General features: G+C 35.1%; 1 protein-coding gene across 2 annotated transcripts; it reads right to left on the bottom strand.

Annotated features, from left to right (window-relative positions):
• Window positions 1-29,399: 29,399 nt before the first annotated feature.
• On the bottom strand, window positions 29,400-97,041 carry LOC138705177 (juvenile hormone esterase-like). 2 transcript variants are annotated; one of them, XM_069833882.1, is made up of 10 exons: window positions 96,805-97,041; window positions 80,464-80,592; window positions 79,873-80,029; window positions 76,180-76,365; window positions 69,269-69,450; window positions 56,945-57,104; window positions 50,583-50,770; window positions 43,359-43,515; window positions 38,322-38,451; window positions 29,400-29,886 (listed from the first exon to the last, which is right to left on the bottom strand). In XM_069833882.1, exons 1-10 carry the CDS (start codon window positions 97,012-97,014, stop codon window positions 29,667-29,669), a joined length of 1,719 nt encoding a protein of 572 aa, XP_069689983.1. In that variant the 5' UTR covers window positions 97,015-97,041; the 3' UTR covers window positions 29,400-29,666. The 2 variants fall into 2 exon arrangements, with proteins under 2 accessions (XP_069689983.1, XP_069689984.1); XM_069833883.1 differs by lacking the exons at window positions 56,945-57,104; window positions 69,269-69,450.
• Between the last annotated feature and the right edge of the window lie 12,382 nt (window positions 97,042-109,423).

Raw genomic sequence — 109,423 nt, 5'->3', positions numbered from 1 at the left:
TGAGTTTCTTTCATTTACCACACGATGATAGTACCTGATTGACATGGTTACGTTTCTGTGATGTCGCATAGAGAAACATAACCATGTCATTCAGATACTACCATATGGTGGTAGATGAAAGAAACGCACTGTCCGATACTACCCGATGTCCGATACTACCCGACTCTCCCCTAAGCTGAATCAATGAGAATGATGTATGATTCGTTCATTCGGTTTCAAAGGATAATTTATTTAAAAATTCAATTATATGTTACAAAGTTTCCTTAGTAAGTATTGTTAAATTCATGAGTATACATATTACAGTTTGAAGTTCAAATGAAGGGAAATATGACAATAAATAGAAGTTCGCTTGGTAGATTTATTTTTTAATTGGTTGTTTTACGACACGTTATCAACTGCTATGGTTATCTAGCATCTCAGTGAGAATGAAGGTAATAATGTAAGCGAAATGAACCCGGGTCCAGCGCCGAAAGTTACCCAGCATTTGCTCCTCATTGTCAGATACATAACTTCTCATAGTATATTGAAATACTTCCTTGCCATATATGTTACTAAACAACGACCACTATTTCTAGACATTTATTATATTTACTTGTGTATAACGTTTGAGTGTTTCTAAATTAGATCGAGAAATTTTGGGCTCGGATAGATATAATATATTACGATAGAATGTTGGGAAATGCTTTTTACAAAATCGAGGAAAAGTTTCAAAAACGAGCAGAGCGAGTTTTTCAATTTCCGAGATTTTGTAATGCATTTCACAAACATGTACTGTACAGTACTTTTTGCACGATAGAAAATTTGAGAATTATATTTTTAAAAATCGTAATATATAATACAGTATCTACGTACGTTAGACTATGAACAGCTGACTGATTCTCAGCAAGACGTTTGCCATAGGTGTCGGTAGATGACATGAGTAGTTTTAATTACAACCAGAGAGCAGTTATTTGTAATATTTTAACATATTTATCTAGGTTGACAACTCTGAATTCAGTAAATTCAACTTCCAATAGTGACGGCCGTTTGCTGTAACAACGAAAAAATATACTATCGTCCAAAAACCTTTTTTAGAACACTTTTAGTTAAGGAATAAATAGTCTGCAGTGTATTGGATTCAAACTACCTACTAATTTTTCCTGCATCGCTTTTCTTTCTAATTTTATATTTCTGTATTTTTCGGTCAAATGAATAGGCTACCTGTAACATTAATGATTTGTTTATTAAATTCATTAATATTAATTTTCAAGTAACTGATTACCTCAGTCTCTTCCTCAGAGATAACCCAATTAATGACATAAACCTTCCTGCATTGCAAAGAAACGTCTCTGGCACACTGAGATCACTACGTCCTCGAGTGTCTCGCCGCTCAAGATGTTTACCGCGGCTGTTGACGAAACATCTGGACGTAACATCGCCTCTTAGCCCGGAAAACACTCACTCTTTGGATAATAGTTTTCCAATCTGATATATAATTCTCTGTAAGATATGTTATTTCCGCATAATTTAGGTATACTCTTGATTATTTGTTACGATACTCGTTCATTGTATAAAGCCACAATTAGTTTGTTCTGTTAACTTTATCACATTTTTATGTGATCTATGAATGCAATCATATAACATGCGTTATATATTTTCATCATTAAAAATAGGTTTTACCATCTAGAATGGAAAACAGCAAAATATGTGAATGCGAATACATGTCTCTGTCTAGACTCTAGAGCAGGGATGCGATGCTTAGGCCTACTATTAATTCTGAGCGCGAGCTTTTTTATTTATTTTATTTTATTATGTTATTTTACGACGCTTTATCAACAACTTAGGTTATTTAGCGTCTGAATGAGATGGTGATAATGCCGGTGAAATGAGTCCGGGGTCCAACATCGAAAGTTACCCAGCATTTGCTCATATTGGGTTGAGGGAAAAGCCCGGGAAAATCTCAACCAAGTAACTTGCCCCGACCGGGAATCGAACCCGGGCCACCTGGTTTCGCGGCCAGACGCAATAAACCGTTACTCCACAGGTGTGGACGAGCTTTTTTAAGGTCTCTCCATAAGCGCAGAGCTTTTATACCTGAGGCACAAGGGTGTACAGCATATTCAACGTTGCAGACCATGACAGATCGCAAGCGAGATTACAATACAGATTTTAATGATAAGTGGAAGGTTCGTTTTTTATGTAATGAACATGGCGGTGAAGTGCAGTGTTTAATAAGTAAAAAATATATACTATATTATTTGTAAAAAATGTCAAACATCAGTACGAAACACAACACAACACAGATATAGACATTATTCTGGAGAAGAGAAATTAATTTCAGACAAGAAATAATGCTGAAAAATTAAGAAAATCCACGTTTTTATGTTTTTATAATCGTAATTATATTTGAGACTGTTTTAAATGATAACCATATAAACATATATGGCCACACATGAGGTGCGTGAGTTGAGAGGAATTTTTTTTATGCTGTTTTCTCTAATTTAAAATTTTAAGCAGTTTACTGAATGAAATGCTCCTTGCACAACACTTACTGTCATATTGATCTGAAACTTCTCACAAAGATCAATTAAATGTTGATAAATAAAATTTAACTAGCATTTGTATGAAATATTAATATTAGGCCCTAAGTTTCTTCGGGAAATATTCATATTGCACTTAGATTAAATATGCTGTAATGGTAAATTCATAAAGTTTAAAAATTTATCGTGTCTCTCTATTTAGACTGATCTCCAAAGTTAATTAATTTTTATTCCCATAACTATTTTCAAGATTTTGAGCAAATATGAACTAAAACTTTTGAAAATTTTGACGCAAGGAGCCTTTTTAGTGATGTCAATATAAAATATATTTAAAAAAATATAATTTCAAAACTATTAGATTTAATGACACCAAATTGTGTACAGATTATATAATATTGTAAATCTGTTTATATAATTTAAATTTCACAAATCTCGTCCGAAAATTGTGGAAGTTTTAAAAAGCATACATATCCCCTTAAATGATTGACTCCAAAAATTACGATGGCTCTTCAATAGCATAATTTAATCAGTTTGTTTTTTCGTGTTGCCTGCATCTCACAAATTACTCTAAGAAAACTCATTACATAATCACGACTGGAGAGTAAGGACTACATTTTCACAATAACACAATCAATATACTCTATTTCAATCAATATTGTCCTTATTATTTTTGTAATAAATGCTCAAAAGTACTTAGAGATCACACACGTCCAGCAGGTAGACCCTATTATTTTCTCCTAACCAATGAAGTGAAGTATATACATAATAAATAATTGCTTTTAACAAGAAAATGGTTTACAAACAATTAACTTTTCCTATTTATCTTTTTGTTCTTAAAACCCTTTTACTTTGTGATTTGTTATATATGTACATGTATATTAAATAATTGAATAATTAGTCGTATTACATAGAAAATTAGTAACGCAAGTCATTGTAATAATTGATGTTTTTATTCGATGTATATGCATGTACATCCCTGATGTCTGCGTTACGATGCTATGTAGTGGATGCGCTATGCGCTCGTGATCAAGGTTGAGCTCTTCTACCGTGATTGGGAGCTAATATCGTCTCATCCCTGCTCTAGAGTCTAGAGGAAGTGTTACGTAAAAATTACACAAACTTGCGCCGATACCCTTCAGGCCTGCCAATCAATAACTAAATGGCCGCTCGTCTATGTGACATGCAAAATGTCCTGTTCAAAACTATTCAATGCATTCCACGTACTGGCGCGGCGGCTTCTTCCAATTTTTGTTTTTGTTACTGATAGATAGGCCTAACAACATTCAAATCATATGACTCCTCGTCTTTGACATAGCCTAATCATAACATATCGTATACGTGGGATATGGTACACTGTTTCGTACTGATAACAGTTGCTTGGAATGAAAATGTTATAGGGCAAGTTTCATCACTTTACATCTTTCCTATCGTTTGATAACACTGTGAAGATAACGTGAAAATATCTTAACCTATTGGAAATTTTATATTAGAATAAAAGGGAAACTATTTATTTAGTTAGTTAGTTATTTAGTCATTTATTTATTCACTTACTTATTCATTTACTCATTTATTCATTTACTAATTTATTCATTCCTCATTTAGTCATTTACTCAGTTATTCATTTTCTCATATATTCATTTCTCATTTTTTATTTAATCATTTATTCATTTACTCATTTATCAATTTATTCATTCATTTAGTTATTTATTCTTATGTTATTTATTTATGTATTAGTTTTTTATTTACTTATTTATCTGCCTGTCTGTCCATTCATCCATCCATCTCAAAAAGAAAGGAAATGTATATTAATTTCATTAATATTCGTCCAAAACGGTGCAATGTGGTGTAATGTTGTGACTCACGTACAGATGGCATCAGCTTGAGGAGGCGTAGTATGCTTTCGAGGGAGTGAAGGAGCACCCTAATGGCACTCTAGTAAAGCCGAGACTGCATGCGTAAGTTATAGTTACAGACGGACGATTTGCTGCAATATACAGGGTGATTCACGAGGATTTACGGTCACTTACGGAGCTTATTTCCGAAGACATTCTGAGCAAAAAAAGTCATAGAAACATTTGTCATACTCTCAATATTTTCAGAGTTACACTAATTTGAAGTTGGTAGTCAAATACCTTATTCTTCTTTAATTTTATGGCTAAAATATATTAGAAATAGAGAATGAACTATTCTGAAGTATCATTTATTTAATTCGTTAGTGTTCTGAAGCTAAAAATGTGTTGTTAATTGCTTTGTGCAGATTTTAATTTTTAATTTTTAACTAAAAATGACATTATTCTTACGCACTTCAAAAATTGTTACAAATCATACGACTTTAGGAACTTGATTCTTTACAGTTTAATTATGCATCCTAATGTACAGTCTTAAAGAATTTACAAGAGTGGCGTGATCTGTAACAATTGTTGTGATAAATGCGTAAGAAAATGTAATCTTGTAGTTAAAAATCGAAAAAAAAAAAAAAAAAAAAAAAAAAGCAACTATGGAATTCACAACACATTTTTGGCTTCAGAATGTTAGCTGATTAAAGAAATGATACTCCTGAATAGTTCATTCTTTATCTGTAATATTATTTTACTTTTAAAACTGAAGAATAATAGTAAAGGGTGCGTCAGAAAGAACGGATGGATTTCAAACTATCGATACGCAACGAGGAGAGAGATATAGTGAGGGGGACCACTACTGTTGGGTCAGATATAGAATGCAGTTTCAGTTGAGAATATGGTGTTGGTCTGGTGTACAACGTGCTTTCATCGTAGAGACATTTTTGAAAAATGAAGAGTCTGTGATCGCCACTCAGGACTCATTTCGACATCGGATATCACGCTAGGATTCCAACTCGGAATACAATTTTGCGGTGGGTGGCTTCATTTCGTATCACATGTTCAACATTAAAGAAGAAATCACCTGGACGAAATTCTATTGCACTGAGATTGTCCGAGGCTACGATAAGATCTCGCGCCCTGCGACTTCTTTCTTTGGGACCATTTGAAGGCGTAAGTTTGTAAACATCGATCACATACACTGGACGAACTGGAGACAGCGATTCGTGAAGAAATCGTGGCAATTGCACCAGCTATGACTGTGAAAGTGATGGCGAACATCAGAAAACGCCTCGATACCTGTATTGAAAGCCAAGGACATCATATGGATAATGTTGTTTTCCATAAATAAGCTGCATGTATTGGTGAATATGTTGATAATAATAAATTTTTGATTTGATGAATCTTTACAATTTTCTTGCCATGTGAAATCCATCCGTTCTTTCTGACGCACCCTGTATTTGACAAACAACTTCAAATTAGTATAATTCTGAAAATATTGAAATTAGGACAAATGTTTATATGATATTTTTTGCTCAGAATGTCTTAACAAATAAGACCCGTAAGGGACGATAAATCCTCGTGAATTACCCTGTACAATCCGTAGCGCCACAACCCTTGAAGGGCCCAGATCGACCAGCCGGCTGCTGACCTCACGTTCACATGCCGAAACAGATGTGAACGATCGTTCAACCAAAATGGAGGTATATCGTGTTGTTAACACGATGATCCCCCCAGTCGTTATAGCTGATTTTCGCAACTGGATTTCGCTACACGTATCTCAGTTTCCCAAGTGCATCACGATTCTGGGTGGGCACCGGTCCCGTACTCTGGCCGAAATTTCATGAGAAAATTTCTTCTCCCATGAGGACTCGAACCACCGCGCATTCCGTAACCCGAGTCCTAGTCAGGATGCCTTAGACCACGACACCACGGCGCGGGATGCAATACATACATATATATCGTCGGTTTCTTGGTAAAAGTGACCAAGTCACATTCCAAGGCTTCCAAGCATTATGAAAATTTAAGGCATAATTTTATATTAAAAACTAATAATATAGCACATTTACCTTCAAAATAATTTATTACTAACATCCAAAGAAGTACAGTTATCTTTGGATGGATCATTAAACCTTTAAATGCCTTTTCCCAACAATTTTGCATTTTGGACTTGGTCACTTTTACCAAGAAACCGACGATATACAATATCATATACTTACATATTATAGGCCCTATATGGGGATGATTAAAAATTTAAGGTAACACGAGGTCTCACAGGTGGCATATTTCCCCTTTCGTTTGAATTTTCCTCGAGGGCCGCAGTGATTTCCATCTCGTCGGGCCAGTGAAGAAGCACCTGGGTAAGCGATTCAACACCGAGAGGACCGTTCAACAAGCCGTCATGATGTGGCTTTGGGGACTTGATGCAGATTTCTTCTATGCCGGCATCGATGTGTTGGTCTACCGTTGGAACAAGTGTTTGGACAAGCCTGGTGACTACGTTGAAAAGCAATGTATACCAGTGCCTTGCTATTGTGTATCAGTATATGGGTCATTCTCACGAAACTCGTCACTTTTGGAGCTCAAAAATGGCAACAACAACTGAAAATGTTAGGACATTAATTTTTTGCTAGGTATTGGTTATATGTTTGAAAGATAAGTGAGGTGTGTTAGTGGCCATGTCTAAATCTTCGTATGCTCCGAGCAATAAAACAAATTCAATTTTCAGATTCCACAGTGTTCACAGAACCTCCACGGTGTCTGCAGTTTGAATACGGGAATTATTCCTATGGCTTGTTAAAGGCAATTGGATTTATACACCGACTTGAAACAAATATTGAAACTGAAATAAGTTACAAATTATGATTGAGATTAATATTAACTGGTATCTATTAAATATAATGCTTTTGAATCATACTACAAAATGAAATAAGTATGTGTTCGCTCATAAACTTATTTAATTAATAATGTGAATGGCATCACTAACAGTGATACACGCACCAATTTATGTGTTTTATATACAATAATACAACGATTCACAGTACATTGTGTCTCAAACATAATTATTTCAAGTAACATAAATATTATTCTTGTCTGCATTAATTAATAGACAGTGTCTTATGCATGAATTATAATAATAATAGTAGTAATAACAATAATGATAAATATAATATGTAATCAATTACCCTTGGTCTGATTCTTTTATAAATACATATACACTTAGGGGAGAGTCGGGTAGTATCGGACATCGGGTAATATCGAACAGTGAGTTCCTTTCATCTACCACACGATGATAGTACCTGATTGACATGATTACGTTTCTGTGATGTCGCATAGAGAAACGTAACCATGTCATTCAGGTACTACCATATGGTGGTACATGAAAGAAACGCATTGTCCGATACTACCCGACTCTCCCCTACGCCATACAAGAAAACAAGATCTTCTATAAAGGACACAAACCAACTCCTCTCTTGCTTTTTGAAAGAATCTTAGATAAGATCGCAAATAGCCATAATAGCTGACGTACCCTTTTTAAACCCCACTAACCAGCTGCTCTACACAGTTGGAAATTTCCAGTGACCATGCTGTAGTAAACATATTGAAATCTAAAGATATAACAACTTAATTCGTTGAAAAATAACATATTTGGATTATCTTCACACCACTGATACTAATATGCCTTCACAGTACCATGGAATGCTTATTTTCGTACCACAGTCTAGTATATACAGTCACGAAGCTTGAGTTGATGAGGGTACTAGGAATAATAGACCGTGCCGGTAATATTTCAATTATATGTGATGAGGCGATAGGAGCGATCCTAGTGGTTAGCAACTATCTATGGATACATATTCCCTACGTATTGAGCTTCGTTACTGTATATACTACTCTGTGTTTGTACTCTAAACTCTATTCTTTTGTCTGTAGGAATTATTTTGACGAACAGCTGTGCGAGAAACTATTCTCTTATAGTGCTGCAGCATTCTATATTTTCTGAATTATTTTGCCACTTACGATATATGTTTACCTTTATATCCTCCATAAGAAAATGAAGATTTTAATGTTGTTCTCCAAAGTTCATTTTCTTTATTATGTCAGAAATAACTCGATTCCTTTTCAGAAAAATGTGAATTGCAATGTGCGGGAAAGATTGCTCTATTTTTTTCTTCTCCGTTTTAGAAAATGAAATAGAGCATAGGCTTATTTCAATGTTTTCCTTTATACGTAAATAACACTTTTTTCATTTTTCTGCTAAACGTTTAAGCTTAATGTTTTCTGCATTTGGTTTTCGAATAACTTCAGTACTTTTGTATGAGCAGGAGATCTTTTTGCATCCTTTCTCAAATAACTATGATTACATTCTTGAATATGTTTGTTCTTAATTTTATTCTGATATTCTCTCATCCATTCTCTTCGTTTTTTCCTTCGTTCTCTTAATTTCCTATTACTCGTGACCGAAACTGTCTTAATTTTTCTTAATTCTCTATTATTCATAGCCAAAACTCTCTTAATTTTTTCTTGTTTCCTCTTCTTCTCAGCCCATCTCATACACTCCATCGCTAAGTAAGCAGCGTACTTTTCAGGATCTGTTTTCATTCTTTGCCATCGTAAACGCTCTGCTTCTCTTTTCTTTGCAAGTTGTACGTTTCGACTTTTTACATTTTCTGAATCGCTAGATTTCTTACTTTTTTAAATGTTTGTCTTTAAGATTTCTTTTCTTGCCCTTTCCTTATTCTCATTATCGTTTTTACGTCCCCTAGTTAGTCTACCACCACTCATCCTGTAATACAAATTACATGATACAGTCGGAATATTTTATCCATATAGAATTACGTAATTCTATATATTCTATATTTTTCCACCTCCATCATAGACATCACGTCATTAATAATTATCATGGCCGTAAACTAAATATTCCGTCCTAAATAAATGCACGGTGTTTACTTCCATGGTGTCCACTTCCACGGTGTCCACATTTCAGACTTCGCACTGATGAGTTATAATTACTTTCAAACATATTAATTTTTCCGATTATATTTTAGAAGTAGCCTATGAAGCCATTACTTTATCAGCAGTTGATAATTCCCCCTTGCGTAGTTGAGCTGGCACTTATCCACGGTGTCCATTTAAAAAAATGAACACTTGCTATTTGATGCAGCTTTTGAACTTTACACACAAGTACTGATTGCTGTGTGTCTGAGAAGGCATTGGAAATTCATCGTCTTTATCTCCCGAACGTTCTGGTAGCATCACATTGAATTTCTCCTTCAAAGCGGCAAATTTAAAGCGAAAAATTATTCGTTCCATGGCAAAGCCTAAAACTCGTAGACAAAAACTATACCACTTCTGCAGTGGCATTGTACACTTTTATGAAACTGTTATATATATGAGATGTTTACTTCCTACAACGTACTTTTCGATACAATGTGTTTCATTATAATCGGATTTATAGTTTAAAGGTGATATTCATTCAAATTTATATTTTGTAGTGCGGGACATTCACGGTGTCTACATGTTTGGGTATTCCTAGCTGTGCATGGCGGTAAGAAAATGTAATATTGACCTATGTTTAGAGTGATAACTAGGTGTAACAGTCATATATTATTTGAAAAAGAAACATTTTTCAATTTACAAACCTTTACCGACATATACGTAAGGGAAAGAAATGTGATGGGTTTCGTGAGAATGACCCATATCTGCCTGAGAAATAAATATTTTCCAAGAGAGCTCTTGTTACTGTGTGAAGCACCCTCGTACACATATATATTTTCAAAATTTAAAAAGCATAAATCAAAAACAAGGTATCGTTTAAGTCACAAATATCTTCTTATAATCGAAAGATCTATGCATACCATAACCTGTCATTATCTGAGTTTACAGAAGAGTACAATTATGATTTAAGATAAATTAGTATAATAATTGAAACTAATGTAAATATTATTAGCAAATATGTGATACATTTCTCTCTGCAATGGTTATTATTTCTTAGTCGCCGCTCCTCACAGTCCACTACCCTGCATTGGCTTGCATTCGTAACTTCAAATGTTGTGTAGTTTCTTCCTCCTGTACTATTCTGGGTTGTATTGTTAGTTCAGCCGAATTCTTGTCTAGAACTACTCAGGTATTTTCGGTATGGAGGAGAGGCCCGAAGGCTAGCACTGCAGCCTATAGTAAGCTTATTATGCCTTATGACTCCTGTATTCGGAATCATTTTTTAAGATTCGGGGAAGTTCCACTATAGTGGTTTCAGAATAAGAAGGCATATGGCCTAATCCAATTGAGTTCTAACAGCAGTACGACTTTGTCAGTGTTGTCACAAGGGTGTACGATGCACGAGACGTGGAAGATAGAGACAACAGTAAGACAGAAAATATCAGTTCCAGCGAGCGGGCGGTTCGAGACCTGTTCCTTCATTGTGTGTAATGTTTAAATGTAATTATTACTCTTTCTGAAGTAATTTTCATCCCAATTTTTATTACTTCTTCGCGTCACAGATTAGTAGATTTTGGAGTCACTAACTTGCAAAAGAAAGTGACATATGTAGAAATTTACTTTGCCAATGTCTGAGAAAGAATGTCTTAATTCTGTCTCAGACTTCCTTGTACACCAAAGCTGAATTTGTTATTGTTTATTTCCCCAGAGGAGAGATGAGATACAGTTTGTTTGTAGGGGCAGCCTACGAATCTCTAGCTTATACATACCTAGGGGTCCAGGGTTCTATATTCTGGTTACGATTCTGGCTATAATGCAACGTAACTGTAATGAGTGTTCATATACAGGGACATCATTTTATTTTTACTTCAATTTTTATTGTACCTGAGTTTTTGAATGTACTTCACTCCCACCCCTTCTACTAGTAAACTTCCAACACAACCAAGGCCGCGTACATGCAGTCAAGCAGTACTGAGTATAGTACGTTCCAGAAATATGTTCGCGTTTTCTAGTGACGAAACAGCTTTCAATATTGAATCATATTTTCGCACAGGTGCTGTCGTCCGTTTGCCTACGTCGCATCCCGATTTTCCCCACCTGCTTCTGCTCACGCCGCTGAAAAAGCTAGTGGCTGGGCTGTCTTAGTCTTTTCTGAAAACATTAATTTCTGTTAGGAATTGGACGTCTACGTAATATTATGCAACTGTTTAAAATAATTTAAATAAAAGGGCCTCGTTAAATAATTAATTGTCACGTTATTTCCCCCCTTTCTACGATCCTCCGACATAACTACTTGGACGGACAGTAGATAGCATGTCTGAGTAATTTTATTTATTCGGATCGGACAGAAGTGAAGATTGAATTTACAGTACGTAAGGTTCCTTTTTACAGAGTAGGTACAGAATTATTTCAACATGCGTTATTAGTACGAAGGACGAAACTGGTAATTGGAATTAGGTACAATAGTCTATAGTGCGATAATATGCACAAAAGGACTGAACCCTGTATCGAAATGAACGGTCACCATTTTCAAAAATGTGTTTAAATATCCATATTTTGATTATTTTACAATTTAACTTCATTTTCTATAGTGTACGCTAATGTGCTGTAGACAGTATAATATACACTGCATAATGAATACGTCCACATGGACAGCTCAGTTCGTGAGTAAAAACACTTATTGTTAATACTGTACTGTATTTGGATTAAACAAAAACTTAATGAAAATTATCAAATTCGAAATTGCGATATTTCCTAGTTTACGTAAATGGATTAACTACTTTTCTTCCCTCCTACACCTAGTAAAGTGAATTGTTTTTATTTTACGCAGTATCATCGAACTCCAGTCGTGGGAAGGGGTAGCAAAAGGTATAGCCAGGTTAATATTAAAAATGTTAGTGAAAATAAAATGATGTCCCTGTATAATTCAGTACTCATACCGAAGCTGTAGATTATTTTATTTTTCTCTGTTAAACTAAGTCTACCTAATTTGATTTTATTATTTAATTTTTACATATCTAGAGGTCCAGGGTTCCATATTCTGGCTAAGAATCCGACTATAAGAATACAAGCATATCTGTTCAAATGTAGGCCTAATTTAGTATTCATATTGAATTTGAAAGTTACCTTCTTTTACTTTGTTAAATCAAGCCTATCTAATTTAATTTTATTCTCAAGTTTATACCTACCTAGAGGTCAGGATTCTATGTCCGATCACTCTGGCTTGTGGCAATATAAATCTATGAGTGAAGGTAGTTATACAGAAGTGAATATGAAAACCGTAACCCAATAATATCGTTAATATATTGAAGGTAAAATTGCATATTAGAAAAAAATGTATAAAGTGTAATATATAACGAAAGGTTTTTAAAATAGCAATTGAGTTTCGGAATTATAAAATCTCCTCGTTCCTAGCATGCCTGTATTTATTTTAAAAGTGAAATGTAATTAATTTGTTTCATCTTATAAAGTTTTCTAATGCTCTTAAGGAAGAATGTTGTTAATACTCTCCATATAATTCATGGAAAAGGAGGCAGGAGTGTTTATGTTTAAAATATCATCCAAGTATCTGATATTTTTATGCAGTATTTCGTCTTATATCATGTATAATATTCCAATGAAAAGTGAAAATCGTACCTATGGTTATTCTCAGCTTTCTTCTTCTTTACACGTTCTATTATAATGGCAGTTCTAACACATACTACTAATATAATACTCCTGGTCTCAACAATTTGGGCTTAACCTAAACGCATGTAAATCACAGGCTATTCTGTTCGCGAACCGTACGTTAATTCCTGAAGTCAATGACCTGAATATTCCACCTGTGAAACTGAATAAAACAATCATCCCGTTTAGCTCTACCGTAAAAAATCTCGGAGTACATTTCGAATCTAATCTCAATTGGGATACGCATATTAAATATACATGTAAGAAGGCATTCTCTATTCTCCATTCACTAAAAAGATTGTATCATTATCCATCTAAATTAAAACAGACGCTGGTACAGACACTCATTCTACCTCACTTCGATTATTGCGACGTTTTGTTCAGTGATCTCAGGATTGATTCCGCTCAGAAACTACAGCGTGTTCATAACGCGTGCGTCCGCTTCATTTGTAATGTTCGATACTATGATCATATCTCACCTTCTTTCAAGAAGTTGTCATGGCTTAGGTTACATGAGAGGAGAAATCTGCACTCACTTTCTCTCTTATATCGAATTATGCACTCTTCATCCCCCTATTATTTATTCGCTCGATTTCATACTCTCTCTCGCTATCATAATATTAATACTCGATCACAACGCGATAACACGCTAGAAATTCCACTTCACGCATCGTCTCTGTATTCCTCATCCTTCACTGTTGCTACCTCTCGTCACTGGAACTCTCTGCCGCCTGAAGTCAAGGGCTGCCGAACATTGAATTCTTTCAAATCCAAGTTAGAAAATTATCTTATGACGAGTTGCCAAACTAACTTACTATTATGACAAGTGTTGTATTGCATGTTTCCACGTATTCACATTTTTTTTTTAATGTTCTAATGATATTCAACTTATTTTATATTTTTGTTTTCATATTTTCCGATAATGTTATATCTCTAATGTGATAAGTTGAGCTATATATAATCTTAATTTTCCTTATTGTGTGTACTTAGAAATATTGTATTCACTGTATACTTTGTACTGCACTATTTTATTACTATTATTATTATTATTATTATTATTATTATTATTATTATTATTATTATTATTATTATTATGAATAATTGTCTTTTTTTGTATGCCTCATTTATTTTGACCTGCTGTTCACATATCATTATGCTTTTTTCTTTCTTTCTGTATGTTATGTATTATGTCTGATTTCTTCTTATTTGTTGTTTATATTTTATTAATATTATTATCGTATTCAGTTTTGTGTGTAAAATTGTAGTGTAATTTGTAAATTTGTAGTGTTTTTGTAACGCAGTCTTTACTCCTGGTTGAGTGTTAGAGAAGGCCGTATGGCCTTAACTCTGCTAGGTTAAATAAATAATAATAATAATAATAATTATTATTATTATTATTATTATTATTATTATTATTATTATTATTAAAATATTTCAAATATCGTACGATGAAGTAATACAGGGTTCTGAAAATTGTACAAATAATTAACACGTTTGTTTTGCGTTATTTTCCAGGGGAGGTAAATTCAGGTATACCATCTATTTTAATTGGTTCTTTGCCCTGTCTGAGAATACGAGATAATGTATGCACTTTTAAACCACACGCCTCTGCAGTCAGATTCTTTGTTTGTGAAAAACTGACACGCACTGCATCATACACTAGTTCTTTAGAATATATATATATATATATATATATATATATATATATATATATATATATACAGAAAATACCATACTCCTCACTTGTATCCTTTTGCGTATAACAGGTGAAACACCAGAGTCAATTGCAATCCCTTCAAGAGACATTGTTAAGGTAAGTTACACATTACACAAGCGAAAACAGTCCACATCTAAATTTAAAAATGAACAGAATCTATCTTCGTTTACAGAGAAGGTCTTCAGAGCAAAATATGTTCTACGCTCTAGGTGGGATATTTCTGTTTAGTCTTAAAGCGATAGCACGCGAACCAGCTGACATACAATTGCCATTCTTGTACAGTTGACTTCAGTATGTGTAACTCTGTCGAATGGCATAGCTTAAAATTCATTCCTAGCCATAAGTATTGTGCGCGCAAGAAAGAAACTAATACGCGACGCTTCAGCGAGACTTCATGACGATTTAACTAGGCAACACCGCTTCACTGTCACTGGCTAGTCGACATAGACCGGCCTGAACTAGCTCCGCCTTATATGCCTTCTTATGTTGAAAGCGCTCTAGAGTGCCCGTTCACTCCCTCGAATGCGTACTATACCTCCTCAGACTGATGTCATTCGTACGCCAGTCACATTATTATACATCACACCAGTGATGATGGACTATCGGAGAGAGACGAGGGAACGCAGAGAAAAAACTCACAGGAACCTTGGCTTTGTCCACCACAAATATGTACGGTTCGGTCATCGCCGGGATTCGAACTCTTCCGTAATTCTGTATGTATGAGCAAGTATTTTGCCAATTGATTTACACCAAGGCTTCATACTGAGTTATTACACGATTAGCATAAAGCTGGGTATTGTATTTTGATTTAGGTTTTCAAGATAACTTTAATTTTGAAAATTTACCATACATATTTTAATTAATTTAAATACTATTATAGTCACAATCATGCCATGGTGCGTATACGTCACCAAACATCGTAAGATGAAGATTACATATTTTAAATTTTAAATTAAATAATTTTAGTAAAGAGTTTAAAAGGATTAAAAGACAATTTACTTCTGTTAGATTATTTATAATAGTTTTCAATTTGCAATATAGCCTACTAATGTTAATACAACACGTTTAAAATTCCCAACTTGAATTTATCGATACTAAGTTCATTTTGATATAAAAATTACGAGTGAAACCGAAAGTGGATAACAAGGTCACTAAAGAGAAACAGATTACAAAACTTATCACCAAATATGAAAAATCGAATGTTTATATCATAAATAGATCTACATGATTATACCTAGACCTTGGAAAGTAGACTAACAATAACATTCTTAAGTGTTATCATATTAGAACACCGTCATGGGCAGATTTAATCAGATCTTCCAGATAAAGGATAATACTTCCTAGTCATCTTTTCTTTCACATATTTTATTGCACGAGCGTTGGCAAATCATGCAATGTATGAAAAAGAGACACATTGTCCAAATTCTTTGTACGTAAGCCGGTGAAATGAGTGCGGGGTCCAGCACCGAAAGTTACCCAGCATTTGCTCGTATTGGTTTGAGGGAAAACCCCGGGAAAAAACCTCAACCAGGTAACTTTCCCCGACCGGGATTCGAACCCGGGCCACCTGGTTTCGCAGCCACATGCGCTGACCGTTACTCCACAGGTGTGGACAATATGTATGTATGTATGTATGTAGCCTATGTATGTATGTATGTATGTACACTACAATTGAGTGGTAGCAGTGATGTATAATATTATACAATAAATAACATTACAATAATTACAGTAATAAAAATAAAATAAACGTAAATTTAATTCTAATTATAAATAAATAAATTCCAACTATAAATAAATAATGCAATAAACCTAGGACTATAAATAAAAACTGTGCTATAATAATGCCTACTATAAGCAAAAGTAAACCTAACTTAGGCCTATAAGTACTTCTATTAAACCCAACTTTTATCAACTTAAGTAATTACAATTCACCTTAATTAATTACATATCAACTTAATTAATTGCATGACACAACTTAGATAATTATACTGCACTATTAATTAAATTTTCAGTCTAATCTATTCAACCTTTCCTTAAATGTATTGAATTTGAGAGGACCACCCTGAAAGATTGCCACAGGTAAGCTGTTCCAGTCTACTATTGTGAGGTTATCAAAGGAAAAGTTTACCACGTCAGTTCTTTGTTTTCTCCATGAATTTGTTATTTTGATCTATAAGGTAACCTTGCAAATCGATATTGTCTGCTTTGTTATACTTCCATTTTTTTCGAGTAATATCTATACGGATATTTGTCTGAAGCCATAACCATGGACTGAAGCCAGTTTAGCTCGAGTTCTACACTGTTATGGTCACCAGTGGCGTAGCATGAAATTTTGAGCAGGGGAAGCTAACTCAAGTTGTCTTTCATGCAATATGAGAAAACGTATTACAAAAATAGAGTCTTAAAATAAATAGTAGTCAATGTCAAGTCAGCAGTCGAAGATTGGTTGGAACATCATAAATAACACCAATAAGGCATGACCTCAAATGAGACGTAATAAAATACGATTTCACGGTTTACACATATCTCTTAACAAATAGACACGTATACGTATAACATTAACTCACTCCCTGTCATACTTAGAGAAATCACAATATTAGTATCATTACGTAAGTATGCGTCTATCTTTTGGTTGTGTCCTTCATTGACAGCAAGGGAGTCGGTCATTTGTTTTTTAAATCACACTTTTGTTCGTAAGTCAGCCTTGATAATGCAATTGTCCTAAAAAAATTCAAGTAAATTAGTGTCAGGAACTGTTATTTCGCTCATTATTTAATATATCAGCCACAATGCACACTAACACTTCAACTGAACACAACTGACGAATAGGGATAACTCGGAAACTACTTATTTTCAATGTCAAAGCTAGCTTCTTTTCGATCCTTGCGACTAGGGTAGTTTAAAAGGGATACAAAAACCTGCGGGGTGGATTACACAGAAGAAACCAGTCTGCTTGGAAGCTGGTGCGTGCAGGCTTCTTGTTTACTGCTGCATCACAAATAATCCTGAGCTGCCGCATCACAATATTTAACGCTTAAATATAAATTCTATTAAAATTAATAAATAATTTTCTCCATAAACTGCAGGTTTATTATGAAATTATTATTAACTGGGGAAGCTAAGCTTTTTAGCTTACATTGACTCTACGCCACTGATGGTCACTGATTCCAGGTAATACTTGTGAAGACTGAAAACTATCCCAGGGCCGTATCAAGAACACATCTAAAATGTTATTGTTCCTTGTAAGTTTATTTGTGACTTGTGTAAATCCTTGTTTCCATACTACGTACTTAACAAAGGTCTGTGAAGGGGTGTTTGTCTCTATCTGACCATTCCAGTTCGCTGCGGGTAGATTTAGATCCCCTGCTAACATGACCTTCCTTTCTAACGATATTGAGGACATCTGTTTTTCAGCTTATTTAGAGTAAATACGTTTGTTTCGTTCGGAGGCCTATAGCAAATAATTATATCCCACTTTTCACCATTGTATTTATGATATTGATTTGTACCGCTATGATTTCTGCTTCTGCATGTGACCATAGCAAGCTGCTGTCTATACCTGTTTTAATACAAACAAATACTCCTCCGTCCCTGTCATCTCTATCTCTTCTGTAAATTTTATAATCATTCCTACATATTTCCGCGTCATATGTCTTACTGTGAAGCCATGACTCTGTATCTGTAATTATCTCTGGATTGTAGATATCAACTAAATTCCAAAATTCAGTGATTTTATTCACTACACTTCTTCGGTTGACCTGTAGAAACCTTAACAGATTGATTCTCACCTGTTCGCTGTTCGACTCCGCGTTGACCCATCATTTCTACATATTTCCGCGTCATATGTGTTACTGTGGAGCTATGACTCTGTATCTGTAATTACTAGGGAGCGGATTTTTATATGCTAAAAATGTAAATGTATTTATTTTTTATGTGATAAAATATTTGCTAAAAATAAAAAATAATTTTTTTTTTAATATGACAAAAATACCTTACTTAGCTTTAAAAAAAAGTGTTACTAGGTAGCTAGTCACCAACCACACTTGAGTGCTAGTAATTGGCCGAGAACTGCAGTGAACAACAAAGGTCATCTCAAAATTCTCCATTACAAATGCATTCCGATTATCTCTGAACGACTTATATTTAGGGAGCGGATTTTTATGTGCTAAAAAATGTGAATATATTTATTTTTATGTGCTAAAAAGTATAAAATATTTGCTAAAAATAAAAAAATGTATGTTTTTTTAATATGACAAAAATACCTTACTTAGCTTTAAAAAAAGTGTTACTAGGTAGCTAGTCACCAACCACAGTTGAGTGCTAGTAATTGGCCGAGAACTGCAGTGAACAATAAAGATCATCTCCAAATTCTCCATTACAAATGCATTCCGATTATCTCTGAACGACTTATATTGTGAAAACGATCTTTCCACATCACAGGATGTCAGACATGCATATTTAAAGAGAGGAATGTCATAAACACATACACAGTCAATTTCACCTATAGGCACATCCTCCAATTCTTGAGCAACTTTACACATTTTTTTATATCCACTGTTTTTCCCAAACACATTCTGGAATTTGTCCCTTAGTACTTGTACTTCTGAACCTGGTAGAGAGTCTAGTTTTTTTTATTTCCACGGCATTAACCTCCCTGTTTCAGACAACAGGTTTTTGGATGTTTCGAGTTTTTTTATGGTGTCACACAAAAAACTTAGATTTGCTAATAGGAAAGCCAAATCGTTTTTTAAACAACCATCTTTCAGTATATCTTGAAGGATATTGATTGACGAAGCCCGATAACAGGGAATCACAACAAGATATATTGCCTTACTTGATAGACATGAGCGAGAAGTGAGAGATTTGTTTAAATTAAATGATGTTCATACCCGAGCTCTTATCTGTTGTGTTTCACAAAGAAAGCGTGGAACGAAATCATCTTCAGCAACAATAAACATTCCTAATATGTGTTGCAAGATCTCTCCTCCTTGTCCATGTTAATTTATTCTCTAATAATAACACTGATATGCTGCCTAGCAGTTCTCAGAACTTGAGGTAATACTATTACAAAAATGGATCACGGATACACCACACAGCGCTTAGAAACACGAAGCAACCAAGAATTCTTAAAAATATAACGTACTTCTGAGTGATATAATTGATTTGGTTTTAAAATATTTAAAATATTTAAAATTGCTATATTGCAAATTGTAAAAAAATTATTTAAGTAAAAAAACTCCAAGATTTAGATGTTTATAATAAATTTCCTCAAAATATGTATTTACATATTTTTTGGTGAAAACATGTGTTTTTATATGAAATAAAATTCGGGTTTTAAACTTGAAACTTCATGTTCGGAATTTTTAACTTTGTTAGTTGTGTTTTATCACACGCAAAAAGAATATTTAATTACATAGGAATTCTCTCCTTAGTAATTACCTCTGGATTGTAGATATCAACTAAATTCCAAAATTCAGTGATTTTATTCACTACACTTCTACAGTTGACCTATAGAAACCTTAACAGATTGGTTCTCACCTGTTCGCTGTTCGACTCCGCGTTGATCCGTCTTTATTGCTGATTCCTCTCATCTCTTGTCGCTGCCGCCACCCTAGGGAAGAGAGCTCAAATCGCCTCGTCCCTCTCCGGTTCAAGAGCATCCCGTTCCTCCAGAAGTCTCTGTCATCCAGCCATGAGTTGGGATCCACGTACCGAGTCCCCATCTGCTCCGCGCCCCACTCAGACGTCTTGTTTACACGTCCCACCTTCCTCCATTTGACGTCGCGACTCCCCGCTGATAATGACGTCCGCCTTCGGGTACCGTTTCTTCATAGATGAACCAGATCGTACAAGTCCACGGTTTTCCTTCTCATGTCGTTTGTCCCCTAGAATGATTTTCTTCGGATCTCCTAGTTCGTGCTGCTCAATCTCGTCTTTCATTTTGTCTACTCGTATTCCACTTCCAGTTCTGGGTTTTGTTCTCCCACATGCCTAACAATCGAATCGCCTATGACGACGCAGTCCTCACTTCCTTTTTCCTTCCTTTTTCGTAGTCCCAAATGTTCTTCTAAGTCCTTCAGTCGTTGTTCCGCTCGCTCCAATTTCTCACGTAATATCTTGATTTCGTCCCGAAGTGTGTCCAGTTCGTTCTTCGCGCTGTTTGTTCCGCAGTCCCTGCACACCCATGTTTCTTCAATGATCTGGTCTCTCTTGATTTTCTGACATCCTAGATATGACGGGCAGGTCGCAGTTGGTATCTACATTATTCCATCATTTCTCCATTTCGTCTTTGTTCCATAGCGTTCTCCGATCGCCGGCCGGCGACGCACGGAGGGGGCTGACCTTGTAACGAGGGGGTTTGTCTGCTCGAAACTTGGATACGCAGCGAACCTTAGTGCAGTCAGCCGGTGTGGGTTTGGAAATCTGCCTAACTTGAAGGTTAGCGGAATAGATCGCAACAGGTCGCATTGCTGGGCCATAGTGTCCCCTTCCAAAAAAATCCATTCCATTCCAAACACAGCAAGTCCAGGGTAGGAAAGGGCTATGCTGATTGAATACTGTAACACTATGGTAGAGGAGGCAAGACCTGTTTTGTAACTTTAATCATGTACCGTGGCAATATCACCATTGGCTATGGAGGGAAGATAGGTTTCAATCTGGGATGAACTTCCTTGTCGGTAGATTCGTATAATATTAACCACCTTGAAACGAATTGTTTTTGATAGCTCATTTTTCCTCGCTCGCACAACTCACATGCCAAGTCTCGTCTCCTCATCTATACTTTTGTACTATGCCTGGTTGAAGATAGCAAATTATAAGTCTAATGTCAATTAGATGCTAAATGATTTATAAAATTTCCGTACTGTAGGCTGGCAGGATACTACATCGGACATTTTGTCTCGGATAGGACGGTTTTGTCTCGGGGATTAGTAGAAATGAAAGTTCGGACACCGAATCTATGAAGTTAACTACGTCGCGTGTTATAGAAGTCGTGTTGTTTAAATAAACTCAGAGTAGTACAGGGACTTGTGCAAAGCACTGCTATTGTGCCGTTTATATTTCGGCACATCTTTCTTTTCCTTTCTATTTCTTTTACATTTTTCTATCTTCATATTTTCTCTGTTAGTTTTAATTATTCTAACTCTTCATAGATGGCTCGTAGTTTTTTCTCTCTGATCTAGTTCTTCTTACTTCTCGTAGATGGCTTTCCTCTCAACTTTTTCTTTTTTTGCTCTGTTTCTGTTCCTATTAACCTATGATAAGTTGAGCCCGGGGGGCCAGTAATTATTTGATCCGGGAAGAATTAATTATTTTATAATAGCGCTTGCTGATTGGTCAAGACGATGGCGTGATTTTGATTTGGTCTGTGAAGCGAGTTTCATCTCGGAAAGTAGCGTCAGTCTAGTGGATGGGCTCATGTAGGTCAGACGCGTAACAGGGTACAAGCTCCTACGTAGGCCGGGGATCGAACTGGGTTCGATAAGTTTACCAGGAGTTGTATTGTACACCGTGTTGTGGGATCCTGTGAAGTATCGCAGAAGATATTAGTCCAGTGGAAGGATTCGCGAAGGTTTGAGGTGTGCCGGGAAGTGAGAGTGTGGTGAAGAGTACGAGTTGCTACGTAGGCCGAGGATCGAACTGGGTTCGATAAGTCTACCAGAAGCTGACAGTGCTCGGTGTGCGGGAACCTACGAGGGAATTGTAGAAGGTATTCGGGTGGAAGCTAGCGGCGAGTTTTGGGATCCACTTATTAGTTTGAGCTGCTATCATTTTCTTGACTGATTTGCGTTCAGTCAACTCCGGTGAAATACTGGTCGGTATTTGTATTTTTGGTGGATCGTTTCTCTAGTTGTGATATACCTAAAAGCCTGCCTCTATATATCATCAGTTCAGTGAGTTGGTTTTGGCTTATGTTTAATCAAGTTTTTGCAGTAGAACGAATTTAAACAGTATGGAATCCACGACGAAGGCACCCATTGTTGTGTGACGTTTGAGGGGTGACCAATCTGTATAGAGATGGGTAAAAAATAACACAACAGTTATTTTGGAACTGTTCCGGTCTCGGAACTGTTGCAAAAATGAACAGTAGGTCGGAACCTCCTGTTCCGAAATAACAGTGTTCCGACTCCGAGCTGCTCACTTGCCCAGCTGTTGCGGGCTCGCAGTACCGCGTTGCATAAGGTATGTTCCGACTCCGAGATAACAGTCGGAACGTCGGAGCTTGTTCCGATGAACCAACGACAGCTGCAGTTACACTGTACTTGAAACTCTCACGTGGTTGGAGGGGGGCGCATGGACATTGAAATCCTTGCGGTGGGGCGAACTTTAATATCAACATTTGTAAGACTGGCCAATCATCTGTAATGTTATAGTAAGTATTCAATAATCTGTAATATTGATTCCCGCTTTATGGTTTATTTCACCATTAGTTGACTAATTCTGTTTTATAAACATTCTACAAAGTCATAAAGTACGCATACTATTATTAATTCATTGATCAGCTGATTCTATACAAAGGTTAAAGTCGTAAATGGTAATGAGTGGTTTAGTTACAATGTCTGTATGTCGTTTGTTGAGGTTAAGTCTGACAAGCACAAGTTTTTGTGCTATCTTCTCTGTTATCAAAGAACGACAAAAATGTTGTAGCATTATTTGTTGGAAACTACCCATATAAGTACTGATTTGGAGAGCGAGGTTTAATGCGAAGTTTAAATTACACTTTGGTAAAGATGCGATTCCAACATTTTACTAACCCACTGCGGGGTTTCCAGGTTTCAGTACTGCCAATATATATCTTTTTTATTATTTATGAAATTGTAATATTTATTATTATTATTATCATTATTATTATTATTATTATTATTATTATTATTATTATTATTATTATTATTATAATAACTGTACATTAAGAAAAGTAAAAATAAAAATTAATGATTTGTTTTTTTTATGTAATAGAGAGAACAGAAATTACATACCATATGTTTTAAATGTTATGTTATTTTTTTTTAGTTGGCTACCATGTCTTTATAACTTTATGTACGAAAACAAAGTGATGTATTCTGTCCTTGTAGTCAACAGCTGTGTAATTACTTACATTAAGCTTTTGAGTTCTGTCCGCATGCACAGCAATTTTCCAAAATCGATTCGAATGTGCATTGCAGTGCCATCTATAGATAAGAATATGTACTATGTCATGCCTATGCAACGAGTTGTGCCTATGAGTGCTCCAGTGTGAGCTGCATGGTGTTATTTGTCTATGGTGAAGAGGGAGGGTACTGTACCGTTCGTTTGAACGACTCAACGACTCCGACTCATCACCACTGGTGACTGTTATTTCGGAACTGTTATTTGGAACATAGTATTTTTTCGGAACCGGAACCGTCAGAACTGTTCCGGGAAAATAACAACTTCGCCCATCACTAAATCTGTATGTAACGGGTATGTGTGTGCTGAGTGATGGTTATGTCAAGGCTGTTTGACAAGATGGATGCCAGCGTGGGCAAACAACTACCTATGTAAGGTAATTAGCTGGATTTGGTCTACGCCACACTGTTAGCAGGATATGTTATGTGCTACGAATTTATTTTGCATGTTCTAATAAATAGTTGTGTTTTATAGTAAGGGTGTGTTATCACTTGACTACCTCGACACCAAGATTACCATCCTGATCATAACGATTCATGGCAGGGTTAGTTTATTATTTAATTGTCTTGTTTTCCATCTAACAAGTTTAGACGATTAGATAGAAAAGAGAGAGAGTACCCGTGTGCGGCGCACTATGCTTAAATCAAAACATTGATCGGTGTGGTCAGGTGACTAAAACAAATAGCGTATAACACATATTTACGAAAGCGACTTACCTCATTCTCTTCTTTAAAGAAAATGGTGATACATTTTTAAATAAAAATGAATGGTGTACTTTAAGCGTCACTAATTTTGTTGCGATGTACAGTACAACTATGCATATTCGTAAATTGTCAAATATAAACCTGTTTCGATTGTCACTAAAATAAGAAAATCTTCTTTCGACGTCACACGAAGTTATCGGTGCGAATTTTAAATACTTTTTATATATTATAATGTTATGTTTTATGTTGTGCCTGTTCACTATTTAGTTCCTATTGCACATCAAACAGTTTCGAAAATGCAGCATTTTTATTTTAACCCTTCTATTGTTACAAACCTTCACACTGTTTTTGTATACCATGACGCTTATTAACTTATATGTCTAAGTTACACTCTTTATACCATAAAATATTTTCGTCCTTGACTGAAAACTAATGATTTTCTAAGTCCTTTACAAACACAGGCAAAATTGCAGATTTTATTAGCGGCATTTTATTATACCTTGACAGTACCTTCACCGAACACAACGGAGTCCTCACGAAAGATTTAATTTTTAAACAGAAAATGGGCATGCAGTGTCGAAACAATCTATTAGAATACAGTAAGTAATACAAAACCCACACCCATTAAGCTTCGAAGGAAGAGCTCCCTTCGTGCGACATCTTTCATTTTGCACACGAACATGAATGTACATCAGTAAAGTAAACAACTTTACTAGGGGCAGAAGAAATCGGCGGGTTTGGCGAATCCCTACTTCTCTACCCTGACTCCTACACCCCTCAGAACTGCTTGGTGTATGGTCCTGTCCCAAATAACTTTCTCCTCCATTCATATTTATTCACTAGGCCTACAGGAAAACTTAGGAAATAAATAAAATAATGTGCTTTGTAGTAATAAATTACAAATAGGGCCTACGTTCTTTACTGAATATTATCATTATAATATTTCGCAAGTTAAACCATTTCACAAATGTGATAAAGTGTAATGCAAACCTAATATAAATCAATTATTTAGTATTACACAAATACTTTGTATTTTGGATTTTCAGAATGTTGTGTTGAAATAGTAAATACTAAATAATATTTATGCAGCAAACTTACCAACTTTATAAATCACGATAAAATTAAAAATTAATGTATAACATATTAATGTATGTTTACTGTTTGTGGAATATGTATATTATTATAACATGAACGAGTTTCGTAATGAAAGCACACTTACGAATGACTTAGCTTAATAAAATTAATAACACAATAAGTATGACACAAAAAACCGTTTTATTTATTGGGCACTTAGCACTATCCTGATTCTATGCGATGAGTTTCATTCAGTCTTGTTTATGCGTCTGTATTATTGAAGTCCATCAACAATTCAATACAAGAAGTGTTGAAATAGAATATATTCAATGAAAAAAATGTCGATAAAATAGTCGCCAAACACAGTTATATCTACATAAGTTAATGTATTATCGACAAGTTATTAAAGAATATTTCATTTTATGATCCTAATAATATTTCATTCCCAAACGTAATGTATTTTAGCTAATGATAACTAACATTGAAGATCCTAAAAATTTAGCAGTCAAGAATATGTAGTGGACTACATATAATACTCCATCTGACATAGATATAATTAGCATAACAATTAGGAAATTTATCTTTTTATGTGAACAATTTATAAAGCAATTAAATTAACTTAATAATTATCTTCAACAATCTATATAATGAAACAATTTTCCATTGTTAATGTCTTAAATAAACAACTTAATATCTCTAATATAAAATAAATTGATACAATATCTAAAAATATATATTACTAATTTAAATGTAAAATTCCATATTATCTACATCTGTCCGTGTATTCTTTAAATAAATAAATAAATAAATATATATATATATATATAATTACCAATGTAAATGACATTATTTGCAATTTTAGCTGCTACACACACTTTATAAATTATTTATATCAGCACAAGTGTACAGTTAAGGAAATGCAATGTATGTTGGAAATCATCTTTATCAATAACAGGCTTCTTGTATTCTACAATCTTGCTTGGAAGCGAAAAAAATAGCTCCGTAGGATCATTGTTTTTCTGCTATTCTTCTCCCTTTTGCACAAATTCTCTGGACCGATCGTAAAGAAGAGCCACAGGCCTTTGACAGTGACTGTCTGTATTGATGATAGGATATTTTTAATGTCCTCATAGTTCTTGCAAGAAACGGCTTCTGATATCAGGGCCCGACTGAGACATGACAGCGATTACGGTACTCGGATGATTAGTAGACAAGCTGTTTAAAAATACTGTTTATTACGAGATATATTGTATTTACGAACAAACTGTAGCACAGTAGTTATCACAGACGAGCAGTTGTCAATAACTAACACTCTAACGGAGCGACAGAAAGGTTTCTTTGTTCAGGTCATAAACCGCTAGAGAAAGTGTGGAGTAAATTGCTTCCGTACCAAACCAAAAACCCGCCTATTGATTCTGCCTGTACTACTGTATAACGTCATCCTATAGGCAGTGTTCCTTACACATGTAACCGCGTCTAGGCAATACTGCATAGTCTGGTCTTGGCTCTACCTAAACATGACGCTTGCCGATTTCAGGGGACTTGGTCACGCACTATACTTTTCCCAAAAAGCACAGACCACGTTTGGACAAAACGAATGCAAGAATGTCCCGAGCTTGCAAAAGAAACCCTTAAAATTTTTATACCACTTGCAACTTCATACTTATGCGAACTAAGTTTGCGGTCTATGACTGCCATCAAAACAAAATCGAGAAATTGTCTTGAGTTTGAAAATGATATCATTGTGTATATCGAATAAAGTGCTCACTTCTGAAAAGCTAATTTCTTAAAGAAAAAAAGGCACAATTTCCACATTAATTGAAAATGTGAGCACAGTCTACTATATACAGTCACGAAGCTCCGGATGATTTTTTTGCCAACGAGTTGCATTTCTCGCGATAGTTGCTAGCCGCTTGGAGCGCTGGGAGTACTAGCAACAAGAGACTGTCACTGCTATCGTGATCTAATACAGGCCGTAAGATAGACCATGGACGCGCTTAACCCGATCACGAAGGGCGGCGTTTCAACCATATAAATTAATTGGAATGCATAAAGAGAAACATACATTTCTCTAAAATGTAGTTTAATTGCATTAATAAAATTTAAAACAATGATTCGGGGACACTTCAGACATAATTACTTGCGAGTTAAGGTGTAATATTATTTTTGGTGTGAAAATTACGTTGTTCGTATGTATAATACCTGCCTTTATTTCGATTAAATATTGCGAAATTCATGTACATTTATTTATCCACGATTCAATAATTTTCAGTTGCACCGCACGAATATTTAGATATGTTGAAATTATAAGTTATGTTTACTGTACCTGTTGCCCCTTTCTGTCTAATTTTAGTGGTCTCCAATGCCCTGCCACTACATATGTATGTTATGTCATATAGATATTATAGGTTATGTTTACTACATTTAACTTATATTGCCATATTCGAAATTATACATTATAATTAAACACAATGTCATGTATGACACCCGTCACATTCTATTTGTCTTTATTTTAATACTACAATTGAGTACTGAATTATTATATTTATCTACTACCTAAGAGACGAAGTAACACAATCATACGTACATTAATTTCATAGGAGTGATATGGTAAATTTTCTGTCTACAATTAAGGAAGGTAGAGGTGCTAAATTAAAATCACAATATAAATTCGTTTTTATTGAACCTCAAAATGGCTTCCATTCTAAACTTAAAATGTTGATGTGAACAGATTATGTTAACACGTAAAATTCTCTTCACATTAAAATAAGACAGTTTTGTAATTATTTCTGCAACATATTATGCAACAAGAAGTAAACGAAACTTATGGACACATTACACTAAATAAAGCTTAGCAATGATACGCAATAAAGTTATAATACGGGTATTTCACTGAGCTCCATACACTGAAATAGAAAACCCGAACATATTTTACGGCCTGGTCTAGATCGAAAAGGCATTGACTGTGCCGTATTTCGCTTTGTTGTGAAAAGTTGTGTAAACTGTGAAATGTTCGTTATCGGTTGTAATAACTGTAAATTGGCTAAAGTACAATAATTTGAATAATAATATGGGACAAGGAGACGTTTGTGGTACTATAAATATTGTAAGAAAAAGAGGTCAGAGTTATCCTTCTTCTGAAAGATCCAGGAAGGTGAGTTTATAAAATATAATACTGTATATACTTTATGAAAGTAATATATAAACCTTATGTATTTCACATTTCAATAATGGAAGGAAGGTATTAATTTTTTCAAAAGAGTCCGATATCGAAAGTACAATACATTTCATCGTCTGCTGGGGAAAGGGTCTGTGATGAGGCGATAGTGGCGATCCTGGTGGTGAGCAACTATCTATGTTTGCATATTTAGTAAGTATTGAGCTTCGTGACTTTATATATTAGACTGTGATGGGTACTATTCCCTACTAATTACTTAAATTGTTTCTTTTCCTACTTTATAATTACAGAAATATTGAAATTTTGTTTCGCATTTTATAGACTATTCAACGTTGTTTAATGCAAACTAAATTTATGTTCATACTGTGTGGTTTTTATTTTTTAAATCGTTTCGAGATCCATACAGCCCTATACACGATCCCCAAGGGTTCGCGGTCCAAACTTTGAGAACCACTCATCTAAAGAATTCACATTTGTGTAACTGTGCATTATATAAATATCTTAATTGTTTCGTACCACCTAAAGAGAAGAAAGTCTGTGATATTTACGACACCTAATTTTTACACGCATAATTAAAGAAGTTATTAGGAATTATTAATTTTATGACTCATTTTACACACTTAGAATGGTGAAAAGCTTCTTATATAATCTCTGCAATAAGGAATTACTTATTATTCAAGATACATTTTCTTGTCAAAATAAGAGTATCTGTTTCCAAGTTGCAATCGGTTCCGCTTTTAATACAAAATAAATTTAATTCAACATGTTTTAAATGTATAACTGATTATATTTTATGAACAAAAACAATTACACCGTCAACATCAACAGTAAGAATAATAACAAATTAGTACACTTTATTCTCAGACTTCAGCTCGATAACAATCTAACGTCTCATAAAATATTTTCTTTGAGAGGTAGAGAATCCCAAAATTCCATGCGCTCCTTGTTTAAATCTTGTTCCATACTAATTTTAAGAGGCATAATGCCATACGACGGAAGTGACGGCGGATCAGCATGGCCGAACTTCATGTACACAGTATGACTGTCATTGGCATTAATTGGCTGCCACTCAATACCTTGCGGCACATCACCACCAGGCGGCGTTGGAGATCTGAAAACAATAGCAACAATGCTGGATTTACGTTTTTTCGTTAGAATTTTATTAAGCCTCTTAATTATAAAATGCTGATCGAAATACTTTCTTTTGGTGCTAACAAATGCGAGTAGAATAAAGACATTTCGCATTAGAGTGTGTATTATTTACAATAGGTAGGTAAATAAAGTTTCGTTCCCTATAGCTATGCATTCTGCAGAAGATAGTTTTCTCTTTGATATAAATACTAACACCATTGAAATGTACATCAATCACTCAATCAGTGAGGAAGAAATTGAGAGAAATAAGCTAAAACTTACAAGAATGCGGGTTTTTGCAAGGGATATTGGGACTCATCTTAACATTTATATGATCTCCTAGCCTAAAGGTAATTTGTTTCACTTAGTTCGTAGGCCCTCTTGCAAAGGATATAAGTAAATTTTGTAGGAAGAAAACTATAAACTCTAAAGAAAGTTAAATGGCTTGGCAGTTAAACCAACCGCTCATAGTCACCCCCAACAGCATAGAAAGCGACTACCACCGCATCCCACAACAGGTGGCCGAACAGAGGTAGGGAAGAAGCACCACCAGAGCCATGTGGGCTCGTGTTAACGTTTGATGTGCATGATAAAAGTGCTATTTGTAACGACTAAATCAATGTTCTTCGGGTAAAGGGAGATAAGTCATAAAAATGAGTTTTGAATTAAATGAAAATTAAAGATCGAAGCATTATTGCAAATAATTTTCTACGAAAATAAATCATACCAAATGCTAGTATTCTCTTGGTTTTGCACACCCGCTTTTAGAATTTAACTTTTGTATTCCCCAGGGGAACAAAACTCTACTAGCATAAAAAAATGACGACGTCGTTGTCCCGTCTCTATCATAAATGTGTGTGTGTTTTTTATTTTAGGGGGTTATTCTAGGACGATTTATAAACATCTAAAGTTATTTAGCGTCTGAATGGGATGAATGTGATGATGCCAGTGAAATGTGTTCGGAGTCCAGCACCGATAGTTACCCAGTATTTGCTCATATTGGGTTGAGGAAAAATACCGGAAAAAAACCTCAACCAGGTAAATTGCCCCGACCGGGATTCGAATACGTGCCAACCGGTTTTCACGGTCAGACTCGCTAACCGTTACTCAACACGTTGGAATATGTATGTATGTATGTATGTATGTATGTATGTATGTATGTAATACATGCATTAGTTTATTTATTTGTTCACACTGCAAATGCGAAAACACCCGCTGGCATTGGTGCCTATTTACACTCAGTAATTACAATTCATAATAAAACTAATATAATAATAATAATAATAATAATAATAATAATAATAGCACTAGTCTACATGATATTAGATGAGTGAAAACTAACATGTGGTATTAGCTAACTTTTTTATGCTGATTCCAGAACTGTTCTTAGTTTTCTTCCATCACGTACAGTTTTTCCAAGTGGACCAAATTTGATTTCAAGTATTTATTGCTGAGAGCATTATACGTGCCAGTAGGTAATAAGTACTGTTGAAGGGAAATTTCTGAATACAAACCTGTAAGCCTCTAAGCTGACACAATTGCTGCAGCTAAAAGTTACTGTGTGACCTTGGATGTGTTGCTTATCTCAGACTCTTCCATTATTAGTGCTGTTCTCATATTATTTCTCTGTTCTGAATGCAGGTATAGTTGCAACTGTCTACACGCAGGTGTGTGAACAATCCTAATGTTTTCTGTTACATTTGTGGAAATTACACAGTGCTGAAACAAGGAACGAAAGTAGCAGACTTTGTGAAAAATAAGCTTACTATGCTTATTTTAAAGTGAAACTTTGTAACGAGGATAAAGCCTTGGCGTCAAAGAAGATTTGTCGTTATTGTGTTGAGAAGCTAAGATTGTGGACAAAAGGGAAGAAATTGCATGCTGTTTGCAATTCCTATGATGTGTATGAGTTTGGCCAGAGCGGAGAAACGTTGTGCCTGGAACTGCACGAATCACTTGTAGATCCCCAAGAAGTCTTGCTTCCACCATTTCACATCAATTGGGCTTGATGAAGCCGTTTCTAAGGGCTCTACCACAGGATGGGCCGAGCTTCAAATACCTTTCGAAGAAATTTCCCTTCATCACAAAAGAAAAATTGAAATTTGAAATTTTTGTTGGTCCTCAAATAAAGAAACTGATGAAGGATGAAGATTTTGAGAAAACAATGAATGAGAGAGAAAAAAACGCATGAATCACCTTCCGATCTGTTACTGAATACTTTCTAGGGAATAACAAAGATCCTAATTACAGGGCCATTGTTGAAACAATGTTGGAAAATTTCAAGGAATTTGGTTGTATCATTAGTGTAAAAGTTCACTTTCTACATTCCCATATAGACTACTTTCCGGAAAATCTGACACATTGTAGCGAAGAACAAGGTGAACACTTTCACAAGGATATTAAGGAGATGGAAAGGAAGTACCAGGGGAGATGGAATGAAACTATGATGGCTGACTATCGTTGGATGTTGAAGAGAGACAGTAAAGATGGAGATCTGCAATGAAGTCAAAGAAGAGAAAGTTTGAAAATTAATTGAACACTGTTTGCTATTTGTTTTGTTACAGGAGAATCAAAAAAATTATGAGGACAGTTCTTTACAGTATTTTAAAAAGTGTTTGTTATAAAACTTTTCCTTGTGTGAACTTATATAAGGCCATACTTATGCTTACAGTAGTTCAAATCTTGGAAACATACACTCCTATTTTGTGTAAAAACGTGAAGTGATATACAAAAATGGAAGTCATTTCTATAATCAGTATAAAAAAATGATTCAAGAACACTTATTTTTAAGAAATCATTTGAAAAAAAGTTTAAAAATGCAGACTGATGTAATAATAATAATAATAATAATAATAATAATAATAATAATATCATCGTCACTCCAAGGATTAGGCAATTGCCCGTTCCGACTTCATAATTCATCAGTCCAACGTTTTCTAGGTCTCTCGACGTCACGCCTTCCTCTTACTTGATAATTTCTTGCTAATAATGGATATCTCTCCTTACGGTACTCATTCCATTCATGTGTTCAATCCACTTTTGTATATAATTCGTGACTTTATCCAACACAATCTGTACTTTTAATTCTTCTCTTATATCCTCATTTCTAATTCTATCAAGTTTTGTACACCCTTTAACTTGTCTGAGGAACCTCATTTCCGCCGTCTGTATCCTATCTTTCTGTTTTTTCGTTGGATCCCAAGTTTCACATCCATACAAGATTGTAGGAATCGCCATAACTTTATACATTTTTACTTTTGTTTCTTTTTTAATTTTGTTTTTGAAAGTTCTCTGTATTGTTCCACATACCGTCTGAAATTTATTTATTTTAGAATCAATGTCTCTTTCCATATTGTAACTAATATCACAGCCCAAATATTTGAAACCAGACACCTGTTCTATACTTTTATTTTCTAAAATAATTTTGGATCTCACTGGATGTTTTCCTCTAAATGCCATTGTCTTTGTTTTTCTTACTGATATCTTTAGATCATATAATTTACATATTTTATTTAAATCTTGTAAAGATTTCTGTAAGCCATCTTGATTTTTCTGTATTTTGATTAAATCATTTGCAAACAAAAGATTATTTATATATACTTTATTATCTACTCTTATTTCTGGATTCACTAAAACTTTCCATTTATTTAAAATGTCGTCTATATATATATAAAGTGGGCGACAAACTGCACCCTTGTCGTAACCCAATGTTTATTTAGATTGTATCTGTTCTTCTGAATCCGGTGTTTATAATTATATTTGTATCTTCATATAATTTCTCTATTGTTTCAACAAGGCACAGTAGGTATCCTTTCATTAGTAATATTTCCCATAATTTTTGTTTGCTAACTCGATCGAAGGCCTTATCCAAATCTATAAATCCTATATGAGTTTCTAAGTTGTTTTCTCTTCTCTTCTCTATAAGTTGTTTTAGTGTAAATACATTGTCTATACACGACATTCCCTTTCAAAATCCACTTTGATTTTCATTTATTATTACTTCTGTTATATTTCTCATTCTATTATTTATTATTTTCGTCTATATCTTATAACCAGTATTCATTAAGATAATCCCTCTATAGTTTTCGCAATTCCCCCTGTCTCCTTTTTGAAATATATTCTTTACAATTGCTATTTTTCAGGTAGTTGGAATCTCATAGTTCTGCCAACATCTATTAATTAAGTGTAGTATTCGTAATTTACACAATATTCCACTATACAGACTGTTTAAAAAATACGGGGAATAATTTCAGGTATGTATTTCCTACATGTAGACAATCAAAATAGTCCATTACAACATGTGTCCGGAAATGCTTCATTTCCGAGTTATGGCCTTCACAACATTGAAATCCACCGGAACGTTTTTCTTTCCGCAGGCCGTTGCCGTCAAAGGAGACATTAAGAGGGCACTCTGACAGTTCATTCCGAGGCGAAGGTTGCATTCAGTGTTGTGTAGGCGTTAGACTGTGCGACATGTATTCAAATCAAGAGCTGGCAGAGATACACTTCATGTACGGTAAGGCGGACGGCAATTCTGCACTGGCTCGTCGTTTGTACCAGGAGAGGTACCCACAGCGACAATGTCCAGATCGGAAGACATTTGTACGTCTCCATTACCGTCTGTGCGAGTATGGAAAATTTAACTCTCCTGGTTTGGGAAGGGGACGACCAAGATCTACAACTCCAGAAGTACAGGAGGAGATTCTGGAGGCTGTGAACATGACTCCTTCTATCAGCACACGAAGGGTAGCGTTGCAAGTTAATGTTCCTCATACGACTGTCTGGAGACTGTTGAAAGAGTATCAATTGTATCCTTATCATTTGCAACGTTTACAGGCCCTGTCACCAGCAGATTACCCTGCACGAGTTAGGTTCTGTCAGTGGTTCTTGCAGCAGTGTGGTGTAAATCCGAACTTTCCTGCCTTAGTATTATTTACAGACGAAGCACAGTTCACACGAGATGGCATAACAAATTTCCACAATCAGCATGTATGGGCGTATGAAAACCCACGTGCAACTGTTCCATCTCATCACCAGGTGCGATTCTCCCTCAACATGTGGGCCGGTATCATTGGTGATCGATTAGTTGGACCCCATGTACTTGTAAACAGACTTACGGGGCAGGCGTACACAAACTTCCTGGAAAACACCATACCTCATGTTTTAGAAGACACTCCACTGATCTATCGTCAACATATTCACTTCTTGCATGATGGCTCTCCTGCACACTTCAGTCGTACGGCTCGCCGGTACTTGGATCGGAGGTTTCCTGATCGATGGATAGGTAGAGGTGGCCCAATTGCTTGGCCTCCACGCTCACCTGATATGAACCCTCTTGATTTCTACTTGTGGGGCCATTTAAAATCATTGGTTTATTCGTCTCCGGTGCCTGATTTGGAATCCCTTCGGAATCGAATTGTGGCATGTTCTGAGGACATACGCAATACTCCTGGAGTTTGAGATCGTGTTCGCAGGTCAATGAGACATCGATGTGAGGTCTGTATTCAAGCAGGAGGTGGAAATTTTGAACATCTTCTGTAATGACAACGACTTGCGGAAAGAAAAACTTTCCGGTGAATTTCAATGTTGTGAAGGCCACAACTCGGAAATGAAGCATTTCCGGACACATGTTGTAATGAACTATTTTGATTGTCTACATATGGGAAATACATACCTGAAATTATGCCCCGTATTTTTGAAACACCCTGTATTTTATTAACTCCATATTCATATTATCTAATCCCGTTGCTTTCCTGTTCTTAGCAGTTTTCAGAGTCATTTCTAATCCATTTAAATCTATTACATCAATATTTTCCACTTTTATTTCTCCCTCGTTATTCTCTTTTCCTTTAATTTCCTCCTTTTTCCAAAGTCTTTCATAATGTTGTATCCATTCTTGCTCTGGGATTATGTTCAATCTGGCAGTATCTTTCTGTGTTTGATTTAGATGTTTCACTAATTTATAACCTATTTCTTGTCTTCCATACATATCATGTTCTATTGTACTTATGAATTTATCCCATGCCTCCTCATGGGCTTTTCTTATAATGCTTTTAGCATTTCTTCTTTTCATTTTATATTCTTCGTAAGATTCTTCAGTTTTCTGTCGTAAATATGATATATATTATATGCTTTTTGTTTTTCATTCACTGCATTTTGTATATCCGCATTCCAAATTCTCAAGCCCTTCCTATTCCTTATTCTACTTTTCTTTTCTAATATTTCATTTGCTGTTTTATGTATTATCTTGAATATGTTTTCCCATTCGGTAGCTTATTTATATCTTCCGACGTCACTATATCTGATATGTAGACTATTTATTCATTCTGCTTTCATAATATTGTCTGATACTTTGGTCTTGTAATAGATATACTTTATATACTTCTTCTTGGTTTCTTTTATTCTTAATGTTCTTTTTCCGCCATTTTCCTATTATGTTTATTTTACTTATCAGAAGGTAGTGATCAGAGTATAATAATAATAATAATAATAATAATAATAATAATAATAATAATAATCGGGTGTGAAAACCTGAATTAAAACAAGAATCTAAGTAAAAGTAGCGTCCCATTACAACCTAAAAAGAAACGTTGAAGTTTAAATCCAAATGAAAGTGCCTTCTGAAGGATTCACTGAAAGGAATGCTGAACGGGAGAAGAGTTCGGGGCAGAAGAAGATACCAGATGATAGACGACTTTAAGATATGTGGATCACATGAGAAGATAAAGCGGAAGCAGAAAATAGGAAAGACTGGCGAATGCTCGGTTTGCAGTGAAAGACAGATACGTACACTTCAGCATAAATATTTCACTACGCTCATTTCACTCTCATCCATCTCACTGTACTTGCACTGTAGCCTACATTTCACTGACACGATAACTGATTTCTCTGTCACTTCAAAAATTTTCACTTTTAATACCCACTACACGTGGCACAGTAGTTTTTTGGATTGTCCTGATTGTTTGATGAACTCGCTCCCTCCCACTACACGCCCAGCATTAGATGCTTCCTTCTGTAGGAAAGTCGACATATTTCTGCTTATTTTAGTCTCCCTCTGTTGTTTCCGATTGTTTTCAGACATTATTACGTCTAAGTTCTGCAGTTTTCTTATCCTTTTGCCACAGTTCTTCAAAGAAAATATCAGTGGGTAAAGAATTAGAATTTTCTTATACAGATAGTGTCTGTGGTGTTCTTGAGGAAGTGGTAATGTTCTCTTCAACGCGAATTTTACATGAATTTTTGGTTAGAACCAGATCGTACTCAGACATCTCTTACGTCATTAATTGTTAATCCAGATATCCTTTAGAATGAAGGCGAAGGATATGCCGAAGTAATTGATATTCCATATTTGTATGGAAAGTTGTGACTTTTCCTATTTGTTCGACATCAATGAAAATTAAAATATAAAATTAAATCAAGATTGGTTCAATGGAAAATGAGTAGTTTCATACATGCAGGCAGACACACAGAGAAGAAACAGATATACGGACAAAGCGGCACTAAAAAACTCTGTGAAGGATTGCGAACTCTCCTAAGACAAAACACACTAAAAATTTTGATAGAGACAGCTGCCAGGGGATCTAAGAAGAACAAAAAGAGAAATCAGGGAGAACTCCACACATGTTAATTGTTTGAGAATAATCACTCTCGCCCTTTTACTAACCCGTAAAATGTATATAGAATAATTTGTGCATCTACTAATATCACGCACATCCAGTCAAAGTACAATAAATTAAACATGGCATATTATATTTCATGACTAAAAAGAAAAGTGTAACTCACATTTATTGTGTTTATCGTCTTCTGTGAACGTAAAACACAAGTTTAAATCACGAGATTCACTTACACAGAGATTACAAAAAATCAACATAGATCTCAAGTAGTTCGAACTCTTTTTACTAGGAACAATGATTGCAATGATTACTATTCTTAAAAGTGTCGAGATCTCCCAAATGTCGAGATCTTATAAACTAACCTACATTAATTATGTAATATAGACTCCGTGCTTTAATGAATATTAACAAAAGAAGACAAAACTTGTAGTTATTTCGTGCTGTTAAGCATGCCATCATATTACAATTTTCTCAATGAACGAAATTAAGGTATTTTTGAATCATGGTATGACTATTCGAAAAATGTGACTACCTCGATTCGCAAATTTTAAGCCTTCAAATTTTTATATCTGGGAGAAACTGAAAGAGTGCGTAGAACAATTCTCAAACACTTACAAGCTTCGTTGTCACTGAATGAAGACACAAAATCTTAATGTGTCCTTTAGTTACAGTGAAGTAAACTTGAAAAGTCTGAATGATAGGCTAACCAGCAAACTAAGCTACCTATTTGTGCAAGTACTATGTATTGTATTCTTTTTATAAAATAATAAAATTGCACCTCAACATCGATGGTGAAACATACCCATAAATAGCAAAATTTGTCCACAGTGTAATTAACGCTTCGCTGACTTCTCTGTCGGGATGGTCTTCAGGTACTTCTGGAAATTGATCCCGTTTAAAGAAGTAGATTACGTCGTCAGTATGCCCCACACCTGCAACAAATAGGTTTCATAAAACTATTTGGAAAATGTTAAATAATTTACTTGTACATAATTTTCATGTCTTTCTAGCACATTTTGTTCTTATCCAGCAATCCTTCATTAATTTTGTCTTACTGCAAGTTGTAACACTAGCGGTTATGTCACCTTTAATAACGTGACATTTTAAATTAATTTTTGCTATATTTTAATCTTTGGCTGTGATAAATTTAAAATTATGTACTTGGTTTCACAATAAAACGCACAAATTTGATTTCTCCTACAGTCACAAACTACTTAATTGGTCCGTCGTCAAGATAATGTCATTCGAGAACTGAAAACAAAGCCGCCGCCGCAGCCTAAGTCTATGTTTTGGCCAAGAGAAATCGAGTCTCGCCTGAAGAGATTTATTTATCGATCTTCCCATCAGAGAACTGAATGATATACCCTAAGAAGTTTCCAGTGGCCTGTGTTCAAGCATCAACTTTGAGACAGAGACTAAATATATAATTGAGAACACACAAATTCATTTCAGTAACTCTTATTTAATAAAATGGATATGACAAAGATTGCCTACAGAGAGGTTATTGCCATAAGTATTACCAACTTTTTTACATACCCTATTTAACTCCAACATCCTGCACTGGATGGAACCATTTGTAAGTAATTTGATAATTGTTCGTTGATTCCTGAGGATTTTGAGAGAAATAAATTAATTATGTGTTCCGCATATTCATTCGCTATAGATGAAGTCAATAAAGTGTTAAATTAAGATGCACAGAACCGTTTGTATTTCGCCCTGGGGTAGCAGAATCGTCTAATTATAATGTTTTTCACACGACTTAGTTCATAGATATACAGAGTGATTTATATAGAACTGACACATTTCTTTCATTAATTGTTTCAAAACGAATTGTGCTAGCGACAACTTATTATACCTAAAATGTAGAGGAATTTTGGGAGATTATTTACCTCTATAACAAATGTTGAAAATGTTCTCCATCCTGCATAAGGCACAACTCAACACGTCGTTCCATGTTACTGGCCACTCGTTGGAGGACTCTGTTGTCAATAGCTTGAATCTCCTGTGTGATCATCGAATGTCTGGGGACGTGTGGCGTAAACTCTGTCTTTTAAGTAACCTCATAGAAAGAAGTCCGTCGTTGTCAAATCCGGAGATCTCGGTGGCCACAGGTTCCTGGAAATTATTCGGTCGTCAAAGAAACTTGAAATTAGTTCCATGGATTCATTTGATGTGTGGCATGTAGCGCCATCTTGCTGAAAATATCCTTGACTCAGCTCTACATCGTCCAGTTGCTCAACAAACTCCATGAAAATCAGTCGGTACTCTGCAGTGTTCACAGTCTGGTTAAAAAAAATTGGCCCCACTATTCTCTGTGCGGATATTGCGCACCAAACTCCGATTTTAACCGGGTGCATAGGTGCTTCATGGATGACATGTGGATTTTCGATGGCCCAATGGCGTGAGTTCTGTGAGTTGAGTAGCTGTAATTGAATTCGTAATCCAGTATTGCTTCAAAAGGAAGAGTCGTTGATTTAATGTGTACTGCATTTTCACGTTGACACAAAATGTCGAAAACAGCTGCCAACAATAGGAATAAAACATAAACAACTGCGCATCTAGTGCTGCCAACAATAGGAATAAAACATAAACATCTGCGCATCTAGTGACAAGGAATCGAAACTCCAGAACATTCTGCTTAATTTGGTGCTAAAATTGGGTCAGTGCTGCCAACAATAGGAATAAAACATAAACATCTGCGCATCTAGTGACAAGGAATCGAAACTCCAGAACATTCTGCTTAATTTGGTGCTAAAATAGGGTCAGTGCTGCCAACAATAGGAATAAAACATAAACATCTGCGCATCTAGTGACAAGGAATCGAAACTCCAGAACATTCTGCTTAATTTGGTGCTAAAATTGGGTCATTGAATGAATTTCCAACGGAATAATTAAAGAAAGAAATGTGTCAGTTCTATATAAATCACTCTGTAACTCATTTTCATAGCTACAATATTTTATCTAAGCGAATGTAATATTTAACTTACCATAACTAACAATGACTGAGCAAGTAATCTGATAAAACGTAAATAGCTCGTGTTGTTCTGGGCGGCTAGAAAAATGCGACCTCCATGAACTAAGTCGCATGAAAAGGAGTATATTTGCACCCATTGTGTTAAGGGAAAGAAAAATTGGACAGAGGTGAGCATTGTTATTGTTACTTTATTTTTACATTACTATAATTGTAGTTTTATTTAATAATACTCTTCCAATTTCTCAGATTATCCATTTTGAAAAGATTATTTTTGATGACTATTACAGTTTTACCACGTCATATTACTTTTGACAAGGAAAACGGTACGAAAGGATGTGTTACAACCAATCATGGCTGTTTATCGTACAATTTTATCACTTCCCTATCATTTGTTTATTTTTATCACTTTCCTGGCATTTGTTTGTTTTATCACTTCCTTAGCATATGTTTCTTTGTTTGCTAACATTTCAAACTGCAAATTCTTTACGGTACTATAAAACACGCTTTGCGATCGTCATTTATTTTCCTCATAGATAGTAGACTGAAAATGGCGGCTCCGTTCAAACGTTTTGGTGAAGGTAACATTCGTGAAATAGAATGTTAGTAAGTCGTTTAATATCTATTTTATTGTATTAGAATACTTTATTTCTTCTAATCTTTATATTCTTTTTTCTGATCGTGTGATAGTTAATTAAATCTCACTCGAGTGTTGATTTTCTCTAGATAAATAAAAAGTCTCCAGTGAGATTAATGTTGATAATTGAAGAACGAAAGGAGAAAGATTCGGAACCCAACTATTGTAGAATATTTTAAGATTGAATGCCTAATTCTGTCTAGGAAACTTAGAAGGAATTAGAAACCATGTTAATAGCCCGAGAGATTCTAATTCTATTCTTCCAGAGTACGAGGAAAACATCCTCTTGTTGATAGAATTTTTGACCTGAAATGAGCGAGGTTGCTATGGTAATTTTATAACGTTATGTTTTATTTTGTTCGTTATGTATAGAGTCCGGTAGAATGGTCTCCTCTGTTTGAATTGGCCGCTGCACAGATTTCTTGATATTTGCGCTTGATTGGTATATATCTTTGAACAGCACAAACCTTGTCATTTCAGTAACCATCATGTCGTAGACAGTTCAACATCGTGCATTTTTTGTTGAAACAGATATAAAAATGGTGATTCTGTGATTGCAACGCAGCGGCAATTTCGTACCCATTTTTGAGTAGGTTAACACGAAAAAATTACTTATAAGAAACGATACTGTTATGGGTGACAAATTTCAGACAAGCGTTCAACTTTCAAATAGAAAGTCATCTGGTTGATGTTGCAATGTGAACATCGCAGCAGTGAGCCACGCTGTTACCGCATCTCGACGACGTTCAGCTTTTAGACATGTTCTGGCACTGGGAATATTTGATCCGAGTGTCAGACGAATCTTATACCTAGACCTCAAGTTCCATTCCTACAAAGTTATGTGATTTAGGAACTTCGGCAACGTGACTGGCACCACCGCCAAGACCATATTGGAAAATGTTCCAAGTGACACTGTTGTGCTCAGTAGTAACTAAGCTAATTTTCATTCGTCAGTCTGGGTCAACAAACAAAACCTTCGATATTGGGCACCAGAAAATCCTCGAGAAATGCATCAGCGACCTCCCACAGAGAGTGTGTTACTGTTTGTTGAGCTGTTGCACAATTTGGAATAATAGCACCACACAATTTTTTTAGAAAGAAGGACGCACATTCACTGTTTCAGGAATGAATACCTCCTGAAGGCAAGCATTTGGACGATATTATCTTTGAAACAAAGAGATGTCAAAATGGCAAGCATTCTTCTATAAGATGGTAAAACGAAATTTTGAATGGGATCCACGTTGCCCTTTCTATTTGAATTTCAAATCGTATAGATCATTCTTTCGGACCCTGTACTTACCAAATCACCAACGTAATCATTATGTACATTACGCCCAAGGCTCTTCGGCCTGTTTCCAACTTCAATAACAATTATTGTTCCCATCATTTTTCTCTTCCATGTACTCGTACATTATATTTTTTATGGTTCTTGTTATTTTTGTGACTGGCATTCTTTGGACATATTCTTGCCAATTAATTTTGTAACCTTCCATAATTTTAGTTGTTTTACACTTTTATTCTGCCTTAATATCGCAATTTTTCTTTCTATTCACGGAAGTGTATCTCACTACAAATCTAAAAAATTTCAATTCGGCAGTCTCTTTCCTTCTTTCATCTTTTCCTCTCAGTGTCCAATTCTCATTGTCATGCAGTGAAGCAGGTAATGCAACACTGTGAAATTTTAATTGGATTTCTGCGAATTTTTCTTCCCCACGTTAAACTTACGGTTTCACAAAGATACAGATACACCCTTTTTTCTATTTCATGATCACTCCTATATGTTATATAGACCTGTTGCAATCTAGACATTTTAATGTATTTACTTCTTCAGTAATTTGATTTTTTCGTTTGTCTAAAGAGATGTTCGTATTAATATCGCTGGCTACATTACTAACTTTACAAAGAACGAATTCAAAATCTTTTCAGTCTGGTTACGATTACCTGATCATCAAAGAATAAAAATATAAATTTTACATTGTGAATAATAAAATGATTAATTTCTTCTAGTCAGATTTCTACTGCATTACTTAGTTTGTAATGTATGTATGTATGTATGTATGTATGTATGTATGTATGTATGTATGTATGTATGTATGTTCGTATGCGCGTATGAGCGTATGTATATGCATACGAATTTGTGTAAGGACGCGTTTGTGTATGTGTGTGTGTGTGTGTGTGTGTGTGTGTGTGCGTGTGCGAGACTTTATCAAATGTTTTGATAATTAACTCACCCAGATTAACTTTGCCTTCTCCATAATCTGCCTCTCCAGTGAACGAATATTTTCCACGATAAGCTAAGTTGTAAAAGTAAATAGGGCCGTGACCAGCTCTCGTGTGTAGCTGAGCGGCCTTATGAATGGTGTGGATGATTATTCTGTCCGATGCCATCTGGAATCGAGAAAAATATGTCTGCATAACGTGGAAAGTTGCATATTTTCAATTGTAGCAATATTATGATTATAATTTAATATTAAACGGGTGTTTTTGAATCACATGCATTTTTCTGTTAACGTATATTTCACAATATTGCTTAACAATAATTATAATTATCACCTTCAACGTGAGTTTTCTTATATCTTACTATTGATTTACAGCGTAGCAAGAAATTTAATGCAATAGATCAAATGTTGACTACATTTCAGTACATTGTAATCCTCATTTCATATAATGGCTAAAGCGAGAACTATTAGATGATTTAGCAATTCAGATTTTGAAATAAGATTATACACTGCTTAAAACTGTCTCATCTACTCGGTGGTCTAGAGATAATAGTCTTTACCTGTGGATGCAAGGTATGAATTTTTGGCCAAAATGATTATATATATACATTACATAAATAATTACCTCATACATTTGTTTAACATTCTGTCCTATATTTAGTTCCTCTCTACTACTTTTAAAGATCTGGCGACCATTTTTAAAATAACACAGCCACTAATTTTTTTTTTCAAAAGTACGTTTTTGGTCACTAATAAAGTTTCTAGCGGCTTCCGTTTGCACCGATTTACATGAAACTTTGGAAAAATACTCATCATATTGCAATACACAAAGCTTTGCATGGAATCAGCTCTGCACAGAAAACTTGCCATGATATGAATTTTCAACATCTAAAAAGGAAAAATTATAATTTGTAAAAATATATATATATATATATATATATATATATATATATATCTCATGAACCAATTCTCAAATTTAAAAATCCATGCGTTGTTTTCTTTATCGTAAAGTATAAGTCCTTCACAGAAGATCTTTAAAAGCTAAAACAATTTTGAAGCCGTCACGGATATTTTGAATTTACGGTTAAGTTAATTTAATGTAATTAAAATACATTGTATTGTATTGTATTTATTAACATTCCATGGTATTCATACATCCTTACAGCTAGAATATGGAACAAGTCAAAAAACTTAATACTATTATAAAATCTTAATTTATAGTCACAGTCTAGATTAAATATATACACACGAGATTTACAATATAGTCTACTAGTACAACACATAGTTTTAGTATCAATTTCATGAAGTGTTATTAAATGTCATGAATTCACCTACAGAATAGAAGGCGTGAGAAATTAGGTACTTCTTTAATTTGGCCCTAAATAATTTCATGTTTTGAGTTTCATTTTTTATATCGATAGGGAGGCTATTAAAGCTTTTACTGCCATATAACGCACTCCTTTTTGATAGCACAATAGACTTGCCGATGGAGTATGAAAGTCATTTTTTGACGTGTATTTATGCTATGAACTGTTGAATTAGTTACAAAGTTTTCACGATTACATACGAGGAAGACTATTAATGAAAAGATATACTGACAAGCCATGGGCACACGATTCCCTAGATTTGGCACCTACTATCATTCTAATTACTCTTTTTTTGTAATAGAAATATATTGTTACTGTCTGTGGAATTTCCCCAGAATATTATTCCAAAACTCATTACCGAGTGGAAGTATGCAAAGTATATTGTTTTTAAGGTATTGATATTTACTATCTTTTGCATAGATCTAATAGCAATACAAGCTGAATTTAGTTCGGGGGTAATTTCTTTAATATGATTTTTCCAATTTAACACATTATCGATTTTTAAGCCAAGAAATTTGGTTGTTGTTGTTTCTAATAGGGATCTATTGTTAATTATTGCGCTAGAAATTTGCGACGTTGAATTTGGACAGGATTTAAATTTAATTATTTTAGTTTTGTTACAATTTAATACTAATTTATTGACTGAGAACCAGTCACATATTTTGAAGAGGATTTCCTCTCTTGAAGATTGGAATGTGTTGGAGTTATTGGCTGTAATTACTATACTTGTGTCATCTGCAAATAATATGGGATGACTTACATCTTTTATAAGGGGGGCAAGATCATTTATAAACACTAGAAAAAGTAGGGGACCTAATATTGATCCTTGAGGAATTCCATTATTAATAGTTCCCCATGTCGATGTAGATTTCATAGTTGTATTGATTTCAACTTTCTGTTTCCTATCTATGAGATATGAGTGAAACCATTGGTTAATATCTAAGGAACTAATGAATGAAACTTGATAAAATTTGGTGCTGTTATTTAAATGTACAGACACATAAAACTCGCCGAATTTGAAAGAAATGAATAAAAAACTTTAAAAGTTTCAAAACTCAGTTCCAGTGTTTCTTAATGAGACTAAAAATGTATCAGGAAGTAAAGCTATTAGCCTTATAGGTATACTACAGATCTACTGTACATAAAAGCATCATACTGCTCATAAACAAAACTGAATAAAAAAGTTTCAGGGCACTTAATACAGCTCGTGATAATAGCTATTACTGATATAGGGGTAGAGGAGAATTATCTTTTAGAAGAGTGGGAACATATCGATTCGTTACCTCCCTGGGCAGCGCTTTATATGTGCATCTCCTGTTTACATATATATCGGATTGGACATTCCTGTGTTATAAAATGTCAACATATAAAAGAGAATAATCGCTATCATCTCCACTGTCGAAAATGAACTTTTGATGACGACCGCTAGATAGGAGTACAGTTGAAATGCAATTCCATCAGGGTTATAATGTGATTTATTTTGCAGTCGTTAGATAGCAGCATACAGAAATTGATATGAGTTGTCTTGAAAGTGCATTAGGCTGGTCAATCTGTTATATGTAGAGTCGTGCGTTTGGTAAGCCTCCAAGCAATCCGCAACTGTGTAGATATGCATGGAGTATAGCTTAACGACATCCAATGCTGTTCAGTGAACAAACGATAACAAAACAAAGCTATTCGTTTGGAAATGAGTACTCCAAAAGAGGAATTTCGTAGCGAGAACATCATTAGTAAAGGAGAAAATGTATTTTATCAGAAACAAGAGAACATTTTTCATTTGAAACACTTAAACTGTTTACAATTATTGATTGTAATTTGTAGAGACTCGTAAAGCACGCACTCATAATTTGTTTAATTGTAAGTTTGTTACGATATTTATATTTTTTCATTTGTTAAAAACTTTAATTAGAACTAAAGTAGTTAGATGTTTATTACTTAGTGTAAAATCAGGGGGTAGACAAAGTCCGAGCGCAAGGTAGCCTTGACGAGCAAGAAATTTTATGTGGCGCCTCAATTGTCTATTAATTTCAATTTCTTTTAAGACTTTGATTTCTTTTATGTAAACTACGACTAATACATAATGTTAACAGAAGCGGTTGTAGGAAGAAATTAGAGTGAGCTTCTTTCATTAATCTTGTTACGTTTTGTTGTTCATCTCAAGATATTGTACTAATATTCTCAGAGCGTCTCTGAGAGCGTGTGTTTGCACTATATGCATATTTCAATTGTTTAATATATTTCAGTAAATCTATCTTTATCTTGGCTCGAATGGTTTTCTCAATACATGGTAGCTCTTGAAAATAAAAGGGCTAGCTCCTGATTTTTTTTTTTTTTTTAGTTTTGTCTATTCCCTAGTAAAACTTATATGTTATTGCGTATAAGGTGCCTTTAATAAAAAAAATGTTATTGTTGTTATTAAATCCAAGCAGTATGTCATTCATGAGTACTATTCCTGTTGTTCACTGATCACTGACTTACAGACACAGGTTAGTAGAATAGATTGTAACAGGTCGCAGTGCTGGGCCATAGTGATCCCCTCCAGTAAATTCCATTCCATACACACAGGTACACGAATAAACAGATGCAAACACACAGTACCGGAGCGTGCGGAAAGACTCTGAACTGCAGTTGACTGTTGACTCGCTACTTGCTCTCTGTACCGAGCGAAGCTATATAATATGATTGATGTATACATAACTTGTATTCAGAATAACCAAACGCAGGACTCTAATTAAGTTATATGTGATCAGGTGTCCATCGAAATCCGGTGACGTATAACGTATTAAATAAGACGAGACCAGTTGAGAGGAAGTGAGGTGCTCGATATTAGCAATCAACCAACAGCCAGCCACCATTTTTTAAAGACGATACGGTTTAAACAAGATCATTTAATTTATTGGTGTGAACTCAGTGGATGACCTGTGTTGAAGTGCTTAGAAAGTTTTTTTTTTTTTTTTTCGAACTTCGAAAGGCTTTTCTGACAACATGAACGTATAAGAGATGAGATTCATTATGTAATATTAGAACCTAATAAATTCACTTTTAGACAATTATTGTAGATCTCCAATATTTACTTCTTCCTTTTAATGGATAGTCTTACTTGATAGAGTCATTTGGTACACATTTGAACAGTTCCTTGGGGGAAACATTTAAACAATGTTCAAAACTACTCCACAACATTAATTGAACAATACTGTGGAAAACCTTTTAAATGCTTAATATTATAACGGATTTAATGATGATAATAAATTAAGAGTTCACTGTAAGAATTAAGGATGTCATTTGGAGTACATTTTTCAGGAGAAGCAATTGAAAGTTTGAAATGCTTAGCGCTCAAAGCTTAACTGTGATTTTCCGATCATTACTGGACAGTGACTGTCAGTGTTAACGCCATGTAACTCTCTATGTACATTCTATATGTCTTAAGCTATGCATTGACATTCTTGGTTCATTTTTGACAAGAAAGTGACATCCATCATTCTTGCAGTGGACTCTTCAAATGTATTGTTAAGGCATAAAATTATTCGGACATACAAAAAGAAAAGAAGAAACATGAATTATTCAATGAAGATATTCAGGAAGCAGCAAGACCTGCTAGTGAAGGAAAACTCTCACTAAGAGCTGAAGCTTCAAAATATGAAATGTCTCACACATTATTATTTTATCAAATGATGAAGTGACGACGTATGTGGAAAATATGGTTCGCTATACAAGAGCGAACAAGTGTTCAGCGAGAAGCAGGATTCCAAATTAGTTTATTATATTATTATATGTATTAAGATTAATTATGTTACGACTTATACAAATATACGTCAATTAGCATATGATTTTGTTCATCATTTATCTTGCAAGTTTACTGAAGCATGGGATAATAACATAATGTTTGAAATTGACTGACTATAGGGGTTCATGAAGTTACATGACATCTCAGAGTGAGAAAACCTGCGAACACCAGTGTGTCAAGAGCTACGTAAACAAAGTCAGGTTTATGTAGAACTCCACAAGATGTAGTAACCGTAGAAAGAAATGACACAGAAGAAATTTTTTTCTGACGTAATATGCAACATTGGAAACTAAAATTCTCAATGTAGGACACCTGAAAGAGGTAGATGTGCAATGTCAGATTTATGTAGAGGTTTCGACAAACGTGGAACTTTACATATCCTAAAACTGGAAACTACAGGAAGTCAGAGAAAAGTGATATTACCATGAAATTCACACAACCGGAGAATTCAAGAGGAAGTGCTCGCATTATGGCAATGAAACACTTTGATGTGGACTTAAGTAGTTTTAAAGAAAAAATAATGTAACCATAGTAGTGCTCTTTACATGATCTTCTTGAGTTTTAGTTCTTTTAACAGATGATTTGGACATTGTTGATAACTGCCTGAGACCCGTTCAAAGGCACTCCATACATGGGGCAGTTTTGAATATGTTACAAGAGTTTGTTCTGAATTAATTTAAGTTTCAAATATATGCAATGTCCGCAAAATATAAAATTCTGAGGTGTTTATTAAGAAATTTCTTATAATTCTGTGCCATTTAAAGTTAAAAAAAATGATGATGGATGTGAATAAAAAATGTAAATAGAAAGCTGTTCAATTGTACCACTTTTCTCCTACGGATGATAATTAGGGTACACGATTTCAACATATTGCAAAATTTACAGATACTGTCTCAGAAGTAAATTTTAGTTGGAGTGTATGGCGATAAGAAATTATGTAACCTTCTTAGCAATGACCATTAGATTCTATGGTCTTGAGTCACCTTTGAGCAAGGTTTGTTATCCCGTGACGTTGCCAGTTCTGACTTTTGATGCTAAGAATTGTGTGATACACATTTCAATGACTTCCTAATTTAAAAAAAAAAAATTCTTGCACACAGGAAAAGGACCATTATCCACAAAAGTGGATAGTAGTTCAATTCCTTCCAATTCCTGGATTTTTTCATAGTTATTCAAACGGGATGGGGTCTCGTGTTATCTCCCTGCGATAGAATTCTATTTCGATAAAATAATCCCGGGTACCATTCGCTCAGAACTTCACGAACTTGATCTAGCTATTGAAAAAGAAATGATCCGCATCGACTGCACATCCGTTTGGACACATAACATTGCTTTTGGGCCGAACCGATTTCCTTTGACAACGATTTTGGCAGGCTGTCGGGAATCGAGCCTCTGTTTTGATTATCAGGGTTGCGGTAATATACTCATTTCTTCACCATCACATGTGAAAATTCTCCTGATAAATCTGTCATCCACTGAATTAGCGATAAACTGACGACAGATAGCCATTCTGCGTTGAGCCTTTTCAGGTGCCAGTTTATGAGGAACAGATGTAAAACTTCCCGTATGATTTTCTAAGGGTCCTAATGTTTATTGTATGTTTTAAAGTACCAAGTTCTTCTGACAACCTAGAAATACTTGTTTTTAATGGATTTACTTCTCAAAAATCTGCGCGTATTCTCAATATTTCATACCTTAAGTCTTCCAGGACGTTGTAAGTCTTTACTCTCTCCTTCTCCATTATTGAAACGTTCGAACGATTGTTGTGCTATACGCTCACTAACGATACCTTCACTTTCGACTTCATATATTTTTCGAGCCGCGGCAGCAGCTTTATAATCTTGTTTTCAGTAGTATTTTAGAACAACTCTAATCTCAAACTTTATCACCTCCATTTTATATTCTTAGTATTAACAATTGACGAGTGTCACATCTAGTCTAATAATAACCGTAACGTCTTGTAAATTACATTGCTCAACTAAAGAAAATCATTAAAATCTTACAAAATACTAAACTTAAAAAACCGATATTATTTATGAGAGAACCTAGTAAGTCTAGGAAGTTACAGGAAAGATAGATATACACCTTAACAAACGTTGCGACGTTATCTGGTGTGACTGTATGATTATTGGCAAAGTAGGATTCAGTGATCTGTTTCCATACTGATGGGATGAGAGAATCATCAAGACTTAATGGCAAAAAGAAGTGGGAGTAAGCCTCAGCGTCAAAATTGTTGTTGAGGTTGTCCAAATCCGCTTGATTGAGAAGTAAACCTGTAACATAAATCAACAACTACTGTATAAATGAGTATATTCAGAGCAAAAAAGAAAAAAGGAAAGCAGATTATTATTATTTTTATTATTATTATTATTATTATTATTATTATTATTATTATTATTATTATTATTATCTGAAAGCACCCGGTGTTTCCCCGAGTTGTCCTTTTTTTAATAATTAAACTGGTTGTTAGACTTTTCGGAAATCTCAGAAACTCAACTATAGGGAATCAAAACGAATTGTCTTTATTAAGCTTTCCTCGCCATAAAGATGAATCTATACATAGTGCCACTTACATGAATTAATGAACTTCTTAGCCAAAATGATTGAAAGGATTAACTCATTTAAAACAATTGTAGATCAGGCAACGAAAGAAAACATTTCATCACGCGTCTTACGTTCAAATGTTTTTTAATTTGTATGTATGTATGTATGTATGTATGTATGTATGTATGTATGTATGTATGTATGTATGTATGTATGTATGTATGTATGTATGTATGTATGTATGTATGTGTATCTGTTCATTTATTTATTCTGGCGTACATCACCAGAAATACAAATAAAATAATGGGAAAATTTATACAGGTTGCAGACATACAACATTTAAATGAGTTAGCATTGTCTTGCAGCAAAACAAAAACACTCCTCGGTCCGTATACGTCCACTTAGCATTATGTCAATGTTCTACAGATCTTATATTTTATCTCTGCCAATCAGTGACTGTTAAATTTCTTAATCGTGGGAGTTTGCGTATTAAAAAACATTACAACCTTTCGGCCGTCACCTTTCCTCCCCACCGCATATGTGACGTTGCACAGAGGCAGAGGTAAAATAATTATAAGATCTGTCCATTAATCTGAAGCTGTACATTTCACGTAATTTCATATCTATGTGTGCTTTCACTTGAATTTGAGAGACAGCTGATGATAAACAGGAAATTCCCTTGTTCCCAATCTGAACCCGTTGGGGTGTCATGAGCCAAAATTTATGTCTCAGCGGTCGTAGGATAATATTTAATTTATACTGGAGGATTTTTTACCCCTTGCCCGCTTTATCATACCCAGTTTCTTAATATGACTTCAGAAATTATCTCATAAATTCAGAAGATATTAATTATATTAATTATTATTTTATATAATTACAGAATAGAGATACAATATAAACTCGCAATAAGTTATTTTTTAACATAAAGACTAATATTCTGGGGACGTATACATGTAGGCCTATTTTAGAAATTAAGAGATTGTTCTATCCACAACGCGTAACATACTACATTGGCAATGTGATTTATACAGCTAGAATTTTTCAATAACACATTTTCGGACATGAACAAAAATATTTTGAGATATATATATTTTAGAATAGTAATGCAGTGTTATTTTCAGTCGTAATGCGTACTCGTATAGTCACATAGGGTAAACCCGAGCAAAGCGGATAAGCTAAGAATAAACAATGCCACAGGCTATATTTTGGTGCTCCCGAAATAAAAACTTCATGACATTGGTTGTGATACATGTTGTCCACATATCTAAAAAAAAACAGCAATTCGTTTCTCGTACCTACGGACAGTGATATGATTTGAGAAAGAAAATATAGTTAATTATTCGCTTTGCCCGGGTACACGGGCAAAGCGAATAACTAACCCGGGCAAAGTGAATATACCTATAACATTTTCACGTTTCTATTCAATTTTTATTCACTGACAATAAAATTAGATCAACACATCAACACGATGTTAATGAGTCATATTAGACGATAATAAATGTTATTTCAGCCCTTTACAGCACGTTAGATTAGAACAAAATACAAATTTGAACAAGTCGACGTTTCACTGGCACTGAAGGCTTGGATTTCTTCTGCTTTTACTCTTGCCCATAAGTTACTTTTCTTTCAACGTTTTTAATCGGTATAGATGTAAGAGCTTCAGAGCGCTGACATTTTCTTCGTTTACCTCGTATCTTTCGAGCATCCACTTTTGGCACTGGTCTAAATCAAAAGAACTGACTTGGGTTCTCGTGCTGACGATGTTGAGGGTTTTCGTGTGACCGGAACTGAAAATCTGAAGATAATGACATCACAGAGGTAATTGATTCTGAGTGAGTATTAAATGTTTCTTCAGCCGCTGAAGAAGCTGGCACCGCAGAATTAGTTAAATCTGAGCCAGCTGTCGTTTCGCTGATTTTTATCTCAAGTGGGCGATCTGTAAGTTGATCTGGAGTAAAATCTTCATCAACAAACACATTATGGTTGTATGGCCAGATAGCAGAGCCACTGATTGGAAGATTTTATTTCTTCAAGTACTTTCTTCATGGCTTCTTCAGACCATTTGGCTTGTTCCGTCTTCCTCTTGAAAAATTAAACCATCTAAAAACACATTACGATCTTTTTAAGTAAAAATTAAGATCAGTGTTACTGCTTTATAGTTTAATTAGTTATCCACTTTGCCCTATTCTCTTTGCCCGCAGACGCCATTTCTCTTTTCATTTAAGGTTTTACAAACATAAGCATCAATAATCTTCTTCGTAAGTACGACACTTTAGAAGTATTCGTATCGCCTATATATTAATATCACATAAAAAAAAAAGTTTCTGCTGTATTGTGTGTTGTACATATGTTTCTCTTACCTTGAAATATTTTAAGAAAACAGTCAATTTTCTTCAAACACACGCTTACTTTTCCTCTCACTAGCTAGAATGACGAAAAGTCAGTTCCAAAAGCAAAATCTGGTTGGGATTCTTGCCCAACATAGCAGAAAGCGCTACCTGTTGCCGTTTCTAAGAAATAGGCATTATTCTCTTTGCCCGGGTTATTCGTTTTGCCCGGGTCTCCCCTAGTATGCTACATTAAAAACATGATAAAACTAACATTGCATTGCTTTTTTATATGTGTAAATTCTTTTTTTTCGCTCCTTTGTGTGAAATATAGTTGAGAATGTGAAAAGCACACAGTTTTTAAGTTAATGTCTGCTACTTTGAGCGACTGTCGTTGAGCATCATTTTAATATGGCCATTACAAATGCTAGTCGCACTGAAATTGCAGTTGCTTAAAATGGAAAGGTTGTTAGTGGGTATCATAGCATTACGTGGGATAAAATCATCTTCTTCTTCTGTTTTTTCCAGTTAATATTGCCACTTCTATTACGTTTCGCTATAGTTTTTCACACCAATTCTTGTTCCTTTGCATAATTTTGGTGGGTCAATATTTCTCAGTAGTACCGTACTATTGGTGATTCAATATTAAATATTACATTATGTGGTAGCAATCCTTGTAGTCTCAAAGAATTCAAGAACTGAGTCGAATAAAACACAGCCTGCTCACTGTCTAAAACTGCATCGAGAAATTCACAAAACGGTCCTGGACTGCGTAATGATACTTACTCCACGAATCAAGCATTGCAGATGAATGATGATAAGCGAGTTAAATATGTACCTTGTCTTCCATACCATAGTGAAAAATATGGCATTTCGCTTTACAACTGGGATGTTACAGGCTTACTATTTGGAGCGAGGGGTTGTTTACCAAAATTTACATGTAATATCCTTAAATCCTTTAAAATTCCCTCTTATGGGGTTCAGAAGATTGTAATGGAAATTCTGAAGGCCTCTCTTCAAATTCTACACTATCATGTATATGTTAACACGTAAATGTTTGTTTTAATGTACAAATCGAATCATTATTTTGCTCGTTTCATTTCCCTTTATATTTTATGTTTGTTAATTCCGGATCCCAGTGGTCAACCTCACTTGAGGACGGATGATTTGAAATATATGCGTGTGTCTACATTTTGGCTTTCATGATGAATCAACAATGCTTTAATTTCCTGTTATAATTTCCATGACCTCGTAAAAGTCGATGTTAAAAATACAGCAGACAATAATAAAGAAGAATTTACTATAGAAGATTGCATTTTAGTATTACACATCAGTGTTTGATCATATTTATTTTCTAATTAATTTAACGTCCATTTCCACGTTTTTCTCCTGGTTATGAAGGTTAAATGTGAAATCTTCGGCACATATCGGTCAAAGCGTGTATATTTGTATAAAGAACATACATACATACATACATACATACACACACATACATACACACATACATACATACACACACATACATACACACATACATACATACACACACATACATACATACGCACACATACATACATACGCACATATACATACATACACACATACATACACACATACATACATACATACATACATACATACATACATACATACATACATACATACATACATACATACATACATACATACATACATACATACATACATACATACATACATACATACATACATACATACTGGACTAACACATTGAGTGAACTAATACTTAAATATAAGAAACAATACATAGAATTTGTTCAATCTGTAAATTTAGAAAAGCTATAACCCCAAAAGGAAGAAGAAGAGAGCAAAGAAAGAAACAGAGTTGTAAATAGTGTATACTCGTATAGTAGTGTAATAACAATATAACAAGTGCAATCAGTAGCCATAGTGAAAATTGTGTAACTATATAACACTCATCTCTTAGTAATACTAGCGATATAGCAGTGTATCAAGTATAAACATAAATGGGAAGGAACTAGATAATTATGAACCACACTCAAAGAACATTGAAGCCATATGTGACATTTATCTAATAGTGATTATCTAATAGTAATTTAGAATTGTATCGAATGATCAACAAGGCATGTAGTATTACTAACCTTGTAATGGAACATGCTGTCCAATAAAAAAAAACACATACATACATACATACACATACATACATACATACATACATACACACATACACACACATACATACATACACACATACATACATTCACTTTTATATATTAAGATTATTAATATTGTAAATGACATATTATATTACAATTCATGGTATACGTAACTCTAAAAAATCTAGCTTCTGTACTATTATTACACATTTCCTAACGAATGAAGTGTCCTGTAGCAGTCCGCTTAGCGGTGACTCAGCGCGACAGCTTTCGGCAATAAAATCTCGCAAATTATACATTCCAAATCCACTTTGTTCGCTTATCTTATAATATTAAAGTTCTGCGTGTGGTTACTTTTAGTACAAGTTAATTGTATATGGATCATACTAGCTTCGCTTACAACGGAGAGTTCTAACTCTTCTCCCCGCTTCGTTTCTTGTGTTTGCATCTGCTTATTTTCTATAGGCACTCAACAATGAAAATAATACTCACGTAGAAAAAACATACAAGATGATTTACCGTCACTTACGTAGCTTATATCCGAAGAAATTCTAAGCAAAAAATGTCATATAGACATGTGTCCTAATCTCAATATTTTTTTTCCAAGATGATGTCTTGCATACACCTTTGATTTAACTTTCTAAGCAATTTTGAGGAAGACTGTTCTATCTGATAGTGTCAGAAAGCGATTTTGTACATTCTTTTATATGAAAATTTAATGATTTCTCTGCCAAGATATTTCGGTAGAATTATAGCACGACATTTTTAGTACGATGTCTTCGTAATTGACATATTTAAATAGATATTATGTACTGCATCGGCACGAAATTAACTGAACTGTACTGAATAGAAGTCTCTAATCCTCACGTCCTTTCAGCGTATGTTATCTGTCCATCCTATGCAACACAAAACTATCCTACGCTCGATCCAGGGGAAATGTACACAGTTTCTCCTCTGTAGTCGTGTTAGATTCTAACAGTAAAAGACCGACGCTATTTACCTAAGCATAACCTCTTTCCTGGCGAATATTCTGCATGAGAAGCTAAGATAAATTATTTACCAACTAACTACCAGTCTTACTGTTGTTTATACAAATTTCAGTACGTATAGGTCATTCGTTATCTTGTGAAACCAAGTGCATATGTGTGCCGTAGTCCATAGTAAGAACCTTATGGTGGGCGTAATCGATCTCCCTAACTACAAGCGAAGGGGGGAAGTTGTCCAGTTCACTTTTACTTTCCCTTACCCTGAATTAGATTTCACGAGATAAGGAATGGCCCATATGAAACAATGTTAAAATGAAGATCCTCTAAATAATTTTACTGAAAGGTTTAACGAGCTTTGCAATACTCTTCTCTTAATTTAGATCAACTCATAGTTCCGAACTGCATTGTTTATTCTAAACATTATATACATGTACCAGATACAAAACGGATGCCTTCCTCAGAGTTGCATCCCAGAATCCATGGAACACGATAAAAATCTCCAGACTGCACCAAGTTAAGTGGAGAATCCGTGACGAAAGGCTCAGGGTTCGAAGCGCTTTGTATTTCAACCACTGGCTTGAATGCTCCTTTGATCTGTGAATTAAATATAATGATAGGCTTACATATAATTATGTGATAATAACGGCGTTACTTAGGTTTTAAAATATTGCACTTCCGTTATGCCAAAGAAGACATAAAATATAAGATTTGAAAAGAAAACTTTTCAACTCTCTTACAAATTACATGGCATACAATTACAAAGTTTTAATTGTACTCAAAATTTTGTAAAATATTATTCTTACTTAGAACCTTCAAAATGTGTCAAATTTATTAATTTTTAAATTTTTCTAATCTTATTGTACGTATTTATTAACTATATAAATTTGAACACATATAAGAATAAATGGAATCTTACGGAGACGGTAGAGAAGAACAATTATAATATATGAGTAGTAAAAGTGATATTGAAAATTTATTACACACTTCTAACACTTTCATCATTTTGGGCCATATTCATAGACATTCTTAGCGCGGGCTTCCGGTGGATGATCAGCGAAATAATGTTTTTCGTATTCATCAACAAGTGTTAGCGATATGATATGATATACGAATCCTGTACAAGTAATCACTCGATAGCCGGGGCTAGTTTAGCACATTCGTAGCGCGGTTTAGCGAAATGTCTATGCATTGTACCCTTAATATTTAGTAAATTTGTTATATAAACAAATTTCCTGTGTTAATTTGAAACTATTAACTGAGGTAATATTGCCACAGCAATTATCACAGGAAAGTTATTTGTATAACAAATGTACCAAATATTATACAAATTGTTGCTACACATCTTTACATAAAGATCAAAACTGGAGACTGTAAGTTCTTGAAGTGAATTTTAATGGAATAATTTACGATTTAACGTACAGTGTGTTGTAGTCAGATATTAAATATAATAGTATAATAATAAAGTAATAGGAACTGCATTGAGATGCGTGTATGTGCAATAATAAAATTTCGTGATTTTTATCCGTTCTTTTTTAGTGTCTTTATTAAGATCTTAATTTTGTCATTATAAATTACAGACGTACGAAGAATTACTTTGAATCAAACATATTCGCGTCTACTTGGGGAATTTATAGGCTAATCAACATGTTAATAATTTTACACGGCAGGGAAGTTACACGTAAAAAATTAATCTCCTCACGATGTATGAAATGCTTTCTTTATGTCATAAATAAAGAAACTCAGAACTTGTATTATGTACATTAAATACACCAAGTTTACATTGTTACTCGAGTTCCAAACTACCGCCATGCATTACGTATACTAATTCATTCGAGCTTTCCATAATATTGTTTTCATTTCTTCCAACCTTTGAAACGATAAGGCGACACCTGAAAGTGTTTCCGCGTCTTACTTAGCTACTACAGAGAGATCGGAGTTCAGAAAATATAACTGGGTATACAGGCATCTCCGGCTTTGTAATGTAACTAAAATAAGTTTCTTACGGATTTTATAACGTAAATAAAATAATAGAAGCAAATCTAAATATTGTAACGAACGTAATGCCAAATATAAACGCTTTATATTGCATACACGTAGATATACTACTATATTGTCCCGCGCCGTGGCGTCGTGGTCTAAAACATCCTTCCTAGGACTCACGTTACGGAATGCGGGCTAGTTCGAGTCCTTATGGGGGAAGAAATTTTCTCATGAAATTTTGGACAGTATATGGGACCGATGCCCACCCAGCATCGTGATGAAGTTGCGCTAATGTAGGTAGCGAAATCAGGTTACGAAAACCAGCTATAACGGCTGAGGGGATCATCGTGCTAACCACACGATATCTCCATTCTGGTTGGATGATCGTCCACCTCTCCTTCGGTGTGTGAACGTGAGTAGTGAAGCAAGTGGAACGCTTGAAATACTTGAGTTTAGTAAGAAGTAGTAACATAAGCTGCTGCCAAGAGACCAAAAGAAGGGTAGCAATGGCAAATAAAGCTTTTAATAGGAAAAGAATTGACAGTCCTCTGCGGACCTCTGCACTAAGGAAGAGCCTAGTGAATTGCTTTGTGTGGAGTGGAAAATGGACGTTACCACAAAGTGAAGAGAAACGACTAGAAGCATTTGAAATGTGGATACAGACAAGAATGGAGCGCTTGAAATGGACAGACAGAATAAGATTTGCTAGAAAAAAAGTGGATAAAGGTAGAATGGTGAAATCGATCAGGAAGAGGAAAAAATTGGCTTGGTCACTGACTAAGAAGAAATTGTCTAATGAAGGAATAATTGGAAGGAATGGTGAACGGGGAAAACGTTTGGGGCGTAAGAACGTATCAGATAATAGACAACTTTAAGATAAATGGATCGTATGCGGAGACTAAGAGGAAGGCGGAAAAGAGGGAAGATTGAAGAATACTGAATTTGCCGTGAAAGACCTATCCTTGGGCAGAAAATTATGAATGAATAGAAATTACTGAATTCCTATTAAAATTTACGGAATTATGTAGAAGTGAAGAACCTCATTAGATATTGCAAATTAAGCTTTCAGGAATAACGCCCTGTAAAGTTAATTTGAATAATTTCGAGGGAAAAATTGTTCCGGGGCCGGGTATCGAACCCGGGACCTTTGGTTAAACGTACCAACGCTCTCCCACTGAGCTACCCGGGAACTCTACCCGACACCGATCCAATTTTTCCTTCTATATCCACAGACGTAGAGTTCCCGGGTAGTGGGAGAGCGTTGGTACGTTTAACCAAAGGTCCCGGGTTCGATACCCGGCCCCGGAACATTTTTTCCCTCGAAATTATTCAAATTAACTTTACAGGGAGTTATTCCTGAAAGCTTAATTTGCATAATACACGTCACTGTATGTAAAAGAAAACCACAATTTAAAGTCACACAGAGTTAGTGTGCACTCAAATGTTGGTTGCTTGACTGTTGTCAGCCCACTTTGAGGTCTATGGATATAGAAGGAAAAATTGGATCGGTGTCGGGTAGAGTTCCCGGGTAGCTCAGTGGGAGAGCGTTGGTACATTTAACCAAAGGTCCCGGGTTCGATACCCGGTCCCGGAACAATTTTTCCCTCGAAATTATTCTCATTAGATATTATCAGAAGTCGTACCGGAGTCTATTTTTGGCTGTTTTTCAGGGATACGAAAATTTACGACAAGCAAACAGACGTAAGGAGTAGCACTGTGGCTTTATCGGGCCACGGAGGTGTTTGTGACTATAGAAAGAGTGGAAATTTTCCTTAACAATAAATGATAGTAATCGTGAATATTTACTTTGATGGGGGTTATAAAGCATTGTAAAATACTGTGGAAGAGTAAAATGCGATTTATGCCATGTGAACGTTACATAATGGAACCACTACATCATCGTCAAATTTGATGTAGGCTAATTTACATAGTACTTAATTTTGGACCTCTGTGACAACTCTCTCCATGTCATTTGCGAAAAACTCACTTTTCATCACTAGAAAGTTCAGGATTACCGAGGTGTAACAGATCCGACTGACAACATGAACTTAGCACATCCAACTCAAATTTTGACCTGTACCACCTAATATTCGGCTGTCCTAAATATTTAGAGCTACCTTAACAGATATATTTGATATGACGAATAATTTAAGTGTATAATTCGAAAACTGTTTTAGCTCTTTGATGGAGCATCAAACATGAAGTAGGAGCATTCAGTCATTACAAAGTTCTAGGCGTCAATTAGAGAATATTGTACAAATTTTAAATATTTCATAAAATCCACAAATATCATAAACGAGTTTGACTATTATCTTCATTAGTAACACTAATGTGATATGAAGATGTAAACCCAAGATTGATGAGTGAATCCAATAACACCAGTGCTCAAAAAGTATATAATGGTGTGGTGTGAAATACTAGACGATATGACTGTGTGACCACATTTTTTACGGAAATGTGAACCAATACATGTTTGGCGAATATTGTTGTACAGCATTATACTGATTTCCTATATCAGCGATTCTCAACCTGTGGTTCGCGGAACCCTTCGAGTTATTCGAAAGGGGTTCGAGGGAACAAAGTATATTTTCAAATTGTATTTCACGTGATTAAACTTAACTTTATTATTTGCTATGATTTTTCTCAGATTATTGCAATAATATTTTGATTGCGTCAGACGTTTAATATGAATGAGATCGCCTGAGGGACTTCTCTTGGCTTGCATGTCTTACCTACCTCTGTGTTGTTTTTAGTCTTTTAAAATCTCCAAAATCAGTTTTCAGAGTCTAAATTTAACAGTGTTCGCCGTACAGGATAGGATTGAAGCAACGATAAATAAATTGAACTTGTGGTCTTGCTGAATCGACAATTGAAAATTCTATTTATTCCCACTCTAAGTGACTTTATAGCTACAAATAATGGTAAAATCTTGCCCAATATCGTTGTAAATATAAATAATATTTTAATTAACTAAAGTTAGATTAGGTAACGGTGGCTAGGGGTAGGTTAAGGACGACCCTTTGCACGTCAGCCATACTGAGGGCTATTGTGCACTCCGAATTTTATGGGACGAATGGGGATGAGGTGTACCAACCCACCGACCGCATGTGATTCCTTACCCGCTCATCCAATGAGATTCTCTACTCTCCCACCCTAAGTTCATACAGTCAAGGTAACCAAGCAGCACAAGGTCCATGCCAACGGTCCTTCCAAGGTTGCAAGGTGTTGAAGCGCCCTTGGAAGTGCTCTATTGAATGAATTCTGGCAGAGGTATTGCGAAAGACTGAGAACTGAGGAACAGTTGCGGAGAGGACGCCCCCTCCCGTAAGCGGACAGAGACATGCGTTTTGACCTGAATATGTCTATGGCGCAATGCACACAGAGAAGACGTGTCTCTGACATCGGGAGGAGGCATGATGCCTTTTCGAGTCTCTCCCATGTAAACAAATGTATCAATGCACACAGAGAGGACGGGGTGGGGGCGCGCCACTCCGAAGCCTACGCTGCGTCTCTTTCCAGTCACGAGCGACTTTTCAAAGCGACACGTGACGTCTGACTTCATAACAAAATGCGTGACGATTTTGAATTTGATATTCAATTTTGTGAAAAGGTTGAAAAGTATTCATCATTATATGGCTTTAATCACTCAGATTATTGTAATAAAAGTGTATTAGCCTATTTATTTATTAGTATTTATTATTAGTTTCTTTGCACACAAAGCTTGAACTAGTGTTCTTTTAGCAGAAACATCACAAAATGCAAGTGTTTAATCCATAAAATATCCATGGGAGCGCACTCTTTCAAGTATTTGGTTTCTCTTGCATTTGTTTTGTCATTGTGTTGCTTTTGGAAGAGCGAGATTTCAAAAAGTTTTTCAAGTATTGTAGATGTGGTGCCAAATAATACTTTTTAACTGGTTTAACTCCAGAACCTGAGGGCTGAGCTCTTTTCTTATTACACTTGGAGTACCGCCCTCTAATATTTTTCCAGCGCTCCTTGCAGTCACTTACTGAACAAAAACGAAATCCACTTATGTATCGACAAATTAATAATTTAAATAATATTTTGCCAGAATGACACATCAAATTTTAAAATTTGTTATTTGCCGTGCACAGTTGTAAAATAATAGAGGATGACCATGCAGTCTCCCACGACGACAATGATGAACATGATCCGTTGCCCCAATCTCTTCTTCCAACAACATTTCTTTCTCCTCGTATCGTTCCTCTTAGAAAGGCGTCTCCACCAGTAGCCAGTGATAAGTATAGGAAGAACAGAACACGAAGTTTGAGTGATGTAAATGATACTGCCTGTAACTACTTTGAAGAAAAAGAAGAAAGAGTTTGTTGAACAAGAACGTTATCGGACATGACCCAGATGTGGCATTCTTACAAAGCGTTTTACCAGACGTGAAAGCCATGAATTTTTCATCAAAAACTGAAATTTAAAATGGAAATCCTGCAATTAGTACAACAAATTCTTGAGCAAAATGTTTCTAACTACTCCATGGACAACGGTTCTCTTAGCAGGGAAGTGATCGCTCCATCAAGGTGTGACGTCATAAGTTTGGAATCAGTCAACGCAACTCCAACATATCCCACTTTGTCAACATCGTCTGCAAACAGCATTGCTTCAGGTGAGTCATCAAACGAGGCATTGATTTCTATGAGGGAGAATATGACAGAAAATAGTTTCAACTTAAGTGAATTTTTAAGTTATAAACAGTAAAAAAAAATCTCGATTAAGAGGTGCGAAAGTTTACTCATCAGAATACTTTATTTCTTCCTAGGAGTTCAGAGATGCTGCAAAAAATATGGTATGAAACTTATAATTTGTTGAAGGTGATACATTCTGAAATATGCAGCTTTCTTTTGTCAAAAGAATGGAATAAGTAAAAATAAATGTTAGGCTGATAGTAACATAAATATGTCAATTTTTATAGTAGCCTAATATAATGTTTTGTTTAAAAATTTACACCTCTAACCAAAAAATTCTAGAAAATAGAAATTTCATCCATAATCTCTCTTAAATGGGTTTCTTGTATTATGTAATATAATAATAAAATATGTGGAAATTAAGGGTTTTGTTTAGTCTACCTCAGTGTTACCAAAATCCTCTCCTCTGGACAAATAGGCTGTCTCCAATTTATAGCTTCATTAATTTGTGTAATATGGTATAGAATCATTGATGGGATATTCTATAAAAAGTCTGGAAACGGTCCGGATATATGTTCAATTCCTTCATCACATCGAATATGACATACTTCTTCGCTTTTTCAACCACAAAGGATGAACCCAAAATCTTCTCTGTGTTTGAACTATTAGAGAGTTGTACGACAGTCAAGGCATCCTCATCTTCTGAAGAAGACATTACGAGAGCTGTGCGACGCGCAAATGTCGCAAGGACTTTTGACTCTTCAGTATGCTTTGCTCACGTCATGTTCGCGTCATGTTTCCGCCCGACGTCCAAGCCATGTCCTGTCCACGCCTTCTCTGTGTGCATTGCGCCTAAGGAATGAGATGAAGATCACTGATATGAAATCTAAATTCTTTTTCTACACGGAAGGGGAAGGAAAATGGACCGTGGCAATGAAAATTCCAACCCGGCATTTGCCTAAGTAACCGTGGAAAATCACGAAAAAAACCACAGTCGGGTTCGTCGGTCCGGGAATCGAACCACGGACCTCCCGAATATGAGTCCCATGCGGAACACATGAGCCACCTCGTTCGGTTAATTAACGTTAACGTTACCGTTAAGCAAATATTTTTCTCCCCGCAGTTGAAAAAACAATAGGGTGCAACCTATTGTTGCTAATAAAACATATTTTTATATGAAAGAAATGAAGTTTTAAAATTATTTTCTGATTCGGGCTTTAGAATCATGTTTCCTACAACGACAGTGTTACAATCTTGGTTGCATGCACGACCGTATAGGCCTAGCCTTATTTTTTCCGAAATGCAATACAACACATAAATGTCATTTGCGTCAATATGCTTTTGCCCAGTGTACATTCCCTGCTTTGGTCCTCATAAATAACAAATATAGAAGTAAATGCTGAACTGTATTTGTGATTTAAAGAGGCTGTACAATTAAATCAGACTTCTCAAAACTGACAGCTGCAAGGTAATATCATCCATACCAGTAACAAACAATCTTATGGTAAGCCTAAAAAACTAATCTCATTTTTTCTTACAGAAACATGATAAAACATAAAATACAATGTATTTTCAAATTACATTCAAAAGCTGAAATTAAAATTTAATATTGCTACCAATTGAGGATATTTATTTTAATCTATATATTTATATATTTAATGAATATTACATGTTATGGAACTAAATAACATAAAAAAAAACATTTCAGGGATCTATGAAAATGAAGTATAAAATTCAATATGTCCATGACATCCAGAAGGACGGGAAAGACGGGAAACACTGGCTTATATGATTTTCCACCATTGAATAAGAGGATGAGAATGTAGTTTCAGCTAGATGGGGTCACAGCACATTATGCTATGACAGTTCGTGAGAAATTAAGTAGCATGCTCGGTCCGCACTAGTTTGGTCTAGGTGGACCTCAGTCATGGCCTCCACGGTCACTAGACGTAACAGCTCTAGATATTTTTCTATGAGGTTATGTGAAACAGTATGTTTTTTTCTTTTAGAAAGAGCCTGCATCTGTAGATTAAACAAAACAAAACATCACCCAGGTTGTCAAACACATTTCACAAGAGAAACCTTTAAGATTTACAAAGGAATACTGTATCAGGATCGAATGAAACAATCTTCAAGTAAATGGAATGCACATCGAACATTTGCGGTAGTACACTGTGCACTTGCAATGAGAACTGTAATCTTGTCCTTCGAACCTAATCATATTCATCTAGGAGTTAATGTTGCGCTGTATTGTATATAAAGTTAGAGTGTGATTAACAAGTCATTTGTTCCAAAGAAAATAGGTTGTATGCCTCCATTTATTCACTTCAAAATAATATTATTTTCTCTAGTGCGTGATCCTATAGTGCGAGCTGAAAACAATTCCTTTCTTCTTCTTCTTCTTTTTCTTCTTCTTCTTCTTTTTCTTCTTCTTCTTCTTTTTCTTCTTCTTCTTCTTTTTCTTCTTCTTTTTCCTTTTCTTCTTCTTTTTCTTCTTTTCCTTCTTCAAATGTAAATTTTTATTCGGCATACACTTGAAAAGCAATTTTGTTTCATCTACATTAAATATATTTTTTTTGTTCATAACTCTCAGTGAGCTCAGACAAACCCTAAAAACACTCGTTAGCTTCTTCTATAATAACTGAAGCACATTCATCACAAGTGTTTTGGAAGAAATGTCATATCTTTCTTTACACTCGGTAAACCAAACTGAATTTGCTTTAAACTGTTCATTGTTTAATTTTCAAGCAAATTCTTTGGCTTTGACACGAATTAGTGGACCACTTATTGATATGTTGCACTCAGGTGATTGTTTGAACCACTTATACACACTCATAAATGTCAGGAAATTCTCCGCCTCTTATACGTTTCCTCTTTCCTTCCTCACACCTCTTTCCATTTCTTTTAGAACTTCTACTTTTTTTTTGTCTCCCTCTAATGTTAAGCTGGTGTACGAGCTACAATTTAACAATGCGAACAACGAGTCGTATACCGACGAATCACAACTGGCAACTGTGTCCTATGCAATGGCGGGCGCTTTCTGTCCCTAGCATAATCTTATTTATATTTTCTTTCTTTCATTCGTGTTACGCGTTCCAATGCACGCAGAATCGGGAACTGCTGTTGTCTGTTGTCCCAATCGGTAATGTGTGCTGACTTCCTTATCGCAGTGAACTGCAGTGAAATGCAGCGAACCTTGCACATGCGCAGAGAGCTTACATTCGCTTGTTGCGTGACGTAATCTATGGTTTCCCATTATAAACAGTGTGAACTACAAGCCAAAGCAGCGAATTGAAATGACTCATTCGCATTGGCGTTTTATAAAATCTGCAACCAATCAGGAGTGAGTGACTGTTTGTATAGATGGGTTGCAATCTACAAACAACGCGGACGTCACGACATCTCTGAGAAGCAGACGTGTACTATTTGTGAGTGTGTGTCTATTTTGCAAGTCGTGATCACATAATGTAGGGAAGACTATTTTATTCTTATGCTAATTATTAAACTTTCCTGTAAAACTGAAACGTATTGTTTATAACATTTATTATTAGCTTATTTATATGTACTATATGGCTTGAATGCACCGGAATGCTATTCGAATTTAAAAATTTGATTACTGGTGCCGACATGGAGGGATTGAACTCCAAAGTAACTGGCAGCAGTGTTTCCAACTGGACGGAAATTCCGTCAGTTCCGTTAAAACTGACGGAATTTCAATGTAGCGGAAGGAAAAAGAATGGATTTAACTGGTGACGGATTTTCTGGCGGAAATTACGATTTACATCGGCTTTTGACTTTTTTAACTGTTGTCATTTTTAATGTTTAATTTTTGAGGGAACGTAGACCAACCCAGCACGTAAACTGCAGAACAAGAGCCAGATGGTGTGAATGAATTATTATTATTATTTTAATCAAGATGGTAAGAAAGTTGCGTTACTATTTTCTTTCATTTTTATATAGACATATTATTTGGGTCTATTTTTTTTTTTTTTTTAATTTTAACGGATCCTGACGGATTTCCAGGTGTTAGACTGACATGGTTACGATTTATGTGTTGGGAACACTGATTGACAGATTCTGCAGCATGAACTTCATACCACTCCATTAGTGAGTAGATCAACGAAATTTTAACAACTTTTTAAAAGTAAATTTCCCGTATTGTAATAGCACACTCTCATTTTCAGCCACGAGCCGCCACTGATCCTATGGATCCTTTAGCCACTAACTTCAGTACTGTTAAGAAGATATTCACAAATTGTTTGTTTTTACAAATCAGTGGCTAATTTTAGAGGAGATTGAAGGCCGTATACCTCCACAAATAGAGGTAGGCATTCCTACTGTCTTCCTCCTACGAGTTTAGCGCTGGGACCTAAGGTATTCTTGCCATTGGTGAAGGGGGTTGCAGGTAGATTCTTTTGTTGCTACAACCAAGCCGAGCCGAGCGGAGTGGGAAGTATTAATCGTCCTAAAATATGCAGTCTTCAGTTTGTAGTAGTGTGTGAATATGTCACATACATATTATTTACCTAGGCCTATATGGTTTTTTCATTAATATATTAAATATATTGTTGCAATTTTTGCTCAAACATCTCCCTGAAGTCAGCTATGTTAATATTATATGAATGACTCATATTAAATATTTCACCGTTACAAGTCATTTTTAAGGAAACATTCTGTAAAAAAAAGTTTTTGGTTTTATTCTCTTGGAATTTTAGAATATGTTTGATTGGTATCGTGAAAAACAGATTCCTATAATGTCATGCTAAAATCATTTGTTGGTGATATCTTAAAATACAAATCAAGTAGTTTTACTTCTCAAGTGAGTTCAGCAATAGTCTATAGTATATTTAAATTGATTACCGGCACTTCACAAATTTAATTCAATTCTACTAATCACTAAATTTTATAGTGTCATTCTTCTTTTCATTTATATTATTGTAGTTGTATTATGATTTTTCTTTTTATTTATTTTATTGTATTTGTATTTCTGGTGATGTGATGGCCTTAACTTCAACAGAATAAATAGATAGGTAGATAGATAGATAGATAGATAGATAGATAGATAGATAGATAGATAGATAGATAGATAGATAGATAGATGGATGGATGGATGGATGGATGGATGGATGGATGGATGGATGGATGGATGGATGGATGGATGGATGGATGGATGGATGGATGGATGGATGGATGGATGGATGGATGGATGGATGGATGGATGGATGGATGGATGGATGGATGGATGGGTGGATGGATGGGTGGATGGGTGGGTGGGTGGGTGGGTGGGTGGGTGGGTAGACAGACAGACAGACAGACAGATAGATAGATAAAATTTTCTACAATACTTTCCTTCTCTGAACACGTAAGTAGGAGTGGTTGTATCTCTATCTCGCCAAAAATACGTTAGAAAACTAATAGGCATAATGCTCTCGTAAATTGGGTGAATGTTTTCAGTGTGATTGTACTTCCTTCCAGACTGCCGCTGTCACTGTTCCCTCCCACTCCTGTACCGCGCTAGACTAGTCGGAACCGCATTCCTCTCATCACTAAAGTCCTCAGAGGATGACAGTACACTATTAAGGAGAGGGCTAATGCTGCATTTCACAAAACAACAGCTTTATTTTCCCTAGAGCTGTCTCCGGATAACTGTAAACCAGTTGGAACTACATTATTCTGTGTGCTTTCTGTCCATCACTAGAAATTCTTGGAATTGCTTATTACAGTAATACAGTATATTTTCAGACAATGAAATTCTGAAATGTTTGTACGTATTTGTCTTTTGAATTAATGAAATTTTGCCTTCGAATTATCCAAGTAAATGGTTAGAAAATTCGAATTACGTATGCATTTTTAACATTGGTTTCAATAGGAAGTTAAAGGATAATAAATTTATTTTCGAATTACAAAGAGTCCACTGTAGCACATTTGGGTGAAAATAGGCTGAAAATAGCAGTCGCTAATGTACTACAAGAATATTACAAATTATTCTAGGGTCATTGCATGATTTTCATAGTATTTCATTCATTACATTTCTCTTATATATTAGCTATGTATTCAAAATTCGTAATTGTTACGTATTTCTGTAGCCAGTCAGTCTAGGTTTAGATATGGACTATGACGCACCTGTTTCTTGATGAGCAAGTTGGCATCCACATCCCGCAGGCAGTTGATGAGAACCGACGAGTCGTCCACTGGACAGTCCACTAATTCAGCTTGTTGCTTCGCTTTGGCCAGAGGGTCGGCCACTGGGATCACGTTGGCTTTATAAGCAGATCCACTCTCACTCATGGCAGCGTGGAACAAACCTTAATAGTGACTAAAGTTATATTAATATGATCAAGGCCAGAGTCACAAAAATCGTGTATTATTTCATTAAAAATACAAGTACATCAAATACACTATTTTCCCTCGGAAAGAAGTGTAATAATATACCGAAGTCTTGTAAGCACAACTTCCAATAGCAGCAAATTTCAGCCATAGATGTAGCTCACACTGTATATATCGCGTTTGCCTACTGTTGCAGAATTTCGCTCGGGCGAGGGTTTGATTTCCGCTTGGCATAAGTACCTAGTTGGGATTTTTCAGAGGTTTTTCTCACTGTACGGTGAATTTCGGGTATCCTCTTCCTCATCTAGGCAAATATTACTTGTCATGAATTTAAGAGGTGGATTCCAAACTGGCGTAAGTCAAATTGACAAGTTGTGAGAAAAAATACAAAAAAACTGGTAAAAAATTGACGCCCCTAGTGCCTGCATATTTTATTTAATTAGGCAGTTGAATTTGTTTTGACACTTCTCTGAAGTCACTCTGCTTGTTATATAGATTTAAAGAACTTGTGTTTTTCAAACGAATCTATGCTAAGTTGAGCCTTAGAAGAGTCTGAAAATGAACTTAAACAGGTATATATGTGTTTGCAATGGATGACTTAAAACGTGAATGAAAGAGCTTGAAAATTTGGACTAGGAGCAAATTTTATAGCGTGAATAATTTTGCTTTCACATTTCCACATAAGGCACAGTTTCTTAACACTGAACTCGGAGGAGGTGATAGCTACTAGTAATATTTTCCCCTGCCATAATGACTCTCCCGATATTTAAGTTTTGAAAAAAAAAAATACAATGATCGAAAGTGAGAAATGCACATCCCTTGTAATTTGCCTGCCAGCCCCTCTTCTTTCCGGTCTATTGTGATTCTTATTCATAAAATACCTACACACAGCATTCATTCTTTTCCGTCCGACTTTAGTGATCAATAAGGATGTTTTAGCACAAACAGCAACAACTAGACCATTAAGATTTTGAACAGAATACTCGACTGCAATATGTGCTTGTGGTTTCTCGTGTCTAGATCTTTTGTTTTGGTTTCAACAGGACACACAAACTTAATCAAGTATGAGTGTTAGCCTGTTCAGACACTGTTGTGTAACTGCAGACTTCTTTCAAATAGTTATTTATGATACAAGTTCGTAAAGGTTCTCTTTTTGACACGAAAGCCAAAAAGATAAATTTGTGAATGTGTATCATGCAATGTTTTTTTTCTATGGTAGCACAGACTTAAATAAATATATCAAGTTCGAGAGGTTATGAGATCACGATTTCATGGCAGTCCAAACTCAGATCCATTAAGAATAAATACCCATGGAATAACAGTTTGTTTTAATCATGATCACGATTTCATGGCCGTCTAAACCGGACATATAATCAACAAAGGCGTTAGGAAAAGTTGATTGCTAAAATAATCTTGGTGCATTGAGTACTACAGATGTAACTTCAGAATATGAGTAAAATGGAAATGAAGACCTCGGGGGTAAATATTGATAACCCTCCAAACTGAGATTGACAGTTTTTTTATTGTTAATAGCCTATAAGCCATATTATCTTTGATTTGGTTAAATAATTATGTAAATATGTTAACAAATATTAGATTATGCTGCTTGAAAAATATGGCAGTCCTCTGGTGTTTTAGTAAAATTTAAAATGTATGCAATTTCCTGGTTGAGTGTTAGAGAAGGCCGTATGGCCTTAACTCAGGTTAATTATTTAATGTGGGTTATCATTATTTACCCCCGAAGTCTTCAAATACAAATGTTAAATTTGTTGCTTATAAGTCATGAAAGATCAAGGTAATACATTAATTTCTTATTGAATGAAGTTTGTACATTGAACATTGCGTTTTCTTTGGCAGTGCGCAAAAAGAGTAACAGTGCGTAAAGTGATTACTTACTTTTTTATGTACTAGTGTTTTAAAGATACAATTTAAGCACTGATAACAGTGGGTAAAATGCAACTTTCCGTATTGTTGTAGAAGAAATATTTACGCCACCGTTTGTTAAATTATGCTTACTGGCATTAAATCCATGTGATTCTTGCATTTGAAAGCAACTGTTTCTCGCACTATACTTAAGGAGATTTGTACACCAATGAAACTCATTTCTTATTCTCTTATGTCCTCTTGGAGATTATGAAACAGCACCACTGTATATATTAATTTCACTCATTTTCTATGAATATCATGCGCTTTTCAGTAAAATGTGCAAATGGCATTACTTTTGTGTACAGTCTATACTGCGTGTAGCGCATGCATTCCGACCTAAGTCAGTTTGGAAGTAATTGAATTACTTCGGAGAATTTGGAATACATTTTTTCCCATTGCATGTAATGAATGATTTATAGCAATATACTTACGTCCCTTTGGTACAAGGTGAAACAATAATTTTGAAGCTATATTCAGTTAAAAACTAAAAAAAAAAAAAAAAAAAAAAAGACTTAGGACATTTTGGAATCCAGCTCTTCAATTACATCGACGTTAAATAATGTAATAATTGATACAGCATCGTTAAATAATCGAATAAATGAACTTTCACTTTCATCCGATTATACTGAAGTTACGTATTTTGTCTAAGTTTTCTGTCTAAGAGCAGCCTTGTTAGACTTCAGTTCACGTCTAGGAAATCGCGAGCACCGTAATGTTACCGCGGATTCCTGGTCTGACGTAGGAGAGGAGAGCGTCCAGCGAGAAAGAGAGAAGGGTTGTACATAACGTAAATATCACTACAGACTACGTACCAGTGGCGTAGCGACAATGTAAGCTAAAAAGCTCAGCTTCCCCAATTAATAATAATTTCATAATAAACCTGCAGTCTATGGACAAAATTATGTATTAATTTTAATAGACTTTATATTTACGCGTTAAATATTGTGATGCGGCAGCTCAGGATGATTTGTGATGCAGCAGTAAACAAGAAGCCTGTACACACCAGCTTCCAAGCAGAATGGTTTCTTACACTCATTCTTCTGTGTAACCCACCCCGCAGATTTTCCATCCCTTTCTAACTAAACTATCCTGGTCGCAAGGCTATCAAGAAGCTAGCTTTGGTATTGAAAATAAGTAGTTTCCGAGTTATCCCTTTTCGTCAGTTGTGTTCAGTTGAAGTTTTAGTGTGCATTGTGGCTGATATAATAAATAATGAATGAAATAACAGTTCCTGACACCAATTTACTTGAATTTTTAGGACAATTCTATTATCAAGACTGACTTACGAACAGAAGTTAGATTAGATTAGATTAGATTTATTTATTTAACCTGGTAGAGATAAGGCCGTCAGGCCTTCTCTGCCCCTCTACCAGGGGATTACAACTATAACATGAACAATAAGATTACAATTAATATTAAATTTACAATTACAATTACAATAAAAATTAAATAAGAATACCTGATTAATAAAAGCTAGACATTTTATCATAGAAGTTAAGAACAAAGAATATTTTTGTATTTACTAAATTACAAATTAAACCTACAATAACAAAATTCTATAGTGATGAAATTACCGGATATTGAGATATTTTGTGGTAGATTAAAAGAACTATTTACAAGAAACCATGTCTGAACGAGTCTCAATTACTGACCAAGTGCCTAGTAAGTTTGCGTTGGAATTGAATTTTATTTCGACAGTCCCTGATGCTAGCAGGTAGCGAGTTCCAGAGTCTTGGCAGGGCTATTGTGAAAGAGGATGAGTATGAAGAGGTGCGATGGGATGGTATTGTTAGTATTGTTAGAAGTGTGATCTAAAAAACAAATGACTGACTCCCTTGCTGTCAATGAAGAACACAACCAAAAGACAGACGCATCCTTACGTACTGTATCTATTGACCGTTAATATTGTGATTTCTCTAAGTATGACAGGGAGTGAGCTAGTGTTATACTATACGTGTCTATTTGATGTGTAAACCGTGAAATCATATTTTACTACATACCATTTGAGGTCATGCCTTATTGGTGTTACTTACGAGGTTCCAACCAATCTTCGACTGCTGACTTGACACTGACTACTATTTATTTTAAGACTGTATTTTTTGTAATACGTTTTCTCATATTGCATGAAAGACAACTTGAATTAGCTTCCCCTGCTCAAAATTTCATGCTACGCCACTGCTACGTACAAATAACCGCATAATGCCTGGACTAAAAAACATTTGATATTTATATTTCCATGTAACTGGTAATATTATGTTCTTGAAGAAGAAACAACAAAACAACAAGAAGGTAGCCTATCCGCGGACTAACAAAAACGTAAACAGTTTTTAATCTTCATGGAATAGTTAGGGGTACAGAAATAAATCATATTAACTTCCCTTCCGAACAATTAAAAGTTATACAGTATATGATAAACTTGATGTTCACATAAACGGACCTTGCTATAGTCATTACACAACTTCCATTAAATTAAGGGGAGTTTCTTCTTATAGCATGTAAAATAATGGTAAAATTAGCCTATCTTCAAGTAGTCGTAGATATAATACTATTTATCAGAGCTCTTTCATTTTTCAGTGATGTGTGTATACATATTACTCTTCAAAATACAAAAAGAGTGGTTACTCTAGAGTAAATATTTCCCTTTAAAATAATGTTTGAATTTAATTATAATTTTGTTCCATTTTTGAATCTTGCGTACACCACTTTTAACACTTGAATATAATTAATTGATGAACTAGTGGACTTACTCGTGTTAAATATGTAATATTCGTCCGGCTTACAGCTGTTTCAGTGCATCACGCACCATCATCAGAGCCTCAGAGGCTCTGATGATGGTGCGTGATGCACTGAAACAGCTGTAAGCCGGACGAATATTAGATGTTTAACACGAGTAAGTCCACTAGTTCATCAATTAATTATAATTTTGTTATAAATTCATTACATCCCATATTGCCCTTCTTTCGTGAATACATGCTGTTAGAATTTCAACATCCATTGTGGGAAACATCACTCACAAAAACAGCTACAAATATCACGCCACACAGGCATTGGTGCTAGATTTAACAAATTTATTTGATCGGCGGAGACGGGTTCAACACAGATAGCAGGCAGACCGGACGAATGAATGATCGTAAACAAAAGCGAAACTACTAATGGGGCGGCTGGTAATTCGATAACTTTTATACATCTTACTAATTGATTAGGAGCTCATTTTAGATTTGCACTTGATAAACTATGATGAACAAAGAATGTAGGCCTACATGAGGATGAATGTTGCTGCTGCTGCTGCTAATAATAATAATAATAATAATAATAATAATAATAATAATAATAATAGCGTTTTATCTACTGGGTCATTCCATGAATGTTGTTCGTTAGTGACGGAAATAAATTATATTAGTAATGATAATATCATGTTTAACATGTTTAAAATATCAACTTAGTGTGTATGTGTTGTAGCAGCTCAATTTCAAATTCACGAACGTAAACTGTTTTGATGTGTAACATTAATTACTTTTAGCTTGACTTGAAATTTGTTCATAGTTTTTGTTATACTCGTATATTCAAAAATATCTTCTCCTCGAGTTCTATCCTTAGTGAAATGACATCTACAAGATTTCAATTAACATTGAAATCTGAATCGACACTCCTTATGAATGCCGTATCTTTGCGGTCGGTACTTTCGTCAAGAGCTAGTGAACAACAAGCAAAAGGTTTCATTCTTGCTATCAGTTGTCCCTCCAAGTTATCTCCCATTTCTGATAAGCGCTCTGCAATAATATTAGAGACAAACTTATAGATTTAAAATCATTAACGTGTTCCGGACTTAACTTTTTTGCAACAGCTATGAGACAATCTTTCACAAATTTTCCGTCAGTGAATAGCTTTGAAGCCGTTGCAATAATTTCACAAATTTTGTAGCTAGCACGAACCAAGCTTGTTCTACTAACACCCGATGATGATGATGATGATGATGATGTTGATGATGATAATTAAGATGGTGATGATGATGATCATGATGATAAAGGAGGTTTTCTGAATACAATCTTGATTTTAATTCCTCTACAGCCTTTTCACGAGCGGAACCGGATAACTTTTCTGGTCCATAAGCTTCAATAAGTCCTGTATTAAAATGTCTTTTTAATATTATGGTGGCTTAGGTATTCAAGTTCCTTTCTGCATATTAAGCAATGTGCCTTTCTGTCCTTTAAGATAAAGAAATATTTATCTATCCAGTTACTATTGGATCGTCGTTCCATATCCATACCAGCCGCCAGAGTTGATAAACAAACTACGTACAGAACACTGCTACAGCGAGCTCAGGTTGACCCTGCTGACTGTCGTTTCAGCTCAGCTATGGTAGGAAACAGTATTAATCGTTTCACAGTTTTAGAGCGCTGCTCGACATCCCTGGACTTTAGTGCATACATTTTATCTTTCCATGCTTGCGGAGGTAGAGCGGAATCGGCAATGCACAACGCAGCTGCCCACATCCGAATATAGAAAGATAAAATATATGCACTGTGTAATACCATAGGCATTTCCTTGAAGACAAAGATGGCAACATATAGCACTGTCATCTTTACATTTACTAAGTGCTTACTGTTTCTTGAGGTGGTAACCTTCACTTACCGCCATTGTAAAGCCCTTCGGCGCTTTTAGTGGCGTAATTATTTTTAGGATAATTATTGTATAAATGGGTATAATTGTACAACTTATAAAAACAACCAACGCCATTACTCCATACCCATCTTAGATTTACTAATGTAACATACGAGTACCTCTACTTAGTGGTGAGAACATATGATAATTGATAGACTGGGCACCAGCGCTCTGTCCTTGCAGCGTCACCTTGTTGGGGTCCCCTCCAAGCTCTGCTATATTGTCGCGAACCCACCTCAGTGCAGCTACCTGGTCCTTGAGGCCAAAATTTCCTGGAGCTTCATCATCGCCTGTGCTAATGAAGCCTGAGACAAAATAATATAATAAACAATTGTAGGTCTAATTATATAATATATTATAACAAGCCATCAGCATGCAATAAATAAAATATGCACGAGTTGTTATTGTTATTACGAACACAGGTTGTATTGGGCAGAGACTGAGCGTATTTTATGCATCATCTTATATGAACTGCAGTTTTTATAGCCTTTGAAAACCAGTGAAGCCAATGTTTCTTCTTGTACAATTCAAGTTTCTTCAAACTTTCAGTATGTTTCTAGTTCTTTACAACTTTCAACTTATACGTCATTCTTTATATTTTACTGTGAACAGAAGGAATCTAATAATGTGTGTATCACAGAGTGTGGAAAATCTTTAATGGCAGCTACGTCACAATAGGTTATAAATCCATAAGATGAAAGCAAGAAAATTTGTCTTTTGCCTTTACATACATACATACATACATACATACATACATACATAAGTGTTCTGCTCAAGGACAGGTCTTTCAGTGCAAACCCAGCATTTCCAATATTTCCTATTTTCTGCCTTCCTCTTAGTGTCCGCATATGATCCATGACTTTATATCTTGAATTAATTGCAACATCACAGTGAATTCAGTAGCATTTATCAACGCATGACATATCTCTTGTCCACAGCGGTGAGAGGAAAAGATATAAACAAACACTGTATGCTGCAAGCACTGCAAAAGTTCTACTCTACATGCCGCGGTACTCAGATCTTACAATATAGGGTGAAGCATGCGTCTATATTTCAGTAACAGCGTTGCGAAATATCCATTGCTTAAAGTGATTTCTTAGTAATTAAATATTAAAATACTCTTAAACAGTAAGCGTAACAGAAACATTATGCAAAATAAATTGTTAGAGCTGAGAATTCTAATGTAAAGACATTTACAAAATGTGTATTTCTGAAAATGTATAAATAATCAATCAATCAATCAATGTTCCCATCATTCCAGAGTGGAACATAGGGCTCTTAGAGAACTCCTCCATCTGTTTTTGGCGAGTTCCTTGATTTCTGAAGATGTTTAAAGGATAATGTGATAAAAAATTGTGTAAAATAATTCGTCATGCACCGATCTCCGCTGCGTCCCTCTAGCGTCATCTAGGTGAGGAAAGGGAACAAGAGGGCCGAAGTTTAAGGGGGGGTGGATGGATGATTATGGTGAAAAGGCAAGACTATTTTAAACATTAAAAACAAGAAAATATTCAATGCTTTCCCTGGTTCTTCGAGTAAGGGAAACATTGTTGCGATATAAATTTGTTATTTTGAAACTCGTCTTAGGCGTCGATGTGGAGAGAGTTACAAAAGTAGGATTTTTTTGCGAAAGGAAGACAGTAGTAACGGGAGTGCCTGAGTAGAAAAGCGTTTGGCTTACCCTGAGGGTACGATGTGGGGCAGGAGAACAAGAGACAGATTGAAACTATGTTCGGGGTTAGTTCTTGCATAATTGAGGTACCGAGCGATCCTAGCTTCGATAGCGAGAACAAACTACAGGGCGCCAAGGGATCAGCAAAGCCTAGTTTCGCGACCTTTGACGCGAAGACGAGGAAACGAGTTTGCCACATTTTCTCCTCAGTTTCTGCCTTAACAAACTGCGTGGTACTTAACCGAAACTAGTCTTAACGAATTGCTAATCCTGTGGTTCTCTTCTGAGAAGAAGGGTTTAATTTCAAGTTCGTTGTTTGATTAAAGAAAAAATACGAAACTTCACCTAACACAACACAATAAATAAAATTCAATGGTATAGGTCTTTAAATAATTATTTTATTGTATCGTTAAACTTGTAATATTACGTTTTAATTATTCAATGTAATACTCCACTCCCGGTTACAAGCATTTGCTTCATCGGGAGTGTCAACCAAAAGTGTACTACAGTATTATTATCTTTCATATAAAAATTATTATTGTTATTATTATTATTACTATTATTATTATTATTATTATTATTATTATTATTATTATTATTATTATTATTACATATGAAATACAGCATGTAGAATATATTGCAATAGTTTCATTTCTAAGGCAGTGCATGTCCACAGAAATGAATTAATGCAAAAATGACATGCCAAACTTCTTTTCAAATCGAAACATTGCGAAAATATATTCCCATTATGTGTACAACATTAATTATTTTGCAGAATTATCATTCGTATAGAAAAAAAAGATACTATTACATTGAAGAAACTTGTGATAAAACATGTGTCTTGATCGCAATAAATGATCTAAAACAGTGATGTCAAAACAAATGCATTTTTGTGTCGACGTCGTGCGCGGGCATTAAGCACTAGGTATGGAAGGAGGAAGGATTATGTATATGAATAAGCAGCCTGTTGGGTTAAGAAAACAGCGGTGTACGAACTTCAAACGGAACGTGAAATTTTATGTCGTTATTTTTTCTTTTACCTTTCTGTTTGATATTTTCTATATTGTCTGTAAAACAAAAGTATTAACACAAATTTCTTAATATTGCAGTTGTGTTTTAAACGTTAGTAACATAGTAAAGGGTTAAGGAGGAATATTCACATAAATTCCATAGTACCTACAACTATACTGTATTAAGTGAATGAAACACATTCATAAAGGAAGTGATATCGCAAAGAAAGAGATTCAGTATGACATGATAAGTTGGAATTGATATTGATGGTAGGCCTATATTTAGCCTTACAAAAGAAATAAAAAAAAACTAATCAAAACAATGTTATAATACAAAGCAAAGTTGCCTAGGTATAGCTATGTTTTAACTGTAACTAATATTACATAACAAAACTCTTACCACATTTGCTTTTAAAGTGATAGTGGTGTGCAACTTCCTATAATCAGAATATTAAATTATTTTCTCGAAATTGGCTGAAGCTGTAGAGTTTTTACAACTCATGGGCACATATCTTTTGTTTATGATGTAACAATAGTTGCTTTGTAAATTCATTTCCTTACAAACATTTTCCATGCGAATAGTTTCAAAATTTGTAATACACTATCTTCAGTATTACGTATTTACGATATATTAGATTTACGAAAACATTGTTTCAGTGCCTATAAGGCTACTAAATAAGCATGTCTGAAAATTTCACTTTTCTGCAAAAAAAAAAAAAAATCAGAAAATATTCCTTTTGAATAAAAAAGCAAGCTTGTGAAAAATGAGCGTTAAAATTAAAGCTTACATTCATATAATGCACTTCTCTGACTAATCTAAAACTTAACATAGATACAGTTTTAATAAGTTATCTTCCCTTTATACATTGAATCAGTGCTGGCCATCCCTGTATATAGCTCGACCAAGCGGCATATACTACCTCTTTCATCTGTCTCTATCCTTTCCGCTGTAAAGCGCTCAGGCTCTCCTGAGCTCTAAAGAGCGCGCTTGCGCCTATGAGGATCAGTTGACATGACTGATCTACAAAATATGAAGGGAGGTAGAAAGGGAAGAAAATATAAAGATGTGACTGAATGGGAGAGGGATTACAATAACAAGAAAGATCATATGAAACCTACAGTATACTTACCAAAAACTCCAAGTCGGTAGTTGATAGTGACAAGCACAATATCTTTATCTAAGAAGTATTTGGGATGGTACAAAGTACTGACTCCGGATCCCTTCTCCATGGAACCTCCATGAAAATATACTATCACTGGAAAAGTCTGGACGCTGGGGAATGTGGTCTGTAGGCAAGATGTTAATATTAACCTACTGTATTAAGTTGGTTTTTTATTCTTCAGAGTTTTTAATAATAATAATAATAATAATAATAATAATAATAATAATAATAATAATAAGAAGAAATATTTTTATACGCTAATTGATGCAAAACTCACCTTGTCCATGTTAAAATATATTGCACAATACGCAAAAAAAAAGCTCTTGAAGCCTAATGTATTGGTCAGTGAAACCAGGAAAAAGTGCTATTGTAAGAGTTTAACACTTGCACACAACGTAATCTAACAGCGTTTTTTCCTGTTTTATTGATCAACAGTATTTAGGTTTCGGGAGTTTCTTGCATATTGTGGAAAATCTTTTAACATGGACAAGACGGGTTTTGCATCTAATAGCATTCGAGTGACTTAATAGAGTATCTAAGCGACAAATGATTAATTACCAGTGGAGTATAAACATTGAGATACAAGCAGTCTTCTTGTCCAACTATAGGTTTAGTCTTCTGAATACACATGGGACCATCTACAGTTGCATTCCATTTCTTATTCCAGAAATCTACAGGTTGAGGTGCCTGCGTCAGAAAATTGCATTGAATTATTACATCTTACTCTTTAAGTACATAATCAATTTGGTAAGAAGGTTTTCACAGACAGGTCCAATCATGAATAGAAGTACATTGGAAAATGGGGAAAGAGTCAATCTTGTTCTTGGTGTTTATTTATTTGTTTGTTCTGTTGGAGTTAAAGTCATCAGGTTTTCTCTTCCACACCACCAGAAATACAATACAACTACAAGCAAAATTATACATCAATGCAATTAATCTACAGTAATAACGAGTGACAATGAATATGACATAAAAGCAACTGAACATACAAATAGAAATTGAAAATAATAAAAATTAGTTTGGCATATTAAATGATGCAAAAAAGAACAAACAAAGAGTAAAAACATATACAACAAATACAGGCACAATATAAGTGTCACTCAGCATCATTGTTATTACCTAAGGGATAATAAGCTGTTCTAGTATCCTGACAGAAAGACAAGAGAAAGGATTAATTTAACAAAAGGAAATTATTGCCAAAATATTTAGGAGTAGTAGTACTATTTGGTCCATGACACGCTATCGTATGCTTTTTCTAAATTAAAAAAGAGATGTAAGGGTTATTCGAAAGCAATTATTTTTTAATTAGGTGTTTTACACAGAATAGCCTATGTGGTAGGGTGGAGTGAAAAAATTAATTTCAGAATTTAAATTCGGCAGGGCTTTCAAAAGTTGTCATTTAATGTCAAATGATCATGTACGAATTTTTTTGGATTTATTTTAATATTTAGATGCGCCCCAGAGGCTTCGACAATTTCCTTATAGTTAAAAATAAGAAAAAAAATGAGCTTTTGTTTTATTCTTATTACTTAATTGATTATATTACCTCATTTTCAGTTTGAGAGAGGATATGGATCACAGTCGTAGCGAGATATTGGAAAGGGGCAAGGATAGCCCAAGTATAAGGAGCACAACAGAATGCCCAATATCTGACACTCCAGCAAAAATATCAGAAAATGTTCTTCCAACCAGTGCTGATGTACTGAGCAACTGTCAACTGTGAGATGGAACATGAAACTTGATATTCATTCAAAATAACCAAACATCAGTGATATTGCAGAAATAGTTTCCGTAGATGTTGAGAAGATGTGGAGGAAAGCATCTGTTCCTCACATTTCTCACAAACGTGTAGTTGAAACATAATTTTATTACACAGTAAATACAGAAACATATTGAAACCATTCAAAGGTAGAGAAAGTGATACGAATTACAAAACAAAAGTTGAAACTACTGCAAAACTACTAATTCACAATTATTCGATATTGCCTTTTGCAAATGTACAGACTTTTTAAAATGCAAGTGTCCAAAAGACAAGAAGATTCCAAGTGATGAGCGAAGTTCATTGTTGACCAGAGAATCATGAGGAAAATGGTAATTGGTGGTATTGACTTTAAAATGACCCGGCATATTAAGAAAAAAGAGGAACGAAAGGTGAAGGAACAAAGGAGATTGGAGGTGAGTGTCAACAGAATATCGGATAAGTATTGCATCTGAAAGCAGTTCAGGATTAGATGATGGGGAAGAAAATAAAAGTAGAAATAAACCAATAACCAGAATAAAGAAAAATCAAATGAGATTGCATCTCCCAAACATGGCAAGGCGTGACCTTGCAGATCGAGCAGCTCCCTCTGTTGCTAGTGCTCGTTTGCATGTCATTGGTGTTGGATATGATGGTGAGACAAGTAATGTCGTCGATCGTACGCAGAGAAAGGAAGAAGTTTAGACAGGAAGCGATGGAAAGATTTGCTGAAAATTCCCGCCCTCTTGATGGGTTGTACTTCGATGGAAGAAAAGCCCTTAAAACAGTTCAAATTAAGAAGGGTTTCAAGTCCCATGCATCTACTCATTTGGAAGATCATTACACATTTGTTCAAGAACCGTATTCATGATACATAGGTCCTTACAGTTCCAAGTGGTTAACGAAAAATTATATTACAAGAGATGTTATCATTTTTCCATAAACAGAAATTTTCCTTATAAAACCTCACAGTAACAGGATGTGATGGAACAAATATAAACACTGGAGTCAAAGGTGCAGTCACATTCACTGGCAAGAAACACAGAGACAGGAACCACCAGTAACAAAGAATGTAGAAGAAGAAGAAATATTAGATGTAATTTATTCACGACAGGAGATAAACATTAACATACTCAAATTTCCATGTCACACTCGAGCGAATGAGATTTATTTTCACCTTATAACAGAAACATCCAAAAGTGTTTGTGGGGAAGACAGTTGACATGGTTTTGTTCTTGCAGGAATACAATCAAGGTCGCTAATGAAATCATTCAATACAAAGTCTGAATATACTCCTTGAAATTTGGAAAATAAGTTGCAAAACATTACACAAATTGTATCATTAACTAAATATGGTATAATATATTTACTTACGCATTTGTAATATGCACATTTGTCCAAGGGCTGTCATAAGTAAATAATTATTCCATTAGAAATGAAGAATTCTTTTTTTTTTTTTTTTTTTTTTTTTTTTTTTTGAAAAGTGGGCATTTTAGTAGTAATTACCTAAATTAGTATTTGTAAGTGAAGTGCATGTATCAGACATTTAAAATGACTTGAAATATACTTTAAAATAGTCATTTGTAGATTATTATCGAAAAATGTTCAACCGTTTGATGTTCCGATATTTGTTCTATACTTCACAGCGCTTGGGGCGCATCAAAGAATTGAGATAGAAACTTGAGATTTTCAATGAATAATAGCTATATCAATACACAACTTTTGCACACCCTGCCGATTTGAAATTCAACAAAAAAATGTTTCCCTATACTTTTCACTCCACCCTACTATGTGGTCAACAGTCGACCTTCCGGCTGTAAAACCTGCTTGTTCTTCAATTTCTAATACTATACATTCTTCTTCTAAGAAATATTTTAATATGTTTTCGTACATGCGACTGAAAATGTTCGTTACAGTGATATTCTTGCATTCATGTGTATTTCCTTTCTTATGTATTGCTGACAGAAGTTCAATTATCCAGCCGTTAGATAGGTATTGCTTCCCCATTTAAGGATATTTCAAACAACTATCTTAATTGTTATAAAAGTTTTGGTTCCCATGCTTTATGAGTTCTGCCGATATTTAATTTTCTCCTGATGACAATAGGTGCAAATTGAAACACAAGTCACTGTGATGAATACACATATCTTCGGTAGGATCTGTACTATCTCTGAGTTTATTTTTCGTTTCTGTAAGTACTGCTGTATTAATATTTGGGATAAGCCTATTAACAAGTGGTTGTGAACTGTATACGAGAATAATCTCGAAAATATTAAAACCTATTGCAGATGCTGTTTTAGCTGAAAATTAAATGGATTTAGGAAAGGTAGATCGTGGACAGACAGTGTCTTAATTTCTAAAACAAATAATAGAGAAAAGAATATAGGTAATGAATTTAGAAACAGACATCGCCTTTAATGATTATTATGAAAGGGCATTTGATAGACCAAAATTACGGAATATTTTGATGAGAAAAGAAATCCCACAAGTATAATACATGTTATTTACGATTTATACATGGACATCATTTTATTTTTACTAACATTTCTAATATTAACCTGACTATACCATTGGATTAACGGTTAAGAACCGGAAACACCGTTTGCTACCCCCTTCCACGACTGGAGATCGATGATACCGGCGTAAAATAAAAAAAAAACACTTTACTTGATATGGGAGGGAAGAAAAGTAGTTCATCCATTTACGTAAACTAGGAAATATCGCGATTTTGAGTTTGATCATTTTCATTAGGTTTTTGTTTAATCAAAATACAGTACTGTATTAAAAAAATAAGTGTTTTTACTGTCGAACTGAGTTATTATTCGGACGTATTCATTATGCGTGTATATTATACAGTCTACAGCACATTAGCGTACAATATAGAGAATGAAGTAAAATTGAAAAATAATCATAATATGAATGTTTAAACACATTTTTGAAAATGGTGGCCGTTCATTTCGATATAGGCTTCAATTCTTTTGTGCATATTATCGCACTATAGACTATTGTACCTGATTCCAATTACTAGTTTTGTCCTTCCTACTAGTAACTCATGTTGAAATAATTCTGAACCTACTCTATAAAAGAGTACGTACCTTGCGTACTGTAAATTCAATCTTCACTTCTGTCCGATGCGAAAAGATAAAATTACTCAGATATGCTATCTACTGTCCGCCAAAGTGGTTTTGTCATAGGGACGTAGAAAGGGGGGAAATCACGTGACAGTTAATTACTTAACATGGCCCTTTTATTTACGTTATTTTAAACAGTTGTGTAATATTACATAGACGCCCAATTCCTAACAGAAAAGAGCTAAGACAGTCCAGCCACTAGCCTTTACAGCCTTCTGCTCAGAAGCTGATGGGAGAAACCGGGATTCGACATAGGCAAACAGACGACTGTACCTGTGCGAAAATATGATTCAATACTGAAAGCTATTTTGTCACTGGAAAACCCGAACATATTTCTGGAACGTAGTATACTCAGTAACTCAGTAGTTTACTATGATCGTTAAGGCGACTCTGACTGCATACGCGGCCTTGGTTCTGTGTGGAGGATGGTTGGAAGTTTACTAGTAGAGGAGGTGGGAATGAAGTACATTCTAAAACTCAGGTACAATAAAAATTGAAGTAAAAATAAAATATGTCCCTGTATAATAACACTCGCATCCGCATTGATACAAAATATAGAATCGGGAGAGACAACGAACCAAGGTGTTCGGCAAGACGATTTGCTGATTGAGTGGAACCAACAACTAGTACACATAACCAAAGCAATTCATGTAAAAGAAAACATGTGCAGCATTAGACACAAAAATTACCGATCTGTAGCATGAATTTGTCTCAGTCCACTTCGGGCAGTGCCTGGTTCACGTGACTAGGGAAAGGATGTTTATTTTGCAATTAATTTACTTCTTGAATATGTCGTCATTATAGATTATTCATAACGCTTGACATATAAACAGATATAAAAAGCAACAAACAATCAAAACAAAGAAAAAACAGAGCGGAGACATGCATAAGAAATTCTTCACATGTAAACCTACGCTCTCACGGAATCAACCGAAGTCTTCCGAAGGGGAGTTAGCGTATGACAGCCGGTCATTTTCTGTGTCAAAGACTGTATACACTGCTGTTTGCTAACTGTAAGATTTCATTGCAGTGTTTGAGGAAGAATTGCAATGTTGTTCACAGCATATAGGGTAGATAGCAGTGTGTTAGCGACGATGTTGCTAGACTGCTGAAACTTTCAACTTAATTTTCTAATTAACCGTACATTTAATCACAAAAGTAATATAGGTTTTGTATTATTTTAAGTGTTCCATATCATTCACTTCAGTCTGTAAGATTATTTCATTTTCACTCTGTATGCACTGGCTAAAGTTGCAAAGGAATTTGATTGTAAGATTTCACCATCTAAAACTGAAGAAAATGGGTTTCAGAGGAAAGGATCCTGTAAGGTAAAATATTGTAATAGACGATGTACAGTAGTGGCAAAAAAAACCGGACCGACCCTTGTAGCTGATTTCAGAGCCTTGTTCACTCCAGAGCACGATAGACTGATAGCTAAGGCTTTCGTGGTTCGAATCCTGCCTGGGAAGGAAACATTTTTGTTCCTTATTCAAATTTATTCCCAATATTTTTCGATTGCTGGTAAAATTCATGTTCTGGGAATAATAAATTAATGAAGTAGTAAAATATCGCTGCAATGGAAAAGTATTGGGAATAAATTTGAATAAGGAAAAAAAAAGTTTCCTTCCCACGTAGGATTCGAACCACGAAAGACTTAGTTACCAGTCTATCGTGCTCTGGAGTGAACAAGGCTCTGAAATCAGCTACAAGGGTCGGTCCGGTTTTTTTGCCACTACTGTACTTAAATAAGTATTACACTTGAATTACTTGGGAAGTAATATATCTTATAGTCATGATAACGACCTCCATGCAAAACTTTCCACATACCAACTTATGTGCGCCACGATCAGAAGAACATTGGGGAATAATACGAGGAAGGAAAAACAAAGGGAGTTATACCTGAAAGCTTGATTTGCATAATACATATCATTGTTCGTGAACAGAAAACCACAATTTAAGTCACACAGAGTTAGTGTGCACTCAATGTTGTTTGCTTGAAGGTTGTCAGCCCATTTTGAGGTCTGTGGTACAGAGAGAAAAATTGGATCTGTGTCTGGTAGAGTTCCCGGGTAGCTCAGTTGGTAGAGCGTTGCTACGTTTAACCAAAGGTTCCGGGTTCGTTGCCCGGAACAATTTTTCCTTCCAAATTATTCAAATGAGCTTTACAGGGAGTTATACCTGAAAGCTTGATTTGCATAATACACGTTACTGTTCGTGAACAGAAAACCACAATGTAAGTCACACATAGTTAGTGTGCACTCAATGTTGGTTGCTTGACGGTTGTCAGCCCACTTTGAGGTCTGTGGATAGAGAGGGAAAAATTGGATCTGTGTCTGCTAGAGTTCCCGGGTAGCTCAGCTGGTAGAGCGTTGTTACGTTTAACCAAAGGTTCCGGGTTCGGTGCCCAGCCCCGGAACAATTTTTCCTTCGAAATTATTCAAATCAACTTTACAGGGAGTTATACCTGAAAGCTTGATTTGCAGCTACTTTATTGGTTGAACTGCTGTTGCCATGGTTACCGGGGAGCAGAGTGATGTATCTGTCTCCTCTCTCTCACATCACCAACTGGATGTGGTCGACTTGATGTCGTAGTGAATAGTAAAATTAATATAAAAGGAAAAATGTGTTCATTTTCTATAACTTGTCTGTGATCTTAATTCAACTGGAATTAATATTGGTATATTGTGTTCTGGTAAAATATTAAGGGAGGCACAACCTCCCTTGCTTCCCCTGAAAATCCGCCGCTGGCGCCCAGCAATGATCAATTAAAGAAATGCATAGTCATATTGATAGAATTTAAATACAAAACAGCAATTTGACATATTAAAATTACATATTAAAAGAGCCAAAGAGAAGTTGTGTTTGCCTGCATCTCGATTATCTCTCTGGCAGATAATGAGAAACATTGAATTCCACTATAAGATGAAACACATGGAGTGGAAATATTTGATGGAACGTCAAGGTCAAGACATAGTTGCGTTGCGTAATCAGTTTCTTTGTACAAGTAAAGATATAAGATATAAGATAAGAATGTCCTATAGTCTTTCTCGATGAAACATGAATAAATTTGATCATGACAAAAGATAAACTGTGAACAATTAGTGATGACGACCCAGTTCCCCGTGCGCCGATTGGTAAAGGTTCCAGGGTTACAGTATTCCATGCCAGTAATTATTTGGAGTATGTATAAAATTGGTTACTAGTGTTCAAATCGCGTTAAACTAAGGATTATCCCGAAGAAATGGAGAGTCACCGTTTAAAAATTGGTTTCAGGAGCAACTTTTACCTAACATCTCACCTAATTCTGTTATTGTTATGGATAACGCATACATGATACATGTACATAGGCCTATACGAGTGTTCTACCAGGATTATGAACTTTCTTTTTAAATGTTCGGTAATCTTCGCCATCCTGCAAAACTGGCCTGCAACTGGATTAGCAATCTGACGAGGTCTATTCATGAAACGCGCTATAGGTTTCTTTAAAAACCTATCGGCCATTCCCGAATTACAATCTTAACGCGCCTGCCACACAACACCACCTGAAGGGTGGCCTTTTGTTCCCACTACAGTGTGCGAGTAAGGGACGATTGCCACACATTGCACAGGTATGTCCTAGAACTAAGGGCGGACGTCATATTCTGACCATAATTATTTATATTTTTCTCAAGCTGGATTTTTTCACAAATAAATTTGGAACAAAATTTGAAACTTATTTTCTATGAATAAATAAGATTTGAATATTGTTCGTGCTACAAAGGGGGCGCATACGCTACTGGTTGTTTTTGCGAAATTGTTTGAGTTGTACTCCCTAATGAGGGATGCATCGCATTTCCCTTTTACTTTTGAGAAGCGGTTGTAATCAGGGAAGTTCGCGAGGGACCTCGGTTTTTTCTTCAAGTATATTGTACGTGATTGAAGACGTAACTTTCCAAAGGGGCTGAGCGCCAAAAACAACTTTCTGTGATACTGATTGAGAACACGCATGTTGAGTATTCTCCGACACCTTCTTTTGGCTCACGAATGAGTCACTTAGTCCTGCATTATGTCTCGAACAGGATAATTTTATTTTCGACCGTCCGATGTGAAGGCTGAAAATGCAGTATGCTGCAGCCTCATAAGAATGCATGCAATCACCTTTATACTGTCAGTCTTGCAGTTGACATACAATAGAATCCATATAGTATGATATTCGCATTTGGATGTACCTCCGTTACATTGAATAAAATGAAATTCGAAAAAACTGGCACATAGCTCCTTTGGAAAGATAGGTCTTAAATTACAGTAGTAGTTATTATAAAATGAACTAATATTTGGTTGATATAGGGGTTGTACTATACAGTATTCTGTGAGAAGGAAGGAATGGTGGCCGGAGAGGTACTGTATTAACTGTTTCAGGGACAATGCGTTAGAAATTCAGGAACTGGAAGATTGAGGGGAGTCATCAAGTTCGAAAATGAAAAAAAAAGTTATGTTTATTCTTTTACACTTTATGAAACTATGGTTCATTGTGTTTAATTTGGTGTTTGGTTTATTAAAATAAGGGAAGTTGGGGGAATATGGGCACCTTAGTACTATTTCGGGTGCAATATCTCTCGGGCTTTTCTAATAAATAATTTTACAGCTGGGATATGTTTCTTAACTATTTAGCTATATTATATAAGAATCCTGACTGCTTACTCCTAATTGTATACAAGTAAAACTGGAAAATGCAAGTTAATGTGTTTTGCCCATATTCCCCCGAGTGTGGGGGTAAAATGGGCATTAATGATGTGAATCATATTCAACTGAAACAAGTGAAAAACACTTAAAATACTTGAAAATATAACTGTATTAACTATATTATATATTGTATATGCAATTTGTGATGGTTATTGCGTAACGCCTTTGGCAGATGATGTGACTCTTTGGCGATGAATGACGTTTGGAGATTCTAATACATTTGAATCAGTTGAAGGAATTGTATGAATTGTAGGTTTGTCACCTGATGCTGCAGTGCCAATGTAAAGCATAATCAGGAATGACACTCATGTGCAGTGGAAAAGGGCCTGAAGCTCCGAAGGCATTTACAGCCAGACATACATTGACACATCTGTTTCATGCTTCTTTGACAATGGAAGCAAACTTGACCTTCGTAAAATGTCTCCTACGTTGCCTGAAGAAAGCTGTAGCACTACTGTTTTAAGCTTTCTTCAGGGGACCAAACAGACCACTATCTGCTGATTGAAGCCAGGCTGTGGTGTGTGGAGGAAGACAAAACATGCATAATCCATTTTCTACTGCAAAGTTAAGAGTGTCAGGATTACAACTATGTGAATCACGTCCATCTACTATCAAAATTGCAGGTGCATACTTACTGATGTTGAAATAAGCAACGAAGTTCTTGATTATTGAGAAAAAAATATATGAGGCGTGATCATTAAATTCCGAGATTTTGTCTGCTGTGGGCGAAAGGATCACGTGATTGACACGCGTGCGCAGCAGTGACACTAGACGACCTTGAAAAGACGCGACACGAAGTTTCGAAGCGCTCTCTTCATTGAAACCTGTGTTACACAAGATTTTGTTAGCACGTGCATCCGCGCACTTGCGAAATGCGATGGACTCGGAAATGAAGCAGAGAGCCAACGTCAAATTCTTTGGGAAATCGGCAACCGTAACCCATGGAATGTTGAACCAAGCCTACGGGAATGAAGCAGTGATTCAGGCGAGATGTTTCGGGTGGCACTCGTGCTTCAGAAATGGTAAAACGTCGCTGAAGGACGATGAGATGCCAGGTCGTCCACACACGTGCAACACTGGCGAAAATGTCGAAAAAATTCGACAAATTGTGCATAATGATCCTCACGTCCATTTTGAATATGAACGACTACAGCTCTGGACAAAGAACAAATGGATGCTCCATGACGACACTCCGCCAGCTCACAGAGCTCTCGCAACACTTCAGTTTTGCACTCTTAATGAGATGGTCGTCGTTCCTCACTCCCGTATTCACCAGATTTGGCCACCTGCGACTTTTTTTTTTTTTTTCCGAAGATGAAATTCAAGCTAAAGGGTCACCGTTTTAGCACTGTGGAGGACATCCAACGCGAATCGCAGAACGTGCTTGACAGGCTTCAAGAACGCGACTTCCAGGAGGCATTCCAAAAATGGCAGACTCGCTGGGATCAGTATATAGCTGCCCAAGTGGACTACCTTGAAGGGGATGGCAGCCACATTTAAATGAGGTGGTTTTATTTCTACTTATGGGACAGGTCTCGGAATTTAATGATTATACCTCGTATCTCCGTTAATGTAGGCAAACTGCTTGTTGAAGTACAACTTACTGGCAGCAGGCAGCTCTTCTTTCAGTCATTATTGTCCTCACTCCATTTATAATGATACTTCGAGAGAAGTAGTTCCCTGCTGCATTGAAGCAGGCCAGAAGGGTAATGGTTTTTCCCTTTTCTTTAGAGTAAATGCAATGCACCACTTTGTGTGCTTTGGGTGCAATGACGTCTGTCGCTCTTGTAATCATTTGTAGGCCATTTTCATCAAGATTGGAGAGTCATTTTCATGAACTGTAATGCTTGCCCATATTCCCCCGAACATTATCGTCGATATTACCCCGACATGTAGGGTTTATTTTGAACAGTTTGCACTACCGTAAACTATTCACAAAACAACTTCTGAAGCAATAGAACGGCAGTTCAAGATGTGTATTTTGTATGTATACTATTAGATTTAAATTATTTTATAAAGTTCATGTGTAATCTACTGTATATAATATATCTAAAATAAGTATTGTGAAATTTTAGTATACTTGGAAGTCAATACTTACGACTTAGATGGCTGTTTTAACAACAATACGAGACAATCCTGCACAGCGCGCATCCCACAGCAACCATTACGATACTCTCACTTTATACTAACCGTTATTAGCGAAGAAACATAATTCTTTGCAAGAGTTTTGACATGAAAACTTAACATTGCCCATATGCCCCACGTGCCCATATTCCCCCGAATTCCCTTATACGAATATTATTTTAAATATATTTAAAAAATATATTAGTGTAGGCCTATTTATGTTTTAGAGAAAAAAAATTTACCACTTTTCACAAAAAAAAATATTACCTCAGGAACTAATTGTCTTAGAAAGCTGTGATTTGGTGTGTTTTGTAGTAAAATTAATGCTTCACAAAGCCTGTGTTTCAAGACGTTGCCCATCCTGATTTATTAAAAAATATTTGAGAGGAAGATCTCAGAATAATAATGAATCGTTCAATAGCGTTGTTTGGTACGAGTGCCAATAAATGTATTTGTTGGTACGTCAACGTTGGAACTTGATGTACTAGACGTTGTACTCGCATTTAATGATAAATACATACAGGTGTTGAAGGATCTAGGTATTCAAATAGGATATAATACCTCTAAAAACATGGCGAACTTGGCAAAGAACGCACTAACAAACATAACCAGAGAGACAAGATCCAAGAGAAGGAGGGCAGCATTAGTTGTGCAGGACCGAGAAGATGATGAGGGCCATCACACAGGAGAATTTAGAACATATTTTCTGTAATAAGTGTGTTTTTATGGAAATTTTCACTTTAAACGTAATTTATTTAAAACTACATTTTTCAACATAAATGATCCATGTTCTCAGAAACTACTAGGTCTAACTGCACGAAATTTTTTTCTATACATTTCTGATAATACTATGATGAAGTGGAATTTCTTTAATTGAGTTAGCTGTAATATTTTGTTAAAAAATGAATATATATAGGGCCTATATATGCTTTAATTTTAGAGGTTTATAAAAAATCATATCTTTTTCTATCAGATTTTTTATCACCAAAATGAATCAGTGCACGCATCCTTTTCTATAATATTTTTATCACCAAAACGAATCAGTGCACGCAGAAGGAGTGCTTAAACATACTGTAAAAATATCACATTTTTATAGCTAGTTTGTTCTGAGATAACGGGTTATTAATAGGTCTATTGCTGTTTTAACATTAGTGAGATAGGGTTTGACGACTCCCCTTTAACTATATTTACATTATACATTAAGATTGTCCGCCACTGTAGCTCAGTACTAGCAAGCTGGGCTTATACGCTAGGGGACGCGAGTTCAAATCTCGATTCATCTTAAATTTGTTACTTATTTTGGGCAAGCCTGTGGTCCAGGTAATACAGGGGTTCTCTTCGCATACTCAGGTTCCCATATGACATCCCAAAAACTCTCCATCATCATCATCATCATCATTTATTAATTCATTCATTACGAAAGTTATGTAGAAACACCGCATTTGGCGCACTCTGGATAGTCTTTGACGAACTGTCTACGCACCTCAGAACGAGAAACATCTGCAGTATTAGCCACGCAAGTAGAATTGGGATGAATAATGCAATTTAAAATCCTGCCAATGCGTAAAAGAAAAACATTGAGATCAAAATATATACAGTGTCGTATAATATTGTTTTTTTTTTTTGATAACACAACATGCAAAAAAATAATGTAGATATCAAAACAAGGTTTGAAACCGAACAAAAGGATCAAAATTGACATTGATGTATAATCTATACTAATAATAAATCTGTAACCGAAATTTTTCTCGTAATTTTCGATTTTCCAAAAATAATTGGTCCTAACATATATAATTAACCACCCTGAAATCGAAAATCGCATTTTTGAAATTTTTGTTTGTATGTCTGTCTGTATGTTTGTTACCTTTTCACGCGATAATGGCTGAACCGATTTATATGAAAATTGGAATATAAATTAAGTTCGTTGTAACTTAGATTTTAGGCTATATGGCATTCAAAATACTTTATTTAAAAGGGGGGTTATAAGGGGGCCTGAATTAAATAAATCGAAATATCTCGCTTATTATTGATTTTTGTGAAAAATGTTACATAACAAAAGTTTCTTTAAAAATGATTTCCGATAAGTTTTATTCTTTATAAAATTTTGATAGGCCTGATATTTAATGAGATAAATGAGTTTTAAAATTAAGATAACACCATCTAAGACGGTGCAATGAATTAAGAACAAATGACTTCGTCTATAAGGGGCCTTGGACAACAACAATCGAAAAAGGGGCCTTGGACATCAACAATCGAAAGCTATTAAACATAGCCTACAGAGAATGTTTCTGTGTTTGTATGAAGTAATATCAGAAGCTAAATTAACCGATTTGTATAATTAATTATTATTTCACCATTGGAAAGTGTAGTTTCTCTAGATGGACATAATGCTATAATGTTATTACAGTAACGTCTGAGTAAATCGAGGACAGATAAGCTTAAAATAGCTTCTTATGCACAGAAAATTTGATAGGCTATTTTGTACATTCGTTTTCTGTATTTCTTAAAATAATATTTATGTACACTCATTTTAATCTCGGAGAATTAACGAACAACGAGAATGTATTGATTTAGTATGCAGTAATAATACGTTAGCTTAGCAATCCATTATTTTATAATTCAAATTTTAACTATGCTCAATTGGATCGTGTTAAAATACATAAAATATATATGCAATAAATGTAATGCAAAAAAAATTGGGTAATGAGCGAAGCAGATTATCTTGCGCTGTTGTAAAAGTTGTTCCCTGGATCAAACGTCCTATTTTAATTATGTAATTACTTTACATTTATTTCTAACAGGTGCAGCGGAGCGCACGGGTACGGCTAGTAATAAAATATAACAAATGGTGAGAAGTTAGTAGCTATTTATATTAATTTACAATTCATTAGATTGGATAGCAATGTAATAACGTTTCTTACTTGCATTTTAGAAAATTTATTTCTCGAAATGATTTTGTTTTAGGAGATGCATGACGGGTGCATTTAGGAAAATAGGGTCATCACTAGAGACGAGAATTCCATGCAAATGCATGTTTTTATAGGAGCATAGGACATAGCTCAAAGTTAGAACTTATCCATTTCATTACTTTCCGGTTCCAAGTATGTGTACTTTTTCCGTGCATATTTGCATGTTTTGGTCTTTTTGGGGATAGAAACATGCATAATGCGTATTTATGCAATTTTTAGCTTGAATATGCGTATAATATACATTATATTCAGTTTAAATGCATATTTTAATGGTTTTGAGTTGTCACCTCAGTTTCCCGATTTTTATGTCCCTTATTTTAGCTTCAAGAATCAGGATAAAAGAAGAAAAAAAAACTAAATAACACAAAAAGGTCCATTCAAGTTTGCACTCATAATTTCTTCCATGTAGAGAAGTCATTCTCTGCCTACAAAAACATATTGACTGAAAAGCACAGGAATCTCACAGAAACCAATTTAGAAATATTGTTAGTTATTAACTGTGCAAAAAAGTGAAGTGAAATAAGAAATTTGGAACAAAATGAAAGTGCTTATTTTAATGTATTGTTTGCTTCATCGTGCATTTTCCAAAGTTCGATAGTGCATAAATGCATGCATATTTTGGGATTTTATAGTGCATGAAATTCTCGTCTCTAGTCATCACAATAGGTTTGCTTCATGTGGACCCCTGCCTTTGCCCAACAAAATGCCACTGAAATTACACAAATATATGTTTAGTAATTTTATCTATAATATTTATAACTTGTTCCTCACTCTCGTAACAGTTGACCAACTAGTCGGTTAATAATTCCTTCATAATGTTATAGTCAGGCTTAGAGACTTTAGACCCGATAGAAGAAAACACTGCGATTTCAAGTTGGAAATCTGGACGGTAGTGGGTGGGGGCAGTGAGGGTAGCGACCTACCTTTCGTCCCATGTGCTTTATTTACTCAGTCATACTCGTAAGGCAGGGAGAGGAGGTACTGTTCTGATAATAAAAAGAGTCCTGTATGTCTAGGTCACTTTGTCGGAAGAGAGAACAGGAGATAGTAGTCTATAGTTTTGATTTATGCATGTGGTCATCTATCTGATTAGTCGTAAGAATATAATTAACAGTAATAATGCCAAACGTGAAAGACTCTAAGATGCATTTATTTTTGCAGGAGTTCGGAAATGATTATTTTGAAGTTAATGGGGATCATGTTACATGTAAATTGTGTCATGTCAGACTAAGGGGAGACAAAAAACGATACCTTGAGACCCACTGTAACTCCCGAAAACATATTTCACATATAAATATTTTGTCTCTAAGAGGGAAGAATTTCCACCTGTGTCACATTCACTTAGAAATAAATCATCCGAGTTATTCCTAGATCTATGTGAAATGATGATGAAGAGGGATGAAGTTACAGCTGAATGGAGAAAGTTACAAAACACAGAACTGAACGCATTGTATTCTTCATCTGACATAATTAGGAACATTAAATCCAGACGTTTGAGATGGGCAGAGCATGTAGTACGTATGGGCGAATCCAGAAATGCATATAGAGTGTTAGTTGGGAGGCCGGAGGGAAAAATACCTTTGGGGAGGCCGAGACGTAGATGGGAAGATAATATGAAAATGGATTTGAGGGAGGTGGGATATGATGATAGAGACTGGATTAATCTTGCTCTAGAGGGCTTATGTGAGGGCGGCAATGAACCTGGTTCCTTAAAAGCAGTAAGTAAGTAAGTAAGTAAGTAAGTATTGCACATGTGCTTATGAAAGAAGCCGAAAGGAAATGCATATTAATTTATTTTGAAAATTTCGCATTATAGGTTTTTATTTTAATCTGCGTAAAGATTAATTTTTTTATCCTACAGAATTTTTCTCCTCTAACATTCATTTTATTTTAATGTTTGATAAATTAGTTGTCTTTCTTTGGAACGTCACTGTACAGCACCAGCAGACTGGACTGAACTTGGTTTCATGTACACATGTCTCTCCTTCTGCCGACTCCCATCCACCTCAAACATAGTGACAAAGCTGCCTATAGTATGGACTTACTTAACTTATTCTATCGGGTCCAAAATCTCGATGTCTGGTTATAGTGTTCTAATATTATAAACTGATTTTTAAGTCCCATGCTTCAAGAGCGTGACGTTGTACAACTCCATGTAATTGTTACCCGGAATCTTGGGCAAATTTTGTCGAACTTTATTTATGATACAGCTTACCTTGAATCGAAGTGGCCCTACCGGAGGTGCAGCATACGGCATTCCTCTGAATGAACAGAAGTTTCGTCCATTCCTCGACGTCATCTGGGAGCCCTGTACGGACGCCTCCTGTTTGGACACGAGGCATTTCCCCTGCGCCTGGTAGACGAGGAGAGCGGCGAGACAGCAGCACCACAGTTGAAGCATCGTCGTGCAACTGCTTAGCGGCATTAGGCGCAGCACGTGTAAGAGCGCGCCATATATAGGACTGATATACACCAGCACGTCACAGAGCGTTGGCCACGTTTTTGTAAGTGGTGAAGCGTGCATGGACGACGCAAATGAAAGAAACTTCCTGCTAGCGCTACAAAGGGATTTTTTTCTAGCACATAAAAAGTAACTATCATTAGGCTTTGTACACAGTCTAAAACAATGTTCCGCAACCTTTTTCTACTCACGGTACATCCTAGATGGGCCTAGACTCGATACAGAATACCAAAATGTTAATCACCTCAAAAACCTATGATGTGACTCTCTTAATATAATTACGTAATAGAATCAAGTTAATAATAATAATAATAATAATAATAATAATAATAATAATAGTAATAATAATTTTATTATTATTATTATTATTATTATTATCAAAGAGAAATCGACTCTTGCATTATCTTATTAACAATTCACTGTAGAAAATACAAATTTCTAATACTAATATTGGAGTAAATAACTCTACTCACACTTTCAATGTGATACTGTGGCCTGCTTAGCTTCACAGAGGTGGCTGATCCGTGGTGGAATCGTTGAAAGTGCAAGCCTCATTTCTTCATCTATGGATCTGAGTCTCTCTCTCTTTGAAGTTTTAATTTCAGTAAACGTCGAGAAGCCCGTTTACACATATATGTGGTTGAAAATGGCAATCATATATTAACTGCCATCTCGGAGATAGCCGGGCATTCACTCCTTATTGACAACCAAAATGTTTCTAAAGGCACTTCGAGAAGTTTTAATTTCAATGTTCTGTCTGCTTTTAAATCTGCCAGTTCCTCTTGTACGAGTATAGTATTTGGAAGGTGTTTTGAATTCACAATGAATGGATCATGAACCTAGTCGAAATCTTGAACACACCGTCCAAAATAATTCTTGAACTTCTGCTGCAAGATTACTAAATGTTCTTTAAATAAGTCCATTAACACTTTATTACGTTCAGCAAGGGGCCATACAATTGGAAACATCTCAAACGACCCATTTTCAATAATCTATATTCACAAATTTAACTTATTCACAAATTCTTGAATCTTATCCATACTACTCAGAATATTTTCGTTCCAACCTTGTATCTTTCTGTGAAGCTCATTCAAATGTACGAAAATATCAGAAAGATATGTCAACTTAGATACCGATTCATCATCTGCAAACAAATCCGCGTAGGCCTACTCATGCCCTCAATTGTCAAAAAATGCAGCTACCTCCTCTTTAAGTTCAAAAAATCGCGCTAACACTTTACCTCGTTATAATCATCACACTTATGTATGTAGCAGGAGTGTAGTCTGCCCTGATCCCATTTCCTGACACAAAACGGAAAAAAGTCGCGTATTTAGGGGCCATGATTTCATGAAGTTCACGATTTTTATTATTTCGTCCATCACAATTTTCAGACTAGTTGGCAAAGACTAGTAACAATGACTTCGTTGTGAATGTGACAATGGTCGCTCCGTATGTTAGGATTTACTACACCTACTTTAGCCATGAATGTTTTCACTCGACCCATCATAGAAGCGGCTCCGTCTGTACAAACACTAACGCAATCCTCCCGATGTTAAATCATTACGGACCACATATTCATTAGTTGTACAAATATTTCTTCACCGATTCCTCGCTCGTATAGTTCTTTGCAAAAAAATAAATAAATAAATAAATTACTTCCAATTACATCTCCATGAAAGTATCGAATGTAGGAAAGAAGTTGTGCGTGACCACTAATATCGGTGGCGTCGTCGATCTGAAGTGAGAAACTTCTGACTGCTCTTTATTTTCTCCTTCATAATGTCTTCGATGTGACTGGACATGTCACTAACTCGGCGGTTTATCGTGTCAACAGAGAGAGGATTTTTTTTATTATTTTACTAGCAGCTTCTGAACTCAGGATTATTTTCACCATTTCTTTACTGGCAGGCGTTAACAATGTTTCAGCTATTGTGTGTGTTTTTACAATAAGTTCGGCTACCTTATAGCTAGCTTCCTATCCTTTTTGCGAAATACATACCGATGTCATGAGCGTCACTTGTTTTTTATTTTGTTCCAACAACCGACGAAAATAATTCACATCTTTGCTTGACAGAAAGGAATGTTTCGTTAACAAATGTCATTTCAATTTACTGGGAAAAACACTCCGTATAATTTACTTGTCCATCTTGTAAGTATAAAATAGTTTAATGGTAATAGAAAATAGTAAAACTACCTAACAATTATAATTACAATTTTACGACCACTTCAAAGCACAAATGTGATAGAACTGAAATAATTGTAACCATTGTTGCTTTGAGACATGAAATAATTGGTGTCTTGTGATTGGCCATCCAAATGACCAATTCTATTTGTAGAAATTTTTTCTCATGCCGCCTTCTAGCGAAATTTTAAATTTAGAAAAATCATGCAGAAAACATTTCTTGAAAAATCCTCTGCTAAGGGTAATCTGACACATTTTATTCAACCTATACGTGACATTAAGGGAGTTTAGTAACCCAGACATACTGTCTGCGAAAATTATAAATGTTTTTAAAAATGTCAGAGAGGGATCGGTTATTGTCGGTTATTATAACAAATAATCTTAAGTTTGTGAAGGTGTCATTTATTGTAAGGAATGGGAAACTTCAAACCTGGCGACAATTCCTAGTCAGGTCAGTCATCCTCTCAGCTTCTGACAAAGTGGCAGGCAATAAAGTAATAAAATATAATGTTTCGAAAGGCATGGGTATAGTACACAAAACAAACGGTAAGGCCCGATTGTATAAACCACTTAATCTTAGATCAGAGGTTAAATTGATCCTTGTTTCAGCTGAACTTGGAATTTTGTGTTGTATAAAGTCTAATCTGAGATTAATTTGTCTCAAACTAAAGTCAACTAACTGAAGAAATTTCTCCGATTAACTTAGATGATCCAAGTTTAGTTATTTCTTTTCTGTTTGAAATATACGAGTGACAGATTGTGCAAATAAAATATCCATTATTATTAATATTAATAGATATGATAGGTACATTTATATATATTTTTTTCAATTTCTTGCCTTAATACACAAATAATCTTATATTTTATAAGGCTCTATCGTGTTCAGCCGTATCAAATAACATAACCTATAATTATATTATGTTTATAACAACCATTAATTATTAATGGATATGATAGGTACATTCATAAATTTTCAATTAACTGTATTACTAAACGAAAATTGTCGTTTTATAAAGCTTTATTATGTTTAGCAGTATCAAACACCATAACATGATAACAACTCGGAGAACAGTCAACCTTCTTCTTATTGTCCGCCATTATTTACATTGCACAAAAAACCAGTGTCTCCAACAGAGTGTACAGAAAGTCGCCAAAAAAGTCGCTAGATTTCTCATTATCAACAAAGAAAGATTAAATTTTGTCACTATGGGGTGCTAAAAAGGTCACTAAATCCCTATTTAAGCAATGTAAAAGTTAAAAGAAATTGTTGTTGAAAAAGAGTTAAAGTCGCTAGATTGGCAACACTGAACAAACCTGTCCGCGCATCACTTATTTCACCTGTTTATGCGATGTTGCCAAATCCTTTTCACGTGAACTTAGATTGCATTTGAACCAAGGTAATTTGATCGCAGAAAAGTTTTATACAATAGAAGAAGTGTCTGAACTCGGTTCACTTTTCGATCTTCGATCAAAGTTGAGGAGAGGAGAGATACAGAAATTATAGTACATCAATAAGGAAACAACGATACAACAAACAATGTTGAGTAAATAAATTACATTTAATTTCTTTGACGACATAAAATTCGCTGCATGCAATGAAGAATAAACAAGTACCATCTTACTTAAAATAGACAATTTTATTACCTTGATTTTAATTTTTTTTATTAATTCCTTACAATAATAGGTAAAAGTTCGCGTCACACCTTCCACCTTGTGGAGGCACACCAGTGTGCCGCGTCACACTCCAGTATATTCGCCGAGACGAGACAGAGCTGTAAACTCAACAGACAGCGTGATGCTGGAGCTACCAGCTAAGGGTATACAGCTGCGCTTCCTTGTAGTCAGTTCAGTTTTACAGCGCACGTGGTAAAGCTTTACGGGCTCCTGAATTTAGCTTCATACCGGTGATTTAAATTTTTTTTTGTGTTGTTTCTGTGCTTTTCAATTTTTTTATGTCTCGTAAGTATGTGTATTATGAATTATATGTATTTATCTTATCTGTTTCATTTGATATTAGTTTAGTACTGGCAGTAGGAAGTTATTTTATTTTCCTTTTGTTTGCTAGGCCTATTTGCGAGTAAATCATGATGCCGTCATCTACGCAGACTGCAATTGAAACCAGTACGGTAAATCTGAGTCCACCGAAGAAGCGACCGAAAAGGAAATCGTTAACTTCGTCAGAAAAACAAATGATTCTGAACGTACAGTATATAAAATGGAATTAGAGCTAAATTCGGAGGTTTTAATAATACTGATATCGTTGGGAAAGCATGTGGTTCTACGGAAGTTAGTGAATCTTCAGTGTTTCTTGTGATTAGGCAATACAAGAACACATACAATTTAAAGTCACCGAAAAAATAAAAATTTCTTAAAAACCTTTCGAAAGGTGTAGACGAGTTCTATAGGAATGCGGTAAGAAGAAAGGTACGTGAATTTTTCTTTCGTAATGAACTGCCAACAATTGACAAAGTATTAGTAGCAGTGAACGAAGATCTAGATTTAGGAAATTTTTGGAGAAATATATTCTACAATTTGTCAAAAGAATTGCATTTGAAACATATTCGACACGGACGTGATAGCATGCTATTAGACAGAGATGACATTATCTTATGGAGTCGACGTTACTTGCGCACTATACGATCAATAAGACAGTAAGGAAGGCCTATTTATTATCTCGACCAAACGTGGTTCAAAGAAGGGCAGACAAGAAATAATGTGTGGGTGGACGGTACAATAAAATCGTCGAAACAAGCGTTTCTGTCAGAATTGCCTACTGGTCATAAAGGCCTTTCAGGGAAAGGACGACGCTTAATATTAACGCAAAATAGGCAGCCAGTCAGGTTTTGTGGGTGGTTGCTTATGGTTCTTTGAGTCGAAAAAGAGTGGAGATTACCATGAAGAGATATGTGCAGAATCTTTCGAGAAATGGTTTAGCCAATTTCTTCCTCGAATTATTGTACTTGACAACGCGCCGTACCATTCGCGCAAAAAAGACAATTCCGACTACAAGCTGGAATAAACAGAACATTTCTGAATGGCTGAAATCGAAAGATATTCCTTTTGAAGATGGCATGCTGAAGAAAGAAATACTGAATGTTCAGCAACATAAATCAGCATACAATGCTTATGCAATAGATGAAATGGCAAAAATTGCGAACAAAACAGTTCTTAGAATTCCACCATACCATTGTGAGCTAAATGCCATCGAGTTGGTTTGGGCCCAAATTAAAGATTATGTTGCTGCGAACAATAGAAGATACAACATGGCGGACGTTAAAGAACTTCTGAAAGAAGCCACAAGGAAAGTGACTCCAGTTATTATTATTATTATTATTATTATTATTATTATTGTTATCCAAATATTGAAACCCTAGTTTACCTTTGGTATATTAGGGTTGTAGTTTGTTACATGTGAAATACATTATGTAGTGATAATACACAATTTTAAAGAATTAATAGTAGGTGTGAATCATAGTTACAATATAAATACACTAATTAAGAGACAGTAAACAATACTAAATACGTTATGCAATAATTGCTTTCAGTTAAAACAAAATGAAATAAAATTAGAAATTATAATCGAAGGTGTAGAGAAATTGCAAGATTTTTACATTAATTTGTGATCTTTTCCTAATTTTAAGCAATATTAATGAGATAATGCACAGAATTAGCGTAGTTACAAATAAAACACCTATTATATAGTTGGTTTGCGATAGTAAAGAAAAAATAAAAACAAAATTACTTATGGTTACAAACTATATACCTGTCATCAAGTACTCAACAATAGTAAAATCTATAATACAAACATAGTTATTGTTGTCATTACTATTATTATGTCCCAAAGATAGACACCTTGTTTTTTCATAGTGCATTAGGATTTTATAACATCATTAATTTATATACAATTAACAGCTACAGTCTTGCGTGGATGTGGTGTATAAACTCTGTGAATTGTTTGTAACAACATTTTTTTCTAAGAAAATGGTAAAGGAGTGTGGAGTAATTTAAATTGCAATCCGAGATATGATATCTTAAAAAGTGTCTTTTCCTTTCGAACACTGGACAGTGAAAAATCAAATGTTCAACAGTCTGATTCTCTTTGCATATGCACAGAGATTCTTCTGCACTTTTGATCCTAAATCTTTCAAAGTAGGAACCGAATTTTCCATGGCCGGTCATAAATTGGGTGTAAAAGAAGTCGGTTGAGAACTGACTGCAACATAGTCTGTCTTGTACATTGGGAAAGAATAATTTCTTGGTCACAAAGCCTTTAACACTAGAGTTCCAGTATGTATTCCACTTGAGTGTAGTTGTGTGCTTGATCTTCTGCTTGATGTACGAAATAGGACAGGTGGAATATTTATATTCTGAGTTGGTTGAGGCCGCTTGCTTCGCTAATGTATCCGCTCTTTCGTTTCCTTCAGTACCTGTGCGGCCGCGCACCCACATTAAGCAAATACGACCTTCGAATTTTAGTAGTAGGGATCTAATTTCGACGGCTATGGAATGCAAGTTGTATTTATCGTCAATGGTTTGTAAGGCAGATTGAGAGTCGCTGTGAATACATGAGTCAATCCCGTTGGTAATGCTCCATTTCACTGCTTGCAAGATGGCAAAGAGTTCTGCTTGGAACACGGAGCACATGGGCGCCAGGCGGAACGTGGCAGAGTGGACTTCAGTAGTGTTGTAGTAGGTAACAAAAGCACAGCCCACCAAGGTGACGTCGTTCTCCTTTTGCAACCGAGAGCCGTCAGTATAGATGTTGTATTCATGTCGATCTGTACATGTATTTGATGCACGGTGAAAATCTTTCGGATGACCAGTTAATTGAAAATGTGATCTTTTTTCCACCTCAAGATATGATTCTTGTTCTATAAATATCCCATTTCTTTTCACGTTAGAGATTTCAGCTTCAGCCATGGCTGTTAAAAACAATGGTGGTATACCCGCGATCACTAGGGCTGCGTCTGTCGATGTGGTTCTGTAAGCCTTCGTGATTCGTAGAATGAATCCACGCTGGATTTGTATTAATTTATTTTGAACCCACTTTTTGTGAAGTATATTTTGAAATGCCGAGACACAGTATAATATCAATGGTTCGAAAGCGCCATGATATATTGTTCGCAATATATCAGGACTAAGACCCCAGGTTGGTCTGGTGGCCCTATGCAAAGCAGATTGAAACTGGTGTGATTTAGTGACTAGTGAATCAATATGTGCCTTAAAAGACATAGTGACTCCAGTTGAGTGGAATAAATGTGTAGGTCTACGCCATGTGATTGAAAAAGTTGAAAATTAAATGTGGAAATTAGACAACATCATAGATAAAAGGGAAGAGCGTCTAGTTATAAAGCTAAACGAAGATAGTAGATGGTCTACCAGTTCGTCTGAGTCATCCTAACTTTGTAATAATAATAATAATAATAATAATAATAATAATAATAATAATAATAATTTATTTTAGCTGGCAGAGTTAAGGCCGTAAGGCCTTCTCTACCACTCAACCAGCAAAAAGTGTATATACATATGCATGAACTTACAAAGAATTCAACAATTTGATTTAGATGAGAGTTACATGTATACAAAAGTTATTTACGAATTAAACAACAAAATACTATGAACTATTAATTAAACACTGAAATAAACTGTATAGCAGAGTTAAACTAAAATACATAGAATGTTAATATATTTCAAATGATATTAGATAATAGAAAGAGATTATTATGAGACAATTTTGAAAATACAGCACAATCAGGATGATGTCTAAAGAAAAAAGTAACAGTGTAGTCAGTGATAGTTTAAATCAGTATGATTGAAGTGAAATGCTAATAAGGTTATCTTTTAAGCTGTTCTTAAAGGTGTTTGTTGTCTTGCAGCCCCTAATACTTTGTGACAAGGAATTCCATTGACGCGAGGTGGATATTGTAAAAGATGAGGAATAACAAGATGTTCTATGAAGAGGTATATTTAGCGTGCCACAGATAAGTGATCTGGTATTTACGTCGTGGTTAGAGTATAGATAAGATAAACGAGACGAAAGGTAATTTGGTGTTGAGGTGTGCAGAATTCGAAAGAGTAAAGACAAAGAGTGTAAAGCTCTGCGTTCTTTAAGTCGGAGCCACGAGAGACTTGCGAAGGACGGTGATATGTGATCATATCGTCGGATGTTGCACACGTATCTGACGCACATATTCTGAGCTCGCTGTAACTTGACTGACAGTTCAGAACTTAGGTCACTTAACAAAACGTCACAATAATCGAAGTGCGGCATTACTAGGGTTTGTACTAGGGTAAGTTTTAGTTGCTGGGGCAAGAAGTTTCTCAAGCGACTCAAACAGTGAATGGAGGAACAGATTTTTTTATCGTTTCTTTAACTTGAAAATTCCAACTTAGATTATTATCAAAAAAGAAGCCAAGATTTTTTACGACAGGTGTCGTACGTTTATTGTCATTATTCTTTTTAATAATGTACCATAAGTATTTGTCTTGTCTTAGTTATAAATATACAGAATGAACCTTACGTAATGTCATTATTGGGCTAATTCCTTGAGATATTTCAAACAAAATTGTTTCATACAATTTTGCTCGTTTTTGCTTCCTTTCCTAGATAAAACTTGTTTTATATGAAACATTTCTAGCATTCTTTGGGAAAGCCATTGATTTAATTCCCAATTTGCTCAGCCAATTTAAGAGAGTGGTGTATTATGATAATAAATAATTGAAAGAATTTTAATTTTGTCCTATAAGTATCAAGGAATTTGATTAATGTAACATTGTAAAATTCCTTTTCACAATGAAATATCTAGAAGAATAACCCTCTGAAATTAATGATATTACTTATGATTCACTCTGTAAAATGTACCCATACACTATTTTTAAGCATTCATACTTCGATTATAGATACTATGGTCAATATGTTTTTACTTAACGAGTAAAGGAATGAATGAATTAATTAATTAATGGTCACATATTATGCAGTCAGTATTTAACGTGTTATACATTCATATATAACTCATAGTGTGCAACGAGTACGTCTCTCTGTTTCATTTAATTTTGTAACTTTGGACATCCCTGCGCGAAGACAAGGATCATGTGAATACTGCATGTTTTCACTATGACTGTGATCTTGTTTACGCGCCCTATCACAACTAACCGAATAGCAATTTATGAATTGCATTACGGAAGTAGGTTTGAAGTAATTAATACTTCTCATAAATAATAGTTAATAATTTATGGCATTTGTTTTTTTTTTTTCTATATCACGAATTTTCGATAACTTGATGCATTACCAGTTTATGGAAGCAATTCGAGATATCAAAGCTCGACTGTATTTATTTATGAAAAATAAAGAAAATAAGTACCGTAAAGTGGGGATATTTCGGACGCAGGGGTAACATCGGACGGTAATTAAATTTATCATATTTTATGTTGGTAACACCAGTTCACTAATGGGTCTTTAAAAATGTGCAGAAACATACGAACATAGTAAAAAGCGCGGAAAAGACGTTAAGAACTGGTGTTACCAACATAAAATATGATAAATTGAATTACCGTCTGATGTTACCCCTGCGTCCGAAATATCACCACTTTACGGTACTAATTATGTAGTAGGTCTACTTATATAGCGCATCAGAATTTATAGGTTGTAGGCCTGTGCGTCCCTACTGAAAATTTTTTAGGACAAAACGTTATAAATATAATTAAAATTGAAGAGAAATCTAAAGACGCTCTCCCTTTTCTACTAATTTTGTATAATTTTGAAACGACAAAGTGAATAGTGTTAAAAAAATCCATCAATATTAAAACTAACCATCCGAAATTGGAACGACTGGAATGTCCCACTCGCTCTTTATTATTATTGTCATGTGAGGAGAAAGACACTGGAAAGAAGAATAAAAAGCTGCACAATAATTACATGAACAGGCGGAATAACCATCATCATCTTTATTATTATCATCATCGTCATCATATTTATTCACGGATTAGGTCATTAGACCTTTTCAGACTTCAGCCCATTCCTTTCTAGGTCTGACTACATCTTGTCTTCCTCTTGGCTTATATTGTATTATATTTTGCTTAGAATACCTTTCTTCATTATTTTGTTTAAATGACTTTCAAGCTTTGTTTATAAATATGAGTCATTCCACATCAAATCGTACAAAATTATACAAATTTTGACATTCATATTTCTGATTGCGTTTATATATATATATATTACCAAATCTATGGGTATAATAAACCAAGAAGTGTATTTTTATTTCCTCCTAAGTCCACATGTTTTTAAAACATTGCATGTTAAAATTCATTAAAAATGTCGCACAATGCAACATTTAAAGCGTCATATTTCCGAGGATATTGATGTTATTTTTTAAATGCATTTAAAAGCTTAAAGTACTGTCTTTTGTTAAATATTTACTAACTAATTTTAAGATAATTATTACAAATATTTGTTATGATTCAATTTTTAATAGTTAGATATCAATGTGAAATAGCCGTATTAAAAATCTAAAAAAAAAAAAAAAATGTCTGCTAGGTCCACTGAAGTATTCTTAATAATTGCAGAAAAAATCACTATCACCATACTCGTGTGACCCATCTCCAGCGAAAGATAGATAGAATGAAAGATGGATGACGATAATTATTTTAGAGCATAGAATGCGCCAATTATTATTCTGTTTATATTGCATAGTACATTTCCTCTTTTATTCAAAACTTGTTTGTAGTTATATTCTTCTTTTTCATATTCCTTTTTAGACAGAAAGCCACTGGTGTGGAGTTATGCTACGAACTCGTGATATGAAGCTGAGTTCGGACGTGGGTTTTATTACGCCTACGATGAGTTTATTCGAGGTAGACTGGAAGGAAAAAAAATTGTAAAATTACATAAAATTGAGGACCCACTCTATATAAACTGAAAATGTATATCTTTTACTGTGTTAGATATTTTTTGACACTTTAGCTTCAACTTGTTAATTTGTTTATGGTAAGCAAAATGACAAATTACCTATCAGTCATAATATATAATATTATTAAAATTAAACATGCAATCATGATAGTGGTGGCACGGCGTGTGTTGTCCATTGTGGAAAAAATACATCCTTCTAATGAGGGTTACCATATTTGCCTTTGGCCATTTGGAGTAAAATTGCGCAAAATACCTCCCCTTCTCTATGTCTCCCACTTCTTCACTTTCCTTCATATACAGGCTCATCATTTTGTTTTACTAACATTTCCAATATTAATCTGACTATACCTTTGGATTAACGATTGAGAACCGAAAGCACTGTTTGCTACCCCCTTCCACGATCGAAGTTTGACGACACTAGTGTAAAATACAATATATATAACTTTACTAGGTATAGAGGGAAGAAAATTAGTGTATCCATTTACGTAAACTAGGAAATGTTACGATTTTGTGTTTGATTTATTTTCATCGGGTTTTTATTTGCTCAAAATACAGTACAGTATTAACAGTAAGTGTTTTTACTCACTAACTGAACTATCCAATCGGACGTATTTATTATGCAATGTATAGTATACTGTCTACAGCACATTAGCATACGATATTTATAGTACATTTAAATTTTAAAAATAATCAAAATACGGATATTTAAACAAATGATTGAAAATGATGGTCGTTTATTTCGAAACAGGCTTCAGTTCTTTGTGCATATCATCAAAAAAGTTTTCAAGCATACGTTCTGAAATTGAACGTATGCTTTCTTGAACGTAATTTTTTTTAATTCTTCTATTGTTGTAGGATGTTTAGTAAACACAACTGTTTCACAGTAACCCCAAAGAAATAATGCAACCACTCAAATCAGGCGATATGGGGAGCCATAATCCTACGCCTGTTGAAATAATTATGTACCTACTCTATAACAGGGTACTTTACGTCAAGTCAGTTCCTTCTTCACTTCTGCCCGATCGGCATAGATAAATTTACTCAGATATGCTATCTATTGTCCGCCCATGTGGTTATGTAGGAGGGTCTTAGAATGGGGGAAATCACGTGGCAATTACTTAACGAGGCCCTTTTATTTAAATTATTTTATATAGTTGTATAATATTACGTAGAAGTCCAACTCCTAACAGCAAATGTTTTCAGAAAAGAGGTAAGACAGCCCAGCCACTATCCTTTACAGAGGGACCAGCAGAAACGTGTGGGGAAAACCGGGATGCGACGTAACT

This window comes from Periplaneta americana, chromosome 8 (assembly GCF_040183065.1).
Source record: "Periplaneta americana isolate PAMFEO1 chromosome 8, P.americana_PAMFEO1_priV1, whole genome shotgun sequence".
Taxonomy (NCBI): domain Eukaryota; kingdom Metazoa; phylum Arthropoda; class Insecta; order Blattodea; family Blattidae; genus Periplaneta; species Periplaneta americana.
Note: the sequence above shows the minus strand (reverse complement) of the source record. Positions and strands in the feature narration are given on the sequence as shown.

Excerpts from the sequence above, each read along its gene's own strand:
- LOC138705177 (XM_069833882.1), bottom strand. The coding sequence starts at position 97,014 with ATGCCGCTAAGCAGTTGCACGACGATGCTTCAACTGTGGTGCTGCTGT. Across the intron at positions 80,030-80,463 it reads TCAATGTTTATACTCCACTG|ACCACATTCCCCAGCGTCCA; the intron begins GTAATTAATCAT and ends TCTTGCCTACAG. Across the intron at positions 29,887-38,321 it reads ACAAATTTTGCTATTTATGG|ATCTCCAACGCCGCCTGGTG; the intron begins GTATGTTTCACC and ends TATTGTTTTCAG.